This window comes from Glycine soja, chromosome 8 (assembly GCF_004193775.1).
Source record: "Glycine soja cultivar W05 chromosome 8, ASM419377v2, whole genome shotgun sequence".
NCBI classification, from domain to species: domain Eukaryota; kingdom Viridiplantae; phylum Streptophyta; class Magnoliopsida; order Fabales; family Fabaceae; genus Glycine; species Glycine soja.
The window spans coordinates 41,212,623-41,356,801 of NC_041009.1; the positions used below are offsets into that span (position 1 = coordinate 41,212,623).

Here is a 144,179-nt window from a genome sequence, read left to right on the forward strand (position 1 = left end):
AATTTAAAAAATAATAATTCAAGATAGATAAAAATCCAAACTCAAGCCTTAAATTTTTCAAATAGGCCAAACCTATTTAAATCTATTTTATAAGGAAAACAAAATAAACCTATTTAAATCTATTCACTTATTTTAGTTTTAGTCTCCATAATTTGTATTCATTATTGTGTTCATGTTTATTCTTTTATAAAAGCTTGATTTTTATAGTTTTTCACTTATTAAGAATATTTGTCCCTCAAATGCATCAAATTTAAGAACCAATATCTTCATAAACTATATTATTTAGCCAATTAATTAATAAATAACTATAGAGATCAATTTTTTAATATATTTATATTTAAAAAATGAAATAGGTGCTATAAAAATTATTGTAAAAAATATTAGAATAATAATAATATATGCACCAATAGTATATTTTGTTACACAATTATTCAATCATAAATTATTATCAATAGTAAGTTTATTGATTTTTATTAAAATTATCTTAAATATTATATCAATGATAATTTTTATTTGTTAATAATGTAAAAAAAATTATACCGACGATGCATATCTATTGACCTTAAAATATTATTCAAAATATTTTTTAATATAATAATGAAGACCTTATATAATGATAAAAAAAATCATATATATACAAAAATTTCAAAATAAAATATAATATTTGTTCAATTAGTATCCAAACAAAAAAAAAATAGCCTAATACCCAATGGATATTAACAACTAAAAAAGATAAAACTAAAATTGATCATAAAGAGAAGCAACACGTTTTATTTTTTATGTCCTTTATATTTCATTTTACTTTGACAATTCTGAAAATCATAAAAAAGCAAATTAATGAAAGACCGTAAAAAGTTGTTTTAAACAAATTCGTGACTTTAATTGAATGAGAACCCCCTTTTTTGAATGCTTATTGAATGAGAACCGGCCCTTTGAAACGATTAGTCATGTCACTTTTAAACGAGGGTGGAATAGCCTCCTCATAGCTTCTTTTTTTTTTTTTATGATAAGTTTCACTTTAAATAATGTTTATTGCACTTTTAAAAAATGCTTTTTATAATCTCCATAGTATTGCAGAGGATAAGAATCCCATGTTAGGAAAACACTCACACCATTATATTAAGCTTAGGACGGCGATTAGGGTGTGAAAGTGAAACTACTTTTGCATCAAACACAAGTTTCAGAGAATCCATCACGTTCGTCTGATTTTAAAATTAGAAAATCAAACGGTGGAGATCTGTTTGGGGTATCGGCCCTCCCCTTCCGTTGTCTTCGTCGAGAAAGTGACCTCCGACCCTTCGTCGTGACCGCCAGCCTCCTCTTCCTCCCCTTCGCCGCACCCTACAACCGGATCTTGAAGTCCTTGACCTTCGCCACACAAAACCTCAGCCCACGCCACCGCTGCAATCTTCGCCACAATCCGTAAACTTGCGGCAACGCGAATGGTGGGGCTAGGAAGCCTCACGCACGAAGCCAAACTGCTCCTCAAAGGCTCCAACTAGATCCTGGCCATCTTCGACGTCCTCCTCACTGCTGAGAAGCCAATCACCAACGACCACCTCGATTGGTACGCTATTCTCCAGGTTGATCGCACGTGCTAGGACCTCGATCTCATCAAAAAACAGTACCGTAGACTCGACCTTCTTCTTCACCCGACAAGAACCCTTTCTCCCTCACCGACAAGTGTTTGGGGAAGACGTGCGACTGGATTGTGGCGCTCAAGGCGCTGATGCTTATGAACGAGGGCCCACCGCTGTTCTAGGAGGAAATCCTCTTCGCCGCCGCTGTTCCTGGAATCTTGGGATCAGAGGCTTGACTTGATGCTCTTTGATAGAAAAAGCACTACCGCCTCCTATGGTGGCAGTGCTGGTAGTGTTGGCCTCTGGCGAGATTCCGACGAGCCTCGGCGAGATTTCGTAACCTCTTCGACCACAGGTAGAGGGGGAAGGAGGAGGGAAGAACAGTGATGGTAGGTGCAACCTCTCAATCCGGTTGCCATCATCAAGTATGGTCCATTCAATTTTTTTTATTAAATCGAACGGACCCAAATGACTGCGACCCTTTTTTTTAAACTTACGTAGGATGCAAAAGAAGTTTCACTTTCACATCCTAGAATTCGCCTAAGCTTAGAAGACATTAGAGTGTGCATATGTTTTGCCTATAAATGATGAAAAGTACTTGTTAAAGTACACTAATTTAGAGTCTAAAGAGGTGGAATGAGAAGAAAATTAAATAAAAAGATATAAATATATATGGAAAGAACGAAAGTAACAACATTATAGATCTTCTAAAAAAATAAATATTATAGATAATGTTGGAGAGAGAGAGAAGAGATGAAAGAAAAAAAAGATTATATGAATATAATTATTGATCGTGAAAATTGTAAAAAAATATAAAGTAATACTTAATTATGAAAAGTATGCATGTGTGTATGCACGAGTAATACAGTGCGCAGGTTATACATACGAAAGAGTTACTCCGATTCATTCATATGATTATACGCTTATATTGAAAAGAAAATATAAATTCTTAATGAAATAATTAATTTTTTAAAGTTATTAAAGGAATGATTTTCTAAAACTTTTGTTATTCAATAGATTCATTTCTCAAAAATTCATAACGCCATGCCCAAAAGAATGTGGGAGACAACTTGTTTGACCCTAGTCTTGCTCACTTTTTCTTGCTTGCTATGGATTTTACTCAATGATATGAAACGAGATTAGCAAAGGCAGAGTTAAGTTTCGGAAGTTATGGAAGATTTCTGTGAAATAATCATCGGTTAAATTACAGGATTTTAGGCAATTAATTTGTTTTTAAATTTCTGTGAAACTAAGGCTGATGTGGTAATCCTGGACCGGGTAATAATTTATTACTCTTAAAACATTAGTTAAAAAAACTAAAGAAAGAAAATATTTAATGTGAAAATTATAAGATAATATAAAAAAAATCATACAACATAATTTTACACATCTCAATAAAAATATATATATATTTTAATTTTTTAACCAACAATTTGCCTTTAAAAATTAGTTTTAGTCATACGGTAAATATTGGGAGGAGGAACTGGAGGATTTCATTAGAAACAAAATGTCTACATCTTAGAGTTCAAGTAATGCTTTCAATATATATACCCTAAAAAAAGTAATGCTTTCAATATAACTATTGTCATCACAACTTTTGCTTGCCTATACAAAAACTATTTCTCTAGCTAGAACAAAACTTATCAATAAAAGTAGAATTATATATTGCATAGTTTCTCATGCACGATTTTCACGTGCTATTAAATTCATCAACAGAAAACTGAGAAAAGGGGCGATGGGGAATAAGAAAGGCATTTGGCAACTGGCAGTAAAACAAATTAAAAAAACAACTATGTTACTCAAAATAGAAAAAAAATGGCTTTATCAAAAGAAGAAGAAATAGCTAGCTTATATATTTATACCAACAATGAAAATTGAAAAGGACTAAACTCACTACTCACTCACTACTCATGCAGCATCTGGCTATAGCTAACCCTTCTCTTGTACTACTCCTATGCTATGCTTACCCTATTGACACGTTTTTATTCTATATTCATTTCTAACTCATTTTTATTTTGTGTTGCTCTTTCATATTGATCCAATTGGGAGTGCAAGTTCAAGATGCTACCATGCTTTATTTCCATTTGTTTTTCACTTTGGTGTTTGTGTGTTAGTTTGCACCATCTGAGGGTCACCCAATTTGGTCACTATACTTATTGCCAAAGTACCATTTTATCAAAGTGACATTGATTCATGCATAGGTCACGCCAAACCCTTTGCCACATCCAATATCAAATTCGGCTAGACATATACAATAGTCAGAAAGTTACCTTCTTCCCCTCCCTTATATAACGCTCCACAAACAAAGTCCTACTCGTGCACTCAACAAATTTCAGCACATGTAGATGATGATATATTATTATTATTATTATTGAAACAATAATATCGATCGTTCCATGATTTGTGAAATCCAATGGCTTAGCCATATTGCACAAAAGGGATCTAATGGCACCCAATTCAAGCACGTTTAGTTACTATTGCTTATGTGCTTTTCCAAAACAGCATGTGCAAAGTACACAACTTATGTGTGAGGGAAACTCATATTTAACGAGGGAATTATTATCATGCAACAACACCCCATGTGTTAAATTGCCACAAATGGCAATAGCCTCGCTCACCATTGAGTTTGTTTCTTATAACTGCTTTGTGTCATTTTGCACCACAAATTTCCCAAGCTTTGCTTGAGCTTGGAAAGAAAAAAAGGGTTGTGCGCTGTGCTAGATATATATGCCTTTAGCATTTATTCTGATAAAAGATTCTAAGAAATCCGATAACACATAGTTGAAACGCGTGACAGTCAAAAGTACCTCGAACAATATATTCATAGCTGGGTACCATCTATGTTGAGCTCTTAGTGGATGTTTCTCCGAAATGATCAAGCAAAAATGACTCTAACGTACAAATATATGTGCACTATATGGAAACCATAAGTTATATGGTAGCTTTTCTTTTGCCGGTTTTTTAGCTTCACTTGCCCCTCTTTAATAAATCCTTAAATATTAATTTCTTAGATGGGAAGTGTTACTTTACTAAATCAATTAGTTTAATAGAATGTATGAATTATTATAAATATTCTGATATCATCTTTAATTTTTACTGGAAAAAAAAACATGTCTTACTTTTTTTATAAAAAAATAGACATATGCATCCATGATCTGTATTATAATATTACTAATTAGAAATAATATTTTAAATGATTTTAAACACAAGAATCAATCATAGCTTATATGGTGATACACCAAGAAAAAGTATAATCAAGTATAATATACCTAACTTTCTTTTTTCCTCTAAAAAAACTCTTCATTTGTTTACCTTATTTTTAGTTAACATTTAGGATATGATTAACATAAATGACTTTGGTTAGATTCAATAAGTCATTTTCACTACCTAAAAAGTTTGTTTGATTGTTTTATAAACAAATTTTTTTAATAATTTCTAATATTTTTTAAAATTCTAATTTATAGTTTTATATATTTTATTCCTTTTTTATCCTTAAAATATTTATTAAATCTTCTTATTATTCCTTTTAAATAAAACATATTTTATTATTTATTTATTTTTCCACTCATTCCTCCTACACATTTTTTATATTACACTATTTTATTTTAACCATTATACTATTTATAATATTTAATTTATTATTTTAACATTATACTTCATGAAATTGAAAATAATAAATGTTAGATTTATTTTATTTTTCTATTATTTTTTGAATAATTTTATATTAGATATTTTATTTTAACTATTACACCAATAATTTTATACAACATCTACTTAAGTGTATTTTTCCTTTATTTTAAAATTGATTAATTTTTTTAAAAATATAGCATAAGGTTAATAGTAGAATACATAATATGAAAAATATAATAATTAAAACTATAAATGTAGTGCAAATAGTTTATCTATAAATGAAAATTACAAGAGTTTAAAATAATTAAAAATAAAATTATAAAACCTCAAAATATATTTTATCTATAAAATATAATTAAAATTTATAAAAAAATATCATATATGTTTATTTTTGTTATTTTATATTTTTCAACTACATAATTTTAACACTTATTTAATAAGTTAACTTAAAAGTATTCAACTACCAACTAATTTTTAAAATTTCCCTTCATTTATGTTGAACATGGGTAATTTGTATAAAGAAACTAGGAACTAATGAAAATTAAGAAATCTATTTATGAGTTTTTTTAATGCTAATAAAAAAAGTAGAAACTAATAAAAAAAATGTTATTGATAGGATAAGGTATAGCACGTCGACACAAAAGTTTAATAGGTCATGATCTAATCTAAGAAAGAAACCTACTAATAGTTGTGTCCTAAGCTTAAATTGTTTTCTTGATTAATCCAGAAAACAAATCTCATCAGATTAATTTATTTTCTGTTTGTTAGTAAATCATATTTTTTTGTCTTTATAAAATGTATTTTGATTTATTTTTATTCTTAAAGAATATTAAATAACCCTTTCAATACTAAATAAATACTTTCAATATGTTATCTAAAATATTTAAAAGATGAAAAATAAAATAAATACTTTTAAAAGGACTTAAACGAAGAAAAAAATTTACAGAAATAAAAATGAAAAAAAAATTAAATAAATTACAGAAAAAAATATATTCATATATATATAATAAGGGTGAAAATGTTGTGCACTTTTTTTATATGTGCTGTTAGGCAGGATTATTATGAATGACATTTAGGTACTTGAAGGGAGGCTGGTGAACTGCCATCTGCCACTTCTCGTCTTCAATGATAATGAACAAAGTTTTCTCAGCTTTGAGTTAGCTGGTAACTGTCCTACAAACTAAACTTGTCGACCATACTCAGCCAATAGTCAAAAGGGCTGTCTTCTCGTCTTAATTACTGCCTCCTCGTCGGTGATATATATATATCATTCTTAAAAATAATTCAAGAAACGTTGATTAAAAGTAATCAAAATCAACTAGACATTTTTTGACTTCCACATCGGTTAAAAAGAAAGATAATAATAAGTTGACGAGGGAGTAGAGGAATGTCTGACTGATTTTGATGTAATCGATGTGAGATTTAGATTATTTTCAACTATCATAATTAATTTTTATATTGATAATATTAATTGTGTGCGTGTGTTATTTGAATTAAATATAATTTGCTCATGTATGTGGTTTTAGGTGGATAATGTATATATTGTGCTATATGAGTGGTTTTAATTTTGTCGCTTGGTTCATTGTTACTTTCGTTTGAAAAAAGTTATATAATGTGATATCATTTTTAGTTAAAAAAATGTGATATTTTAAATTTGAACAGTGAGTGGCACTATATGCTGTAGCATTTGGAATTATTATTTCAGTTGTGAAATGGTCGATCGAATAATATGCAGAAACTCTTCAAACAGGGTATATGATGAAATGGCATTATTTACGTAGTGATCGATATCGAACCACATAGTAGCAAAGTAGATTAAATTAAATAAACAAATAAAAGAGGTTTAATTGAGTTGGTGGAATAGCATTACTTACACTGTTATATTAATTCAAATCATGATAATTGCATGTACTTTATTAGTGATGGTACGGATCAACTTTTGAAGTGATGAATTTGGAGTGATATAGGACTGTAATTAATAATTATAATTATTTTTTAAGGAAGATTATTGAATTATTTTTGGAAGATGAATGAGTGATATTCTTCATTTGATATGATATTTTCTTTTAGATATTTTTTTATCGATTATAATTTATTAAAAATCATCAATTTTGATAGATTTTAATTCTTATTCAATATAAATAATAAATTATGAGAGAAAAGTATTAGTTAAGAAATTAAACTTATCAAAATTAGTAATTTTAAAAAAATAATAATTAAATATATATTTTATTATATCGAAAGGATATAATATCACGTTCTAATAATATTTAGTCTCAACTGAGGTATGAAAAAATTACTCTCATAAAACAAATATTTTTTATGAGTAAAAATTCATATATACTTTCTTAGTAACCGGTATCCGTTATGCTATTATTATATCTTGTAAAAAAAATATTATTCAATTAATATTTTCACAATTCGATTTACTGTGAATTTCATTCTTATATTTTAAGTTAATTTTTTATTTCCCTCAAATGTTCCTCTTTTAATAGTTAGTTTTTGTAAAAAAGAATGTTTTAGTAATTATAAAGTATATTGTTAGGAAAAAATAATTTAACATGTGTTTTAATTATCCTTGAAAGTATAAAAAATAATCTCAACCAATTTTAATAATTAACCAAACACATTTTTAACAATATCCAACAATAACATTCTCATATTATATTCTCAAGAAAAAAATATTCTTGTGATTAAAATATTATCAGTGAAATAACTGTCCTCTAAAATTAAAATTGTATATAGGAACACTATTAGGATTTTTTGGATAACCATGAGATTGATGTAAAGTGTTTAATAACTTTTTATTGATAGTTAATTTTTGTTAAAGAATCTAATTTAATATTTTTAATAGAATTTTTTCTTTTAATCACTTTTCTAAGATTTTATTTAAAAATATCAAGTCTAATATTATTTGCAACAATCATTTATTATAATATGAACTCAAATATCACATTATTTTATTATGAGCTCAGTCTTTGAGAATTGTATTTATAACACAGAACACTTCACTGTTGAAATCATCCAAACATTCTAAAGACTACACCGACTTCTCAATCACTATTTAAACGTAGAAAATTAATGATACCAAACCAACGCCCATACTAAGGAGTACTTTTGTACTAATAATTAAAATCAATTATAAGAGAATAAGTTAATAAAATCCAGAACACAAGATACGAAGCCATAATTTTGACAAAGCTAGAGAGACTAATTGACTTGTCGATACACTCGATCGAATTATGTGATTATGCATGCAAATTATAATGAATGAATTATATAGATAATATCATTAGTTCTTTCCTATTTAGACACGAATATTTTTACAATCATTAGTATACTCTTCAAAGTTTAATGATTGAACCGTACAGTAAAGCTGATATAAATAAAATAATAATAATAATAATTTAATAATATAAAATAATATTTAAAAAACATAATATCATAACTTTCTAATTTTATGATGTCAAAACTAAAATATAAGTTTATAAGTTTTATTTAACATTCAAATACACACAAATTAAAAATTCAAATAAGATATAGTATTTATATAAAAAAATTTATCTGGGAATGTTATTTTTTTAAAACCATCTGACCAATCTTTTTTCTTAAAAAATATAATATTGAAATAAGTTTCAACCATATACAGTGGTTTTATTTTTATTAAATGCTATTGATGTAAATTATTTATGGATTTTGTTGATAACTTAAACTTTGTCAAAAAAAAATTGGTTAACTACTTTCAGTGGGATCACCTCACACAATTACATTTTATTATATATGGAATTAACCCACAGTATTCGAACCTTACAAATATATAAATGATTAAAATAAAAAAAAATATTTTATAGGAACTAAACATTTATTTAAGTTTTTATTTAAACTGAAGACTTAACCAGTTCATCAATTTTTCAATCTGACCAGCTGGTTACATCCCATCATCAGAACACTAGTAGACAGATGATGTCCATGGAAGATATGTCTTGTAGAATTAAATAGTTACAATGAGTTAAGGACAGTTACAATAGTGACTTGGTGCCAGCTGCAACCCAATCATGGTTGAAGGCTCATCTCAGACCTATATGTTGCTATATCGACCACTTTTGGCGTGCTTTATATTAATGGTCTATTACTCAGACATTGAGACGACTTTTTGTCTAACACTTACCCCATCCTCTTGATTATGGACCCCAAATCAAATTATTTTTCTGTGTATTGTCTTATAAGGTTTTGTCAATCAGTTTCTAGAACCTTCACCAATCACAACGTTATCTTTTCAAATACTAAAATACTATAAGTGCGGATTAGATAGTTGATTCGAGTTCGAGTGATACTGGATTTGATTTTTTTCATTAAAATTTTAAATTTAAATTTTAAGGATGAAAAAATATAGTTGATAAAAAAAATTTTACTAAAAATAATTATTCAAATTCTCTAATAAAAATTAATCATCAATAAAATCAATAAAAGATTTATAATCATGGACATTAATGTGTATATCGAAGGTTATGTACTATATTATTATAACTATGAAAAGACTTGTGGGGTGTGAACAACAACTGAGCAATGATCCAGAGCTTAGGCCTAGATAATTTGGAAAGTGATGTTGTACGGGGATTGCTATTCTCACTTATTTTTATGCCAAGTTCATTTCTAACTTGAAAAGAATACATTTCTTTTATAAAATTATTATTGACAAAAATACATTTTTATTATATCATATACATAATAGAAACACATTTTCATTTGATTATGATTTACCTTTCTTACATAATGAAAATAAGTTTCCATTGGGAATGAAGTGTGCACCCAATCCAACTTAAACGTGTTTTTATTGTGCACAATATCAAAAACATATCTTTGTTGTGTATTTTGGAATTTGGATACATACACAACTGACACGTCTTCATTTTGTTCACGATATAAAATAAAAATCAATTTTTGTTGTGTAATTACTTTTAGTTATAGGCTTTTTTTAAATACCTTTAAATAGTAATAAAAATATTCAATTAATTTTGATTCAATAGTAATTAAATTAAGTATGAAACAAACCAGATTTTTTTAAAATTACTTAATTAATTAGGATAGAAGATACCATTTATAACAGTAATCACATTAGTTATTATATAAATGACCCTTTTTTAAGTAATGATGGAATTAATTATGATATTACTCTCTTGGTTCCAATAGATAAGACTCAAATTTGAAATGATGATTTTTTAAGACTTAATCTATAATGATTCATGAATTAATTAGACTAAAAATAAGAAAAGAAGAAAGTATATATATATATATATTGACAAATAATTAAAAGATAGAGGAGTATTAATGACTAATATAATTTTGGAAGAAAATTATAAATTTAAGATAAAATTAATGTTACCAATTGAATTAACCATTTTTTTAAATCTTGATAAATTAGTTAATTGGATCTTATATATAGGAATGAAGGGAGTAATTTGTTTTGTCATTAATTTTAATTTCAATTAAAATTTTAATTTATATCAATTAATTTTATTACTATTAAAATAGGTAACTTTTTCATCATTAAAATAATTTTTATTATAATTATTTTGACAACAATTAAAAAATGTAACTTATATTATAACTATTTTCATTTCAACTTAACAGTATTTCTTTTTAAAAAAATAACTTTGATATATAGGTTTTGTTTGGAAAAAGTAGCTAAAAAGTTAGCTAGAAACTTGAAAGCTAACTGATAACTAAAAGCTGAAAAATTAATTTATTAAATTATAAATATTCAATAAAAGTAACTGAAAAGTATAAAATGACAGAAAATAATAAAATCATGATTTATTTAAAAATGATAATCAATAAATGAGTTAAATATATTGAGAATAAAAATGAAAGAAAGTATAAAAAGTTATAAGTTAGAAAGTAGCGTTTTAAAAAAAAACATTACTTGAAGTAACATTTCAAAAAATAGTAGAAGTTACTTAAAAAGCTACAAGCTAACTAAAATACCTTTTTCCAAACATATTCATAACTACAAAATTGAAATATTGAGGGCTAGCATAACATGTAGCTCTGGATATTTTCTTTATCCTTTAGAAGATTGTATTGTTGCTCTTCTTTCCAATAAAATAATATGAGCCTATTATGTATTAAAAAAAATACACAATGGAAATATACTTTTTTGTGTTAATTTTTTACAAAAAAAAACACAACAAAACACATTTTAGCTAAGGGATTATTTTTGGCAAAAAATGCATTTTTTAAAAAGTTGGAGGTGAACTTTGCAAAATTTAAAGGTGAGAATGGTAATCCCTATGTCGGACCTTGGTTATGCAGCCCAGTAATAGACATTAACAAACCCCCCAAAAAAAGACCTTTTTTAAAAGAGGCACTGTTTTGACAGGGTCTCACACTCACTACTCTTTCGTATTCATATGAAGTACATTTACATTCACCAGAACTTGAATGTCTACGCTCAAATTCTTTCCCTTGTCTCCAAGTGATGTATTTTGTATATGCTTCTTTTATGATGATTAATTTAGTCTTCAAATTGACTAAATATTTCATTGTAATTAAGCTACATCATAATTTTAACTTTTATAAAATTTGAAAACAATATAATTTCCCTTCAAAAAAAGAAAGAAAGAAAATAAAAGAATATAATTTTTTTCGCTTTAAAAATAAACTATGATCAAGTAAACTTGTACATATATTCGGTTTAATAAGTTGATTTTATTGTATTTTCTGTTATTGTTGAAAAATGGTGTCAAAAGAAAATTGTGTTATCATGGTGAAACAAAGAAGAAACAATTAGTAGTGAATAAGATTTGACATCAAGTCAAATATTTAACATCAAATTTGGTCATAACTATGACTAGTACTTATGAGAGTTGGCCTAATAAATTTGATATGAAAACTAGAACTGAGTGTGGATGCAGGGCATAGATCATAGATGAGATGACTTTAATGAAGATTCTTGAAGTTAGGTGGTACTTGGACTTGGAGTTTTAAATTGAGTTAATAAATAGTCTTTAATTCGCAAATTACTTATAATAAAATAATATATAATATAAAAAGAAAAACTAAATTCTTGTAGATGTAATCATTTATAGCCTTTAAAATAATGGATGGTAGAAGAAAAATATTATTAAAAATAATATATATGAAGCGACAAAAATACCACAGGGAGGGGAGTTAAATTTTATTTTCACAAATTTTTAATCCTTTATGAAAATAAACAATATTTTGATATAACTTTATAAAGTGCTAGTTTAGAAAGAAGAATTGTTCTCAGCTCAGAATAAAAATACAATCAATTTATAGAAAAATGTTTTCACAGTTGAGAGCTTTGTCTAAAAAGAGTTATCAAGTTATAAAAGCCTCGATGAAAATGTTAAATTTTTGGAAGCTTTATAAAGGAGGTTTTTCACGTGGGTGATTATTGAACAACCAGTAGAGAGATTAAACACAAAATAAGTGCAGAGAGAGAAAATATACATAGTGATTTTTACACTAATTCATCACAACCTTGGATTACGCGTCTAACCCTCACCTTTAAAGATGAGATTTCACTAATACGACTAGTCATTGTTAGACCAATCAACCACTAGATTTCAACAACCTACAAGCAATCCTACAGGACTTCATACCTAGCCATTGCTAGACCAACAACACCACTTGTTACAACCTTTGTCAGCCACTTGCTGGACTTTCAACAATAAAGGGTTCCTATGTTTTGACCAAAAACATATTTCTCCTTTTAAGAGGGTTTTCACTCAGAAAATTACAATATATCACTTCTATTTAAGATCTATATCAGTTTAGAAGTTTTTATAGAAGTGAGTCACTCTCTATGGAGAGGGTTGAAACAATAATGACATATTTCTTACACAAAGATCTTGACTTGAGTTTCTCTCGCTTGGAAGACTTTAACTTAGTTTCAGGATGCTTCTTGTTGACCTCTTAAAGCTTCAAAGAAGATCGTTGAAGTAGAACCCATTCACAGACTTCTAGAGAAAACAGAAAAATATGACAATTGTCAACTCATGACAACTTACAAAATCATTCTGAGGAACAAGATATATTTTTACATTCATAATATGTAATTAGTATTTTTATCTTAATTTGATGATATGAACTAAGTTGGCCCCTTGATAATCAAATTGATTTAATTTGGAATGAATGTGATAAATTTAAAAATCCATACCAAATCAAATAAATTAAATATAATCCATTAGGATTTGATTCCATCCTAAATCCAAACCCAACTAATGTTAATCAATTTGGTTCTCAAAATAATTTTTTTCCTATTTGAACCAATCCGACGAATGACTTGATGATTATTTTTAATTTTAGATCAATATACTTTATTCGGTACTTAAATATTTCTTTTAGTTTTGTTTATTTTATTCTTCTTATAATACTTGATAGAGGACTATCCAAGGAGGAAGGGTTTGACTTGGGTGGGCTCAACATGGATGAATCAATCACTTGAGTAAGGAGTAAGAGATTTCAAGAAGAGTTTGGTAAGAGACTAAATTCTCTCATGGAGGAAAAGAAGAAGAAGCGAAGTTCATAAGTTTTAACTAACTTGTAGAATATGATTTATTTTCATTTTTAATTGTATTTTGGACCTATTTTTGGACTTGTAATGGGCTGTGACCTTTTATTGTTATTTTTAAGTCTTTTAATTATTAAATTAGTTATTAAGCCTTTAGTCGAATTTAGGGTTATTAGTAGAAGTATAAATAAACTCCTTAAACACTTGGTTGATAGTTTTTGATGAAATTTCATATTAGACACAATTGCATATCTTGGTTTTTGTGTTAAACATTAGGTTCTTATCAAAGAATTTTATTCTTTATGACGAATCATTCTTAACTTATGAATCTTCCAAGAATATGACGTTGTTCTTTCCATTTCATTTTCTAATTCTGCTTTTTTTTCTTTTTTTTTTCCCCAATTTTATAGAGTTCCAAATAGATTCTCCAGTTTGTTGATGCTAAAAATTAGATCGCAAATTAGGGTTCCATTAATATATACTTTTTTGGTGTTGCCAAGTGTATTCTTCAACTCATTGGATTAGATATTAATCTCACTCGTAATACTATGACTGTCGTTGGCCTGAAGGATATTTGCACACGACGATGATCAAACTCATTTGCGGTACCTGCTAAATAAATCATTCCCACTATGTGTGAGCAAAAAGTGTCTAACCACTATGCTAACTTGTCGGATTTATAATAATACTATGCTATACTATACTATATACATATTGTTATTAGGTGTCTTAATTTGATCATATTCATTGTATAGTTTTTTTCTATCATATTTTGAATAAAAAAATGGATGAGATATATAATGATAATTATGGAAAGAATTAAATTATAACTAAATAAATAATAAGTGTTCAACCTTGCTAGTTTTGTAAATTTAGGAAGAGGAGATGCCTCTTGGATTTAGGGTAGAGAAAGTGTTCAACCTTAACAAATACTTATATAATTTTTACACTTTATTCTAATGAGACTAGTACTCTCTTTCACAAATAATCCTCATTGAAACAAAGTCAAGTGATTTTTTTTTTATAGGAAAGTCAAGTACTTAATGTATAGATCTCTTTATGCAAAAATTCAAATCTTATTTTATATTGAGAGACTTATTGTTTTCAATAAGGGAACATTTAGTAGGAGATATGTTTTTTCATGTCAAGAATTATGATTCCTAAAAATTATAAATCCTTAGAATCATGATTTTCTGGAATGAATAAAATTTGTTTGTTTTATTATAAATATTTATAGGAATATTTAGAAATTTTTTATGGAAATCGAAGAGTTATATGATATCTTTTATCAATTACTTTAATTATATATCACCATAATTCATTTTATAAGAATAACATGATATTTTTATTGTAATTAAAAAAAATTAACTTGAAAAAACAAAATTCTCACATCTCCCATAAAAAGAAGTTTTCGTGAGAAATCCAACTAAATTTTTTTAAGAAAACCTTTTCATGCTATTCTTTTTAAACGGATAACAAACATAAAAAATAAATATTTCCAATCTAATTATAACTCTCTTATTTAGGCAACGCAAGTGTCCCATTATGATAATTTCACATAATTAAGAGGAGTTATAATTTCAAATCATATAACTCTCTTATTTATTAAGAAGAGTTATTATAAGAAATAAAAAAGTCAAACGTAGTGTAAAATTTTGAAAAAAATGTAGGAGTTATCAAAGTAATTTATTTCATTACCTTTATTTGATATTTGTTTCATCATTCTCGAACATTAAAAAATTGACATCAACCCATGTTTTAAAAATATTTTTTTATTATTTCATTTAATATTTGACTTAATACCCAGTTTGGTTCCTTAGTTTATTTTAAGCGTTCAATTAGATTTCTTAGTTTTTTAGTATGCAATTGGGTTTCTTAATTTTCTAATTTTATTCAATTTGGTCTTTTTCACCAAATTGGTTAAGTAGATTGACGAAAATATTATTGGTGACATTTATGAATATTTTTTTATGATGTGTACATATAGTGACGGTTAAAAATTATTACTATATATATGTATATATATATAATTCTTGTTTGTGGTTTGTTTTATCTTCCTTCTTGGCGCCATCAATGGTCAACCACCCTCCATCCTCCTCTATTGCCATCAAATGACCTTGCCACCTCGCATGCGCATGAAGCCACCAACAACTAGTGAGTTGCCCTAAAGAACCACCATCTTGGACCACCTTCTCAAATCTCATATCTCAAAACTTAGATCTAGACATGACAATGAAATGTGGCAGGAATTGGTATGTGGTTCCCCGTCCCCATCATTGCCTCCCAAAACCCATCTCTACTCCCGACAAGTATGGTTTTTGGTTCCCTTTTCTTGTACATGTACTGTCTTATAATTTTAAAAAATTAAATTAAAAATATAAAAAAATTAATTTTAATAAAAAAATGAAACAACAAGATTTGATTTTCTATAAAATAGTGTCACCATATGCATCCAAGAAAAAAGACTTTATAAACAATAACAAAAAGCTAATTAAGTAATATATGTTACATAAAATAGAGATAATTTAATTATTACACATATCGGGTATGAGACGAGTATGTACATACCCATCCCCGTACCCATATTTAAAAATTGGGTATTACTCCTTGTACTCATCCTTTGTCAAAGTGGGAATTTACTGTTAAACTCAGGATGACGGTGGAGTAGTACCCATAGATATGAGTTTTTTTTTTTTTGTGCGTGCTTAGATTTCAGATCATGAAGCTTCTCAATCGCCAAATGCCTCCAACACTTTTGAGATTTTCTTCCATCTACATCAACCATGACCTTAACTCCGCTGGTCGTGCTTGGGAAAACCGCATCAACGTTGACGACATGATGTACACAAGCATTGAGATTCTAGAGCGAGATCGTGGTGGCGAGGAACATCGACAACGTCTGAAACAAAGTCACAATCGGACTTGGCACCAACACACTATATTGGACGACAAAGGGGTGAGATATGCGACAGTTGTGGTCACCATTGATAGTGGTTTTAGATTTATACACCATTGAACAATGAGGATGATAAATAGTTTTTTGGATTTTTTTTAAATAATAACAAATTAAGTGGCGGTTGAAAACTACCGCTATCTGGGCACATCATGAAAAACCATTAAAAAAATATCTCTAACAATCATGTATGACATCTAGTGAATCAATTAAATGAATGACATCAAAGATCTACTTGTTCCCATAAAGGATTTTCTCTTTCGAAATCAAAATGATTAATAAAAAATTTCTATGAAATTTTGAAAGATGTAATTTTTTTTTAATTGAATCATATCATTCCATTATATTGATAATTCCAAAAAACAGTTCATACTATGAACGTAGTATAATGACGATCGGACAAGTATGTCCTCATCGTCTAAGTGGTTCAAGACATCCTCCTTCAAGGAGACAACTGGGATTCAACTTCCACTAGGCTAGGATGCTACGAAAGAAGGTTGATCATGAATTTTCAATAAAAACTGAAATATATTCTTCGTGTTCTTGACTTCTTGAATAAAATTTGAAAATTAAGAGAGTCAATGACATATTCAACAAAATTAAAAAATCTAATTAAAAATGAACATTTAAAATAAACTTAGGAATGAAATTGGATATAAGCCTTTAATATTTACATGAAACAACTTGTTTATTATATAATAGCATCATTGAAAGGTTTGATTGATTACTAGAGAAAGTGAAGAATCAGATGCCGGAGCAACCCCATTGTAATTGACGAAAAGGGTTATGAATATAGCAACACGGCGTTGGTACTATAAGACATTTTTGGATTCACCACACCCAAATACGGACGTTGATAAAGATACTAAACAACTTTACTTTTATATGGCTGTGTCAAATGTCAGATAAACGCCAAAGGTACAACAGCCACAACCAGTGGAAACCTGGTCCACCAAACTCTGTGCCAGTTTTTTCACACGCTACGCCAATCACATCCCTCCACGTGGCATGTGCCTCACCAATGTGGACCCTTTCCCTCTCCAGCCTGTGGCACCATTATTCTGACTTTCAACTTTCAACGACTATCTGTGGTTGTTGTATGACAATTCTTTGTTTTGGGTGATTCCATTGCTGTTTTTTTTTTGGTGAAGTGTTATTCTTTTAATTGATCAAATATGAGATCAAGCTTTGAACTTTATCAAGTTTTGATTTCTTGGTAATGTGGGACACACATTCACACACACGTATGTATATAGTTAAAAGAAATTAAAATGAGCTTGAGTAGTTTATAAAATGGTACAATTAGTTTTATTTTTAAATTTAATTGGCATGCATAAAAGTTTTTACACTTTTCACTATTCCCTCGAACTAATCCTTTCTAAGCGTTAGTTTTTTTTTGTTTTTTTTTTTATTTTTAAACAATGTTTCTTTCCATTTTTCATTTCTAAAGTTTGAAATAACATTATTTATTTATTTTTTGTTTTTTTAAGGAATTTTTTCTTTGTTAGCTATACTCTTACTTGCTATCTGATCTAATCATAATTACAAATGAAAGGAGATAGCAATAAAAACCATAACCAATAATATTTTTTTAAAATAATTATTATAAATTTTTATTATTATAATAATTAAAACAATCATTAGAAAATTAATAAACTTACTATATATATATATATGTAATAATTTGTTATTGGTATCAATTTTTAGATAATTGACTATTCTCTTTAAAAAAATAATCAATAATATTATAAAAATTGAATATGTAGTTATGTTAAATATTTATAAAAAAAGTTGTCACTCATAATGGCCTTATCAATTTAGACATGATTATCTCCGGTAAAATATACCTATGTTTTAGATAGTAATAACACCACAATCAATAATATAATTTTTAAAATAATTATTATAAAAATTTCATTATTATAATATTCAAAATAATCATTTTAAAAATTAATAAACTTACTATATATATATATATATATATATATATATATGTTTTTTTACACATACTTATTATATATGTAGTAATTTGTTATCGGTATGATTTTTTAGATAATCAATGATACTCTTGAAAAAAAGATAATCAATAATATTATAAAAATTGAGTAAGTAATTACATTAAATATTCAAAATATTTAATTTCTTAGTGACTAAAAGTTAATTCATTAGAAATCATCATTAAAACAATTATTTAAGATATTTATTATAAAAAATAATAAATTTACTATATATAACTATTTATGATTGAATAATAATGCATGTAATATGAAAGTCAATTCTATTTTTCACCCGGTCGATCTATTTATTATACTCTCATCATTTAGTAAAATTATTTTAGTTAAAAGAATATTCTGTCATAAATTAATAATTAATATTTTTTTTAAGAAAATACGAAGATTGCCTTAATTATAACAGGGACAGAAAAGAAGAGTAGAACTTCTTTCTCCAACCTTAAAATTAAATTCGAGGTTGCGTGAAGGTCCGTTTCTATTTTATCTTTCTCCTTCCAATGCTGTTGTTGTTGTTTTTTTGTTTGATTAGCCTCTAATACGTTCTTGTCACTGTCACTTTTTTCTACGTGATAGACGTGTTGGAATGGTAGCGTGTGTGGTGTGACAGTGATCTGAGGCAAAGATTTTTATGCTATGGGGTCTTGTGCGTCAAAGACTGATGATGATGGGTGTGTAAGAGGGAGGTTGAGGTTTTCCAAGAAGAAAACTATGAAGCAAAGATATGGACTCAGAAGAAGAGTGTCTTCTCAGTGTTCCAATGGATCATTGGACGAGGTTGATAATATGCCTGAGCCTGCCTTGTCTGATCGATCCTTTGCCAACCCCACTTTTCAAGGTTCATTCTTTTTCTTTTTTTTTGTTTCTGCATTTCTCTGAATTGGTTTTGTTTTTGTCCTTGTTTTATAATTGCATTTTGTAATTTTGTTATTTGATTGCATGCTTTTGTTAGGAAATGTTGTAGGTGGAAGCCCTGTAGTTTGTTTGTATGCATGTATTGGAATGGCTATGCCATATGAAAGGCTGAGATTTTTGTTGATTGTTTTAACATGTATATTGGTTGAATCACTAGAGTAGACAGATTTTAATAATGGGTGCAAATTTGCTTCTTATGCATATAAGTTTGCAGCAATCGTGTTTTGATTTTAATTTTTAAGTTCTGATCATATCTGAATAATTTACTGGGAGACTGTAGTGGGATTAGATCATATTCTTAAAATTCAAGTTAAAACCATAGGAACGTAATTCTCTCCCTGCCTCCATCGAACCACAAATTGGTTCTTGCATACCAATTTTTTGTGGTACTTTTGTAAATTGGTTCTCTCCAATTCCTTACAAATTTGTAAACAAGGGCATGTTCGTGCAAAAGTCAGGGAAGCTGAGGGTGAAAAGGGTGGACACCATTGCATGCATTTTATGATGACTGAAACATACTGAATCATTTTCGTTCACAAATCACAACCGAAATATGTCAGCATTGGTGCTTGTGCTATGGTAGAAGGCATAGCCAGGCTTGCAATATACAGGATTAAACTAATATTTTTTTCGCAATATCAAGGGTGTTTTGAAATTTAATTGTAAAATAAGCATTGGTTGGTGGATTAGTCCCTTTTCTTCACAGATAGTTCCTCTGAAGAAGTTTAAATGGAAATTTGTAAATGGGAACTGATTTACTTAGTGGATATCTATTTCAATGTGCCAAAAACTATTTTCAGAAACCTTTATTCCTCAAATGTTGTTAATTTATGGCAGCAGGAACTATTGAGGAGGCATGGTTTGATTCAGCTGCAGTATTTGACTCAGACTGTGATGATGACTACCAGAGTGTTAATGATGGTATTATTTTGGATATTATAAAATTAATTTTAGTTGTGTAACATGTCTTATTTTAATGCATTGTATATGATAAGAACCTTTGCCAATATTGATATATGCAGATGTGATATCTCTGAATGGAACTGAAACCAATTGTGGAGTTTCAACTGATCAGATGCATAAACCCGGGGAGCTATCAAAACGACATTCTGCACATATCTCCGAGAGTGTCAGAAATTCAGATGCTGAGTTTTTTGATATAGATGCCACAAATTCTCAATGTAAACGCAGTGGAAGATTAAATGAAGCAAACGAACCTGTTTTTCTTGATGAATTTTCCTCAGTGGATGCAGGCTCGAAATGGGATGATGGAGATTTGCACAACTGTGGGATTCTTCCATGCAATTGCTTGTCATGTCTTTCATCTACTGATCAGAGATCATTATGCTTTAGTCCTCCTAATAGTACAAGGAAGAAGGATCTTATGAAACATTCCTTTAAAGGGAGTGGGAATGCTACACTATGTGAGTTCAAGTTCTTGAAACAGGATTATTATCATTAATGGTCATTGTTAATTTAATAGACCTTCCATCCACTTCAAGCATTGGAATTATATCATTGTTTTTTTGGTACATTAGTAATATTTTTTGGTAAATATTAGGACTATATCGTTTGATAGTTATGATTCTGCATGTTGTCATATATAATGTTGAGTTAGGACTTATATGTTTAAGCTTTTATTTAGGAAAGAGTAGTTTTTAAATTAAAAAAGAAAATGTCTAAACTTCTACGACAATTGCATAGATTTTTGGAAAAGTAGTAGAATCCAAAAAAAATAATCATAGAGCCATTCTTTATCAAAGCTCAATGCGTAGCATACATGCTAATTTGAATGGGTGAACATTACACTATTCTAAATTCTACCTTTTATGATTAGTTATGATTCCAAATGCACCCTTATCTTCTCAACAAAATGAATCTTATAGTGCAACAATGAGTGTATATGATTCTAATCCTTTTTTTTCTTTTCTTTTTATGGTACTCAGTTTCCTCAAAGACAATTCTACAAAGACCACTCGCTGGTTCTCAGGTACCCTTTTGTCCAATTGAGAAGAAAATGCTTGATTGTTGGTCACGCATTGACCCCCGCACTTTTAAAGTACGAGGACCAAATTATTTAAAGTAAGATTAAGATTCTGTCTGTATTTTGTTTCATGAATACATTATGTGTACACAAATATGCCTTAATAGTTTTTACATACATATTCATAAACAAAATTATGTTTGACTTGACCTTTTTTTAAAAGATATATATTTTTATTGCAGGGACAAGAAGAAAGAATTTGCTTCAAACCATGCTGCATATTACCCATTTGGTGTTGATGTATTCTTATCGCCACAGAAAATAGACCATATAGCTCGGTTTGTGGAACTTCCTGTGATGAGCTCTTCAGGGAAACTTCCACCCATACTAGTAGTGAATGTTCAGGTACTCATATTTTTCTTCTAAAATATAGTTACCCTTTTACCCTTCTTGCTGAGAATTGTTCTACCACTAACAGTGGACTCCTAGCTACATTCTAATCCTTAGCCTTCTATTACCTTTTCCTGACCATGGCACATTGTCAACAAAAAGGTCATAAAGCACTTCTATTCTTGGTTTTATATACAGATTTTAATGTGGAAAGTTAAGAATTAGTGTATTTTTTACACAGACGTCCAATAAAAATTGACCATTTTACTGTGTCATCCTATTCATTAATATGATGTGGTGATAAAATGAATTCCTATTGTATGTTTGTGTAAAAATGTTTTACATTAAAAGTGTATATAAATTAAACTCTTTTAATATGCTCTAATGTCTTTGCCTTTTTGGACAACATATTCTTACAATCTTATTTTGTGGATTTCAGATTCCTATTTACCCTGCCACACTTTTTCAAGGTGAAACCAATGGGGAGGGAGTGAGTTTTGTGTTATACTTTAAACTTTCTGATAGTTACTCCAAGGATCTTCCACTGAATTTTCAAGAAAACATTAGAGTAAGATGGATCCTTTATGCAGTTAATTTATCATTTAATATCACAATGTGAATTCTTTCGAAAGTGCACAGTGTTGATGACTTGGTGTGCGTTCCTGATGAAGTAACATCTGTTTCATGTCTTTCTACAGAGGTTGATGGACGATGAAGTTGAAAAGGTAAAGAGTTTTCGTGGAGATACAATTGTTCCCTTCAGAGAAAGGTTGAAAATTTTAGGTCGTGTTGTCAACCCACAAGATCTTCATTTGAGTGCAGCAGAACGGAAGTTAATGCAGACATACAATGAGAAACCCCTTCTTTCACGTCCCCAACATGAGTTTTACTCGGTAAGTTTTGGTGGCTTTTCATAATGTCTTCTTTTAAATAGACCTACAACTAATGCTGACAATGAGCAATATTTAAAATATATAATGGTTCTCATATTTCCATTAACTCGTATAAATGCACCATTTTTTATATCTCAAGTGAATGCTTTCTGTTGTTATTTTTTTAATGATAAAATGGTCTTATATCTCCATTTTTTTAATGACAAAACGATCATCAATCCGATAAAAAGACTCTATCACTAGCTAGACTTAAAGTGAACATAAAATTTGTATTTTCTGTGAGCTCCTTTCACTGGTTTATTTGTTATAGTACATTTTGGCTGCTTCTTTTTAGTACTTATATATCTTGGCCTGCAATTAAGGTGATGCAATTTCATTTAAAAGTCGCATAATATCCAAAATGCAGTACTTCATTTTCTAATCTTCTACTGAAAAAACTAACCAATATGATTTTTTTTTCTTGGCAGGGAGAAAATTACTATGAGATTGATTTGGACATGCATAGATTCAGTTATATCTCCAGGAAAGGTTTCGATATGTTCTTGGATAGATTAAAGATCTGCATTCTAGATGTTGGTCTCACTATTCAGGCAAGTAGTTTTTCTGTTGTCAAAATCAAATGTATTTTCTGGTTGCATTCTACTAAATTACTGATCTTTTCTCTCTTATTTGCATCATAATTCAGGGGAACAAAGCAGAGGAGCTGCCAGAGCAAGTTTTATGTTGTATTAGGCTAAACAGCATTGATTATATGAATTACCAGCAACTGGGGATAACTGAGGAACCCCTCTAATAATATACTAGCAAAAAATTTGTTATTTAATTTTATGATCAATAATGGGTTTCAGTCTTTTTTGTTACTGTTTATTTTTGGTTGGTATAGAAGTTTAATATCTTGTTACAAATGATAGGAAATACGCGCGTGATGATTGGAAAAGATGGCATAGTTTTGATAGTGGCCTCGCAAGGCTCAAAGAAAGGTCACGGGCACAATAATTTAAATTTGGACCTACCTAACGAACAAGAGGGTCCATTGTCCATAGTCTCCATAAGCAAACAAATTTATTGTATCAAGGAAACTAAATCAATTTAAGGGGTGGATTCTAATAAAGAAAATGTCTTTTTTTTTTTTTTTCGGGTGTGACGACAGAGTTATTTGAGCAAGTAGCAATTACTATATTTTACAAGTTAATTAATTATACCAAATTATGGCTGGACAGTTTTTGAAGGCAGCAGGTGGAAAAAATTGTTATTTTTTTTAGTTAAAGGCAAACAAGTAAACAAGCCCACCTGGGCAAAATATCCAATGTTTGACTAAATTTTGAGTTAGAGATTAGTTGAATCCATCTAATGACAGGGAATTTCTGGGTTTTAGATTTTTTAATGATCCAATCATGAAGTTGCTAGGAAATTTTAGGGTACTTTTTGTAATTGGCTTCTAAATTAAACATCATTTCTTCTCATAAATACACTAATCAATATACCGGGAATCTGGGGTCCTAAATTTTATGTTCAATGCTACTTAGCATACAGAAATCCAATAGTTGTCTCAAATTACTATTTCTGAAAGGAAAAATAAAGAATTAATTGAAATAAGAGATCTATCTATCTATTCTTTTCCAAGTGAAATATATGAATTGAAATAAGTTATCGGGTTTTGAACTAAGAAAAAAACAAATGTTTCTGAATTATGGCCAGAATAATAATAGTTTTAACAATTCTCAAACTTTACAAGGACTGAGGGGCTTTCCACATAACCCTTTATTTCCAGAATATGAACTCTCAGGAAAGTCAATCAAAGGTTTTCTCTCTGGAATTTCCCCTTCAAGAAGATTGTTAGATAAGTTTAATTCCTTCAGCTTTAACAACTTGAGAAATTCATTTGGAATTTTGCCAGTGAAGTGATTTTGCTGCAGCTTCAATCTCTCCAATGAGGTTAAATTTCCCAGCACCTCTGGCAAGTTGGAGCCTAATTCATTGAAGCTCAAATCCAAACTTTTAAGTGAATTCTGTTTTCCAATTGAATTTGGTAACCTACCTTTCAGAAGGTTATGAGACAAATTCAGAAACTGAATACCACATTGCCCTCCACCAATTTCCTCAATTCCACTTGAGAAGTTGTTAGCAGAAAGATCAACAAATTTCAATGATCCCCCCAAAACACCCTGTTGTATGTCAAATGCTGAAGCTATGGTGCCTGCTAGCCTATTTGAGTGAAGATCAAGGATCCCTAAATCTTGCAAATTTCTAAAGGAGTCAGGGATGTCTGAATAAAGAGAGTTCCTTGAGAGATTTAACTTGTAGAGTTGATTGAGGCTTCCTATCCATGATGGTATGTTTCCACTGAGAAAGTTCACTGACAAGTCCAGTTCCTGTATTGGACTATTGGTTCTTTGGAAAAAATCTGGAATTTGGCCCTGTATTCCACAGCCAGCAAAGTAAATGTTGGAAAGTGAAGACATGTTTTCTATCCATTTTGGAATGGCAGAGAGATTCAGATGGTTGAAAGAAAGATCAAGTGTTTGAAGATTTTGAAGGGAAGACATCTCTTGGGGTAACGGGCCTTCAATCAAATTTCTAGATATGTTCAACATTATGAGCTGAGAAAGTTGGCCCACTGATTTTGGTATTTGGTCAGATAAGAAGTTACCACTGAGATATAACTCAGTCAGTGCTACCAAATTGCCTAAACTAGATGGCAGTGCCCCTTCAAGTTTGTTGTTTGATAATGAAACTCTTTGAAGAGATACCAAATAGCCAATATTGGAAGGTATATTTCCAACAAGGAGATTATTGTGTAGTCTTAAGAAGCCCAGAGAAGACATTTCACCAGATCTTGAAGGAAATGGTACGGTTCCCTCAAGATAATTGGTGTTCAGGTACAAGACAGAAATGACAGTTAAATTGGTTAATGAAGAAGGTATCTTCCCGCTTAACAAATTGTTTGAAAGATCAAGCTTTTCCAAAGCCTGCATCTCACCAACACTATTTGGAATATTACCAATAAGAGCATTGTCATGAACATCCAATTCTACCAAATTCATCAAATTCCCAAGTGAGTCTGGTATTGTACCTGAAAACTGATTTGAATAAAGCAGCAACCTTTTGAGACTCTTTAGGCTTCCAAGGCTCACGGGGATCAACCCGGATAGCCTATTTTCCTGCAGAGCCAGTTCTTGGAGGTTTGGCAACTCTCCAATGCTTTCTGGTATTGGACCAGTTAAATTGTTGCCATAAAGGTAGAGCTTTTGTAGCTTTGGCAGGTGCAAACCAATGGTTTGTGGAATTGTTCCACTAAGACCAACTAAGCCACCAAGATCAATGATTTCAAGAAAGGTGAGAAGTGTTATAGAAGGAGAAATCAACCCTTTCATTTGTGTTTGAAATAAATCTGTATCTGTGGAAATGAAACCTGGGAGGTTGATCTGTGTCACTCTAGAGGTTGCATTTTCACACACAATTCCTTCCCAATCGCAGCAGCTCTGACCAATCCACTTAGCTACGCGACCAGACGTGTCCTTTTGTATTCCATTCTTGAAGCTCATCAAAGCTTCCAATTCGTTGGGGCTGCAAGCTTCTATAGTCCAACTTGTGCCTCCAAAGGCTATCAGTGTCAACAGTGCAACTACATGTAGCAGCTGATAATCATAATCCATGTCTGCTATAGGCTAGCAAATGGAGGTGGTTCTTATGGAGTGATCTCTTGCATCTGAAAAAGTACTTAAGATTGTTGGCTTGGATTTCATCATTAGAAATACTCCCTCCGGTCCTTTTTATAAGAAACAAGTTTTAGTATACTAAAACTTGTTTCTTATAAAAAAGACAGGAGATAATAGCTCATAAGGCACAGATAAGAAAAGCTTGTATTGTTCAGAGATCTAACTTTTTTTTTTTTTATCACCTTTTCTCTTCAAAAAAATTTATGTGCTGAAAAGCATGTTTGTCTCTGGGTCATGATGTCCTTAATAATGTTTGTGGCAATTGAATTCAAAGACTGGCCCATGCCATTTGATTAACTGGATATGTGGCATGAATCTCGTCCCTTGCAGATTTTTGAGTATTGAGTATTTACTACAGTACACCTCCAATGTGTGCTCCAGAAGTGTAGGAGTGATTATGTTAAGACTTTTAAGTAGTAACCGTAACGTAGGAGTGGAAAACCAGCCTTCCCCATTTGAAAAGGACAGCCAACTAATTTTAGGATCCAATTGTACTTTAGTTTTTGTGGCACAGAACTTGAGATTTAGATTGTAAGTATGAAATTCTTGTCTATGTAGAATGGCGTGTTGGACACTGTTCATACACAACACTTGTTAGGCATACTTTAGACACATGTAAGCATCCTTCAATGTCTTATACGTATTCTTGGCTAGACACTTTTCAGACATTCCTATCATAAAAAAATAAATAAAAAATAAAAAAGACAACTTATACTATAAATATTGTAAGGTTCTTAACATTTTTTCTGTGAGATTCATTATCATAGGATTTAACTAATTGTTTTAACTTTTAAAAGATATAATTCATCTTCTTATCTTGAGGTTTTTTTCTTGTGAAGATTATTACAGTATCAAATAGTCCTTCTAAGTAAACACAACACATTAAAGTGCAAACCAACCTTGCTTATTATATTTTTAGTACTCAATAATTTTTTTTGTCTTTATAATTTTATTTATTGTTCAAAGCACTATTAAAGTGCTTCAAAGACAAAAAAAACATATTTTATAAGAACTAAAAAAAAGATAAAAATAAAAAAATACGAAATTGCATGAAAAAAGTATTTAAACCAAATTAAGCAAACGCAACACATTCAAAAGCCTCTCAAACCCCCCTACAGCAGCCATTAAGGTTAGATTAGCTAGAAGATGCTTGGAGAACATCAAAATTATCTGCTTCTCTCACATTCATGAGTTGTATAAGTGCCCGTGTGCCACACAATTCTAGATGCTTCACAATTTATTTAAACATATAGGTTATTTATTAACGTTTCTTTGGATTATAAAATAGTTAGTATTTTAGACTAAATAATATATTTGGGTAGACATTTAAGATAATTTCTAATTTTTTTATTAACCGGTAAATAAATTTTTTTAATAACTTCATAGTAGTTTTTAATATTTTTGAAACTTATTTGAAATAACATTTTTTTAAATGTTAACTTTTAATTTTTTATATTTTCTTACACTTTTATTCTTGATATATTTATTTATTTTTCTTATTATCTCTTTAAATAAATCGTGATTTTATTATTTTTATATCATTTGATACTTTTTAACTACTTTAACAGTTAATTTCAATGAATATTTCAAATTTAATAAACTAACTTTTTAACTTTTAGATATCAACTAGTTTTGCCTAACACAACCTAAATATACAAGATAAATACATGTACTTATCTGTATATGTTATAATTATATTTTAGATTTATAATAAATAATTTAAATTTTGATATAATGTTATTATTAAATTAGAACCAATAAATGATTAAAAAAATCAACTATATAAATAAAGATACAATATAGATAGTTTGAATGATTGAAAATTGTGTTGTTTTAGTTAATTGTTTGATTGATTATATTTTTTTTCAAAAATTATTTACATAAATATTTATAAAAATCACAGTGTAAAATTTCATTAGACTAACAATAATTATTACACCTAAATAAGATTAGTTCTTGATCCGATGAATTATGAGATACTTGTGTTCTTTCACTTAAGACTAAAAAAATATTGGTAAAAAAAATCTGTTAATTAACATTCCTAACTTTAAAGCTTAAATCATTGGACAACTACATATTTCTTGTTACCAAGCACAGTGCTCTGAAAGGGAAGATGAAAGGAAAACAAAATGTCGAAAAATAACATGTGATATGTCCATCTCAAGTGCATCACCATCTCCAAGCCAGTGTCTTCTCTTCTGTGTCCACTGTCCAAAGCCATCTCCTATGCTAAGGGTCCCCCACTTCAAATGAACTCATTCTTTCAACGGTCTTCGAGTTCCCAACTCAAACTTTCAAAATCAAACAAATTCGATCTCTTCTTTTCTTCTTTTTTCCCCCCTTCGTTTTGTTTATTCGATTTCTCACTCAATTCTATGCCTTTTCTTCTATGTAAAGTAAATACTCTTAATTTATTAGAATAAAGATAGCAATATTTTAACTCGTGCAATGTAAAGCAACTAGGTTTATATTATTTTATTGCAAAGCCAAACTGTGTTTGCTTGATAGAGAATGAAAGCAAGTTGACCAACTACCCCAGCTGGAGCTGGAGGCTGAAGAATGTGAGGTGTACAATTCATCACCACATGTCTCTCTAACTCTTTAATGCTGCCCCATAACATAAAAGAGAAATTTTCACACCTCAGCAGAGTATAAATTATTTGATCATTGCATTTTCTTTTTATTAATTTGTAAAATAAGGCTTAATAGATTCTGTTCTGATTGCAAAAAATTGTGGATATATATTTTCAAGTTAAAAACCTATAATTAGAGTAATTTTAATAGATACAATTTTTTTATTAGTATGATATAAAATATTCTGACAATTAATCTTTAACAAAAATTAGTTAGATTGCCTTTTTAGGTTTATAATAATCTTACTTAAGTTAAAATTTACATTTTCATACATATTATTCGAACTCTGCGACTGTTGAATTGTTCTTGACAAATTTTGTTTGATCTTTTTAGTGAAATTTTTTTTACCATCTTTTTTTATTCATATTATTCAAACCGAAGCCTTAATTAACTCGACTACTCTGTTATAAGAAACTTTACAACATAATGATACATCAAATTTAAATTTATAAAGAAAGAAAAAATCAAATTTTTAACAAAATCTCAACCTTTACACGGAGACAAGCTTTCTCTGGTTCTCTTTTTGCATTTATGTGATCAAAATTTGGGTGTGCACAAGCTGGCCCCTGTTGATTCCATTCCACTTTACGGCTAAGCTTCCAAAGGCCAAAGCCATTGTTGATGATGCATTGAACTTTACTCAAAAAAGGAAAAAAAAATCCCATTGCTTCTGATTCTTCTGGGTGGGCATAGAAAGAAATCACCAATCACCTCATTCTATTCAACCTGATACAAAAAAAAAAGAAAAAAAAAGTGTGATTTTTTAGAACAATGAAGAGGGTAAAGAAGCTATACCCATTGTTGTCGCTCCTACCCAACAGGCCTAAACCTCTTCAAATTTTCATGGCTGTGATGTTCCTCTACTTGCTCTTCACCACCTTCGAAATCGAAACTTTTCTTGGTTTCAGAACTAGGTTTGTGTCAGTGACTTCATTGCTGGGGAATGAAGACCAACAGCAACAGCAACATACCCATTTCAGCAAAGCCTCAAACTTTCCCTCACAAGGAGTGTTCCAAGGTTCGGTTCATCGAAAAGCCTTGCAGGGGTTGCAGAAAGTTTCCACCTTGAGTTTCATGGAGGCTTTGAACGACACCACTGTGGAAGAAAATATGGTTTCTGAACTCCACAATGCTGCTAGGCATGCTTGGCTTGAAGGGAAGAGGCTCTGGGAACAAGTTGAGAGTGTGAAAGAAACCATGGATGATGTGGCAAGGTTCAAGGCTGAGAACCTTTCTGATTCGTGCAAGAATTCGATTTCATTATCTGGGTCTGAATTGAAGGAGAAGAAAGGGGTAATGGTGATGGTGCTTCCTTGTGGTTTGACATTGGGGTCTCATGTGACTGTTGTGGGGACCCCACGTTGGGCTCACTGGGAGGATGATCCTAAGATAGCTGTGGTGAAGGAAGAGGAGGGGAAGGTGATGGTGTCACAGTTCATGATGGAGCTTCAGGGTTTGAAGAGTGTGGACAAGGAAGAGCCTCCTAGGATACTGCATTTCAATCCCAGGTTGAAGGGGGACTATAGTGGGAGGCCTGTGATTGAGCAGAACACTTGTTACAGGATGCAGTGGGGGTCTGCTCTAAGGTGTGAGGGATGGAAGTCCCGGGCCGACGAGGATACCGGTGATTCATTTCAACCTTTCTCTTTTTCCGGTTAAGAAAACGGTTTATGTTATCGTTGTTATGTGTTTTCTTTGATTGGCATCATGGTTTTGAATTGTTTTTGTGAAATGCATTTAAAAGGATGATTTACATTGTTTTTGTCTGATTCAGACCTCACCTAGTGGGATAAGACTGTGTTGTTGTATTAGCATTTTTTTTTATTTGTGTAAGGGGTTTACCAAATACCTGGAAATGTGTATTAGGTGCTCGGTTAGTTGATCCGTGAGTGATATAAGAAGTTAATTTTAGAGATTAAATTGTAAATAACAGTCCCCACCTTCCTCACTGGTCACCTTTCTATTAATTTCATAAGTGTATATATGTAGAATTTTTTAGGGCCTTAATCTCCATGGACATAATTTCTGTTTTTTTTTAATTCATTATGGTCTGAATTGTGATCTGTGAATTAGACTGTTTTCTGTTATTACCATTTTCGTTCTCTTTGGTGAATGTGTGCATTTGTGTGCTTCATTTTTCTCTTTAGCATGTCAGTTCCAAGGGACATTGCCCCCTTTGCTGATTTTCTGTGCTTTATGAAGTTGATGGACAGGTGAAATGTGAAAAGTGGATTCGTGATGACGATAGCCACACAGAAGAGGCAAAGGCAACATGGTGGTTAAGTAGACTGATAGGGCGAACTAAGAAGGTGACTATAGATTGGCCATACCCTTTTGTAGAGGGGAGATTATTTGTTCTCACCGTGAGTGCTGGCATGGAAGGTTACCATGTTAGTGTGGATGGAAGGCATGTGACGTCTTTTCCCTATCGCACGGTTGGTACACCAATCATGTCTCCTTTCACTTTGTGAATTCAGATATATCTAAAATTCTAAATTGTTTATGCTATATTCTTAGGGCTTTTCTCTTGAGGATGCGACTGGTCTATCCATAAAAGGAGATGTTTATGTGCACTCTATATTTGCAGCTTCCTTACCCTCATCACATCCAAGTTTTGCTCCACAGATGCATCTTGAATTACTTCCTCAATGGAAAGTTCCACCTCTTCTCCATGTGAATGTGGAGCTTTTCATTGGAATACTTTCTGCTGGCAACCATTTTGCTGAACGGATGGCAGTAAGGAAATCATGGATGCAACATAAACTAATTAAATCTTCAAATGTCGTGGCTCGATTCTTTGTTGCCTTGGTAAGAGTTTTGCATCTTCCCTGCCCACCAAGAATGATAAAATATAATCCACAAATACCTTTCTTGTTAAAAATATTTACTTTTTTCTCATTTTTCATTTCTCATATAATAGCATGGAAGGAAAGATTTAAATGTGGAGATAAAGAAAGAAACAGATTATTTTGGCGATATTATTATAGTCCCCTACATGGATCATTATGACCTTGTTGTGTTGAAGACGATAGCTATCACTGAATATGGGGTGAGTAATTGCAGAGTTGAATAATGCTCATTTGTGTTTTAAATTTTCTGTTCCCTGCATCTTATCTGAGTTTCTTTATTGACTGTTATTGAAAATGGTTATTTGCAGATTCGCTCAGTGGCTGCCAAGTATATCATGAAGTGCGATGATGACACATTTGTCAGAATAGATTCTATCATCAGTGAAGCAAGAAAAATAGGAAGTGGTAGAAGTCTCTATATTGGCAATATGAATTACCACCATAGGCCACTACGTTCTGGCAAATGGGCAGTAACATATGAGGTATAATTTTTCTCATAGTTTTGCTTTTATGCTTTCTATTTATTGCCTATCTTTCTTTAGCATACGTAGTTAGCTTACTATATTGTATTGTGGATTACGGCTTAATCACAGTTGCTTACTTTTTTTCCTTTATCTGTTACATATTTTTTTACTAATTGTTTTTTGTAGTACATGGTTGCAAATTGTTATGAGATGCAGTATTGGTGATTGTTGAAATTCTATTAATTCTGTAACCACAGTTTTAACTTTCCCAGAATGCTTCAAAGGTGTCTTATTTACATTGGAGTATTTAAAGAAACTACTAATACCTTGATCATGGATATTCTTTCTCCATGTAGCGACATTCTGAGTGGATGATTACAGAACATTTAACATTCTGCTCTTAAATGATCAAATATTCTGTTTAGGCATATGACTGTAGGAGTTACAACTAACACGTAACATGATTGCATTTCAGTGAGCTTAAATTAGGAAGTTCTATGCTAATATTTGCGACACTCATTGCCTTGGATTTTCAAGACTGAAATTGTTATCACATGAGAAAACTGCTAACTGTTTTATGCCTTTTTTTTGTCTTTGAAATTTGTTGTTCATAACTATCAGGAATGGTCAGAGGAAGAGTATCCTACCTATGCTAATGGTCCAGGCTATATAATCTCTGCAGACATTGCCCGGTTCATTGTATCCAACTTCGAGAAGCACAGATTAAAAGTATGTTCACAAATGATCTTAACTTGTTGACTTGTCCTTGATTGTGTTTGCCAGTCTCTACCTCATTTCCTGTGTGTGTGTGTGTGCACCCACGCATACTTGTGTGTGAACTTGCATGAATGTGTTTATATACTTCTGTCTTGACATACCGGGCGAAAGTGTTGGCTGTTCGTTGATGACAATTTCAATGTGTTGTAGTTATTTAAAATGGAGGATGTGAGCATGGGAATGTGGGTAGAGCAATTCAACAGTTCAAGGCCAGTTGAGTATGTGCACAGCTTCAAGTTCTGCCAATTTGGGTGCATTGAAGATTACTTCACTGCACATTACCAATCTCCAAGACAAATGACCTGTATGTGGGATAAGTTGCAACAAAAGGGACAACCCCTATGTTGCAACATGAGATAATAACATAGTCTATGATCATAATATTCGTATTATATTTATGTACATAGGCACTGAGGACCTTTATGATGTCCGCATATTCATTTATTGTTTAACCTCTTTTTTTTTTTTTTCTTTTCGATTCTCCCAAAAATATAAGGCCTAGGTGTATCATATAAAGTTGGATACTGCAGCTATTGCTGAAGGAGCAAACCAATGGTTTGTAAATTTGTAATGTAGAGAATGTAACAGAAGCCGAATGAAATGATTTTTTCTGCATTGACTTCATATTTTGTTTGTCATGGCAAAATTATTATTAGTGAGTATAGTTATGGTAGATGGGAATTCTCATTTAATTGGGAGGGGAAAAGGCATCACTACCTTCAATCTGCCCTTCATTTAATTGGGTGTATTGCACTGGTATTTTAAAGGAATAAAGTATAATGTGTCTTTATTATTAATAGTGAATATTCTTATTTTTTTAATGCAAATAAATTAATGAGAAAAGAGTTTTGAAATTCTAGAGAAATTTATGAATAGCCCCTTTCAAGGCTAGAATTTTTCTACTAACTTACGCACGTAAAATTTAAAATCAGTGAATGCTTTGCACTAATGTTATGTTGATAAAAGAATAATAATTGAGTTTGTATCAATATCCAATGTATTTAGAAAAGAAAGATGATTTAATTTGATTTGATATGAAGTATTAAGATTTAAAATTTAAATTTAATTTGGGATTAACTAAATTTAAGTAATAATCTTATTGAGAATTAAAAAATTAAATAAAAAGAAAATGAAATACTTGATGTAGGAGAAGTCATATTGGTATTCAGCAATTAAAAAAAGAAGTCATATTGGCTTTATAAGAAATAAAAAGTTTTTAAAAATATTTTTCTTCAAGAATAAGTATTCAAATTTATAATATAATATTAATTAATATATTGACAAATAGACTAAAAATTAACTAGTCATCTATGAAATAAATATGAATTGTGATAATATGTTACTAATGGGCTCAATTATAAGGAGATCATTGTGTAACGGATTTGATTATATTTCTGGAAATAATATTTCTGGGAATTGATTATTGAGAATGTCATTCCAATTAAAGATGTTTGGTATATATTTCTAATTCATGGGAATGTTTTAAATTTAATTTAATTTTAAAATAAAAATATTAAATAAATAAATGATGTTAAATAAAAAGAAAGATAAATTATTTCAAACATTCCTATGAGATTGTAAGAGTCTCTCTCTTTACATGAGAATAAGAAGATAGAGGAACATGTAAAATATGAATTATTGAAAATGAGATATGTTTGAAAATATTTTTTTATTACTTTCTAACAAACATATGAAAGCCTATTCTCCTGAGTTTTCCCGTCACTCAAAAGTAGATCATATCCTGACTATGTGTAAACAACACTTAAATAAATTTTCAAACTCCATGGTGAATTTTACAAGGAGATAAATTAATCATGATGTCTCCCATAGATTAGCTGGAGCCTCAAAATTATTTGCTAGTCACCACATTTATAAAATTTCCATAAAAATATGTTCATTTATGTCATTTTATAATTATCAATTATTTCAATAGATAATTTTATTAAATACTTATAATTCAATAAGTTAATTTAATAATTTTCAGTTATCAATAATCAATTTTAGACTATGAGTTAGTTTTTCAACTTCTAACTATTTTATCAACTTTCAACTATCATTTTGACTTTCTCAAATAGATATTTTCAATATTATTTACTCTATTTTTTATGGTAAAATCCACTTATTATTTCTACAATTAGCCAAAAAGTTCCCTCTCAACCATTTCAAACTACCTTTAATTTTACCTTTGTTTGTATGCTATAATTTTTTAATTATTGATTTCTTTCAATTTACTCTCTTTTATCTTTATATTTAAATTGAATTCCATCTATTTTTCAAGAAATGATCAAGAATTAAAAAAAATATAATATCAGAAACTAAATTGTTCATTATAAATCTAAAATCTAATTTATATATTTTTTTTGAAAGAGAAAGATAATAGGTTTTAAATAACACATTTTTAAGCACACTAGTTGAGGACTAAGTTGCACAATACTTTTCATCTCAATTAATTCTTAAAATTTATCCCTTTCATATACAATCTCTTTATGTTAAATTGGATTTAAATTACTAACAAGAGAATCTCAATTATTTAATCTCAACTATTTATTAATTTATTTTTATAAATAACTTTTCCAAACATTAAAACATAATAAGATTTAGAATTAAAAATCAAATGATTTTTTTATTGATGTTATTATTCCTCTTATATATATAATTTATATTCTTTATTATATTTTAAATATGAAAAAATTAGTTGTAAAACAACTAATGAATAATTAACATTTAACTTGGAAAAAAGCTATTTGTAAGAAAGATAAATTTTAAAGGACAATTGAAATGCAATTAAAGTTCAAGATGTACCAATTGAAATGTAACTAAAGTTCAAGATGCATATTTAAAAAAAAGTTAAAATTTAAATATCAATCATAATAAATTTAAATTTTATGGTGTCTATTTACAAAAGTAAAGATTAAGATTAATTGAAATAAAATAATAATTTATGGAGGCTTAACACTCTTTTTCCCTAAAAACCAATTATAGTAAATTTAAATTTAAGTCCACTTTTGTTCCTCTAAAAAAAAGTTCCCTTTTGTTTGGGACGTAAAATGTAAAATGTAAAATTAAATTTTAATTTTTTATTTATTTTTTCTTTACAGTTTCTCTTCAATTAATCAAAAGAAAATAGATAATTATTTAGTAGTAGTATTTTTCTTCTCTAATTTCCTACTATTCTTTTAGACAATTCTCTAATTTTTACTTTAAAACACACACATACACACTAACATACTATAGATAAAAAGGATAAATAGTCATTTTTGTGTTTGAATGTATAAAACGTTGACAAATTTATCCATAAAAGATGAAAATTCAAATTTTAATCCCGAAAAGTAAAAAAGTACAACAAATTAATTCATCTATTAACTTTTATCTATTATCGTTAATGAAAGAGCCTACAAGGCATAGATGGACAAAAATGTCACAAAAATAATTGTTGATATGGTTATCTTTGATTGACTCTCCAAAAGTGAGTCAGAGAGACGAATTTGTCATGTGAAGTTTTGATTTTTTGCCTACTGAACTCTTTTTTCCTTGTCTTTTCTTCTTCTCCCATTCTCTCTAGGGAAGGACTCTTAGAACCTTCGTCTTCAATAGCCAAAATGCGAACCTCATACACCACGGCTATGGTGGTCGTCGCCAGAAAATAGGTGTTGTCCTTCCTCGGAGGGAGCCAAGAGAAAACACATTCCAAAGACAAGGAAGAGAAAACACATTCCAAGAGTGCGACATGAAGAAAAGGCAAGGAAAAAAAGAAGTCTATCAAGTAAAAAAAAAATCAAAAGTTTACATGATAAATCCTTTCCCATGATTCACTTTTGAGACCCAATCGAAGATATTCATATTGACTATCATTTTTGTGATATTTTTGTCCCTATGTCATACATGCTCTTTCATTAACGGTAATAGATGAAAGTTAACGAATGAATGAATGTATCGTACCTTTTTTTACTTTTGAGAATTAAAATTTGAATTTTCATCTTTCAGAGATGAATTTATTTTACGTATTCAAGAAAAAATGATTATTATTTTTCTTAAAAATCACCATTAGTAATTTTTGATTTAATTATTTATTTAGTCCGTATAATTTTTAAATTTATTTTTTTTAATCTTTATAATTAATAAGATAATTTTTTAGTCCATGAAGTTTAATAAGTGAATTATTTAATTTTTAAAGTTTATATTTTAATTTTCAGAAGTTGTTTCTTATTAAAAATTTTAACTCATGGAGTTAAAAAATTTTAACAAAAAAATATTTTAAAAATTAAAATATAAACTTTAGAAATTAAAAAAAAATATTTTAAAATCACTAAATGAATAATTAAATTGTTTTTCAAATAAATTATTACGGTGATAAAATTTGGGACTTTTCCGCAGTAGCCTTGGCCTTGCTCCATCTTCGCCTTTGCAAATTTTCAGTGAGAATAGCCGCAACCTCTTAACGCACTCCAAATCGAAGACCAAAAGATTAGAGCTTTCTCATTCACTCTCTCTATCTTCTCAGGTTCTTTCATCATTCATTTCACTCTATTTTTCTCTCTGTTTATACTAAGAAAAAAAAGAGAAGAAAATAGTGCAATTATTCTCGGGCTGTGTCGGGCTTCTGATTTCCGTGATAGAACCCCACCAAAGGTTGTTGCTTGCAAATTTTGAATTGACGATGAAAAACCCTCTCTTTTGGCAGAGTAGAGAAAGTTCAAAACTTGTGTAATGGGTTTACCTTTTGCACATGAAGAGAGTAGCTATCTCCTCTTATTTCCATTGTTTTCACTATCACTATCATTGTCATCATAATCCCTTTCTGGGTTTTGGTCCAAGAAGATGTTTGAGTGTGAAATTTTCCACTTCTTTGGGTTCAAGCAATGCAAGACCTTTTCCTGATTACTCCCCGAGAAAGCCCTCAGTCACAGACACTGACTTTGTGCACCACATTTCCACCACCATTAAGCAGCGCCGCGCCGAGCCTTTTCGCCGGATTCTCAAGCCCTTTGAGTCAAAGTTCAGGCCTGACCATCTCATTTGGGTTCTTATGAGCATCAGGGATGACTATAAACTCGTGTTGGATTTCTTCGACTGGGCTCGCCTGCGCCGGGACCCTTCCTTGGAATCCCTTTGCATTGTGGTTCAGATTGCTGTGGCTTCTAAGGATTTGAGAATGGCTCACAGGCTGGTTTTTGAGTTCTGGGAAAAGCCCCATTTGGATGTTGGTAACTCGTTTGATCGATTTACTGAGAGGTTGATTTATACTTACAAGGACTGGGGTGCACATCCCCTTGTGTTTGATGTGTTCTTCCAAGTTCTTGTTGAGGCAGGGTTGCTTCTGGAAGCCGGGAAACTGTTTGATAAGTTGTTAAATTACGGTGTTCTTGTTTCTGTAGATTCTTGTAATTTGTTTCTAGCTAGGTTATCTAACAGTTTTGATGGGATAAGGACGGCATTTAGGGTGTTCAGAGAGTATTCAGAAGTGGGTGTTTGTTGGAACACTGTGTCGTATAATATTATTCTTCATTTGCTTTGTCAATTGGGTAAGGTAAAAGAAGCTCATAGTTTGCTCATACAAATGGAGTTTAGGGGGAATGTTCCGGATGTTGTTAGTTATAGCGTTATAGTTGATGGATATTGTCAGGTTGAACAGCTAGGAAAGGTCTTGAAGCTCATGGAAGAGTTGCAGAGAAAGGGATTGAAACCAAATCAGTACACATACAATAGCATAATTTCTTTTCTTTGCAAGACTGGTAGAGTAGTCGAAGCGGAGCAAGTCTTGAGGGTGATGAAAAATCAGAGGATTTTTCCTGATAATGTGGTGTATACAACTCTCATCAGTGGTTTTGGCAAGTCTGGGAATGTTTCCGTGGAATACAAACTCTTTGATGAAATGAAGCGTAAGAAAATAGTTCCTGATTTTGTGACATATACTTCCATGATTCATGGGCTCTGTCAAGCTGGAAAGGTGGTGGAAGCACGCAAACTGTTTAGTGAAATGCTCAGTAAAGGGTTGAAACCAGATGAAGTTACTTATACTGCTCTTATTGATGGGTATTGCAAGGCCGGGGAAATGAAAGAGGCATTCTCTCTTCACAACCAGATGGTTGAGAAGGGTCTGACTCCTAATGTTGTCACTTATACTGCATTAGTTGATGGCCTGTGTAAATGTGGAGAGGTAGATATAGCAAATGAGCTTCTTCATGAAATGTCCGAAAAGGGCCTTCAACCAAATGTCTGCACATATAACGCATTAATCAATGGTCTTTGTAAGGTAGGAAATATAGAGCAAGCTGTAAAACTTATGGAAGAAATGGATCTGGCAGGGTTTTTTCCTGACACTATTACATATACTACAATCATGGATGCTTACTGTAAGATGGGTGAAATGGCCAAGGCTCATGAATTGCTGCGGATTATGCTTGATAAAGGACTTCAACCTACAATTGTTACATTTAATGTGCTAATGAATGGGTTTTGCATGTCAGGGATGTTGGAAGATGGTGAAAGACTAATCAAATGGATGTTGGACAAAGGTATAATGCCTAATGCCACAACATTCAATTCTCTAATGAAGCAGTACTGTATTAGAAATAATATGCGTGCCACTATCGAGATTTATAAGGGGATGCATGCTCAAGGAGTGGTGCCTGACATGAATACCTATAATATTTTGATTAAAGGGCATTGTAAAGCTAGAAATATGAAAGAGGCATGGTTCTTGCATAAAGAAATGGTTGAAAAGGGATTTAGTCTAACTGCTGCTTCTTATAATTCTCTTATAAAGGGTTTCTATAAGAGGAAGAAATTTGAGGAGGCTAGGAAGCTATTTGAGGAGATGAGAACACATGGGTTCATTGCAGAAAAAGAGATATATGATATTTTCGTTGACGTAAACTATGAAGAAGGGAACTGGGAAAATACTCTTGAGCTTTGTGATGAAGCAATAGAGAAATGTCTTGTTAAGAAAACTTAGTTGACTACTGTGTATGCTAGTTTATGATGGAATTATCAGGCAGTAATTGTTGTTTGTGTCTGCTTCTTCTTTCTTGGTAGTTCCATTGAAAGTAACTTGCATATCATGACACCAGTTACCTCATTATTAAAAGAGTGACACTTGACTTCCCAGGTATTTTCCAAAACACTGAAGCAGATTATCACAGTAACACACACAAACACACAGGAGGTTTACATCCTCAAAGGAAACTTCAAATTTTTTTAGGATATTGTTTGTGGTTGTGCTAGAAACAAATGTAATAGGCATTTCTACAAATGTAATAGAGATTTCTTTTAATTGAAAAATGTCAATACTAAATAGAGATTTTAAATAGAAGTAACTCTTGCAATTTCTATTTTCCTGGTGTTGCTTTCCCATCCTTTAAGACCTGTTATAGATAACTGTAACTGTAATCAATGATGATTTACTTTGGAGTTGATGTAATCGTGTAAGTGCTGAAATTTTAAATTTCTCTAAAGGAATCTTGCTGAAACTTCTATCTTGTTTGCTTGAATGAAGCATTACTGCAGATGTAAAAGCATCATTAATATTTAATGGAATTTGAAAGATTATATGGTTTGAAAAAATTGGTTTGCATGAATCTATTAAAATTTGTTTTAGTTAATTTGTTGGAAGGAATAAATTAATTGTTAGAAATTTCAGTCATAACTAATTGGTTAAAAAAATATCTGAAATGGTAATCTGAATTATGTACACGAGTTTAGTTGTTCTGAAGAATAATAACAATAATTGGCAACTGCAAAAGAGCAAAATCAGGCACTTCGATGACATTGAGATCTAAATAGTGTTGGGGTTGTGCAAGATGGATGTGCTGTATACGAAACAATTGTAATTCATCTGCATGCACATACACACATAATGGAAACATGTAAATAGAAATTTTAAATGAAAGCAACTATTGCAATCTTCTTTTTTCTGGTATTTTTCCCATTCTTTAAGACCTGTTACGGAGAACAATAATCAATGATGTTGTACTTTGCGATTGATGCAAGTGCTAATATATTAAATTCATTAAATCTTGCTGAAATTTCTATCTTTTGTATACTTGAATGAAGCATTACTTCTAATGTAAAAATGTCATCACTCTTTTGTAAAAAGATTATATGATGTGACAGTTTGATTTCATCTGTGATAGGAGACCCCTAATAAAGAAAATTTACTATAGAAGGAAAAAAGGTTGGGGGTGGGGTTAGAAGGGGATTAAAGAAAAGTGTAACAAATACAGAATAGTTATTGATATAAATTATAAACAAATTATCAGTTAGCATAGCAGAATAGTTTAAATAGTAAAGGAGGGATAAAGGGAAAGGGCAGATTGTTATCATGAAAGATAGTGAGGTGGGAATGTGACAGACCACTCAAAAGAGCCTAATATTGAGTTGTATTCTGTATTCTTAGTTTCTGAGACAGATCTGATTATCACACTGATACTGGGTTGGTGGACTGAAACATCTTCAATAAAGATTCATATATTTTCGCTCTCTTTCATTTCTCTGTACTAGTTCTATTAATTTGCTTGAATCCATTAAAATAAATTCTAGTTAATAATTTAGTTCTAGGGCATAGGAGTACATTAATTACAAGAAAATTTTAGTTGTAAATAATGGATTCAAATGTATATTTGAGGAGACCAGAAATGGGTTATAAGTTTTCGGGGGGTGGGGATGAGACAAACAGAGAAAGAAAAGGAAAAATTATGCCTTGTCAGTGTTTATGAATTACAAAGAACCTGGGATTTATTTCTCCTTCACAAAGGGTTTCCCCTTCCTACAATAGAGGTCATGCTCAGTTTCTCAAATGATAACAAATCTGCAAATTCCCCATCTTCTACTCTCTCTTCCTATTTAAACTAATTCCCTACTTCCAACACATAAACTGCCAAGCATACCTAATCTAAGCGAGTGAATTATGCTAACATTGATAGTTCTTGTTGTGGATGTATTATGAGAACTACTCATGATCTTTCATGTGCACGTGAGCTAGCTAGATATGTTGTTAGTAGCATACCAGTTGACACAATTCATATGTTTTAGCGGAAGCCAAGTTTTTCAGACTAAGGTTTATTTGAGTTCAAAGTCTGTATAACCTAAGAGATAAAAGCCATATCCTAGTGGTTTAAAGAGCTTGATGTATGTGGCAAAATGACTCTAAAGAGTAAATTTTGAAAAATTGTCTACCCTGATCTAAATTTTATGTGTGCTCCTCCAAAAAATATCAAAACAAAAAGTGCTCAAAAGAAACAAATCACCAAACAACAAAGATCAACGAATTGTGATTCGTCTTACTAGGAGTATGTAGATGCATTACATTTGGTGCAAAATAGCAATTCCACACTGAAATGTTTTGCATCATCATCTAAACAAACAAAACCAAAGAGGAAGATGTTAATGTTGGATCAATTTCATCTATGCATTCATGATTTCATTGAAAACATTGTCCATGTCAAAGCTAATGGTAATTGTGGATATCGTGTAATTTCTACCTTATTAGGTATGGGTGAAGATTTATGGTTTTTGGTTCGTAATAATTTGTTGAAAGAACTTGGACAATGGTCTGATGAGTATATACACTTGCTTGATGGCATAGACAAATATGAGGAGTTAAAGTGGTCGCTACTTGTTGATGGATTATCCATGGTATATAAGTTTTTAGTTACATATTCATGGATAAATATTTTTTTAATAATACTGATTAGAATTGTTACGTGTAAGTAACCATGGATAAATGAATGAATATTATCGATATGGGTTATGTGATTGCATCAAGGTATAACATCATCCTTGTTTCTCTTTCTCTCCAAGAAAGCATGACATTTTTTCCTTTTAGAAGTCAACCATCGAGAAATACTCTGTTCATTGCATTATATGTATTAGTTTGTGTATGACAATCATTTTGTTTAGTTATAGCAATAACCATTCCGTTTGTTAATTTTTTTATTATAACATGTGTTATGAACATTTGAATGTGTATTTGTCTTTGTAACCAGTGTTGTTAAATGGCGGCCATGGCGGCGCCATGGCGGTTTTCCGTGACGGATTTTCGAAAAAACGCCACTGAATAGCGGTGGCGTTGCGGGTTTGGGATGGCGGCGCCATGGCGGCCGCCATAGCCATGGCTGTCGTGGCGGGGTGGCGGAAATGGCAGAATTTGGTGGGTTTTGTCCGCGGTAGGAGTTGGGCCGACCCGACCCAACCCTACCCGGTTATTCATTAAATAAAAGACTCCAAAAGCTTACCTTCAGCCTACCTGCGTCCCTCCAAAAGCTTACCTTCAGAACCTTTTCTGCCTGCGTAACTCCCGCACCCCGCCGCACCCAGCCGCCGCCGCGACACCACCCCTTCCCGCAGTTCGCACGCGCACGCATCGCAACGAGCCCCAGCAACGCACGAACGACGGCGACGAGCTCCGACGACGAGCCCCGACAACGCACGAACAAGACGCGCGAAGGAAGAAGACGAAGTCACGAAGAAGAAGAAGAAGATGCGGGTCAGACCTGCTTTTTTTTTTTTAATTTTGTTTTGGGCTTTTTGCTGTTTGACACCCCATTTTTCTGTCTACAACTTTTTTTTCCTTTTGCTATTTGACACCCTTTTTTACTGTTAATAGTCCCTTTTTTTTCGTATTTAACACCACAATTTTTTTTTTTTGTTCAGACCTCTTTTAAATGGCTGAACCATCATCCGATGCTGCTAATTCAAGTGCAACGAGGAAAAATAAGGCAGACCCAGGCTGGAAATATTGCCATTCACTAGTGGAAGGAGAAACAAACACCATTGTTTGTAATTTCTGTGGAAAAATCACTAAGGGAGGAATAACCCGAGCCAAACAACACCTGATTGGGAAGTCGGGCAACGTTGCAGCTTGCAAGAAAACTCCCCCAAATGTAGTCGAAGAGTTGAAGGAATATATGGCTACAAAAAAAAGTGGGACCACTTACAGTATTTTTGGCAGTGGTAATATGGCAAATATAAGAGACTTTGAATTTGGTGAACCGATTGGATGTGATGGAAGTGAAGAAGATGAGTTTGCGGACTCTTGTAATGCTGCTGCAAGTGCAAAGACAAAGTGTGGGACTAAAAAAAGACCAATGGACAAATTTTGTAAGAATCCAGAAAATGCAATCAATCGGAGAAAAATGAAGATGCTGAGGCAAATGAACATAAGAGAGTCAATGGATAAGAATGAAGTATTGAAGGTGCATCAACATATTGCTCGCTTTTGGTACCAAGCAGGTTTGTCATTCAACCTCATTAAATTGAAAAGCTTTGAGAACATGGTTGCAGCCATTGGTCAATATGGGCCACATTTGCCCATTCCTAGCTATCATGACATCAGAGTTCCACTCTTGAAGAAGGAAGTTGAATATACTGAAAATTTGATGAAAGGCCATAGGGAGCAATGGGTCAAGTATGGTTGTACTATTATGTCTGATGCATGGACTGATCGGAAACAAAGATGCATCATTAATTTTTTGATTAACTCTCAAGCTGGTACCATGTTTTTGAAGTCTGTTGATGGCTCTGATTTTGTAAAGACAGGTGAAAAGCTTTTTGAGTTGCTTGATGCCATTGTGGAGGAAGTTGGAGAAGAGAATGTTGTTCAAGTTGTAACCGATAATGGGAGCAACTATGATTTAGCGGGTAAGTTGTTGGAGGAGAAAAGGAAACATATTTATTGGACTCCTTGTGCAGCTCATTGTATTGATTTGATGCTTGAAGATATTGGGAAGCTTCCCTTGATAAGGAAGACAATTAGAAGGGCAATTAATCTAGTTGGGTTTATCTATGCCCATTCTAGTACCTTAAGTTTGTTGAGAAATTTTACAAACAAGAGGGAATTGGTGAGACATGCTATTACTAGATTTGCCACTTCTTATTTAACCTTGGAAAGGCTTCACAAAGAGAAAGCCAATATTAGAAAAATGTTTACTTCTGATGAATGGACCTTGAACAAGCTATCTAAGGAGCCTAAGGGAAAAGAAGCTGCAAAGGTAGTGCTCATGCCTTCTTTTTGGAATAGTGTGGTTTACACTCTTAAAGTCATGGCTTCACTTGTGAAAGTGCTTCGTCTTGTGGATGGTGAAAGGAAACCAGCCATGGGCTATATTTATGAAGCAATGGACAAGGCAAAAGAAACAATTATCAAGTCTTTCAACAACAATGAAAGCAAGTACAAAGATGTGTTTGCAATCATTGATAAAAGATGGAATTGTCAGCTTCATAGGCCATTGCATGCTGCTGCCCACTTCTTAAATCCAGAGTTCTTTTATGACAACACTGACTTGGAGTTTGATTTTGAGGTCACCAATGGTTTGTTTGAGTGCATTAAGAAGTTGATTCCACAATTTGATGTGCAACAAAAAATTCTAACCGAGTTGCATCTTTACAAGATTGGTGCTGACCACTTTGGTTCCGACTTTGCAATGGCTCAAAGGAAAACCCATTCTCCTAGTAAGAAACTTTTATCATACTATTTTTTTTTTATGTATTAGTTTTATAATTCAGAATTCTAAGTTATGCTCTTGGTTGGTAATTGGTATTGTAGCATATTGGTGGCGAATGTTTGGGTCACAAACTCCAAATTTGCAGAAGCTAGCTATTAAGATTTTGAGTTTGACTTGCAGTGTTTCAGGATGTGAAATAAATTGGAGTGTGTTTGAGCAAGTAATTGTGACAAAACTCTAACTATACTTTTTAATTTTATTTAATTTTGATGATCAAGTTTTATTTGGAGTATATTTGAGATTGAAATCAACATTTATTTGTTATGTTGTAGATTCATTCCAAAAAAAGAAATAGGCTTGAGCACAAGAGGTTGCATGATTTGGTGTTTGTCAAATACAACCAACAATTGAAGCAAAGATATAATGCAAGAGATGAAATTGATCCAATTTCTCTTAATGATATTGATGTATGCAATGAATGGCTCGTGGGAGAGATGGATCAAGATGATGATAATGATGCTAGAAATGATTTGGTATTTGAAGATGATGATGCTCTAAATTGGGCAACTGTGTATTAGGCTTCGGGGGTTGGAGAGTGTAGGATGTATACTAGGCGGAAAAAGCAAAAAACAAGTGTTGCTGCTGCCCAAACTTCTAAAAAACAGGCAATGATTGTTGGATCTTCATCAAGGAAGCAAAAAAGAAGTCCAAGAAAATGATGAGGATCTAGATGTTGAGGAGAATATTGATGTTGAATTTGAAGAAGAAGAAATCATGGTCAATTTTGAGGCGTCTGATGGGGAAGAGGGAGAGGGAGATGCTCCATTACCATATGATAACAACGAAGATGATTATGTTGAGATTGGAGAAGATGATTAGAGCCTCAACCTTCACTTTGCACTTTGCATTATGTTTTTATCATTTTCTTATTTTGAACTCTTTAATGAGTTTATTTGGTGTTGGTACTTGATTATTGTATGAACTCATGAAACTTTTTTAGTTTATTTGAATGCAATCCTTTGTTTTTTTCAATTTCAATGAGTTTATATATATGTTTTTTTTTTGTCCGCCATGACATCCGCCATATTTTTATGGCGGATTTTTGACTTTCTGCCATGAACCGTCATCCGCCATTAACAACATTGTTTGTAACAAATATTTCTAAGAGATGATTGTTCCTTGCTACCAATAGCTTTGTTATGATTAACACATTGTCATTATCAAGCAAAACAATGACCTACTCCTTATATTAGTCGAATGCACCAATATACTAATTACATGAAGTTGATCACATAATATGTTGATTTAGGAGAAGATTGAACCTTTTTTTATTGTTTGGACAATGTTTGTAGTTACATAGTTGTGACAACCATGGATAATGCATGTAATGTGGGAATTAACGTATCTTTGAATGGACATTCATAAAATTAATTTTGAAGTATGATTCAGCTCTTGAAATATTCAGATTATAAAATAGGTAGGTTTATCAAAGATAAAAGGAAGAGTAAGTACTCTAAGTTCGCAACAAAAAACTACTACAATTGTATCATTTACCAGGTATGGTACGTGTGCGAATTTTTTTTTATAAAAATGTATGATAAAAAAATAGAGTTTATGGTTTAGGGTTTAGAGTTTATGGGTTATGTGTTAGGTTTTAAGTTGTAGGGTTTAGGGGTTATGTGTTAGGGCTTAGAGTTTAGGGTTTAGGAGTTAGGGGGTTTAGGGTTATAGATTCTCATGTTGTCGATATTATAGTTTAACATAATATATTTTGCGGAAGAACATAATAGTCAAATACTAAATAGACGCAAATGTAAACCTTGGTCATATATATAGTCAATCAAATAATAAAAATATTAATCACTGCTCAGTCATATTGCATACAAATATCCTATAGTTCTCAGTCAATCCCAACTATCATCATCGTCGTCCACCACCATTTCTGTCTTGTGTATCCCTCATTTGTCTAGAGCGAACATAAACATTTCCTTGTTGAGTGACACCTTTGGCTAATCTTAAATAATGATCAGTCAAAGCGTATGCATCAGTTCCAACAATGACCATCCTGATGCTGATTATGTATTCTAAGCTTTCTGTTATCTTTTGGCAAGCAACAACCTATGACATTGACAACCACATAACTAATAAATATTGGAAGCATGTAAGAAAAAAAATCAGTAATAGTGAATTGAAAATATATTATACCACTAAATGTCGAGACATGTCTGCATCAATAGTTGCAGGTGCAGGTGGTTGTTGCATAGCTACTGAGTGAACGGGCAACACAGGTGGATCTGGTATAATATATGTATCATCATGGACCATGGGTGGATGTCTAGGAGGCTCCCCAAACTGTGGCAGACTCATGAATGGGTGAGATTCCATGTAATCTACTGCACACTGACCAGGAGAACTACAAATTTGTCCAATCAGTGCAAGGTATTGAGAAAATTGGAGCCATTTATCGTTAATCTCCTATATGGATAGAGATGAAGCAGTAGGGAGTGGAGGAATTGTCTGAGCATAACCAAATTTTCATACTACCCTCTCTGGTTGGTGTTTGACAATAGATAAACCTCATCTAATATGTCTAGAAAATAATGAAATGAGATCAAATTTTATGGATGCACGATAGTCACCATAAGATATCTAGCACAAAACATCTAGCGTCAACCTATCTAAGTGCTTACGATAGGTCGTCACTGGTAATGCCTTCTGACACTTCCAGCGACAAGCACGTGGTTTTCTTTCATGGTAATCCTCATCAACAATAATGGACACAATTGTAGGAAATTGCTCGTAGATCCAAGATTGCATATATTAAAAAAAACAATTATAATCAATAGTACATATAAAGTTTAAAACATATAACAATGATAAAAATAATTATAATTACCTGCAATATGTTTTGTTGTATGCTTGGATGCAACATTCATATTGTCATACATATGGACTAGTGCAACCGCTCCCCATGAATAGCCTCTAGATTGCCTGAGGTCACAAAATGCGTCCAAGAATACCACACTGATATGTGTGACACTTTTGTTAGCAAATAATGTACAATCTACTAGATGCAATAAATATGCTTGAGTTGTTAGGGTCTGTGGCGTCCCTAAATAATGACTGGTTTAATAGTAATAAATTAAATAATAGAAGCCATGAGAATTTTTTTTTCTTTTTTTTTTTCGCACTGTTATTTATTTCACGGTAATTAATTTCAGAAGGAAAATTATCATTATAGAGTCCTGAGTGGCCAGTTCACAACTCTGTTCGGATTCATTTCTTTCTGATCACTTATAACCTCCAAACTATTTTTCTTTTTCAGAAAAAAATACCAGCCATCATTTTGGGTCGTCACGTGAGAAATAATAAGGTGCGGTCGGTAAACTCTTTTCAAATAAAGTTCGTTAACATTTCTTTTTCAAATAACAAGATAAAACATAATTGTTTTCATCATCAAAAACTGTCCAAAACATGAGAGTTTGCAAAATAGCACAGTGACATCCAGAGCAAAGGTAACAACTGTGGTGGCTTCAGCCACAATATATATACAATCATCAAAATTTATATACAAGAGGTCTACCCGCCCAAAAATCAAAAGAGTAAACCTAGTAGTCTGAACTAGATACACCCACCCACAAATGTATGTACGCTTAATCTAAGGAGTCGTCTGCTATGATGAAGAGTCATCACTATTCTCTGCCCCTCCAGGGCCACTCTCCTCTGTAGAGTCTGCCTCAGATGCTGGCATAATATCCTCTGGAGAATCAACATCAGGGAGCGGATCCTCATCATCCCCTGGTAAGTCAGGGGCATCCATAGCAGGTTCAGGAGATAACTCCTTTGGGTCCTCTTCAAGATTCTCTTCAGAGGATGACACCTCTATCAATTGAACAGGCTCAACTAGTCGATATGGAGTAGGCGTAGGTAGTATCCACTCCACAGGCTGCTGAAGTGTGTGTGCGGGTTGCTCCGGATGTACTAGCGAAGTAACAGTGAGTCGAACTGTGCCACGGAATCGGCACCTCTCATTGCCTTTGAGGGTCTCCCAAACACCCTCTAGGCACTCCATCACGATGCGATCATGGATCAACTGCGCTGCCATCGCGATCTACAAGAGATAAAAGAAAGGGGGTAGACTCTTTCACAAGAAATCTAACTACATAGGTAACGATACAATGCGTCCCATAACGGCTACACACAGTCAAAATGTCTTTTTCAAGAGATTTCCTCTCTGGTAATCGATTACCAGTGCCCAAAAACGAATTACAACAACCATTGCACATTGGAACTTAAAATTTACATTGTGTAATCGATTACACATAAATGGTAATCGATTACCAGCTGCATATAACACTATGTAATCGATTAACACAAATGGTAATCGATTACTAGCAGCTACTCTACGTTTTGTTTCAATTTTTAAACCCTGTAATCGATTACACAATGTCTTGTAATCGATTACCAGAGGGAATTTTTCAGATAAAAACACAAGATAGATAGCTGGCTAGCCGCCACACAAGCCTCCTTGCTTTGTGGACTTTTGTTCCTTTATTGGTTGACTGCCAGGAGCTCGCCTGCTGAGGTACGTCACAGGTTCTCACTGACTGACTATGCCCGGGTTGGGTTGGGATTGGCCAAGCTTGGTTTTGGGCAATAGCACCCCACCTGATGTCCCCAAGGTCTCCTGACCCCCGCGACATATCCTCAGGTACCACTATGTGGTTAACTAATAAAATTTGGAAGACTGACTCTTCCACGCTTTCTCACACAAGGCTTATTGGGTTATGAGGCACTCGTCATATGTGGTACTAGGTGGCGATCGGGCGATGGCGCAAAACAAATATCCCATTTCCACAAGCCCAAGCATAAGCACACCATCCCCGTTGCCCACCTTTAAATTGAGCTCACATACACGTATGTAGCCCTTCTCCTCGTTCCTCTCAGCACTGGGTCCCCATCAACCCCTCCAAGCCTTCATAATGTCAAATCAATTCAATTCCATTTGACATGAAACTACCTTGGAAAAAAATAGAGTGGAGGCAGAAATCTTAACACAAGATTCATTCAAATTCCATAGAGTTTTTCCTACCAACATACCTCAGTAAAGTCCTCATCCCCGATTTGTTAACCATTGGATCACCTTGAAAATTTAATTGGAGGTTCCTAATACAAAAATCTAGGTTTTGACAGTTGGGATCTGCTAAAGAATGTCTAAAACACGAGATATACTACCTTTCCCGTGACAGCAGAAACTAGCACTGCACAACCAGTTTTTTTTCCTGCATAATTGGGCAGCTTTTCAGCATAATTTTACAGATTTTCAAAATCTAGCTTACATGCATCCAATTCCACTCAAATTGGATCCTACAAGTCCTAAACCATGTATAAATCATGTTCAAGCCAAAAACAAACTTCAAACCAAGGTAAAGCAAATTATAGGTATCCAAAACCCACCAAATTTAGTGAATTTTCAAGGTTTGAAAGTTGAAAATGAAAATTGGGTGATTTTGGGGTAAACTCTCATATTCATCAAGTCTATAACATTGAATTAGACTTGCTCAAACTAATTTTAAGGTAAAATCTCCACCTATTCAAAATTTGACCTCTCAACACTCAATTTACACTATAAATGGCTCTTTTCTTTCACATTTGTCACTAATTTTCCTCATTTGCTCTGACCAAGCTTTCCTACAAGTCCTAATTGACATTCTAAACTAGAATCAATTCACTTTAAACTCAAATTTCCACTAACACCAAATTTGGCTTTCTAAACCTCAAAATCTCACACTTTTCCACCTACAACACTACCATTCTCACATTTAACTCTAAGCTAACTCTCCCCATCCTCTCTACCAGTTTTCTATCTACATTTTAAGCACACATATATCTCAAAACATCATTATTGAACCCTAAATCAACATGGGCAGTTTTGCTTACATTAAACATGTCAAGTTTAGCATAATTACAACAATTTCCTTCATAAACAATTACCCTAAAGTAATAACCTGGTAGAACTACCCATTATAGCTCCCAAGAACCCAACACCCACAGATTTCAAGTGAGGAGAAGTCCACCCTTACCTGAAATTGAAGGTCCCACGAGGTAAAGGTAGGCTCCTAGACTCCAAAAACAGCTTTATCTTGCAATTTGGTGTGGAAATGAAGGGAGATTTGAAGCTTGAAGAGAGACAACAATGGTGGTGAAGAAAATGAAAAAGAAACGTGGAGGAAGAAAGAGAGAGCTATGTTGGAAGTTTCTAGAGAAAGAGAGAGAAGATTTGGCTTTTAAAATGGTTTTTCTTTTCTTTTTCATTTTCTTTTTAAAAGCAATTCCACATGTCATTTTTTTTAATTGGAGCAAAAAGGGCCCACCTTTACCTTTGACTTGACCACATAATCAGCCATAAAAGAAGAAAAAAAAAACTAGACCTTTATGGAAGCTGAAATCCTTCCTCGATTTACGTGCCACCTCTCCGGTTCCAGTTCTTCGCGTTTCTCTGCACCCGTCGGGGCCCGTTTTCAAAGGTAAGCAATATATATATCAAAACGCTCAGAATGAGACCCTGAGCGTGGTTCAGAGGTTGGTTTTGTTTAATTATAAGATGCATGCAAAACAATAATTTTTAGACTAATTAATTACGAATTAATCTATAACCGTCCAGTTATGGGTTACTCTTCGTTAATTAGTCTAACCCGTGTATTTCTCCCCCAATGTACATACTTCTATCAAGAATATATATATATATATATATATATATATATATATATATATATATATAATTATTTAAATGTAATACTTACAAAATTCTGGGTAGAAATTCCAGGATGTCACAGGGTCCACTGTCTTGCGTCACATTTGCTACGATAAGCATCTTGCATCCAAGCTAGAAGAACATATGCCCCTCTATATTACTCAATCTCATCTTTTACGTCTTGTCCACTAACTTCAAGCAACTCAACTACCAAGTCAACAACTTCCTCTACATCAATAGCATCACAGGTATGAAAGGCACTTGTAATTAGCAAACGTAATAATGATGCCACATGATTAGCATATGACGTCAACACTTATGTATCTTAGGGCCTGCTTAGAAAACTCTTAGTCATATCAGCACTTACATGATTTGTAATTGGCTCGTGTGGCTCCTCATGAACATCTTAGCAGCATGACCCACATGATCAATATCCTCAACAGCAGCTGCCCATTGTCTACGCGCCGATGTTGTTGGCCTTCGATGCTAAATGACTTCTTTCTTATCACCAATAACGTGTCTATCTAAGATTCTTTTTAAAACTCTACCTAAAGCCCGACGCAATTCTCTGATTCTAACCATAATCTACAAATTTACACATTCATATCAATTAATATCATCGTTCAAATAATAGTTGAGTTTCATATTTCATAACAAAAATGTTTTCATTTTATTACTCAAAAACTAACTAATAAAGTAACTAATAAATCATCTAAAACCCTATTGTATTATTAAATGTATTATATTTTAACAAATATAATAAATAAAATGTAAATTAACATTAAATGATTAATTTAGAATACTAAAATATATCATCGAAATAAACTATAGCTTTATTTTAAATATTTTATAAACTACTATTTAATAATTCATAAATAAGTATTTAATTATTTTATAAATAACTATTTTTATACTTTTATATATTCATAAATCAATGTAGAAACTTATTTTTTAAAATTTTTATACTTCAAATCACTATTTCTAGCAAACTAAAATATATGATCAAAATCAAAGTATAATTTTATTTTTTTATTTTTAATAAAAGACTACTTCATTATTTTATAAATAACTATTTTAATACTTTTATATATTTATAAATACAACAACAACAACAACAACAACAACAACGCCTTATCCCACTAGGTGGGGTCGGCTACATGGATCAACTTCCGCCATAATGTTCTATCAAGTACCATACTTCTATCCAAATCATTAAGTTCGAGATCCTTTTTGATAACCTCTCTTATAGTCTTTTTGGGTCTTCCTCTGCCTCGAATTGTTTGTCTTCTCTCCATCTGATCTACTCTCCTCACTACAGAGTCTACCGATCTTCTCTCTACATGCCCAAACCACCTAAGTCTATTTTCCACCATCTTCTCTACAATAGGCGCTACTCCAACCCTCTCTCTAATAGCTTCATTTCTAATTTTATCCTGTCGAGTCTTACCACACATCCACCGCAACATCCTCATCTCCGCTACACCTACTTTATTCTCATGTTGGCTCTTGACCGCCCAACATTCTGTTCCGTACAAAATCGCCGGTCTTACCGCAGTCCGATAAAACTTTCCCTTTAGCTTGATCGGTACCTCTGCATCACATAACACCCCCGATGCTTTTCTCCATTTCATCCATCCTGCTTGAATGCGATGATTCACATCCCCTTCAATTTCTCCATCATCCTGTATTACAGACCCAAGATATTTAAACCGTGTGACTTGAGGGATAATATGGTCTCCTATTTTCACCTCTGAGTTAGAAACCCTCCTTCTTTTGTTGAACTTACATTCCATATACTCCGATTTGCTTCTGCTTAGGCGAAAGCCATGTGTTTCTAGAGCTCGTCTCCAAGTTTCCAACCTCTCATTCAACTCCTCCCTCGACTCTCCAATGAGGACTATGTCATCTGCAAAAAGCATGCATCTCGGCGCTATCTCTTGGATTTGTTCCGTGAGGACATCCAGAATTAAGGTAAAAAGGTAGGGGCTAAGGGTTGACCCTTGATGCAAACCAATTGTGATGGGAAAATCGTCTGACTCTCCACCCTGTGTCCTAACACTAGTCGATACCCTATCATACATATCTTGGATAGCTCGAATATATGCAACCCTAACCCCTTTCTTCTCTAGAGCTTTCCACAAAATCTCTCTAGGCACTCTATCATACGCTTTCTCCAAGTCAATAAAAATCAAGTGCAAGTCTTGTTGGTCCATGCGATATTGCTCCATCACCCGCCGTAATAAATAAATCGCTTCCATGGTCGACCTTCCCGGCATGAAACCAAATTGATTCTCAGTAACTTGAGTCTTCTTTCTTAATCTCCGTTCGATCACTCTTTCCCATAATTTCATGGTATGACTCATGAGCTTGATTCCCCTATAATTTGCACACTTTTGTATATCCCCCTTGTTCTTATAGATTGGCACTAACGTGCTTCTCCTCCATTCCTCCGGCATGCGTTTTGACCTCATAATTTCATTAAAGAGTTTGGTGAGCCACTCAAGACCTCTATCTCCAAGAGTTTTCCACACTTCAATAGGTATGTTGTCTGGCCCCACCGCCTTACCGTTACTCATTCTTTTCAACGCTTCCTTTACTTCCTGTTTCTAAATCCGACGATAGTACTTATAGTTCCGGTCCTCTTCTCTTGTGTCTAGACTGCTAGAGTCATATCCATATCCATCATTAAATAAGTTGTGGAAATACGCCTTCCACCTTTCCTTGATATCTTTTTCATGCACTAAGACTTTGCCTTCTTCATCCTTAACACACTTTACTTGATCCAAATCTCTAGTCTTCCTCTCTCTACCCTTAGCAAGCCTATATATAGATCTTTCTCCGTCCCTGGTGCCTAGAGCTTGGTATAGTCCGTCAAAAGCTTGGGCTCTTGCCTCACTCACCGCCTTTTTGGTTTCATTTCTAGCTATCTTATACTTATCCCAAGTTTCAGAATTTCTACACCTAGACCACTCCTTGAAACACTCCTTTTTTACTCTAACTTTGCTCTGAACACTTTCATTCCACCACCACGATTCTTTACCCCTAGGTCCAAAACCTCTAGATTCACCCAACGTCTCTTTAGCCACTTTAATAATCTCTTGGGACATCTTGTTCCACATATCATTTGCACTTCCTTGTGATTGTCCACACCATCCCTCCCATATCTTTTGTTGGAAGATTCCTTGTTTCTCACCCTTCAAGTGCCACCATTTGATCCTTGGTGCTACCATAGGACTTCTTCTCTTTGCCCTATATCTAATTCTTACATCCATAACCAAAACTCTATGTTGGGTAGTCAAGCTCTCTCCCGGGATAACTTTACAGTTCAAGCAATACTTCCTATCAGACTTCCTGATAAGGAAGAAATCTAACTGAGAACATGTCCCTCCACTTTTGTAAGTGATAAGATGTTCCTCTCTTTTCTTAAACCATGTATTGGCTATAGAAAGATCCAAAGCCTCCGAAAACTCCAAGATGGATTTACCCTCCCCATTCATCTCCCCTAGGCCAAAACCCCCATGCACCCCCTCAAAACCTCTAGCCACGCTACCTACATGTCCATTGAGATCCCCTCCTAGGAAAACTTTCTCTCCTTGGGGTATATCCTGAAGTACCCCTTCTAGATCCTCCCAAAATTTTACCTTAAAGTGTTCTGCTAACCCGACCTGAGGTGCGTACCCACTAATAACATTAAAGGTGTCCTGTCCCACTACCAATTTTAAGGCTATGATACGATCTCCTACTCTTCTTACATCCACGACATCCTTCTTCCACTCCTTGTCCACAATAATCCCTACCCCATTTCTTGATCTGATTTTTCCCGTATACCACAGCTTAAATCCCGAGTTGTCTAATTTTTTCGCTTTTTCACCTGTCCACTTAGTTTCTTGTAGGCACATAAAATTGATCTTCCTCCTCACCATAATATCCACTATTTCCATAGATTTTCCAGTAAGTGTGCCTATATTCCATGTACCAAAGCGAATCCTTCTGTCATGAACTAGCTTCTTTACCCACACCCGTTCACGAAAATGTGGGAACCCTTGCTTACTTTTCACTACATCCGGGCGGCGATGCAGCGGCCCTTGCTCTTTTGACACTGTACTCGAGCCATACAGCGCGTTGCTTCCGGGCAACGACCTAGCATTCACATTATTACGTAATTGATCCATGTCGTAGAGATTCGACAAAGTTTTACGTTGGCTGTCGAAAGCCTAACACAACCCTCTCCTTTTATCCGGGCTTGGGACCGGCTAAGAATAACAAAGCTAACCTAGGCAGGATTTCTTTTATATATTTATAAATGAATGAAGAAATTCATTTATATATTTTTTATACTTCAAATCACTATTTATATAAATATTTAATAGTATTAATGTAATTATATTTATACAAATATATTAATAAAAAACATTTTACATTTTTCTTGTACAATATTACCTATTTTTTAAATGAATTTTAAAATATATGCATTATAAAATTTGAAATTTTGGTTATTTAATTATTTTATAAATAAATATTTTAAATATATAAAAGTATTAAATTATTTATTTCTAAAATAATTAAATAACAAAAAAATGTAAATTTATTTTCAAATAAATAAAAGTATTAAATAAATTATTTATTAAATAAAAAATATTTAAAATTAATAAAAATATGGATTGAGAATTCATATAGTTCATACGAATTGACAATCCGTAAGGATCTAACACAGTTAAAACAAATAAACACGGATCAAGAATACTCACGACGGGAAGATAAGATGGGATGGAAGAAGAATTTTCAAATGTGGTGGTAATTTTTAATTTATTGTCTAACTATTTTTATTTTGCAAAAGACAAAAACATTCAGACATTGTGAGGTAGAGAACAACCGGTATAAGGGCATGCAGTGCTAGTGTTAGCTATGTTTCATAAGCTTTTAATGTGTTATTTTTATTTATTTTTTATTTTATTGAAGTTTGTGTAGTTGGAACTTGGAATATGTGTGATATTATTATTAAAGATCAAAGAATTGAACAGTTTAAAATTGTATAGCACCAGTGGTCTAGTGGTAGAATAGTACCCTGCCACGGTACAGACCCGGGTTCGATTCCCGGCTGGTGCAGATTGTTTTTAACTTTTTACTACTTAAATTTTAATTGACATAATATATAACATTATAGCCACTCAAACGAAGGCTTCCCCTGTTTTTTCATATATTTAAAAACTACTCTCTTGTTATTTATTCTTTTAAACAAATAATAAAATTTTATCGTGTTTGTACTTTTTTATTTATTTAAATAAACTCATGCAAACATAAGCTACAAACTAAATGTTAAAAAAAAAGAAGCTAAAAATGACGTATTGGCTGCATTGGACCTTGGACGGCAATGTTTTTACTTGGTTGAGGAATTGTAGCAATAATACACTTATAAATACTATACTCTAATTAATAATTATGAATAAAAAGTGTGTCAAAGAATCGTTTAAAACTGATGGTCATGGTCCTTTTAACTTCATAAATAAACTTTGGTTATAATAAGCACCATCATAGATTTTGAATTTCAATGGCGAAGAGTGATGAGTTGAAGCTAATGGGTAAATGGTCGAGTCCTTATGCGATGAGGGTGAAGATTGCCCTCAACATCAAATCCCTTGAACATGAACACTTTGAAGAAACCATGATAAGGTAAAGTTTTTGTATCTTTGCAATTTATATTCCTTTGTATTTGACTCTTTGGAACTACAAGTGTGGAATGAATTTAGAGTTTGATTTTTGTACACTCTGACTGACTACGAATCTTTCTAAATATAAATAATTATTACAAAGTCAATAAATTTTAATTATATAACTATCTATGCTTTGATAACAGTATAAAAAAACCTATACATTATGAGTTTATTTTAATTATTCTTTTTATAAATGAAATATACTCTAATCCATATACAAAAGATGGATATTTTAATTAAATTAATGAACTTATTTGATTTTAAAAAAATTATGTTTGGAAGTTACAACATACTTGATAGTTGTTTTCATCTTAAGTTTTAGACTTTTAGTCTATATAAGAAAACATCAAGTTTTAGTTCTTACATGTGCATAAAAGTTAATTTTCTCTTAAGTGCTAACACACTATAGAAAACTTTCTGAAAAATTGAATTTTCGAGCGTTGATAAACTGTGATAAAAAATTCTTCAGGGATTAAAACTTAAAAAAATGGAAACATCTACATTGACAAAGTGAATAGTTTAATCATGTGTCTTACATGAAATGTTTATCAAGTGAGAAATAAGATGCAAATTTTGAGTGTACAATAAAAATTAGATTTTAGTAAAATAATTTTGGTTATTCGTATATGGTTGCATAGTTAAAATGAACTCCTCAGTCCTCTCAACCATCACACTTTTGTTGACTAAGTGTAATTTTGGAATTTAATTTTTGTTCAAAATTCATAAAAATTGAAATTAACTTGATCTAATTATATTTTGTGGAAATGGAGTAGTGGTTTCCTTCCATGAAAAGCATTATAATTGTTGAAGGAGAGGAAGAAAGGAAGCCATACTTTGAGGTGTTGGAAGAAGTGCTTGAGAGGATAGAGGATGCTTTTATGAAATGCAGCAAAGGAAAGCCCTTTTTTGGTGGAGACATGATTGGATGGATTCCTTGATATTGCATTTGGGTGCTTCCTTGGATGGCTCAGTGTCATAGAGCAAAGGTATGAGAGGAAACTTCTGGTTGAAGCAAAGGCTCCTGCTTTGGTGAAATGGGCTGAGAGATTTGTTGTTGACCCTACTGTGAAGGGGCTTATACCTGAGACTGATAAGCTTGTTGAGATTTCCAAGTCTCTTCAGATCAAATGAAAAGCTGCTATTCCCAAGAAATAGAATTTTGATGTGGGAGTTACTTGTGCTAATGGTGTTGTTCACTTGTATGGTGAATTTTGTGAAAAAATAAGCTTAAATGTTTTATATACCTATAATATTTTTCTTTTTCAGTTTATTACTTAAAAAATATTTTTATTTTATTTTACTATCTGATATTCTTAAAAATTTTATTTTTATACTTGTAGTTAATTTAAGTTTCTTAAGTAATGATGTAACACTTAATTAACTTCTTATATCATCACTTAATTAATGATGTAATATTCTATTAGCTTATCACATTATTATTTAACGGATCAAGACTAATAAGTATCAAAAATAAAAATTTAAAAATTTCAGACAGTAAATTAAAAAAAATACTTTTTAGGTAGTAAAGTGAAAAATAAATATATTATATATATGAAAAATATATTTAAGTGAAAAATAAAATTGACTGTGGTATTGGTTTCTCTTGTAGTTACCCTTGATTTTCTCCTCTCCTTAGTCCTTTCTTGCTTTCCTGACATTTGTAATCACAGCTCCATATTAAGTTACTGGTTCACTTTGTATTTCGGTGTCATGTAATTGTGTTGTTCAACAACTTCTCCCCTTGACTTTAAGTTTCACAATCTGATTAGGAAGTAACAATACTAAAAAAGAAAGCATTTTTATCACAACACTACTTTATTCCTATGAGCTACACTTTGTAATGATTAGTCTTTTGAATGTAAAGTATGAAATGAGTAATAAGAAAGTTGTGGCTTTCAGGAGCTTTCTCCAGGCTCCACCAGGAGATAAGATAATAGGAAATTTGAGTGTAACTTGTTCAGATTGAATCACCATATAGAGATTTTTGTCATGTAACACTCCAATTCACTTAGAGGCTTTTCATTATCTAATGTGTCAGTGTACCCATTACTTTTATCTCTCCATATTGCAAATACAAATTTGCTTTTGTCCCAGAGAAAGAACCTAGCAGTCCACAACAAGTGCGACCAAAGATTTCATATCATTTAGCTGACAATCATTGCAATGAGATGAAAATGCTCTTTCGTATTCTAATTACTTCACTTAAAGGTAACAAAACAACAATTTTTTTAGCCTTCTTTATACCAAATGCATTAAATACATCTTTACTTAGTTTAAACATTTTCTCACTTTAGAAGAATCAATAATTTTTTTATCACTTCAATTGGAGATAGTTGTTTCTGTGTTTGAGAAACATCATAGGTGCTGAAGATGATGAGGCAAAGAAACCATAAAATGGAAGAAGTGCTTGTGAGACCTTTGTATATACTGGGTGAGTTTGTTTAAGCTGAAAATAAGTGATTTTAAAAATAGCATTTATTTATAAGTGATTCTTACTCTTATAAAAACAGAAACTCTCCATGTATATAAATACATAGCATAGATGTTTTCATTATGGATCCTCTCCGGCCTAACTCTCAGTGTTCAGGAAAAGTAGTTAGGAAGTTGTTATTTGTTCCAATCAAATTGCTCTTGGTTCCTACCAGAACATTACAAATATCAAAATACTCTTTCTTCATTTCTTTCCTCTTTCCCTTCCTTCTTTCATTCCTTCTTTTTTTCCTCTTTCCTAGTCTTCCCACCTTGTCGCACCAGCTGTCCTTTGTGTATAGTATTTTTTATTAGGATTTGTCAATACAAAATCATGATTCTATTATACAAATATAAACTGTATAACAAAATCATAGTTTTATTATACAAATTGTGTCATGAAACCGTAATTTCATTTCTTTTTTATTTAGTGGTAATCCAACCGAATAATGTGTACTTTTTTTATTAAATCCAATTACATAATAGAAGTATGATTCTGGTGCAGTAGTAGGGATGAAAAAAAATATAAGTTCTTTGTTTTTTTTGGGTAAAAAATATATAAGCTTTTAAACCCACACCGATGGTATCCTCACATGATAAAATTAGCTGTTAACCCAATAATCATAAATATTTTTTCTCTGTAATATTCTTTTTTTATCTTAAACATAATCCATATAATGTATGCACTTTCTAACAGCTTCCATCAATCATGTACATTTTAGTTAAATTCATTTCAAAGAAATAATCATTTATTTCACTAACTTGGTAAAAAAAAAAAAAAATCCATTTCTTTATGAATTTATGATTCACTCCACTTGGAAACGGCCAAACCGAATCGAACAACATTCTCTTCCTCCCTTCACTCGCTTAACCACTGAATCTCGAAGAAGAAGCGAGAGAGACACTGCGATTCAAAACCCTAACAACAATGGCGTGCGAGATGCCATTGGATCTGATAAAGCACCTACGAATACTTCTCCGCAGAGAGGCCAATCTCTCGTGGTACGACCCCGAGAAGGAGGAAAATCTCGCGCTCCCAAAGCTCCCTTCGGTGGCCGAAACCATAGCGAAGCTCGATCCCTCGCCGAATTACCTTCGCTGCAAGAATTGCAACGGAAAACTCATCCGCGACTTGCAATCTTCAATATGCGTTTTTTGCGGCACGAATTCCCAGAACGAACTCCCTCCCGAACCCATCAAATTCAAGAGCACCATTGGATATCGGTGGCTACTCGAGTCGCTTCAACTCGATGGATCGGTAATACCATATCAATCTCGTCGCTTTCTCTACTGAAAAAAAAATGTTTTTTCCTTTTTTCTTTTGCTGATTCAGTCTTAATGCTGGAAATTGGAAACTGTAGGTGTTATTTTGATATAAATGTTATGCATTTTTCCTTTTTTATAATGCAAATAGGAAAGAAAAGTAGATAAATTGATAGTTTGTTTTGTTTGGCTAATGATTATTTTTTAGATAAATCTTAGATGGAGTTCTTTAGGTGCTGTTTTCCAATTAAAATTGGAACTTTACCTTGATAATTTACTAATAAGTGGTTACATTGAATGTTAGCATAGGTTTTAAAGGTGAAACTCCAATTCTGACTGGAGAACAGTATCAAAAGCAACTACGGAACTGGATCTAAGTTTTGTCCCTATTTTTAGGAAAAGTCTTAGATGAACTTCCTTAGGTGCTTTTGGTATTGTTCTCCAATCAAAATTGGAGTTTTCCAGCGGGAACCTGCATCATAGAGGTTTGTATTAAAGGTGAGCAAAGGTTACCAATGCAAAACTCCAACTTCGATCCGAGAACAGCACCAAAAGCACTTAAGAAACTATGTCCAAGTAATGTCTTTTATTTTTTTAACGGAAAAAAATGAGGTTTGATGTATTGTTGTGTTAACTCTGTGCACATTGTTTTTTAGGACATGGTGGCACCAGTAGTGGATGAAAATGAATGGAAGAGGGGGAGGAGTGAATTGAAAGATGAGATTCCCTTATCTGAATTGCTAGATCTGGAAATTAGATGGCCTTCTGAGGCCGAGAGAGCTCAGACAAGTACTTCGGATCTGGCCGCTCAGGGGAAGAGCTCATTGAATTTGGCTGGAGTTGATCTTGATAGTTTTTTCGACCGGAGGGAGTCTGATTCTGAAGTGTATGAACAGAACTTGGCTTCTGGAAGACAAGTTGGTGGTGCTTCAGATAAGAGTTTCCAGGCTAATGAAAATCTTAGTTTGTTTCAGAATGTCCAAGCTTTGGAAGCGGCTGCAGGGTCTGCAGAAAATCAGAGTGGTGATTCATTTTCCAGTTGGGAGACCAGCTTTATGTCTGCTAGTTCTGGTTCTGTTCATGAAATGCCCAAATCAGTTTATCATTCTAAAGTTGAATTGGATATGACATCTGGATTCTCGAAAGATTCTGTTGGTGTAAAGAAGAATGACGATTTCAATCCTTCAGCATCCACGGAAGACGATTATTTTCAGGGTGGATGGAGAACTTTCAACTCAGAGGTACATGGCCAGACTGGGAAATCAGAATCAATCATGGATCCTAGTGGTATAAAAACAGCAGAAAATGCTAATGGTTCTAGTAGAAATCTTGATTGGATGCAAGATGATCTATGGCAAGGGAGTGATAACAAGACAACTGATACTGTGCCTACTGCGGAAGATAAAGATTCATTTGATGAATGGAATGATTTTACTGGCTCAGGTAGCACACAAGATCCTTCTAGTACTATTTCCAACTCAAAGACAACTGCCCAGACTGGAAATGTTGGATATTCTGTTGATTTTAATGATACAAAAACATCACAGGATGCTAATAGCTCTTCTAACAAGGATTTTGACTGGATGCAAGATCAGTGGCAAGATAACAATAACAAGACAACAAATGCCATCAGTGGTAACGAAGCTGCTGACGCATTTGATGCATGGAACAATTTCACTGGCTCAGCCAATACACAACATTCGTCCTTTGGTTTATCCAACTCAGAGATAACTGGCCAGGCTGGTAAATTTGAATTTTCCCAGGATCATAATGATACAAAAACAGCTGAAAGTGCTACCGGTTCTTCAAGTAATTTTGACTGGATGCAAGATAACCAATGGCAGGGGAGCGATGACAAGGCAACTGGTATTGTGACTACTAATGAAGCATCTGATGAATTTGATGCATGGAATGATTTTACTGGCTCAGCTATTTCACAAAATCCTTCCAGTGGTGTTTCCGATTCTGCGATTACTGCCCAGACTCGGAAGTCTGAAGTTACTGCTGATCTTAATGACATGAAAACAGAAGAGGGTACCAATGCTTCTTCTTGCAGAAGTTTTGATCGGATGCAAGATGACCAATGGCAAGTTAGCAATAATAAAACAACTGTTACCAGGACTACTAATGATATTGATTCATTTGATGTTTGGAATGACTTTACTAGCTTGGCCAGTACACAAGATCATTCCAGCAATGTTTGGAAACAAACAGTAAACCCGACTTCAGCAGAAATGACCTCTGAAACGAATTTACTCAGTTCGTCAAACAGCTCACATGATAAAGATTTTAGTGGATTTTCACAGCATGATCTATTTTCAGGACAGTTTGGTAGTTCACTTCCAGTTACTTCTTCCAACAGGTGACTTGATATTATGTTGGTTGCATTTTTTTAATATAAGTATGCATAGTTCAATTTGATCACTTTCGGAGTACCAGGTGAACTTGAGTATATTTCCAACACCTTTAGGAATTTGAGTTCCACCGTTCAGTTTACATTTAGTGCTAATTGTATAATTCAACTAAAGTGATGTCTATACAGTTGAAATACTTTAAGGAAACTGATGCATCTGTTGGATGGACATGTTGAACGGGGAAATAATTGATGGCATGATTCTTAGCTTTGCATGTTATGACTTGAAAAGGATATGCCTCTTTCAAGTGAATGGGAGAAGGAACAAACTAGTGGGTTGTTCTCTTTATATTAATCTTTTATTAGAACTACAATGTCCAAACATCTTTCTCCTCCCTAGGTAACTACCATTGATACTTCTACCTTGAAAGCGCTGGAGACTTGGAAGTTCTTCATCCTTTAAACCACTGTATAGGCTTTGCATTTTACAATTTTGATGCTCTGGTTAATAGATGTGGATTTTTTACTTTCTTCACTCTAACATGTAGATGAAACTTGATTGGCATTTTGTATTTTCAAAATAGAAATTTATGCCATCTGTTGCATGTTCAGGGTGGATGAAGTGGATATCACTAGAGGAAACTCTGGAGATGTTTCCAGTGCAGGTGGGTCAAAAGATGGCGTAGAGATGCTGCTGTCACAGATGCATGATCTCTCCTTTATGCTTGAGAACAATCTTTCAATTCCCCCAAAGTAAGATGGAACTACACTATTTTCTTGTAACTCATCCATTTATTCTTAAGCCTATATTATGATTACTTATGTAATCTGTAGCATAGCCCCTTCTTTCTATGTATTTGTTCTTTGATGAATGGGTAGGGAATAATATGGCTTTCATCTACAGTTGTAATTTCCACTCTTCCCTTAATCATTTTTTTGGGTGCAATTCCCTAAATTAGTTTTTGATTGTAGATCATGCATGTTGCTATCTCTTGTTTTGTAGAATGCTACTCCTGTATATTAGCTAGCAGTTGTGGGGAGATGAATCTGATTATGATTTTTTGTGTAAGGTTCGATTTCAGAGCTGCCTTTAATTATGTTGAGTTGAGAGTTGAGACTGTTCTGACATTACTAGCTCCACTGCCAAATGATTTGCAGTAGATGCTTCATAGCTTGGTCTTATGCCCTTGTGAGCTTTAAAACAAATGGTGCAGAAACTTTTCAGTGAAGATTGTCTGTTTTTTTTTCTCCACTAAATAATATAAAAGTAATTTTAAACAATTGTATAGTTAATTAGTTACCAACTTGAGACTTCTGCAGGCTATTCGAGCCGATTTAGATTTTTTCTTACTAGATTCTAAAAAAGGTTATTCTAATTTAATTAAATTGTATTAAAATTTTAAATTAACCTATTCTTATATTATAAATTAGAATACATAATTTGAAGAGTGATTTTTTTAATATAATAAGAAACTAAAATAAATCAAATGTCTTGCCTAATTTAACATTAATTTTAATTAAAATCAAGTTATGTAGTTTAATATTTTAAATCGTCTCGCGTAATATATTCACAAACACCTATAAACGTAAGCATTTTTTTTGCCATACAAAAGTCTTAATTAACGCGAGTTTTCTAATAAGAAACTTCCTATAAGTTTGAATTTCATGCAAACTATGTAAAAGTCAAATTTTATTAAAATTAATTTTACATTATTGACTATTTATAAGAAAAATAAAATAAAATTTATCATAAATATTTTTATTAATAATAAATTATTTCTGACACATTTTTATTACTATTTAATGAGAATATAGTAACAGTTTAAAATTGAGTTATTATTACAAATACTATTAATAATAAAATATAAAATAATCACAAATAATGAAAAATTAGTCGCATAATGTAATTTTGAGACTAAATTGATGTGTTTTCTTAAGTTGTCTTTTCCAGCACCTCTTTCCCTATATTCCAGTTTTATGTTGTGTTTGAATATAGGATACGGTTTTTCTGTTTCTGGAACATATTTTGTCAATAGGTTCCCTCTGACGCTGAACAAAAAAAAGGTTCCCTCTGACTATTACATGAACCACCTTTTGAATTATCTACGAAAAACGTCGGAGGAAAAAAAAAAAGAAAAAAAAAATGCCCTTATGTACAATGGAATTTCCTAGCTTCAAATGTTTTGCTTGCCGTACAGTACATGATTATAATATTGGTGTTGATAATAGAATCATTCCGGATCTTGGGAAAGTTGAAACAACACAAATCTTTCCTAAAATTAGTTGATGGTTAAGGTGAAAATTGAAAAAAGTGTCTCTCATGTGTTTTATGAGTAGAGGTGGAAATGAGACAAGCCAAGTGAAGTTTTACTAGGCTTGAGCTCGGCTTGAGTTGAATACGTAAAATTTGAACTTAACTCATTATCTGTCATAAACTTTTTTTAAGGCTCAGCTCGGCTTACATAAAAAAGTTTGGCTTGACTCACGAGCCTATTTAAAAGCTTGCTTAAAGACGTCTTTGATTAATTAATTATTTTAAACCCTAGTGAAATATTAACTAAAAAAAGAAACTTATAAAATTTCGTATAAGTAATGTACAAATCCAAAAATAATTGATAAACAAAATCATATTGAATTCAAGTCGTTAAAGCACAAAGTATATTAAAAGAAAATAAAAAGAACATAATAATAAAAAATGTATGGATTAGAGATGATTTACACTAATATAGCCAAACAAAAATTATTATTAGTTAAATTAATAATTTTTAATCCAATTTTTTGAATATATAATTATATTAAATATTTTTTTGAAAAATATATTTACAATAATTTCATCTTAGTCTACTCAAGCCATATCTTATATACTATTGATCGAGACCGTGCCCAAATTAAATAAACATTAAAAAAATGCAGTATCTAGGAAGTGATCCTAGGTCGTCTCCCAACGAGCAATGGTCAACCAAACGTTCATAACCGATAGTAATAAAACAGTAACGAATTGGGGGTTGTTTGTTTTTGTAAATTAAGCAACAAACAAATTTGAATTAGAAAATAATAGAATTAAAACATGCTTTCCCTTGATTCACAAGCAAGTCTCTTATCCTAGGTTACGAGAATTTTTCTTTAATCAGTTCAACCACTTAATCCAACCCTAAATTAAATTACTAAGCGAAAATTAACATAAGGTCGTCATTATATGATTAAACAACACATACACCAATTAATCATGAATGAAACTGATCATTAAGCATGAACGTAAATTAAGCGCAAAGATAATTAATCAAGCATTAAGCATGCATGAATTAATAGCAACAAATACAAAGTAATTGGTGAAGAGGAAAAACTGATCAGTATTCAATAGTAATAACAAAATCTCAAAGAGAGTTGTGCTTGATCCTCAAGAGAAAACAATGCCGGAGACTTAGCCTTCCATTAATCAGTAGAAACGAAACTGTAAATTGAAGCCGAAACGAAATTGTAGAAAACGAATTTTATTCTACGTGAACAGTGTGCATGGACAGTAATAAAAATTGAAATTCTAAAATCCTAGAATTATTCTCTTCTCCGAAAAAAAACTCCCTAAATTAAAACTTTGGTGCTGTTATATAGGTTCTCAGCCCCAAAGCTCACACATCTATTTTAAGTCCAAGCCCATATACGAAATAAAATAAAATCTGTATAAGATAAGATAAGATTGGATGAAATAAAATCTGGACGAAATAAAATCTAGATAAATAAAATCTGGATAAAATAAAATCTAGATAAAATAAAATCTGGATAAGATAAGATTTGATAAAATAAAGTTATTATTATTATTAGTTAAACAAGCCAGCTTGTCAAACTTAATAATTTTTTTTTATAGTTTGAGCTTGACCTTTTTATCTAAAAAGACTTTTAAAAAAGTTTGAGTTTGGATTTTATAGTAAACAAGTCGAGCCAAGCCGAACCTTACGCGAGTATAAATATATAACGATGGTTAGATTTATTAACTAAATAAATATTGAACGATAATAATTTATTACTTGTAATTCATATTATTTTCACTTATCAAAATCATTTGGCACCGTAACTAGGGATGGATACATGTTATTGTATAGGGAAACTTTGTCCCCCTAACTTTTTGTAATTAATTTTTTAAATATAAATGATATTTTAATATTAGAGTTATTTTTTTTTCATTTAAAGGGGTTTGATTTTGGAGATATTTCAGTAACTTCGGCTTCCTAACTTTGCACGTATCAAACACATTACTGTACTCCATTCCCCATTCCGCCGTACGTCACCTTCACAAGCAAAATTCATTTCAAACTCCCATTTTCAATTTTCTTTCATTCAATTTCCATTTCATTTCCTTTTTCTTTTTCAAACTCCTATTTTTCAACCCATAAATAATACAAGACAAAATTGCTCCCTCAACCGTGAGATTCTTTGTATAAGTCCTTTGACGTGGTACATATTGATTGACCCACTAAGCAATAAAACCATCTAGACATAACCAAGACAACTTTACGCACAAAAACACGGTTATAATTATAACCTTTTCAATTTCAACGTTATTTCCTTTGATTAACACATGATATCTTCGCTAAGCGGAAAATCAAGACCCTCCATCAGGCCAAATTTATTACTCCCCAACATTTTACACAAAATCTATATCATTATTATCAAAACAATATAAAATACTCTGTGTCTCCCGCATTAAACTCAATCAATATAAAATTACGAAGCCCACCATTTTTTTTATAAAAGGGTAAAATATATTTGATGTTATCATAAAATTTAAAAAATATTAATTTTATTCTTATAATTTTTTTTATATTAATCTATTCTTTATGTTTGGGATAATCGGGTGTGGCTAAGAAACTTATACAATTATACATCTAATTTTATTACAAATAAATTAAACAAATTTTTAGATGGCTAACAAACTTTTACCATTGTGTAAAAAAAAAAAAGACTTACACATTATTAATAGAGTTTTACATGTAATTTTCTGGCAATTAAAAATTTTAAAAAATTACAATTTTTTGTTGCTTTTTGTGTAATTTTCTTATTTTTTCTAATGAGATTAGAAGAAAGATAAAATAACAATAATAAATTCTTATATATTTTGAATGTGCTTTGGAAATGCAGAGAGAGATAAAATAATCAAGTCACCAAAAATATATTTTATTTTTACAAAAATCAAATTAATATAAAATTTGTTATCACAACGAAATTAATATGAAATTATTAGCGAGTATGGCAACCAACAAAAATATTTTTAATTTTTAGAGAGATGAAATTAACCCAAAATTTGCTATCAAGATAAAATTAATACATAACTCCAGTGACATTTTACCTTCTATAAAATTACCAATAAACTGTAAATAAAATCCATCAAACACTTTGATATCCTTCTCCTTATATATATATATACAATAGACCCATATCATAATATAGCAACCATTCTTTGTTTCTTGGCGCACTCCAAGTCACAATGGAACATTTCAACAAAGCCAAAGCCGTGAAGCTCCGCAGCCACCTCGGCAAGTACCTCATCGCCGACGAGGACAAACTCCGTCAAAGCAAACGAGGCTCAACAAGAAAGGCAATATGGGAAATTGAACTAATAAACGGAAAGAACCACCACGTGCGGCTGAAAAGCTCCAACGGCCGTTACCTAACGGCGACGGACGCGCCGTTTCTCTTAGGCATGACGGGGAACAAGGTGGTGCTAGCGAATTTCGACAAGGGCACGGATTGGAAGTTCGAGTGGGAACCCATAACGGAGGGGTTCCACGTGAAGCTGAGAAGCTGGTGCGGGAAGTACCTCAGAGGTAACGGCGGCACGGTGCCATGGAGAAACTCCGTTACGCACGATGACCCTGCTAGCTCCGTTACTCACACTTGGATCTTGTGGGCTTCGGAACCCGTGCAAGAGTTTCCTGAGAAAATGGTTTCTTTCGCCGAGAGCGACTTTTCGTCGTTGGATTCGGAGGATGAGCTTCTGGCCTCGGAGGAAGAGTCTTCGAGAAGTCACAAGTCCATGCTCAAGGTGTGTGCCTACGTTCCATTCTACTTTCTTGATTTTACTATTATTGCATGTTCTTAAATTTTTACATCTTTAGATTAAAGTTTACATATAAGTTTGGATTAAACTAAAGTTTACAAATTAAGTTTGAAAAAAATATTATAGGACATGATTGAGTAAGTTTTTTTTTATATAAATACTTTAAAGAAGAAAAAAATTAATAAAATATTTTTTTATAAATTAAAATATGCTCGATCTTTATTAAATAATGATTAACTAATTTATGGATTTTTTTTTCTTAAAAATGAAAAAAAAACATCTGCAAACTAACTAATTATTAAGTAATAAATAACTTATTTAACTTGTAAAAAAATTGTTTTGTTTTTTTATTTTATTTTTTATCTTATAAATATTTTTAGAGAAACTTATACTGAAATAAATCCTAAGTCTTATTTCTTTCAAAGTGAATTTTTAAACAAATTGTTACTCTCAAACATACTTTTGAGAGCTACTAATATATGATTTTAAATTGACTTTACTATAATTTTGAAATCTAATTCTGACCGAATATTCAAGCACAGCCTTAATTGGTTGAAATTAGATTGTGGTTTAACTGATTTAGTTTACCTTGATTCTGTTGACCTGTATTATGTATTATAGGTTGAACCTTTAATTTAGGACAAGTGATCGAATTAATAATTGTGTTTGGTGGCAACGTGTTTGGATTGAACTCGGATGGGTGTTGTTGACCAAAAAAGAAAAATAAAACAGACGCGTGTTGCCGTAAATGAAAATGAAAATGGCTATATATTTGAATAATTTTTGAATTAAAATACCCTATTTTGAACAAGTAAATCCAAACTTTCATTCTACTTCATAACAAAACAAATAAATAAATATTTCATTTTTGTTATATGCTTTAATTTCCATTTGTTTAAGATTATTCCATCCAAGTATATATATATATATATATATATATATATATATATATATATATATATATATATATATATATATACACACACATATAATTAGATTGAACTATTGCAGTAATTATATACATGAAATTCAATCTAATGATGAATACACATAGAACGTAATGCGCGTTTGTGTTTTTCGTAAGAAAATAGATTAGGAGAGTGCAATTATATTTATTTACATATAATTAGATTAAACTATTGCAGTAAGAAAAAAAGATTGAACTATTAGAGTAGTATATGCAAAAAATAGTCATAACTATAAGTAGAAAATTTATAGCTCATAGTAATTTTGTATGTAAAATACTAACAATTCGTCATCACTATTTAATTTTGAGATTTCTACACAGAATATTATAAATACGTTCACGAGATCCTCTGCAGTTATACTTTCAACTGCATAAATCTTGACCTTTAAATTTTTATGTTAAATTATAGCATGGACATTTCTTATGATAATTCCATACGTTCATAGGCTTATAAATGCTGATCGATAATTTATTCTGATGCGAATTAAGTGACGCTCATCATTATTATGCTGTTATTTCCTTTTCCGGATTGAGGTGCCATCCTGATCCGTGATATTAACTAATATTAATTATTTTTCCTGTCTTTAATTATAAGATATTTTAATTAATTATTATTTTTTAAAATAATTATCATATTAATTTTATCAATTAATTATATTATGATTTTAAAATTATTTTTTTTATTCACTTACTTGTTTCTTATTAATGTTAAAAAAATAATTAAGTAAATATATATAAAAAATAATTAATACATCTAAAAATTAGACTTTTATAAAAAAGGATAAATCATTTTTAAAAAAAAATATTATAATTAGAAATGAAGGGAGTATAATATTTTGACCTTCTTTCTTGCTTTGCTATTCTAGAGTTAGGGGTGATTTAAATTCAAATTAATCTAAAATAAAAATAAAAAATAGTGAAAAAAATCTAAAAAATGAATCACATTTTTTTTAGATTTGTGTGGATAATTTTTTTTTGGTTAAATATTTTTTTTAATTTATTATGTAGGTTTAATTTAGTCGTTTAATTTTTTATAGGTTCAATTTGATTCTTTAATTTTTAAAATTGATTTAGTTTGATCTTTTAATTTTTTTTATTCAATTTGGTTCTCTAATTTTGAAAACTAATTTTTTTTTGCTTCGGAAAATGTGTATTTTGTGACAAATTAAAATTACTTAGTGACGATTTTGAAATGTTATAAAATATGATTTCTTATCATTTAAATTTAAGGACCAAATTGAACTAATTTAAAAAATTAAATAATCAAATTGAATCTAAAAATTAAATTAGAGAATAAAATACTAATTTAACCATTTTTTTCTTCTCAAATCAATCGGTTTGATTAGATTTGTAGTTTGAATTTGTGAAATTGAATCAAACCTAATACTTATTTATGATTTATGTTTGTATCACTTGAATTTCATTGTATTTTGTCTACCAAATTTATATAATGTATATTTTTTTTTCAAACAATATTTTTAAGATATGGTTAGTTTAAGATAAATAAATTTTGACAATTTTTTATTATAAAAGATTTAACATATTAACAAGTTTTATAGATTGCTATTAACAATATTTTCAATGTAATTTAATTTAAAAGATGAAAAGAAAATATACTATATTTTAATAAAATCTAATCAAACCAAATTACAAAATATTAATTTCATTTGATAACTTACATATATCTTTTAAGTTTGATTTAAATGATTTTTTATTTTTAATGAAAAATCAAATGAAATCGAGTCGGAACAGCTCTTCCTAAAGTCTGCCCCTTCACCTCCATGAGTGAGTTTTGTTATTCTTGGGATTCTTCCGCCTTATATAGTTAACACATGCAAGACACTTTTTATTTTGTTTAGGATTAGATATATTTTTGGTGTATGAATTGAATATTTTTTTATTTTTATAATTTTTTTATTTCTTATAATATAAAATGTGTTTATTTTATTTTTGATGTTTAAAATACTTTATATGACACTTTTATTTTAACATTAAAAAATACATTATCTAAAATATTTAAAATACCTGGATGAAAAATAAAACAAACATATTTTGTAAAAATTAAAATAATTTTTTATAAGGAAAAAAACAAAAAAAAAACACTAAATTAGCTTAGATCAAAATTATGTTTAATTTTTTTTTCATAACAGAAGTTTAGAATAAAAAATACTATATATCATGTGCTCCGACAAGTCTGAATTTTTACCAACTGGGTCCCGCAAATCGCCGCTCACGCGGAGCTTCAACAATACACGAACCGCGTGATATTAATTTTGCTGCCTCTGCTCTGTCTACCTACACACTTGCCACCCACTATTTGTTCCTCATTGTTACCCCATGGCCACATTATTAATTAAATATGTTTTTTTTATCAATAGAAATAAATAAATGATGATATAAAAATTTATAAAAATTTATATATTAAAAAATAGTACTATTATAGGATTATACTTTTTTAATATTAATACTATTATTATTTCTTGATATTATAGAATTTAATTTAAATACAGTAATAGAGTAATTTTTTTTCAACTTTATTTTCTTACGTTACATTAATATACCACTATACCAATACCCAAAACCCAAGTCACTCTTCATTCATCTCTGATCCAAACGAAGTAACGAACCAACCAATCACCCTGTCTTTCTGACCCAAAAACATAGTCCCAAATCGAACAAAATCAATCAACTAACTCCTCCAACGTTGTTGTTATTATGCAGACAACAAGTTCCAACACCTCCGGCGCCACCTCGATCCGTTCCGGCATGGAGCTCTTCCACCGCGCGAAGGCGGTGCGCCTCCGCAGCCACCACGACAAGTACCTCCTGGCCGACGAGGACGAGGAGTCCGTCACGCAAGACCGCAACGGATCCTCCCGCAACGCCAAGTGGACGGTGGAGCTCATCCCGGAGTTCGACAACATCATCAGACTCAAGAGCTGTTACGGAAAATACTTGACGGCGTCCAACCAGCCGTTACTGCTCGGCGTGACGGGGCGCAAGGTGGTGCAGAGCTTGCCGCGGCGGCTCGACTCCTCCGTGGAGTGGGAGCCCGTGCGCGACGGCGCGCAGGTCAAGCTCAAGACCCGTTACGGGAACTTTCTGAGAGCGAACGGTGGGGTCCCACCTTGGAGGAACTCCGTGACGCACGATATCCCGCATAGGACCGCCACACAGGATTGGATCCTGTGGGATGTGGATGTTCTCGAGATTCATGTGGTGTCCCCTGCTCCGCCTCCGATTCCGCACTCCGATTCGCTTGATTTCGAATCGAATACTCCTTCTGCTGTAAACATCAAATCTACTACCTTCTCCAGACAAGAGGTATGCATTACTTTTTTTTTTTTTTTCCTATAGATGCTTCTAATTGATCGTTTTAATTTGATTATTTTGTGGGTTTGAGAGTAATCAATTTGAGTTGAGTGGTAGAAAATGGAACTAGTGGAATACACTTTCCTTTAATCATGGATTTACACATGAGAAATGCTAACTTTATTCTCACTTCTTATATATATTAAATGAGAATTGAATATTATGAATTGAAAATTGTTCATTTAAGTTTAAAGTTGTATTTGGGTGATCAATAGTAAAATTGATTTTAGTTAACATTCATTTTGAAGCTATGTAATTTATATTTGAATGTTTTTTATTTTAAAAATAAGTTAATGGTAAAATTTGGTAAATTTTTTTTTATCCAACACGTAAGTTGCTAAAATTGCTTTAAGTCAAAATCTATTTTGATCCTAGAATTGATTCTTCATAGAATTAAAGATGCGAACATTTACCTAAGGTTACATTGGTTTTTCAATGTGATTTTGGATAATTCAACATGTAATTTAAACATGCACTCTTTTAAGGATGGATTGTTGTATAATTGAACATGAGAAAATGCTAGGAACACACTTTATAATGCACTTACATATTCTCTTTTGAATGTGTTAGAAAGAGTTTTCGTTTTTAAAATATTATTGAATTATGGATTGATTATAGTTACAAATTATTGACTTCAGTAATAATTAGTCATTTATAAAGTGGCTTGAAAGTGGTTGACAATCTAAATTAGTATGATAATACTAAGGAGGTCTAGTTCAATTGGTTGAATAAGTGAGTGTTGTAAACCTTTGGTATCATGTTTAATTCCTACAGACAAAAAAATAATTAGTGTGATAATGCATTACAATTAAATTGTTATTCGTTTGGTTGGGTTTGTAGTCGACGGATTCGAATGTGGGTTCGCCGCCAAAGAAGATGGAGGGGAGGACTATATACTACCACGTTGCAGAAGATAATGGGGATGTGGATGATGAGAATGTGCAGGGTTATTCTTTGAATTTCAAAGGGAATGGGGTTGAGCAGTTAGCTCGAAAGTTTGAGGAAGAGACTGGGCTTGAGGGAGTTATTGTGTGCACTCGAAGTCCTTTGAATGGAAAACTCTACCCTCTTCGCTTGCAGCTTCCTCCAAACAATGTCACCATGCAGGTTGTTTTGGTTCTTCCCTCATCTAAAGGTTAGTCTCCCCCTTGTCAAATGTTTTTTCTCGTCAATGCTTAATCTTCTTCTGTTTTACACGTATCTTAGTACTTGTTATGTTACATAATTTGATAAATTTAACTGTTCGCTGAGGTTAAAGATTGAATTTGTATGGGGAATTCATATAACCGTTTGTGCTAAAATTTAGGATATCAAAATAGCAATTTGGTATTCCTAGATTTTTGTCTTTGACTGTGGCAATTTTCTAAATTTTTTATCGTTTGAAATCTGTATATTTGACAGCTTTTTTGTCTAAAGTACATATCAAGTGTATGAAATTCAGAAAAAAATATTTGGTATTGAAATTTGTTTAAACTAGATTTTTAGCTAATCTATTCTTCCTCTCCGTTTTTTTTTTTGAACTAAATTTTTGTGTGCTATATAAACTATAGGATATATTGAATCCTAAAATGAGAAGGTACCAAAAGCTCCACCATTTTGAGTCCGTAATCTAACTGGATTGATTAATGGATATTTAGTGAAATCGAAGTATTGAGTTGAAGAATTGGGGATTGTGTTGATGATTTCATTCATAATAACTCTCTCATGAGATGGAAAATTTCATGTTGTCAGATCAAGTATTCTAGCTGTTATTCTGCTTTACATGTATTGCTCTACTTCATAGAAAATTAAACTACGTCTGAAGGACTTTGTTATTGTTGCAATGAATTTTGGTGGTGAAATCTGAAATGGTATAACTTTCACAAAAGAAGTAATTTGAAGGAATATTTAATGTTATGGTTTGACAAATTCAGCTATGGTTCCTCAAATGTCATAAAAGTATGCAACAAATATAAACAATTTCTCATTTTGGATGATCTTGTCGTTGCTGAGAAGTAAGGAAGTTGCATCTCTAGCATTTATGCAGCTTGTTTAAGCAAGCTCTTAGAAGAAATCGTCACAATCATGTTATTTAAATTGCACATAAGACTTTAATCACTTCTGTTCCCTTCAGTTTCTTCATCCTCACCTCTTTATGTTAGATTTGTCTGAATAGGTTATCCTGTTGATCTAACATTTGCCTTTTGTTCTGGTGTTTCAGTGGCAAGAGAATTTGAGGAGCAAGGTATACTATGACAAGCTACATTATTGTTGGAGTCTTGAATCTACTGAAATGCAAGGCCTATGTACGTTGTGATCCAAGCGTGTTTCAAATTTTATGTGATAGCATTTAACAATATGTTGCAAAACTCCACCTATTTCAAGTGAGTCCATTGCATTTATAAGGCAGAGTTCACCAAGGTCCAATGGAGGTAACTTAAAGTTTCCATGGCAAGGTTCATATCAGCAATATCCTCTATTAAGTGGTGTGGAAGGGTTGTAGATGATTCTGATGGAGATGAAAGTCTTTGTTAGGCTTCCTATTTATTAGTGCTATAGCTTTAATCTTTAGCCTATTCTTGTGGATTCAGATATTTGTTGTTTCTTTCTCTGTTGGTAATTTTCTGTTTTTCATGTTTTTTTAAGGTGTATCATTTGTATAGACAACTTTTATCAGAAAACTAGAGGTATATTTTTTATTCATATATAAATTTAAGGTATTAGAAGCATTTTTTAATCAGATAATTTTTTGCCTCATTTGTTTGTATCTAATCAAGTGATCACATCGAATGATTTTTTTTTTGTAATTATTTTTTACATATGAAAGATATGTAGTCATTTCTTTTTTATGAAACAACTTTGTAGTAATTTCTTATTCATTAAAACTTCTAAATTACATTGAAATCATATGCTAGTTTTGGAAATGGAAAGTGGTGAACCACTTTAAAATATAACCAAAATATAATTTGTTGATCCGAACACATGTTATCCTGCTATTTCCAATTGACTCCAGAGCATTTAGATTCGCGTGGCTGATGGTTTCAATCATTTCATGGAGATGTTATCAGTTCCCGGCGAAAAATAAAAAATCTTGAAACAAACAAGATGTGTATCTTGAAACAAACAAGATTCATAAACGCTTGATATATTTAAGTTCTTTAATTCGTAATTGGCTCTAGGCTTATAAAAAAAATTTAATTCGTAATTGGCAAGAGGATTAATATGTGTCAATAATTTATTGGTGTACTGCACCTAACCTGATCGCAGCAAATAACAACTCATAAGATTTTTTTAAAAAAATTCGTTCGTACAGAACGATTCAATTTTATAATCATGAAAGGGTAGATCGGCAAGACCAATTATTTCCGTGAACATCGTTGACTGAGTTGGAAAGCTGACACAATTCAATGAATTCATAGTATAAATGAAGAGGATGCAAAAGGGACACGAGCATTACAAGCCATGATGATCTCTTTGGTTGACATAAGGTATTAAAATGCAATATTCTGTTAAAAATCAATATAAAGTTCTGTTCATCCATTGAATTTGTGTCTTGAGGTTCATGTGGTTGTTGGGAGGGGAGGATCATGTTTCACTAGTATCAAGCTATTGGCCTAAATTATTATGAAATGATTCATGCACATTTCACGAAGTAATGATTTGCATTTTGTAAGTGCATGAAAGTGGATCAACATGCAAGATAAAAAAATTGACATATTACAGATACTGTGTATAATTATTTTTGTCTGTTACTTTTCATATGTTCACAAAACATTTTCCTTATACCATTAGTTTCCATGTTATGTTCTCTCCTTTTCCCATACTATAAGTTAATGAACAACCTTTTGATTTTGGAGTATATTTTTAGAATAGGTGTTGCCATAAAAAAGTAGGTGAGAGGTAGAGATATAAGTTATCCTGAACGTTTTGAATTTAACTTGTTATACTTTACCCTTTTAGACATGGGAATGTCCTGGTATTGAACACAGTATCCAACTAAGGCATGAGCATGAGCAATTAACTTTCTTTCTTTAATGAATTGTATCTTCCTAGTCCTAAGAAGTCGTTACAGTTCACCTCAGATCTTTCAACTATACATGCATCATTACCTTCGACACAAGCATCTATCACCAATAATCCATACAAGAACATGTTCCATCTTTAAAATGATGGAATCGAGCACGATCTCTTACAATTATCTCCACATTGTAAATCCTGGAGATCAATTTAGTTACCCTGTGGCAATCATTACACACCCTAAGGTTCTTAAACACTCTAATTGGCACGTCAGGTTTTGAGTTTAAGATCCCAAAAGCTATAGCCAGTCTCTCACTGTGCAACCTCAGAGTATTCAGTTTTCCATCATTAACCTCATCAACCATAGGTGCCCCTGAATAGTCAGGTAAATACCCTATTGATTCTAGCTTCTCCTCAATTTCATTCACAACCTTATATATATTTTCACTCTTTGGATGAGTGGTGTCACCAGCAAAAAATTCATGAACCACTCCATCTATCTCTATTATACTGCAGCCAGGCTCTTTAGTCACACCCTTTTCACTCATTAGTTTTCTAAGCAATCCTACATCATTCCACCTACAAGCAGAAGCATACACTTTTGACAAAAGCACATAAACTCCACTACTACACACACTCCCCTCTGACTCAAAGACTTGCTTTGCCATTTCTTCACTTAGCTCAACACTTGCATATTGCTTGCAACATGCATCCAAAAGACTCCTCCAGATTACAGCATCTGGTTTGATTGACATTTCTGAGACCAAGTTTAGAGCCTCATTGATGCGTCCGGCTCGAGCGAAAAGATCAACAAGACAACCATAATGCTCCAATCTTGGTTCCACATTGTACTCCTTAGTCATCATGTCAAAATGCACAATCCCCTCATCAACCATTCCCCTATGGTTACATGCACTCAAGACACCAACAAAAGTGATTGAATTAGGCACAATTTTTTCTACCTTCACCATTCTGACATAATAGTCCAATGCAGCTTTAGCCTCACCATGCATTGCTAAACCCAATATCATTGAATTCCATGCATTCAGATCTCTAAAAGCCATGCTTTCGAAGACTTGCTTTGCAATTTCCAACTCCCCACTTTTGCAATACATATCCACCAAACAAGTATTGACCAAAACATCATCAACCATATTCTTGTCACACTTTTTCAAAATATAAGCATGAACCCACAAACCCAAAGACAAAGCACCCAAACCAGCACAAGCACTAATAACACTCTGCATTGTATACCCATCAGGGTCATGCACCCTCTGCATCTCACCAAACATTCTCAAGGCAGTGTCAAAGATTCCACCTTTAGCATAAGAATCAATCATGATATTCCACGAAACCTCATTTCTCTCACTCATCTTATAAAACATTTTCTCTGCCAAGTCTAGGCACCCACACGTCGCATAAAAATGAACCAAACTGTTACAGATGTATGTATCCGACTCAAACCCATGTTTCAAAACGTGGGCATGCACCTGTTTTCCTTCACAGAGAGAAAAAGTGTAAGCACAAGCCTTTAGAACAATAGGGAACGTGTGGTTATCGGGAACTGCGGTTTTTTCTTCCATTGTCATCATTGTTTTGTAGAGCTCCATGGCCTTGTGTTTGTGGTTGGTGTTGGTGCTTCTTGCGTAGACTCTTATGAGAGTGTTCCACATGAAGGAATTTGGGTTGGGAAAGTGGTGAAACACGCGAGTGGCGTAGGTGAGATTGGGCTGAGTCAGAGAGGAGTAGTGTTGAAGAATATTGGTGTAGAGAAAGATAGCATTTGGGTGGTTGCTGTTAACTGTGCGAAGCGTTTGAGCGTGAATTTGCTTGAGCTGAGGCATAGTGATAGTGGTGGGTTCGTTCAGCAAGTGGATAAGGTGTTGGCTTTGGTTGTTGGTGCTGGTGGTTGTGGATAAAAGCAGAGAAGGTGGGCTTGTGGCCATGGTCAAGGGGGCACCTTGAGGAATTTCCTTAGGATAATTGTTGTAAAGAGACTCACAATGTTCTTCACGTTCTTCTCAATGGAGTGAGCACAGGTACTGTCTGCAACTGGTTCGGGGTGTCCTAGATGAAGCGGATAAGGAGAGAGAAAAGATATTAACAATATGAATCACCTTACTCTTATCATTGCAAGTGAATGATCACTTGTTACCATGTCACCTCTTCGTTAAAATATCTTACTCCAAGGATGATTTGATTGAGTAAAAGAGAAGAAAAATGAATCAAAAGTAGAAAAAGTGTTGGCTTAATTATATAATTGGTTATTTAATTTGATCTTTTCAGTTTATTGTTTAAAATGAAATAATTATATTTTTTTCTTCAAATTCATTAATTATTTGATGAAAATTAATATTTTTTAAAATATTATATTTTTTAAATTAATTATTTGACGACTCATGTAAAAAATGATGTCTTAGATCTCGGTTAACTTTATCCAAACCCAGTCTTTTTAATGAATTGTGAAACAATCAATTAAAAAATACAAAATCTTATATTATTAACAATCGATGCAAAAAAATATTAATTTTCATCAAATAATTAATAGATTTGATGTAAAGTGTATAATAGTTTCATTTTAAATAATTGAGAGATTAAATTAAACTTTTTAATAATTAAGGGATCAAATTAAATCTTAAAATATAATTCAGAGATCAATTGTATAATTAAAAAAAAATTGAATTGAAGTAAAAAGGTAAAGATGTGGGAGAGTTTGCACAAATTTTGTTATTAACTTGTGATTATCTACATATATAAATATGATTAGTGATTAAAATAAATGAACATATAACTAGTCGTATCATTACCAATATGTGATTAACGGTGTCATAAGGTTATTTAAATGCCTAACATTAGATGATTTTATCTTGTAAGCGATTAATGTCACAAAGTTATTATAAAATACCTAATAATAATATTAATCACTCGTGAAACAAATTAAATTTTACATATGTAATTAATCATGTGTATTAGATAGATACCAAGTGTATGATTTATGGGTGTATGATAATCATATAGTAGTCCTGAAGTTTCATGAAATATGCGAGCCATTGACATTAATTTGATAAAGAAATTAACATATCCGTAACTTCACATATCACATTCATACATGGAGTACAATGTACATGTATTGTTCAAACAGTATAAATACAATATAGTATGTCTAAATTATTAAAATCTAAATATATTAGACCACATATTGTAAAAATCATTGTTTGCATTTGAACCATCAGCATCTGTGTACATGTTGGGAGGTGTGCGAAGCAAACGATGATGTCTCTCCATTTCGAGTTTGTCGATGTGTTTCAGAGTTGCTTGATAATTTTGGAATAGACCAGCTGCATGAGGTGCCCTTAGAAAATATCTCCATTGATGTGTTGCAAGTTGCTTATACTTTGCAATTTCTTGATCTAAATCTCCAACATATACACGGTTTAATTTTTGCAGCACATCCTTAGCAATTTCCTCGACAATTTCAGATTCCAATCTATGCATAATGAACATCAACATATAAATAGGTACATGATAAAGTTTTAAGACCATATGAACAGTCAAGAATTTTTATATCATCACTAAATAAAAAATTATCGTTAGTATAACTTTTAGTATAATTTTTATAAAAATTATCACACTTATAATAATTTATAATTAATTGATAATATAAAATATATTACATTGTAAATGTATACACTATATTCTATATTAACCAAATGATTTATTGGGTGATTTATCTTTTTTTTTTTTCTATATTGATGCGTTATCTTTTAAAAAATTTATATTTTGATTCTTTATCTTTTTAAATTATATCAAAATGGTCTTTCTATCGATAATGTTGCATTGAAATACAAATATTAATAACTATAAATGGTCACAAAATGCAAGCTTCTTCTTCCTTCTCCTCTTCTCCCCTAGTCTTCCCGTATCATTATCACCACCACCACCATCAATCACTTTGCACCCAATCATCATAGCCTTCTAACCCATGCAACCAAGCCAGACACCACCACCATCTCCCCCTCCCCCAAAACACCGATGCACACCCAACTACCACCATAGCCACTCAAACGTTGACGACCCCAGGCATCATCCAAACCACACTGCATACATCACCACCACCAACCTTAGTCGCCCATATATCCACAACCTCCAAGCCACAATGCCACCTTCACAAAACCCAACACCACCAACTGTGACCCAAACACCTCCCAAAATACCATCACCGCTCAGATCTAATGCGCCACCATCTCTTGAAGCCACCACTACCATGGTGAACTTCTTGGGTGCTACAGGGGAATGATCTTGACGGATGCACAACGGAAGAAAGAGGGAGCGGAGGGAGGATTGAAGAGAAAGAGAGGAGAAAGGAGATGGGAAAAGAAAAGAATGACGAATATGAAGGGAAAAAAAACTTATATTATTTGGTAGTTTTTAACTGCCAATACTTTATTCCATTAATGACGTTCACATTAGATGAACACAGAATGATCATTTTAAACAAGTTTAAAAACATAAAGTACTAAATGAAATTTCTAAATGATAAGTGATAAAATTGAATAAAAAAAGATAAAAAAAACCAAATAGGTTATTTGGCCTCTCTATTATACAAAACTTATTTGTGATTGCATATTATCCATTCCCAATATTAAAAAATCTAGATTAAAAATACTTTCCAACATCAAATCATTGCCAAATCATTTTAGACTAGAGAATTAGAAATTGAATTTGAGCCTTTTTTTTTGGCCTATTTTGATAAATTTCTCTATAAATACTTTTAGGAGAAAAAACTAAAAAAAAATAAAATAAAATAAGTTTTTTCATAAGTTAAAATAACTAGCTCTCAATTAACTAATTATTAATAAATTTATAGATCTCATCTTATTTTTTTTTTTAGAAATTATACAAGAGAATTTCTACAAAGAACCAATTTTAGCTTGTACAAATAGAGACCCACACGGTTATTTAGCTAGTTAAACCTCAATTGATAGAGAAGACTGGACTGAAAAAAATCCGTGCCATAGAATAAAGTTACCTATCAACGGAGCAATCCCACCCAGAGAGATTGGTTGCTTCTCGGAGAGCATCCTTCCATTTTTGCACCTTGTTTGGCCTATCCATAAATCGCTCCTCATGTCTAGCAAATGCACTTGCAAAGCTTCCCGTTTGATTTCGTACATGGGTAGGCTCAATGTCATAAAACACAGGCACTACCATTTGTCTCCTTGTTTTCTTACATTCCATTATTTTCTTGACCTCATCCAAACACCACTTGGATGTTCCAAAGTTTTTGGAGAAGACAATCACAGAGAGCTTTGCATCTTCGATGGCCCTAAGAAGAGTCCCTGATATTTCATCCCCTCGCTCAAGGTTGTAGTCTATGTAGGTATTAATTTCCATCCTTTTGAAAGCAGCATGTAGATGGCTCGTGAAAGTCTTTCTTGTGTCCTCACCTCTGAAACTAAGGAACACCTCGTGCCTTTCTTCAAGATTACTTGAGGATGATGATGATGCCATCTCATATATGATATAACAAGATGTTGATTATATATACTGCTGGAGTCCTCAATTTTGTTGATGATCTAGGGATGTTTTCCTATATTTAAAACACCCTTGTCATATCATATAATGTCATGGTTTATATATATATATATATGACGGCCGGCACATGAAAAACATTAGTGACAACATGTTGATATAATAGTACAATTAATCTTCATCAAGCACACAAAGTTCAATATTGGTAAGAATGATATAACATAATTTACACTACACTTTCATATCTTTTGACATTTAGCATGGTTGAGTAGTATATATACTTACTATTTTACCATTTATGATTTCTTTTACTTTCGAAGATAAAAATTAAAGATGAATGCGATGTTCATGATACATAACCTAATTAACATATGATACAAACGATACTTCACAAGGGGATGTTGGAATTGAAGCTAATGGATAAAGAGGTACCGTATGATGCGCATGCCGCTGCAATATTGTGATTTGTGAAGCAAACTTCAATAGGAGCAGTAGGGATATAGATGGGAATTAGGGTATAAGAAGGAGAGGGCACTGCTTCTTCCAATGTAGCTTCCTGGGATTGATCGAACAATGGTAATATTCACTAAAGTTGCATAGATAGATAAGAAATAGAAGAGAGCGGCATAATATATTTCTATTTTGACGAGTCCATATTAAATATCATTGAAAGCATTGCTTTGCGTTAACAAATGCAATTGACAATGACTATATTTTAATAAGGAAAACGTCGCTATTGTCTAAAGAAGAAAAAGGAAAACATCGCTATCTGCTATGAAGAAATTTTAGTAAGAACTGTAATGAAAGACATTAAAATATTAGCGATAGTTTGAATACATAGACAAATAAAAACTAATAACTATGTAATTTTCGATCTATCAATTGTCTTTTGCATTATCACACCCTAATAACGTTTTCTAAGATTCAGACTTACCAATATCATTAACATACACAATAATGATATATGAACTATTGATCATTTTTTATCCTATCATATATATTATTGGTTTGAAAATTCTGTTATTGATCAATCATTGAACAACTAATTACCAATGAGATGATTCCATTTAAGTGATTGACTCAAGGTAATTAAGAACTATGGGTGTTTGCTTTCATCATGGGTATTTGTCTTGAAAATTGTCCTTGAACATTTTTCACATTTTGATCTATGTCTACTTCATTCTACATGCATATATATATATTTTTAACTTCCACTATCATTTCTTCAATTATTTTAGGAGATTAACCATGACTCCATATGCATTTAACTTTGGAAACACTATTTGTAATTGCCTTCCATGTTCAAATCTCCTCTCTAACTTGGTCTTCTCTAAAGTAGGTCTAATTTTGGATCACTTGTCAATCCAATTATGTTTTGCTAGTCGTTAGAAACAATCTAAAATGACTATTTTAGTCGTCTAGACCAAGCTAGCCAAAATTTTGGTGACTTTTTTTGACTTAATTATTGTTTTAGTCCTTGAATTTAGGGTGCATGTTTTTTTAATTTCTGAAATTCAAAAATATTTTTTTAGTCCTTGAATTAATTAGGGTGTGTGTTTCTTTTAGTCCTTAAATTTTGACATTATTTTTTAGTTCCTAATATAATAAATTGACACTTTATGTCAATTTTTAGCATTTTGACAGTTTTTTTTAACATTTTATGATAGTTTTAAAATGCAAATTCAAAATGAACCAACATTATGACTTAATTTGGAAAATGAATCCATTTTCTTGCCAAACTAATTTCAACAAATTTTAAAATAAGTATAAAAATTGGTCTTTGGTTTCAAAATTAATTTTAAACATAATTTAATTATTGTTTTAGTCTTTGAATTTGGGATGTATGCTTTTTTTAGTCCCTAAAATTTAAATTATTCTTTTTTGTTCTTGAATTTTGACAAATTGTTGTCTTTTAGACTCCAGTATAATAAATTGATACCTTGTGATAATTTTAGTTTTCATAAATTAGTTTTTATTTTTTTTACCGCTTGAATTTATATTTTATATTAGCAGTGATGATGGTTCTTTTCGGACATTGTTTATGGACATGGTTTGCACATCTGTTTTCATGATTATTAGTGATGCAGATATTGTAAACTGATTTTGCAGCTCTATACGTTTCATATATGTACCATATTGAAGATCTCCTTGTGTGGTATTTTGTTGACATCATCGGATCTGAAGATTTATTTAAGGGGGTTTGAAGGAAATATAAAACAGCTAGCATGCTATTCATATTTGTTTCCTTGCGTTATTATTATTATTATTTTTTTTTTTTATGTAAGTTTGACAAGATTTTATTTTGCTGGGGGTGCTGTTTTCTAACAGCACCATTTCATGTACTGTTCAATTGGAATGGTCACCTCTCGTGGACATTCCACCCTGAGTGGCTAGATCATTTTTATAAATTAACAAAACACTAATATGGATCTGTTTTAAAATAATTTACAGTCATAAGTTTGTTTTGATTATAAATTAGTCAAAATTACTATTTTGACTAATAAATTTAAGAACAACATAACATATGTCATATCTTTTGACAGGTATTATATTTTTCTTAGATTTATTGGTCAAACAAGTAATTTTAAGCAGATAATGATCAAAATTGATCGATGTAGATAATTTTTTTTAGGTAAAGTTCATGCCGGTAGATTGTTTCAAAACAGATTCATATTAGTATTTTATTTATAAAAATGACTCAAAATATTAATTAAGTGGACATTCCAATTCATGAAATGAATTGTTTTGCCTTTTCAAAAGAAAATTATAATTAAGAATTATTACAAAAGTTAATAATTTTTTCATTCTTCCAAATTAAAAAGTATATATTTTTTTAGTTCCTCGGATTCATGAAATATTTTTCTTAATCTCTACTGTGATTAAAAAAAAATCGTTCCAATTATGCATTCAATCAGTAAGAAATCAGTTAGGAGATAGACTTAAAAAAATCATTTCTTTAATATGAAGGATTAAAAAAATACAATTTTAATTTAGGAACTTAAAAGGATAAACTCCAAATTTAACTGACAAAAAACCTATTTAAACCTAATTAATTCGAAAACTACCTGTTGACCAAGCAATCCAATCCAGAGAGGTTGGCTACTTCTCTCAAACTGTCTCTCCAAAGTTCCACCTTCTGCACGTTGTCTTTAAAACGTTGCTCATGTTTCACAAAAGCATCTGCATAACTTCCGGTCTGGTTCCGCACATCTGACGGATCTACATGATAAAAAATTGGTATCACGATTTGACCCTTTGTTCTTCTGCATTCCATAATTTTCACGAACTCTTCCAAGCACCACTTCGAAGTGGCATATGTAGTTTCTGGACAAGACGATCACCGAAACCTTGGACTCCACGATAGGCCTTAGGAGCGTTGGTGATATTTCATCCCCTCTCCCAAGCTTGTAGTCAACGTAGGTTCTGATTTTGAGCCTTCCCAGAGCGGCAAGAAGATGAGCAGTGAAACTATGGCGAGTGTCCTCGCCTCTAAAGCTTATGAACACGTCGTCGGTTTCTTGAGGAATGAATGAAAAAGATGATGATGATGCCATTCGGATTTTGGAGGCTAGCTAGCTAGCTTTCTTGTTAGGAGAAGAATGAGAAGATTTATAGAAGGGGCAAACTCTTGATGTGGGCTTGCAAATATATATATGATCTTTTTTTCTCTATATAATAGGGAGGAGTGTAAGTTATTCAATTTGAGTTGAGTTTGGTCGAATCCATGATCCAGTCAAATTAAATTTGAACGGTTGATTTGGATAGATTTTCTATAAAAAAAATGAAATCCAATTTAAATCATTTAATTTTGTTTATTTTTTTAAACACAATATTTTTTATTAAATAAATTAGATTAAACTATTTCTTATTAGATTTTTATTAAAAAGAAAATTTTGTAATGTTGTCACACCTCACTCCATTTCACTAATTCCTATCTATTTATCCATGAGAATAAAAAAATTAAATATATCATATTCGAGATAAAGAGTTTCAACAAAAAAGATGACGATATATTTTAAATATTTTTTTCTACCGAAACTAATGGGATATTATGAGGCATATTTTTTGTAAATAGATTTAAAATATTTTTAAAATTTATTTGAAGTGACTTTAATCAATAAAACACTTATCACTTTGATCCTGAAGGTTAAGGATGTATTGATGCTTACTCAATTCAAATCAATAATTAATAATATTTGATTTTTTAAAAAATTGAAATATATATATATATATATATATATATATATATATATTAATAATAAAAATAATTTAATATGAATTAATGGGTCAACGGGTTAGTGGGTTCAAATATTAAAACTCATAATCCAATCCAAAATTCAACAGATTTGATTGGTTCGGCCAGGTTTGATTCAAACACAAAAAATATTCAATTCAAACTCTTCGAGTCAGTTTGAATCAATTTAAATTTGCAGGTGACCTACAGTAGCTTACTCCCCTATTATATAGGATTGTGTAGTGTCATTGCATGTCCTAACTTCATGCTCATATTAAATATAAGAAGAAAAAAAATATGACACATTAATTAAAAAAATTAGTTAACCACGTTTAATTACATCAAATTTTAATTAATTTTTTTTCTAACTTACCCTTCATTGGAAGCTGGTATGAAAAATTAAAAAGAGTCATTGAAACTAACCTATGAATTAAATGAAGGATATTTTAAAGATAATAACATTAAAATAAAATAAAGTTATTTGAAATTATGTTATATTTGAAACCAATATTTAAGACGAGAGGGTACTTCATAGTTTAAATGTTTAAGGAAAATCTATAATTTTTTTTTCACCGGAAAAAAATAAAAAATCTAATTAAAGGATTGACTTGAAACTTTTTTTTTCAGAGGACTTCAATGGAACTTAGTGCAAGGCGGAGACTCTATCAAGGTTGTTAGACTATGCCTTTCCAACGAGATTTGACAAACTTTTTTTTAAGAAGTCAACAGAATATTAATAGTAGGAATATAAGTGAAAGTCTAACTCATAAACATATAGAGAATCAATAAATTTGCTAACAAATTAGTTGCTTAATAGTATACTTTAATGGATTGACAAGTCAATGAAAGATTAACAAATAAGAATGATCCCTCCAACAAAAAAAAAGAGAATGGTTCAATTTAGCATAAACAATGAGCACGTACAGGTCGACCTATCTACATATTTAATCCAATAACCTAGCAAGATCAGAGGACTCCTCGCTAAAAACGATTAATTTCATTTCATAACAATCAAAGTAATAGAATTAAGGCATGCCAAAAGCATTTGTCTTTGATCAAAACTGTTCTGACTTATTTCGAACATCCAATCCTCAATATATAATGTACATTATATATGTAGATAATGCTTCTGGACGACAGACTAACATTAACATAGGCCTATATGGAAAAACCACAATTGACATGATAAAACATAAATTTTCAAGATCCGACCATTTTCTTTGTTGCATGAGCTTCAATTTGTTTTACCTGTTACAATTTAGTGTAATACTACACAAGTTATAGCCTAAATATAACTTGTTTCTTATAATAAGAAATGGATATAGTACTTTGCTTTAAAATTGTTAAAAGTTTTTCCCATGACTTTGTTGCAGGATATGCCATTTTAATGAATTCATGAACTTCAGGACAACAATTTAGTTTTTTTTTTATTGATTTAAATACATTTTGTAAGACTAGGCTATATGTCATTAATTTTGGGTCAATCGTAGTTATCAAATATGAATGCTATTTGTTAGGAGTGGATGAGGAAGAACAATTATAAGATTTTCCATGTTTTGGAAGGTATTTTGTCTCTTACATTTCCATTTGTAGAGATCATCATATTTGAAAAGTGTAGCATGGACTGGAGTTGACAATGTTCCGTCGAAAGTGTAGCCTGAACAGTGCTTTTAATTTGCTTCTTTGTGAATCCAGGGGTACGTGGGTGCTTTTAATGGTTCTAGGAAAGATTTTTTTTTTCTTATGGTATAAATGTGAGGTGAAGTCTCATATTAAATGAAAAAATTGAGCACTATATAATTAAAAAAATAAACCTGAGTCTTAAATTTTTAAGTTAAAATGAAATGTTAAATTTATTATATGATTATTGATGATTCATTAGTATTAATTTATTTTTAGGTCTTTCAAGTTAGATCTTAAAATTTTTTCTCGGTACCTATGATTAAAAACATTATTGGTAATAAATCATGATTAACACATTACTCAAAATCCATTCTAACTTAAATCTGCATCTATATACCGTGAAACCCCATCTTACGGTTGGATTGCTCCCTCTGAATCTGCATAAGATGCTTCCTAGCCACCAAATCCTTCATGTCTTTTGTAATAAAAGTTCTCATCCGCTTGGCCTGTTTAAGCTGCAATACACGCTCGTACGTGACAATTAGGTCACTCCAAACGCTTGATCATCCGTGCGCATGCATGGCTTCATGAAATATGGGTGCAGTGTGGTGGTCAAGTCTTCCGTGTCCCTCAAATCACCCGTCCTCAATGACTTTTCTAGTTCATTGCAATTTTCTCTACTAGTTCTGACTCCACCCTGTGTGTTCATTTTTACATGACGTAAGAAGAAAAACATGTCACATCACATAAGGATCAAGAAATTATCGGGATATATATATCACATAATTGTAATGTCTAACAGGACAAAATTGAGGAGATATGGGACGGCATAATAAAAGGAATATATCTCTTATCTTGAAAGACCTGAGTTACCTCTCGTATCTAGTTTTTCACATTTGGTGTATGAAAAAAATTACTGACTTTTACCGGATGAACATATACGCTATTACAAAAGTGACATACAATGACTATGTAAAAGATATTTAAAGTCAATTCAATATCATTTTTAAGTTTGAGGATGATTTCATGAAAAATCATCTTAAAAAAAGATATTATTTTAAGATAATTTTTAATTATTTTAAAAGATTATTCTTCTAAAAATCGCCTTAAAAAACTATCTTATAAGACAGTTTAAAAAAATAATAATACTGTGACACAACTAAGGATGTAAATACTGCATTCGTGTTTCTTGTTTTTAGATGAATATTCTTGGAGCATATATATAGTGTATCAGAAGGTTATCATGAGATGGTGATGCTTATATCTTTGGTGGGTCAATTACCGAATTTTTATTGGTTTTTATTGTATATTTTTATTCGGTGCAACTCTGTGTTTGAAAGGATTTGTAATTTTCAATCATTGCTTTTGGCACCAGATTGGCGAATTATTATCTAATGGAGGAGGGGATGTGCCTATTGACTGTTATCATTTGTTTATGGTTTTTAATTTTATATATATATATATATATATATATATATATATATATATATATATATATATATATATATATATATATATATATATTCCTCATGTTATTTCTGGCTCACAATCTTTTAATAATATTTGATTAATTTGCTTTTTAAAAAAATTGAAGATTAAGATGATGTGATAGATATTAGATACTAAGAAAGAGGGAAAAGATGAATGGTTTTTCGCCCAATAACGGTGAAACATATTTCTCTACCCCCTAACTTGGAGAGCTTTCTCGTGAAAGACTCAATGGTATGTTTGGGAATGCAAGAGTGCAATTCGGATTATTTTTATTTTTGTTCTAGTGCAGTGGGGAGGAGAAAGGTTAGGGAGCTATTGGTCAAAATATGTAATTAGAAAAAATAATTAGAAAAATATATAATTAGTCAAAGATTTATGTATAAAAAAACCTTAAAAACTGGGTCTAATACAACTGTTTATAATTTTATTGTGTCACCAAGTGGAATTATTTAAATCCATTTTTATTTGGATCCGTTAGACCACCCCTTCTTCCTATTCTATTTAAACTTGCCTATGAAATGAGTAAATGTGTGCAGGCTAAAATTGTTGTACAAAATTAACTTAATTACCTGCTAGGCGTGCATTCCCACCCAGAGATTAATTAGCTGCATCAGTCAAAGCCTTTCTCCATGTTACCTTGAAAACGTTGCTCGTGTTCAGAAAATGCTTCTCCATAACTTCCTATCTGATTTCGTACTATAGATGGCTCTATATGATAGAAAATAGGCACAACAATTTGCTTACGTCTTTCTTTACATTCGAGTATTTTGACAACTTCATCCAAGCACCACTTTGAAGTGGCAAATTTTTTGGAGAAAATGATCACGGAAAGATTTGGCTTCCTCGATTGCCCTAAGAAGAGTGTTGGATATTTCGTCCCCTTTTTCTTAGAGTATGTTTGGATGGAAAAATTTAAAATTCTAAAGAATTTTAAATTCTGAAAATTTTAAATGCTTCAATTAAAATTCTTTCATTTTCAAAATTCTGTGTTTGAATAAAGAAAATAAATTTATTCATTTTCAAAATTCTGTGTTTGGATAAAGAAATTGAATTTCTTCATTTTTAAAATTTCTTATTTTGATAAAATAATCAAATGCATTCTTTTTTAAAATTTTATATTTGAATAAAATAATTTTTTAATAAAAGAATTATTTTTTCATTAATAAATTCTATGTACTATTTGCTGAGTGTGGTATTCCAATAAATATGTACTATTTTAATCTATTTCAATTAAAATATATTATTTTAACTATTTAAATCATTATTCCATTTATGACCCACTACAAAACTCACAACATAAAAAATATTTAGTACCATTTCACCTTGGAATATTATTTAGAAGTCTATAGATAAAATTTGTTTTCTGTAGAAGTCATTGGCCAATAATGCAATAACACCAAAAAAACTTGGACTCAAGCAAAATCTAGTCACAAAATAAGTTCAACTTTCAAAATAATTCCAAATTTTCTAATTGCATTTGCTTTAGCACAAGAATTCCTTCACATCTTTTCTACATTAGAAAACATAATGTTAAGTGCTACTGAACAAATCATATTTGTTAAAACATAATTTGCTATATAAAATGAGAGATATAAATATAAAACATAATTATACAACATCAACATACTTGTCATGATATCAAATGTACCTGTAATTTGGCATCAAGGCATAAAAGACGAGATGTAATCCTCCTTCTCATCCAATGGAAGAGCTTTTATAATCGCAAACTTAATCAGATTTTCTGTCGACCAATCGATTGCTCTATGTCGAAGTGCACCATTAAAATTAGGTATATTATCTAGCTCACTCACCACTTCATGTACCACTTCTTGAGCTTCTTTTATCTCCATCTTTTTTTTGTTCTCCATCTTCTTCTTAGTCACTTCAACAAATTCTTTCAATGACTCGACTACTTCTTTCATTGAGGAAATCATCCCTTCTTTCTCTCCACTCTTACTTGGGCGAATGTTTTTTCTTGTGACAGCACTTGATCCTTCTAAGTCAAAACTCACACTATGAATTGTTTCCTCTTCATTTGTTTCTTTGCTCATGATATCATCTGCATCTAATGCATTTTTTGCTCCGAGTCCAGTAGCTCTATCCTTTACATATAGGTAAGCAATATCATCCTAATTAGGAATGACCTTGAATTGAAATCGTTTGGCCTCTTCATGTGACTTGAAAAAAAAAATAGAAACACGTTAATAACAACACAAATAATAACTACAATTGAATAAAATTAAAAAAATGATTGACTACCTTTACATATTCATTCCATGCAATTTCATTTTCAATAGTAATCATGTACTTTGTGCTATCTCAGCCAAATCCACTTTGACTAAGAATGTCACTCACAATTTCATACCATGTTCTCCAAAGCTTAAAACAGTTCTTAACATTATCTGCCATGAGGTGAACTCCAAAATGCTTCGACAAACTTTGAGCTGCAGTACTGTATGCTATTGCTTTCCAATTTCCATCACCTTTATTGCCCAAATTTCTTTGATCTCTAAGCACATCAGCTAGCACATGCTCCATTTCCAAGTTCCATGCAAAGTAACTTCTTGTGTCCTCACTAGACATCTTTCTTTTTCCACTTGACTTGTTCTTCACATTGCTTGATTCCATTTCTCTAGACAAAAAAAAAAAATCTCACATATATAATTACATATATATAAAGGTAAGACATGTCAAATTAGCATTCTTCGAAAGTATAAAATTAATTACACATAAAAAGAAAAAATAATCCAAAGTATTATGAAATACAAAAATCCAAAGTATCACACATACATGAGTATAGAGTCAATTACACATAAGAAACAAAATCCAAATCCACTAAAAACATCTCCTTAATCAAAGTTTCTTCTTATTTGATAGGTGACAAACATATTCTTTGCTAAAGTATCACAGAATCTTGTCCATTCCTGAGTTGCTTGGATAGTAGTGACTTCATCTCCAATATTATTTGTGACTTTTTCCATTTGTTGATTGATTAACTCATTGTCAACAACAGATAAAAGTTCTAAGTCTTGGGCTTCCAAAATTGGATCACTTTGTTGTTCATCTCTAATGAAATTATGTAGCATGAAACAAGCATTAATAATTCTTATTTGTGTTTTTATATCAAAAAAAGAAGGAGTTCTTAATATACTTTATCTTTTCTTCAATACTCCAAATGACCTTTCAATAACATTCCTTGCACTTGCATGACGAAGATTAAATAACTCTTTGTAGTTTTGAGGGGTGTTTCCGATCCACTCATTAAGATGATATCTAGTCCCTCGATAAGGTGCTAAAAATCCAAGACCATTTGTATACCCCGCATCCACAAGAAAATATTTACCTACAGTGGTTTAAAAAAAATATTATATATAAATAATATGCATATTTCTTTTATATGTTAAATAAAGTTTCATCATTTCGTGATATTACCATTTGAAATATGAGACAATTTTGATGACGCAAAGCATCTCACAATACTTGAGAATCTTCTGCTGACCCTTCCTACCCAGGCAACACATATATAAACCTTAAATCGGGATCGCAAACTACTAAAACATTTGTAGAGATATCACCTTTTCTATTACGATATCTAGGCCTATCTTCTGCAGCAATTGTTACTGGAATATGTATCCCATCAAGTGCTCCAATTGAATTCTAAAAACATTTCAAAATAAAAAATAAGTTGTAATCATTTAAAGTACCTTATAATTACTAACAAATGACAAACTTACCTTAAACCATCTCTATTTGTTTTCCACTGAGCCCTCTAGATTATAGTCATGGAACTTCAAATATTTTTTGCTTACTTTCATTATAGCTCGCAAGACATTCTTGAATTGCCTACTTATTATTTCCATGGATCTACAATAACTAAAGTGCACAACTCTATACTTTAGGTTGTGAGCAAGGATATGCAAAAACATTGCCACAGTTGCAGCTATAGGAACATTTCTTGTTTTTACCAATTGCTCTTTCTCTTGTAAAATTCTACAAAGCTTGAAATAATGCCTTTTTATTGATCCTTAATTGTTCAATGCAATTAGTTTCTGTTCTCCTGTATAGACGATTGAGGAAACTATGTCTTTCTAATTCCAAATTTTGGGCAGGTTCCTTAACAAAGTACTTGTTATGATATCAAGTCAGTGCATCCAAAATCATAGTGGCAACACTAACAATAATGAAAAATGCTTGTTCAAGTTTTTCTTCCTCTTCTTCATCTCTTCTATGTTTTCTTGAAGCAACCAAAGCATCAACTATATTACTTTCCATTTCTTGACTATCCACACTATATAACTAAAAGAAAAGTAATATAATAACAATGGACATCATTAACTTTAATAAATTGTTCACAAAAGCTCTCAGACAAAGAAAGAAAAAAAGAAAATAACAAATAGTATATATAATGCATAAAATTATGGGTAAAGTTTTCTTTCCCTTAACTGTGAGGCACAACAAAATTATTTACAATTATATAGATTAAATATATAGTTCTATTTCTCACAATAATAAAAAATTCTCACTTATAAATGTTTAAATTTGTATTGAAATCCTAGTGCAGCAACAAGTTTATTAAAGGCAGATGGCTTACACAGCTCTAAATTAGTGTTAGTTGTGTATATAATTTATACACCTTACCTTGTGGCAGCATGTGTTAGGGGCCAAGAGGAGAGGTTCATGCTCCCCCTAGGGATTTCCCCCCCCCCCCCCCCCCCAACCAAATTTTTTTCCCTTTGGTATTGTTAGATATATGTTAAGATAAGGCTTCTTGTTGTTAGTTTTAACTGTATTTAGGCTATAAATTCTCACTGTTTTCCTTAATCTTGACTCTACCAATGTATATAGATAGTTTTGTACTATATGGGGTAATAAAGAACCTAAATGACAGAGCTTGGAGGCCACACGCTCAACCAATTAATCATATATACAGTTTTGGGGAACATTTCTTCAGCTTTTGACAAGCAAATACACTCTTTTAAGACCTTGTTTATGTACATGTTTCAGCTTTTGTTGTCCTAATCATCCATATCTGAAGGACTTCTTTTAACTGGTAAATCAGATTTAAAGAGTTTAGTATACACTTAGACCCTTTTTGGTAAGCCAAAAAAAATATTAGTAATTTAGTTGCCCCTGCATTGTTTTTGGTAAAGTTCTGCCCTGACATTAATCTTGCCATTACATACAAAATGATTGCTGATTTTTCTGTTTCAATTTGAAGAGGTTACTAGTGTGATTTTATAGCTGGTTACTTTAAATGTAGTATTCATATCTGGCTTTTCAATCTAACATCTAGTCAAGTTTATTGCCTTAAAAGTTTTCTTCCACTATATCTTGATTTATTGTTTGTAATTCGAGCTCTAGCTTCAATATCTGACTTACAACCATTGTTCACCTCTACATGTAGGGTTATGGAATGTGTTTCTTTATAATTAGTATTTGTATGTCGATATGTACTTAATGAGCCATAACCAAGTAAACAAGTTCTCCCTGAATATATTTTGGCATTTAATGTTTAATTAAGCATGTACAAAAGTCTAAATTCTGGAATAAATTATTGGGTTCCAAAACTTTCAACCAATGACGTGTATGTTAAAAGATTTTCCCTACTTCCATAGACATTGCATAATCTTGATATATAATGCTTCACACCATTGCTAAGACTTGAGTATTATTCTTTTCTCCTATGTTATACATTCTCCTCTCTCAAAATAGAAGTTGAAGCATGCAACTTGAAGAAAAAAATTAAGAATACGAAGGCAGACAACCAAGATGGAATTTTTGTAAATTCACCTAAAGCAACTGCAACAATAGAGGTCAACTTGCATTTCTTATATCCTGCGGTACAATGGCAAAACTGCATGCCCATCCACTTGCACACAGAAACTCATATTGTTGTCATGTATATGGTGTAATATTTTATTGGTGGAACGTGAGGATATTTTATATTAACGTGTTTCTAGGTTGGTCTATTATAAGCTTTAAAGCTTTCCTGGTAATATTTGTGTTTCACCAGAGACATAATTTTGCATCTTGAATTCTTTTGGACAAAGTCTTGTCGTGTGCTATATCTTTGAGTATGGTTTTGGTCCTTAATAATTTGGATAGAAGTTTCTGTTTCTGTATGTGTGGTTTATATAAATGTGAATTTAGTTTTCCACCTTAACTTTTTCACTGTCTCATTAACATATTAATTTTTGTGCTTGCTTTCTTGTTAATGTTGTTATTCCTTCACTATGCAAGGAAATTTAGTGAAACATGTGTGTTCAAGCTTGTTCTGGATTTTTTGTCTAGTAAGGCAGTGGGTATAGTTGAACCTTCAGATCAAACAACTGAAGCAACTATGAGTCTATGGGTGTGTGGATGCATGTCTAAAAGGATGCTCTTGTCCTACTTTGATTTTAGTTTACAAATGTTATCAGACTGAAGAAAACAACTTTTAGACTGATGCTATCAAACTATGACACTACCAGACTGAAGCGGAAATAGCTATCAAATTGAGCAATGATCTGATTAGACTATGCAATCAAACTAAGAAAGCATAAAAGTAGTGAAGTATAAACCATAAAACATAAACGTATATGAAGAAGAAGAGAGGAACAAAACTACTTTGATGTATTTCAAGTTTATAATTCAGTTTTGCACACTATGAATTGATACAATAAGTTGTTTAAATAGGAAAGTTATGAAGCTCCTCATTGGGCAAAACATACAGCAAATTATGACAAAGCTACACATCATTAGCCTGCAACTACAAGTTACTTTCTCTTAGCACAAGCAAGCTTTAAACATAGTTGCAAGCAACCACAAAATCTGCAGAAATATCTTAATTATAATAGTAAGAGAAAAATCAGCATCTGCAACTCGAGAAATTCAAAGAGATTTGTTTCTCTATTTTTCTTTGATGCATATTCACAAACATATGGTGCCCATAACTATCTCAACTCCAAACTCATCCAATTCCACACCCACCAACATATCAAAATCATTGAAACAAAATAAATGAAATAGAAAACGAAACATACATCAATAAAATCAAAAAAATGAAATCAAAATCAAACTAACATAAACTTGAGAAAAGAAAAAAAATAGAGATGAACGAGCGAGAGAGAAACCTATCTATGAGAAGAAGAAAAGATTGTGATGAATAGAAAGAAAAACTTACTTGTGAGAGAGCGCTACATGTGGTGCGTGAGAGTGATTGAGAAGGAGAGAGAGCGATGGAGAGAGCTAGTATGTGAGAGGGAGAGAGAGCATGTGCGTGAGAGTGGCTAAGAGAGAGAGCGTGTGCGTGAAAGTGAGTGGGAAATTTTAATTCCTTTATTTTTTGTAAGAATTTAAAATTCTACCAAATTAGTATATTAAAATGCTTTAAAAAATAAATAATATTTTAATTACTTCTAAAATATCCTATCCAAACAGATTATTTCATAGGAAGACATTTTAATATTCCTATTGAAATACTTTATCTATTTTAATTTCTTCATCCAATCATACTGTATAGATTGTGATCTATGTAAGTTCTAATATCATACCTTTTTAAAGCATGTGATCTATGTAAGTTCTAATATCATACCTTTTTAAAGCAGCATTAAGATGGCCAGTGAAAGTGTTTCACGTGTCCTCACCTCTAAAGCTGAGAAACAATTCATGGTCCTTTTGAGAATCATTGGACGATGATGATGACGCCATTAATACAAGCTTTTGAGTACGATAATAATCTTCCTCAAATGGACTTGGGAGCTCAAAAACTTGTTGAGGATTTAGAACTCTGGAGTCCCTATGGTTTACTAATATAAATAGTATATCATATAGTTTGACAAAAATAAAAAGAGAGGAAGTTGGTTATGTGTATATATATATATATATATATATATATATATATATATATATATATATATATATATATATATATATCTATTTACCTTTAAAAAAAACTACTATAAGAAAATCCCGCTTTTCTATGTTTAGGGGGTAGCGGCCACTGCATAATATAAAAAATTAGAAAATTCAATTTATTTTAATATACATGTAATAGATTGCTAAAAATAAAGTAATAGAATAGAAAAAAAATTATTGTCAACACTACATTTGCATCAATCTTAGAATATGGTTCGTAGATTTTTTTTTATTACAATAATATACTACGATAACTTTTGTACTTAATTAAAATAAAAAAGTATAAAAGAAATAAAATTATTAATATTTTTTAACTGGAAACATGTCTTTATATGTACTGACAGTATATTCTAATAAGAATATATATATATTGAATTTTTATTAATTTTTTGTATGTTTATTAAACATCTATTAGATATTAAAAATTTTATATGATGAATATAAATATATTATAATAACTAAAATAAGTTCCTTTTTATATTGAAGTAAACGTAATATTGTGTAACCATATTTGTAAACCTAAATTTTTTTTGCTCCATTTGTTTTAAACCGGCAAAAGTGAGAGGGAAAAAAATTCTCAAATGTTGACATGTGTATGATATACAATGGTTGAAATTGTAGATGTAGTAGTAGTTGCATTTCCAATATTGTAATAGATAATTATTTTATGTTAAAATAGGTTAAATTAGTATTTTGATCCTCTAATTTATTATTTAGGTTTAATTTTGTATTTTAATTTTTAAAATTGATTTATTTAAAAAAAATACATTTTATGGCTGTTGAAAATCATTTAATTGAGATTTTGAATCGTTACAAAATATAATTTCTTACCATTTAGATTAAAGAATTAAATTAAATCCAAAAATATTAAATAATCAAATTAAACCTAAAAATAAATTAGAGAACCAAAATATTAATTATAAGTCTGATTTAAAATGATCATTTTACTTTAAAAATTATTTAAAATCAATCTCATTTTAATTATTATGAAATAAAATTATGCATGAGGATATAAAAGAAAGAAAAAAAACTATCCTGACTTATGTTGAGCATGTTATTGGGGGAGTAAAGTTTCCTACAACTTGGAAGCAGAATGACAAAATGAAGAGGTATTGCAAATAATGTTAAACTTCAATTGATTTAAGATTACGACAACCATACCAAATGTTCTAGTTCTGCCATTGTTGAAGACCGAAGAATTATTTAAAACATATATAGTACGTAATTGAAGATAAGAATGAAGTGAAACTTCGGTATAACAGATAATGAAACATACATAATGAGATTTGTATAATAATCTAATTGCTATAATTGTCATGCGGCTTTGATTGAGAAGTCCATTAAGCCATATTGTACATTTGAACTTAATCAAAGTTTAACCAACTACATGCGAAGCAAACGGAGATCTCTTTCATAATTAAGCTCATTGAGACGTTCTCTTGTTTCATTGCTACCGTTATAATCAGAATATTTTCACTTGAATCTTCTTAAGTTGCTCGTACATAGCAATTTGACTATTCAGGTCGCCAACATACACATGATCCGGTTTTTCCGATACGTCCATAGCAATTTTTTCGACTATTTCATATTCAATGCTGTCATACATATGTACAAAAACAGTATGTAAAAAATCACATATAAAAAGTAAAAATATGTTATAGATTAAAATAATTTTATACGATCATTTAATCATATAATAGGTTGGTTAATTGATTTACTTAAAAATTACATTAACAGTAATTTATGATTAATAAAATTATTTCACAAAGTGAATGATGGAAATGATGGTTTGAGTGTGGTTGTTTAGGAGGAAGAGGAGAACACGTCCATAATGACAAAGTGTTACACTTGTTGTCTAGTTATCACTTATTTGTATTGTTTCAAGCGTTAGTGTAGTCATTGTTGTTAAACATCAACCTCTTTAGGCCAACACAAACTAGTTTGCTACAACTTCATTTGCAACAGCTACGCTGCCGTCACTTAACCACTGATTAAGTGGCATTCCTTTGGCCATTAACTAACAATTAACAATGGCTTTTAGCCATCGTTTATGCATTATTTTACCTGTTAACCAATTTTGATATGATTTCAAAAACATCGTGCAACTCTCCAAAGGAACAATTAAGATTATATTTGACAAAAATACTAGTTAAACTAAATAAAAACTTAGAAATTAGCCCATAGTCAAAAGTACTTGTAAGCTAAAAGATATGAATATAACTGAAAAATATAAAAAATAAAGATATTTAATAGATATTTTTATTTAAAATATAATTTTATTTTATATGGATAAAAAATATTTCGGTAATTATAAAAATTTTAGTTTTTTAATTAATTTTGAACTCTTATATTTTTTAATAAATAGTACAAAATGGTACAAAATTAAATTACCTGTTCAGGGAGCATTCCCAACCCGAGTGATTAGCTGCATCAGTCAAAGCCTTTCTCCACCTTTGCACCTTCTCCATGTTACCTTAGAAACGTGGCTCGTGTTCAGCAAATGCTTCTCCGTAACTTCCTGTCTGATTTCGTAGCATAGATGGATCTACATGATAGAAAATAGGCACCACAATTTGCCCCTTTTTTTTCTTTACACTCGAGTATTTTGACAACTTCATCCAAGCACCACTTTGAAGTGGCAAAGGTTTTGGAGAAAACAATGACCGAGAGATTGGCTTTCTCGATTGCATTAAGAAGGGTGTGTGATATTTCGTCCCCTCTCTTAAGGTTGTGGTCTATGTAAGTTCTAATAGCGTACCTTTTTAAAGCAGCGTTAAGATGGCCAGTGAAAGTGTTTCGCGTGTCCTCGCCTCTAAAGCTGAGAAACACTTCATGCTCTTTTTGAGAATCATTGGATTTTGTGGATGGTGATGCCATTACAAGCTTCTCAATTCTCAGTATAATAATCTAATAATCTTTCCTCAAATGGATTTGAGAGTTCAAGTTCTTCTTGTGGATTAATTAATTTGGAACTCTTTGTGATGTCCCTGTAATGCATGTTTTGCTAATATATATATATATATATATATATATATATATATATATATATATATATATATATATAGAGAGAGAGAGAGAGAGAGAGAGAGAGAGAGGTGATGTAAAGCTGTTAGCGTTCATATTCGGAGTTTATTTCTCATGCATTTAGTGTCATGTTTTCCTATTTATCCGCGCTTATATGTGCAAAATAAGAAATTATTAGATGATTTTGAACTATCACTTACCATAATTCCAATAAATTTCCAAGGAAAAAAACATATATATTAACTAAGAAAAATAATTAACTATATTTAATGACATCAAGTTCAATTTTTTTTTCAAATTATCTTTTATTAAAATTTATAAAAAGATAAGAAATAACCATTAAAATTAAAATCTCAATTAAATGAGAAGTATTTTATAGATAATAACATCGTATAAAATAAAATTAGTTAAAAATTATATTTAAGATCATAAGAAAATATATATTTAAGTTTTTTCAATTTACAAAAAATAATTAATAACATTTAAATATGTATCGAGCAGAGATTGATTAGTACCTTAGATTAGACACTAGAGTTCAAGACTATTTAATACTACGAACTAGAAGAATAAATCAAACAGGTAATTTCTTGTAGAAAACAGAAGCTACGCAACGAAGTTTCTTATAAACGTGCATTTCTGCCCTTTCTTTAATTTTCTGCCTTAATGTTGTACCAAGCACGTCAGAATTCGTTGTTGCTACGTGGAAGAGAGAAATATTGAAGATAAATAGTTGTTTATCTATATTAGATGTATTAGATTGATTTCTTTTCTTTTCTTTTTTATAATAATGCAATTAACTCTATTATTGGTCCCAAATACTTTTCTCTATTAACATCTACACTGAATTCAACTATTCTGGGAACTACTTTCTTATTCTTTTTCCTCACGTGGTTCTGCGGAAGATTTAATACTAATTAATCTCCGCTGGTTGCTTTTGATTTTATTCAGCTTATATCACATTTTTAAATTCAACTTGTAAGTATGATATAATAAAATCTCTTTTTAATGATTCGAGCTAGAAGAATAACTATACAAAGTATGATGTTAATTAAATTAATATATTTCTAGAAGGGATTCCTGAATTATTATACAAAGCATTGATATTCGAAGTGTATTTCGTTGTTCCTTCGTGGAATTAAGCTGAAAGAAACTGAAGATGATTTTTTTATTTATATATCTAGAACACATATAATTAGATTTCATATACATTTTTCCTTCTAATAATGCATGCAATTAAATCTTTTACTGGTCCCCAAATTGTTGCTTAATTATTGCTAAATTATAATGCCTATAATTTAGTTTCTAAAAATTAAACTTTTCCCTTCGTTACTTTGCTAGGGTTGATTTGCTTTCATAGGCATCATGGCGTGTAAAGGTTTAATTTCTTCCAAGAATGTAGGTTTCTCACTCCTTATCCCCAGGCTACGCTTAACATATATATTAGGGTTCAGCGAGCACTTCTTGTTGAATGATGGCTATTATGGATTTTTTAACATCTCGCGTCAGCTAATAATATACTCAAATTAAAAGTATATATAACTTGATAAGAACTTTGATCTTATAAGTTAATTTTGTATGATTTAGTTAATTCCAAATTAACATTTTAAGATGATATTATAGTTTATTAATTCTAAATCTATTAAATGATCACCTACCATATTATCCATGCACCATGCCTAACAAAAATGTTGGCCATGAGGGGTGTATTAGAAAAACCCAAGTTTCATAATAGTTAGAGATAGTAGCAAAATAGATTTTATATATTGTATTATAAGTGAAGGAAAAATTTCACTTACAAATTAATTTTGTAGAATTGAGTTAAGTCAACCCAACTTATGATGAAGAAGCGATGGTGCAGATACCTAACCTACTTAATAGCATTAGAATTCACAAGCATATATGCAGCCTCTCCCCCATGATTCTACATGTACAAGGTAGTAATGAAACTTGTCTAAAAAAAGACCAAGTACTAAACCTCCATAGTCCATGCGATATGGAAAAGGGGCACTAGGTTTGTGAAGATGTCAAATGGCAATAAAGTTTGGGAATAAAATCATAATTTATACTAAAATTTATTATTACAACAAATTTGGGCCTTTAGATTCAACTAATGGCTCACAAATTACCTCAGTACCTAGGGGTAGGTGTCAGTCCATTTTTGGACAAGTTTGGATGAATAAAGTTCAAGCATTGAAAACTAAATAGGAAAAAAATAAGGACTAAAATTGTTTATTCATCTTACGGATTGTGTCGAGTTCGAGTAAAGGGTGGATTCGGGTGACACAAGTGAGAAAGACCCAAGGTAGAACATGATCAACAACCCATCTTACAATGTGGTCATCATCAGTGGAGCTAGAGATGATATATATATATATATATATATATATATATATATATATATATATATATATATATATATATATATATATATATATATATATATATATATATATATATATATGCAAGACACAATAAAGGAAGGATGGTTTGGAGGGCGTTGTGATAGCCACCACCGCTCACCCATGTCCATGAGATTGTTCACCCTTCCTTGCGTCACCATTATAGCATCCCTAATTTATGAACTTTAGAATAATAAAGAGACAACTTTTATGGAATAGCTTCAATATTTAATGGTTAAAGAATACACATGGGCATTATTAATAATAGGCACCTTATATTAGGAATTGATGAAAACAAAATAATAGGACCCAGATGGGGAGGCAAGGCCCAAGGTGGGATGAAGCCTACCAAACCACACATTTAAGTAGATGAAGGAAATGAGACTTAGAGAGAGAAAAGAAAAAAAAAGAAGGAAAGAAAGTTGGAGAGAAGGAAGAAAAGGATAGATGAGATGAACTAGAGATCCCAAGACCCAATGCAAAGACTCATCTCTACATGTTCCATAAGGTGAATGCTTCCCCTTTTTCCTTTTCCACTAAGTTTTCCTTGACACTTTCTTTTTCTCATTTTTGCACACTATTCATGGGATTTAGGGAGAATGATGATTTTGAGTTGTTTTTCTTGAATTTGAAGTTTTTATGTTGGGTTTAGTGTTACAAAGCATTAGGAATTATTATTGATGTGTTTATTGTTAGTTTGAATCCTTGGGTAGCCATTAATGGGGTCAAAAGCTCATATTCACAAAGAAATAATGTTAAAGAGTTTGCAGTTTAGCTAAGAAAATTTCCATAGAAGTTGGATCTACATGAATTTAGCTCAAGCTAATTTTTTTGTTAAACTAAATTAAGGTAGAATGTTTCATTTTACCTTGAATATGTTCTTGAGAGCTTCCAAATCAATTCCAAATGTGTATATAATTGTTTTATGAACTATATAGAAGGTGTGAAGTTATTTCTATGATGAGGATTATTCTTTTGTTTGAGATATTACTTTAAAAGGATGAATGTAGACAATTATGAATCTTATAATGTTGAAATAAATGTAGTGGGTTAAGTGCTTTTCTTATTAAATTGATTGGACGATTGTTGAAATGTCATAGCTTAAGAAGGTGAACTTGAATGAATTGCAAATTCTATAAATGAATTATCTAAATGTAGCATGTTATTGATGAGATGATGATATGTATGATGTGAGTGTGGACTTGATGTTGGAACCGTTCCCTAGATATATTGAATGAGCACTTATGTTATTTTGGGGAAGATTTTTATAGAATAATGGTTGTTTTGGGAAGGTGAGTTTCATGCCAAAACTCAATCCATTAAAGTGACATAGGGGTCTCGCTTGGTTGGATATTTTCTCAAGTATCAATCCCTGTGTTTTTATCTTCGAATGACATGTTGGAGTGATGAAAAATACTTTTCAAAAAGGCTTAGTTGACTATTTTAGTGTATATATATGGGATGAATTGTTATTGTTGAGACTTGGACCCTTGAATCAAGCCATTGGAGATGGCAGGTATGGAAGTTTCGTATCTAAGATCGTAGGGGATTCCAAATAAAATCTACCAATGGTGTTGTATATGCATCCTCAGTGCATAGGCTATGCATGGTTGGTGCATAAGCACATGAGTAGGTATATAAGTTGATGGTGCTAGGTGGCCTCTCAACCGAGTGCAAGTGGTTTTCGTGGTGACTAAGAGGAATGGACCTATAGAATAAACAAGTAGTTGAATCCCTATAAATGTAAGGTCTTGCAATCATATAGAGGTGAGTTAATACCCACACTTGTCTATTTTCAATAAAATCACACTTTGCACATAGAGTTAGCCCAAGAGACTCCCTGAATGGTCAAGTGATACTATGTTAAGGGATGAGGCATGTGGGGGACCACTCATATGATGTAGAAAACTCCATGGAGTAGAGTTTGTTGTTGATGACTTGTTTCAGTCATATGTTATGATGAATTATGTTGATTGAATGATGATGAAGACTTTTGATAGTTGATGCTTGATGTCACATGGTTATGTTTGGTTATTGAACTATGATATTATGGTCTGATGGTAGTTGTTGATGTACTTGTACAATACGACTTTATATGAACTGAGTTTTATGATAAGCTTTATGTTTTCACATGTTAAGCAAATGGGAGAAGCTTGGAGCATGGAGTTGTTTGGATGGAAGAAGATCAATATAGTTTGTATCTCCCAATGAATGGGAATTGGTTTTATGTTTTGTGTACATTGGTCATGTTTTGTAACGCACATAAATGTCAAAAGGCTTTGGATAAGTTTTGATCTTATGATGTATATTTAAGTTGTAGTTTTCATGTAATTAAGATATTCTTTATTTTTTTAAGTTTTCAAAATTTAGTAATATAAATAGGTAAAAGGAAGATTATTTAGGGTGTTACAACCATCATCAAGGAGAAACATGGTGGAGATGGTAGTGGCTTGGCATCGCAACAACTCTGGGAAGATGGCAAGGACAAGCCAGTGGGGATGATGCAACTTCAATTGAGTGAGCGATAAAATAGAAAAGGGAAGTTAAGAGAGGATGGTAAACATGCAAAGAAAGCTTTCGGTGGGTGGTCTCTCTCTCTCTCGGATAATAGGAAAACCAAAGAGTGGTAGATCAATGCCCAATGCGGTTTCTAACTCTACTTCTTGTATTTTGAAGGCTAAATAATATCATTGGAAAATTGATTGTTCTCGTGTACATGGGTTAGTGTTGGTTCCAACGAGAAAAATATTTCAGCCCATACTCGCTCGAACCAATCCATATATAACCATTTTTTTTACTTTTTTAACCTGAGGCTTGATTACACCTGTCTAAAATGAGTTTTTTTTCATTGGTCTTATCAGGTTGCAGTCCAGTTGTGGATTTTAGCCCAATCTTATTAGTACTTTACTCTTCTTTCTCCTAAACTACAAAATTACTTATCTCCTCCCTCACTAATGATGACAAGACATGGCTACTTATAGTAAGCCAAAGGGTTATAGACATTCACATTCATTGTACCTTTTCCTTGGGTTGTTATGCTGGGACACTTAATATTAAGTTACTCTTCTATTTTTATTTTTAAATTTTATAATTTAAAATATTACAATTCTTCTTAATTGATTGTTCCTCACTTATATATCATTCAACTACAAATTATGTAATTTTGTATTCTTTTAATTCTATACAGGTCCCATTTTTCCATCATGTAAAGGGTAACCCTTTTACAAATAATATTTTATTAGCATCTCATGTCACTATTTTGCTAATCCTGGTAGCATGGAGGTAGCACATTAGTTGTGATAGTGTAGCCCAAGGTGAAGTATGGAAGAGCATGCATGGAATTGCCACAATACTTAGAGTATAGGTGGAAGTAATTAAAGGTGTTTGTGACCCCATGGCTTATCGAAGGCTCATAAGTGGCAATGACTTGTCGTCAATGGGGAAAAAGTGAAGAACAATGGTGTTTGAGAGTTCTGTAATTGGGGAGAAGGGAGTGCAGAGATTGAAAATAGGAATTTGGATTTGAATCTGTGAATTGTTAGATGTATTTCAATGTCCAAATTTAAAAGTAATAATGAAATTTGATTATTTAAGTAGTTACTTAAATAAGATAGAAAACACTAAACCTTTTGTAGGAGAGGATCCAAACTTGACTAAACACTAAACCTAAAATAAATAATCTTAAACTAAATATTCTCCTAAAATAGAATATTGTCCTAAACTAAGAAAAAAATCTTGAATACACAAAATTCGATACACACCATAAACATATTTTTGTTGTGTATAATGCACTACAAAATCATGTTTTGTTACATAGCAAACACACTGATAGAAACCTTAGTAAGGAAGTGGGCCTTGATGAGAATGTTAATAGGCCCAAGGTTTGGAGAGTGTATACGAGGAAGAATGGAAAAGGGAAAAAGAATGATGAGGTGGCAGAGGATACATCAAAATAGTACTATATAAGTAGTAGTATTGAGCAGTAGTGGGCAGGAAAGAATTCTGTTATTTGGTAGGGTCACTGAATCAGTGATTTGGGATCTGGTAGTACACTATCAGATTATTATCTTTTATTCCTTCAGCTGTTGAGATTGTAATTGTCCTACCATAATACAATTCCACTATTTCATCCATTTTTTCCCACTGTTTTTATCTGTTATTTACTGTTTTATTCATCTTTCTCATACTTAATTCCACCAATTGGTCCGACCTGCCGGATCAATACCCCCTGAAACCAGAAATTGTAAATGCCAAGGATACCCAAAATGGGAGAGCGGATTGAAGCTTTGGAGACACAAATGGGTAACATAACAACGACGTTGCATGACCTCGCTCTGCAGATGCAGCAACATGCTCAACAGATGCAGCAACAGAGTGTAATTCTTACTGAGCTCAGCAAACAGATCAGTCAGAAGGGAGTGTCGCCAGAGGGCGAAACTTCTGTTGGTGACTCAACTCAGAATGAGTCTCGCTTCGCCGGAAAGAAGGTCAAACTTCCGGTGTTTGAAGGGGAAGATCCTGTAGCGTGGATTACGCGCGCAGAGATCTATTTCGACGTGCAGAATACTCCTGATGAAATGCGGGTGAAGCTGTCTCGTCTGAGTATGGAGGGCTCAACAATCCATTGGTTTAACTTGTTACGGGAAACAGAGGATGATCTTTCGTGGGAAATTCTGAAGAGAGCTTTGATTGCGAGGTATGGTGGTAGAAGATTGGAAAATCCGTTTGAGGAGTTGTCTACCCTCCGTCAGACGGGAACGGTAGAAGAGTTTGTCGAAGCATTTGAGCTGCTTTCTTCTCAGGTGGGTCGTTTACCGGAGGAGCAGTACTTGGGTTATTTCATGAGTGGCTTGAAACAACCGATTCGGCGGCGGGTGCGAATGTTGAATCCGCAGAATCGTATGCAAGTGATGAGGATGGCCAAAGATGTTGAAGAGGAACTGAAGGAAGAAGACAATGAAGGAGATCGTTACTATGGGAAGAATCGTATGGGCCGTAGTGAGCCCAATGGGCTGCTGTCTAAATCTCGAAATGGGTCTAACCCGATCCACAAAGATTTTACCCGCTCTAATTCGGGTGGGTACGCTCCAAGTCAGAAAACGGGTTCTACCGGGTCAAATACAAATCCCACGTCCTCAATGAATTCAACAGGACGAAAAGGGGAAAATGACCGTCGTACGCTGTCGTCGGAACGGTGGAAGGGAGTTCGCGGCGTTCAGAGTGATGAAATAGCTGAACGAAGAGCCAAGGGGTTGTGTTTTAAGTGTGGAGGGAAGTACCATCCCACGCTCCACAAGTGTCCTGAACGAGCAATGCGTGTTCTGATTTTAGGGGAAGGGGAAGAGCTGAACGAGGAAGGGGAAATTGTTTCTCTTGAAGCCACTGAAACGGAGGGAGAGGGAGAGGAGACAGAGGCGGAATGCAATCTGATTGGAGTGATGGGTAGCATGGGGGAGTATAATACGATGAAGATTTGTGGAAAAATTGCTAGTATTGATGTGATGGTTTTAATTGACAGTGGAGCTAGCCATAATTTCATCTCCCCAGAAATCACTACAGCATTAGGGTTATCTGTGACCCCTATGGCAACTAAGAACATCAAGCTAGGTGATGGTCATAAGGTTCTTTCAAAGGGAATATGTGAAGGAGTTCAAATTGATTTGGGGCCCCAAGTTTTTCATGTGGATGCGTTGGTGTTAGAGCTGGGAGGTTTAGACGTGGTGCTGGGAGTGTCTTGGTTGAGCACTTTGGGGAAAGTGGTGATGGATTGGAAGGATCTATCAATGCAGTTTATGCATGAGGGAAGAATGGTAAACTTACAAGCTCAGAGCCGTATACAGGAAAAGCAGAGCTGCTTACACTCCTTTTTAGAGGATAAGCATAGAAGGGGAGGTGAAGGTTGGTGGTGGACTCAGCAGGAGGAGAGGGATATTGCTCAAGCAGCTGGACAGATGGAATTGACCAAATTACTAAGTCAATTTTCTGAAGTATTTCAGGAAAAAATTACTCTACCCCCAGAAAGAAGTCAGGTGCATCAGATTAAGTTAATTCCTGAGCATGGACCGGTCAATGTAAGGCCCTACAGATATCCTCATCACCAGAAAAAAGAAATTGAAAAGCAGGTGACGGAGTTGCTAGCTGCAGGAGTTATTAGGACCAGCATGAGCGTGTTTTCGAGCCCGGTTATCTTAGTCAAAAAGAAGGATGGGTCCTGGAGGATGTGTGTGGACTATAGAGCCTTAAACAAAGCCACTGTTCCAGATAAGTATCCTATTCCAATTGTGGACGAGTTATTGGATGAATTGTATGGAGCAACTATTTTTTCTAAAATAGATTTAAAGGCTGGATATCATCAGATTCGTGTTCATAAGGATGATATTCATAAAACTGCTTTTAGGACTCATAATGGACACTATGAGTACCTTGTAATGCCTTTTGGGTTGATGAACGCACCAGCAACATTTCAGGCTACAATGAATGACATTTTCAGACCCTATCTTAGAAGTTTTGTATTGGTGTTTTTTGATGACATTCTGGTTTATAGCAAATCTGAAACTGAACACTTGGAGCATTTGAAATTAGTGTTGTCAGTTCTGGAATCTCATTGCTTTGTGGCCAATGAAGCTAAATGCAAGTTTGGTTGTAAACAGGTGGACTACCTTGGCCATGTCATTTCTGGAGATGGGGTAGCAGTAGACCCAGACAAAATTAAATGTGTATTAGAATGGCCTGAGCCTAAAAATGTGAAAGGAGTGCGTGGTTTTTTAGGGCTCACTGGGTATTATAGAAAATTCATTAAGGATTATGGCAAAATTGCCAAACCTTTAACTGAATTAACTAAGAAGAACAATTTTGTGTGGGGAAAAGAAGCTTTAGTTGCTTTCAAGTTACTTAAACAGATTATGACTACACCTCCAGTGCTGGGATTGCCAGATTTTTCTGTGCCGTTCGAAGTGGAGTGTGATGTTGCAGGAAGGGGCATTGGTGCAGTTCTGATGCAAAAGAGACAACCAATAGCTTTCTTCAGCAAAGCTTTATCTGATGGGAATTTGACAAAGTCTGTGTATGAAAAGGAGCTTATGGCCTTGGTGCTTGCAATCCAACATTGGAGGCACTATCTTTTGGGCAAACCTTTTGTGGTTTATACAGATCATAAGAGCTTGAAACATTTCCTGCAACAAAGAGTAACTTCACCTGATCAACAATGTTGGTTGGCTAAGCTTCTAGGTTATCAATTTGAAGTAAAATATAAGCCTGGATTAGAGAATAAGGCTGCTGATGCTTTGTCAAGATGCCATGGTGATATGGAGCTGGCTGTGATGTTATCATATCCCACATGGTTGGATGGAGAGCAATTGCTGCAAGAGGTTAGGCAGGACCCTGTATTGAAGAAAACAGTGGAAGAACTCAAAAGGAATCCTGGAGCTAAGACAGGATTCACTGTGCGGCAGGATGTCTTATTTTATCAGGGTCGTCTGGTGTTATCCTCTGACTCTCCTTCAATTCCCGTGTTGCTAAAGGAATTTCATGAAACGCCTATGGGGGGACATTCAGGGTTCCTAAGAACTTATAGAAGATTGGCAGCTAATCTGTATTGGCCAGGTATGCAAAAGAGAGTTAGAGATTTTGTGAGGGCATGTGATACTTGCCAGAGACAAAAATATGCAGCAACAGCACCTGGAGGCTTGCTTCAACCTTTGCCTATTCCTAATGCCATTTGGGAGGATCTTTCTTTGGATTTTATCACTGGCTTACCCAAATCTAAGGGGTTTGAGGCTGTGCTAGTAGTAGTGGACAGACTATCCAAATATAGCCATTTTCTGCTGTTGAAACATCCTTATACTGCCAAGTCTGTAGCAGAATTGTTTGTTAGGGAGATTGTCAGGCTTCATGGTGTTCCTCTGTCTATCATTAGTGATAGAGACCCCCTCTTTATGAGTCATTTCTAGTTGGAGCTTTTCAGACTGCAGAGCACTAAACTGAAGATGAGTTCGGCCTACCACCCTGAGACAGATGGCCAGACTGAAGTTACTAACAGATGCTTGGAAAGTTATTTGCGTTGTTTTGCTTATGAACAACCAAAGACATGGTCACACTGGATTCCATGGGCTGAGTTCTGGTATAATTCCACCTTTCATGTATCTATTGGTAAGACTCCTTTTGAGGTAGTCTATGGGAGGCAGCCACCAAACATCATCCGTTTCTTGAGTAATGAGACCAAAGTTGCTGCTGTAGCTATGGAGCTGTGTGAAAGAGACGAGGCTTTGAATCAGTTGAAGGCTCATTTGCTGAGAGCACAACAACAAATGAAAAAAATATGCAGATAAGAAGAGAAGGGAAGTTCAGTTTGCAGTAGGGGAATGGGTTTTTCTTAAGTTAAGGCCTCATAGGCAGCAATCTGTAGCAAAGAGAATCAATCCTAAACTGGCTGCAAGGTTTTATGGGCCGTTTCAGATCATTGAGAGGTTGGGTGAGGTTGTTTACAAGCTTCAATTACCTCCACAGTCTAGGATACATCCAGTTTTTCATGTCTCCTTGTTGAAAAAGGCTATTGGTGATTATTCTGTGCAAGGGGATCTACCCACAGAGCTAGAGGTTACTGATATGGATGAATTTTATCCTGAGAAGGTCATTGGTTCACGCACTATCACTCAAGGAGGAGTATCTGTGCCTCAAAGTCTTGTTCAGTGGAAGCACAAGTCCAGTGATGATGTGACTTGGGAAGATGATGCGTTCATTAGAGGACAGTTTCCAGATTTTAACCTTGAGGACAAGGTTGTTGCTAAGGAGGATGGAATTGATAGAAACCTTAGTAAGGAAGTGGGCCTTGATGAGAATGTTAATAGGCCCAAGGTTTGGAGAGTGTATACGAGGAAGAATGGAAAAGGGAAAAAGAATGATGAGGTGGCAGAGGATACATCAAAATAGTACTATATAAGTAGTAGTATTGAGCAGTAGTGGGCAGGAAAGAATTCTGTTATTTGGTAGGGTCACTGAATCAGTGATTTGGGATCTGGTAGTACACTATCAGATTATTATCTTTTATTCCTTCAGCTGTTGAGATTGTAATTGTCCTACCATAATACAATTCCACTATTTCATCCATTTTTTCCCACTGTTTTTATCTGTTATTTACTGTTTTATTCATCTTTCTCATACTTAATTCCACCACACACACACAAAAAAAAAAAAAAAAACTCCAAGCTCATTTGCTTCACAAGCAATAGATGATTGCAATTAAGCATGTGGCAGTTGCGATGTCCCAAGGCTTCCATTAGCAGTAAGGGTTCATTTTTGTCATTCAACATAATGTTATTTATCAGCTATGCTAAATTATATCATGCCTTATAACATATTTATGATAGCCATATAAAATTGTTAAATAACAAAAAAAAACATTCTATTTGAGTTGAATAATGTCAATTGATCAAATGACACTCATTATTTTTTAAAACCAATCAAAATAATTCAACAAAACAAGCACCATATCCTTTGTGCATATCATTTAGGGTACCTTACTTATATTAGTATAAGGGTAATTAGGTAATTTATTAGGTAATGAAAATGCTCATATTCATTACTCACATGTCCTCGTTAAAGCTGCCCATTAACTATTCATTACAGATTTTATCCGTGAATATCTCATGTGTGCATCTTTTTTCCATCCCTAGTAGCTTAGGATATTTTATATAAAAATGTGGAGGTGAACTTAGAAATAAGGGGTGTAGGACTAACAAAGCTCCACTTTAATTGGTCAAGCTTTATTCTCGGATGGGCTTACTGTGCATTGGATTAGAATCTACAGCCCAAACGTTTTTAATCATACTCAAACAAAATTTAATTGAACTTAGTGTATAATTAAACTGCTTGTATTTAATTCATTAAGCAGAGAGGAGGCAGGAAAAAAAAACTTGGGTTTTTAAATGCTCTAATGGTGTAGTTACCTAAAAAAGAAAAAAAAAACTCTAAAGCTTTAAAAGAATACAAGGTAACACTTTCACTCCACTTTAAAACTAGCACCTGATGCCTCTGACTTAAGCAAAAGATCTACTTCCATGAGGCCCTAAGTGGAGATGACTGGACCAGAATATTGCTATTACTATCATTTGAGCAAAAGATCTAATATTGGAAATCAGCAACAAATGAATAATCTTGATACCTAATTTGAACATTGATGTCTACAATAGAATCAAAATAAAAAGACATGGTATAATAAAATAAAAATTTATCTTTTACAAAAAAAACAGAAAAAGTTTATCACATAAAATTCATTGAGTAAATTATTTATAGCAATAATTAAATCTTTTTTTTTAAATGAAAAGCTTGAATATATTGAAATCATGATGAACATTGCTACCTAATTAGAATCATTGTTATTTTCATTTCAATAATTACCTTAATAATAATATTTACATTAGTTACTTTACTTATATATACTTTAAAATAATTTAGTTATCTCAATTTTAAAATTATCTTTTAATTTTAATCTTCTATAATTAGAATGCGTACTATTATTATGAAATTAAATATTTAAATTATGAGAATCACAATCGTCATAATTATTTTATTTTTGAATTGAAAACATTTATATTTAAACGATAAAAAAAATGAATAAACTACTGCTACGGCCTACGTGCTATATGCCTACTTGACAAAACCCAATTTATATAATTGATGAATTGTGTCATATTATTGTTTCTTTATGCACCAACTACAATAATTTCTTCTCTCTTATTCTTTTAGAGTGTGTTTGGATGAAAAAATTTAAAATTCTGAAAAATTTTAAATTCTAAAAATTTTAAATACTTTAATTGAAATTCTTTTATTTTCAAAATTTTATGTTTGGATAAAAAAAATTAAAATTATGAGGATGAAAAAAATGAATGAAAAAAAAAAGAGAAAATATGATTGGTGTGATAGTTATATATGTTTCTCTATGCTCACATCCGATTGATGTTGTTTTAGGAGCTGAGACTGTGTTTGAAGAGTTGTTTTAGGAGCTGAGACTGTGTTTGAAGAAGACGGTGAGAAGAGAATTTCAATTTCTCACCTTTTAAAAGAAAATTGAAATTTCAAATTTTTAATTGTTTAAAATTGTTTTAAAATTCCAAAATTCTAAATTACAGAAATTTAAATTTTCTGATAAATTAATTTTATCAGTTAAAATTTTCTATCCAAACGCATTCTTAGCTTAAACCAAAGGCACTCTAAAAAGAGATTTATATTAATGCAAATAATAATAATAATAATAATATCATGTTTTGAAGTTGAAGATCCCCTTGGACTGCCTTCCATATTCCGATGGAGACCCTTTTGTTTTGGAAGGAAACTCTTTGGCAGAGAAAAGAAACGTCATGATTGGTGGTGGTACGTCTCTTTCTTATCACTCCAGCTATTAGCAACCACCGACTCCATCGCACGTTCCCTTTTTAATACTATTATTATTACTACCATAAACCTAACATGCCCCTAGCAAAGCCAGATATTTCTCCGCTGTAAATCTTAAATGATTTTTTTAACTTAACATGCTCTCCTGTGTATTTAATCAATGCACAACTATTGATAATTAATCTTTCTAGCTAAACATGACTAATTGCCCTGATTTGGTGGGATTTTTAATCAGTTTTTTCGTCTATAACATTTGAAATTAAAATATTATTTAAGAAAATTAAGTTAAATATCATTCACATTAATGACTTATAATTTATATAAGTAAAATTAGGTTTGCATTTTTTAAGTAAAACTTTAGATTTTAGTTTTAGATGAAAAAATTGTGATTAGAATGAATTCTATTCAAGATCATAGTTAAATTTTTTTAATAAATATTAATTATCAACAAAATTTGTAGATATTTAATTTGTTACGGTGATTTTTTTAAAAAAAAATCATTCTTTCTAAAGACAAAAAAAATCTTAAATGCAGAGATGTATCAAAGAAATAATAAATATATTTAAAAGAAGTTTCTAGAATAGAGCAAAATTATTTACACTATTAATAAAAGAAATTTTTTTTTTTGGTATTCACAAATTTTAGACAATTTTACACTTTATAGTATATATAAAATTTTAAACTTTTATTACTCTCAATGATTACTCACTATTCTCATTTTATTAATTACTTTTATTAACTTTTAAATCTTTTTTTATTTACACATGTAAAAAGATACAGGTGCTTCTCTTCCCAAATGTTAATAAACGGGATTTAAGTTTTTCTTTTGTTGGACTGGGATTTTAGGTCAACATGTTCTAGTATGGTGTATGCGTTTAGTTTAAGGTTAAAATTATTATTATTTTTTTGGAAAAAGTAGGCTTTTAGTTCTTGTAGTTTCTTGGTTTGTGTTCCTATACTTCATCATCAAATATTTTAATTTCTAAATTCATAAAAATTAGTGTTTTTAGTCTTTAAAAGACAAATTTCACATAAAAAACGATGTTAATAATATTTGTCCCGAGAGACTAAAAATGCTTATATTTAAAACTGTAAGATCGATCAAAATGTTTGATAGTGGAATACAGAAATAAAAATATTTTTTTTATAAAATATAGAGACTAATTGGTAAGTTTTATTAATGCAATTAATTAGTAAAATATAGTTTAAGCAATTTAATGATTCAAAATTAATTTTATTAAACTCTCATTCAACCAAAAAGTCATTGGTTTTAGTAAAAAAAAAAAGTGGTTCTAAAGCGAAGATTTCACTAAAAATATTTGATTTCCCGGAAGAGAAGATTACGGTGAAAGAAAAAAAAAAAAACAAAACTCTAAATCAAATGGTGCTTAAATTTCGAATCCCTGTAACTAATTGGGCATCGTTTCCGTATTTTGGCAGATACATATATTTTAAGTCAACTAACTATTATCAGAAATATAATGTGAATGTACCTTTTCTGATCAGTATTGTAAATGTAGCTTGAATAGGTAGTTCAAAATTCTCTTAATTGTATTTTACTCCCCTTATTTTTTTATTTTATAAATTTAATCCTCTTATTTTATTTTGTGTTTTGTCTTCGTTATTTTAATTCTATAATTTTTTTATATTATTAACTTAACATATAATATATAATTAAAAAAAGTCAATGTGACTCTAGAGTGCTATGCTAATATATAATGTCATCGTGACAATGTAATATTTTTTAGGTTTAAATATTTTTTGGTTTCTTAAATTTAGAGTCTATTTTTTTAGTCATTTAATTTTTTTTTATTATTTTAGTTTTTCAAATTCGTAAAATGTCTTTTCTTAATCCCTCAATTCCTCTTGGCTGAATTTTGACGATTTGGATGTATAATTTAGTGTAATTTTGACTGAACATTGAACAAATTAGAAGACTAATAAAATGAAAGCTTTAATTTGAAAAACTAAAATCTAAAAACAATAGACTCTCAAATGTGTTTTAATCAACAACTGATTTTAATCAAAAGAATTGACTAATCACCACATGACAATAAATATAATTTCATGTTAACACTTTTGTTAAATATTAAATGTCATTAATAAGTAGACAAAAAATTAACAATTAAAATAATAAAAAGAGACCAAATTCATAAAATAACACAAATATGAAAACAAACCCTTCAAAATTTCCCTTATTACCATTATCTTGCCATTATATATTGGATCTTGTTGAACATTTTTGTCCACAAGGTACTACCATATTACTACTACATCACTCACTAGCCACTACTACCCTCTCTCAAAAACTCCAAAAATCAAAATGCCATATCATCGATATTTATCTCCTTAGCCATCAGCATCCCAAGTGTCCAACCTTAAAATCTTCTATCTCTCTCACTAACTCATACTCTGTTTGCTCTGTTTCAGTGTTTCTCTCCCCTGCTATCTCTAAATTGAACGTGTTTTCTGCTACTTTTGCGCGTGTGCATTCCTCTTCCCTTCACAGCTAGCACTTTACCCACCACCACAACAACCCCTTTTGCTCCCACGTGCACAGAGTCAAACCCAAAGCTCTTTTTTTCTCTCCAAACCCACAACAACAAAAACAGAGCTTCTCTGTTTTCTCCATTCCCAAAACACAAAATAAAATAAAAAAGGAATCTTTTTCACGCATAATTCTGCTGAATTTCGGAACAGAAAATGGGTGCTGGTGAGTACTACAAGATCCTCAAGGTGAACCGCAATGCCACAGATGAAGAACTCAAGAGGGCATATAAGAGATTGGCCATGAAGTGGCACCCAGATAAGAACCATCAACACCACCATGTTACGAAGGAAGAAGCTGAGGCAAAGTTCAAGCAGGTTTCGGAGGCTTATGATGTTCTCAGCGACCCAAAGAAGCGTCAGATCTATGATTTCTATGGCCACTATCCCCTCAACTCCATGAAGGTGAATGAGGAGAATAGTGATGGGGATGTTAATAGGGTCCCCAAGGGGAAGGGGGAGAAAAATGTGGGGGTGGTTGAGAGCAAATTGGTGTGCACCCTTGAGGAGCTTTACAAAGGGTGCAAGAAGAAGTTGAAGATCTCAAGGACTGTTCCTCACGAATTCGGGTAATCTGTGTTTTTTATCTCGCTGGTGTTCTTGTCTTAATCCTTTTGCATTAGTGGTGGAATTTGATGTGTGTTTTTGGCTGGTGAATGTGTTTGCTTGTAGAATGTAGATTTGTTTCCATGCTGCTTTAGACATATGTTTGTTTTGCAGTGCATAGATTAGTTTTAGTTTCTGAAAGTTATCTTTTCTTTAAAAAGGTGTGGTTATAGGCTCCATGTGTTATGGATGTTGGTTGAATTTTAATAATTCTGATGCATGGGCTATATGTGTGCTATTGATGTTGATTGAAATTCTAATAATTCTGAAACTATCAAAACAAACCTCGCTGATATTAATTGGGATTACACTACACTTGAATGCTTGAATTGTTGCTTAATCTTTTAACTCATGAATCATTTCCTAGTAGAGAAAAATCAACGGTTCCATTTCCAAGAAATTTGACTGTATTATTGTGTAAATTAATGGATAATTTACATTTTACTCGATAGTGTGTCTTAGAGTCCTCCTTATTTCATTTATTAGCATATTTTTTCTTCTTATTTGGCTATCCACTTCTGGTTTGGCTGTTTTCCCTTTTGGCTTTCACTGACTAGGCCTTGATCACACACACACCTGTGCAGGCACGCTTACATGCATACATGTGTACCCACATGTGGAGAAAGAGGAGATCCTTTGTTATTATTTTTTTATTCTTTTGGGATTTGCGTTGGTCTTCTTAATGGTTGTTTTAGTTGTATAAAAACAAAGTAAAACTATTCATTAGTAAGTTGCAGGATAAAATATGTTGGTTTTTAGAGATTCCAATTTCAGGTTTGTTTTCTGGTGGACTTGGCCAAGTGAATAAAAATTGTGTCAAATGTGTCCTATTTTCTATTCCCCTTTACCATTTCAAGTTGCTTAGAGATATGTGCTTTTATGTATTGTTTTGATTGGCCAATGTTAGTTGTTACTTTTTGTTTCCGAGAAGAATTTGAACCCATGACTTTTTCCTCTCCCCTTCTATCTTCAACCACGAAGCCAACCTTATAACTCCAAAGATATATGTGTTTTTGGCTTCACAAATATCCTCTTTTTGGTATTTGCAGGAAAATGAAGACTGTGGAAGAGGTCTTGAAAATTGACATCAAACCTGGTTGGAAAAGAGGCACAAAAATAACATTTCCTGGAAAAGGCAACCAAGAAGCAGAAAGTAAAACTCCTGATGACCTAATCTTTGTGGTGGATGAAAAACCACATGCTTTTTTCAAAAGGGATGGAAATGATTTGGTTGTCACACAGAAAATCTTACTTGTGGAGGCTCTAGTGGGAAAGACACTCAACTTAACCACCTTGGATGGAAGAGAGCTCACAATTCAAGTCACAGAAGTAGTGAAACCAAAATATGTGCTGGTGGTCCCAAATGAAGGAATGCCAATTTCAAAGGAACCTGGCAAGAAAGGAAACTTGAGAATCAAGTTTGATGTTTTGTTCCCATCAAGGCTTACCTCACAACAGAAGTATGAGCTGAAAAGGATTTTGAGCAACAGTACTGCTGATGACTAATTCTGTCTTGTGTATGTCTTATTGGCTTCTTTGTTTTTTCTATTAACACCCTTGAGTTAAGAGAGGTCAGTTTACAATGTGTAAATATTTAAATACACCTTTTAGTCTTAGACATGAAAAATGTGCATAACACAAATAAACCAAGCATGTTACTACTATGTCTGCAGTGTTGTGGTGTAGTTTTGGAATAAGGCGATTTCATCTGCAAAAATGGTCTTGGATTGTGTTTAATCAGTATTATAATACATTATTGGGTGGGAATATTTACAGTCCTAATATGTTTATTCAGCTTTTTTTTTTATTAAACTTTTTAATTCTATTCATATTTAAATTTTGACTTAAATAACTTTTAGTCTTTAAATTGCTCTTTCAATCCGTATATAATTGCAAATTTTCAATATAAGTTTTTTATATTAGGATTTTTTTTTATTCTAGTTCATGCTATTCAAGAAACATCAAGTATATTTTCCAGTTTCTGTTAGCTGTGCCATCTTTTAGCAAGAACATGGACTAAAATGAAAAAAAAAATAAGAAGAAAAAAACCAAAATAAAAATAATCTTATATTATTGCAATCAAAAAATTATTGAAGCTTTAAATTTTTCTTTAAACAAAATAAAATTAATATTTCTATCCATACAATTTATTTTTTTATTGTTGTTTTTTAAAATTTACCCATGTTTAAATTTTAAAATAAAATTCCAAAATTATTTTATTTCCATTTCATACAGTATGAAATACGTGGCAAACATAAAATAAAATAAATGAGTTTAATTTTTATTTTCACATAATAAAAACTTATAATTCTGATGGAATAATTTGATGCTAAAATCATTTTAATAGCATATTTAGGAAATAAATATTGTATTTAATGAGTATATTATAAAAATAATTGAGAAATCTTTTTTTTCTTACTAAGTATATCCTCAACTGATATTCAAAATTTAACTCCTTTCAAAATGTAGAGATTCCGAATTAGATTTTGCTTCTTCCAATAAAAAAATTTCATTTTTTTCATTCCTTTCGAAATGTAAAAATTATTGAATTGGATTTTACTTTTTTTAAAAAAGTCTTCTTCATTTATTAATTCCTTTTGAAGTGTAAAGATGATTGAAATGGATTTTGATTCCTTATCATAAATAATATATTCTAATTATCAATTGCATTTTTGGGGGGAAGTGTCAGTTACTTCACTCTTTTTCAATATATATTTTTACTTCGCATTTCTAGAAGAAAGCAGAAGGAAAAGGAAAAAAAAAGAAGTCTTCTGTGCATTTATTGGTTTCGGTTAAATAGAGGCTTGTTATTTTTGTTATAATATGAAAATGACTAATCTCGACATATTTCATGATAATCTATATTCTACAATGTCCATCCGTTTGGTCCCATGATTTCTCTATCTATTTCTCCACACGTCTATTTTATAAAAACTTTGAAATTTTTTTTTCTTTTTTTTTTCTAAGAGAACTGTCTTGTTTCGCTAATAATTTTGATAGTAATTGATATTGATGAGCTTGTCAAATATCACTAAATAATCCAATAGATGTGACCTTGTAATGCATATATTATATAGAAATCGGATGCATCAGTGCCCCTTTTATGTCGTTTTTCATTCATGGCTTAAAATCAGCACCGACACATTACAAATAGGTCTAAATATTAAATTTGTGATGGTGAGTATTAAACAATAACACTTGTTTTTTAGTTGAAAATAATGGTACCAACTTATTCAGCTTCCTATATGAGTTGTTGGTTTTTCCTTTTCTTTTTTTTTTTAAAAAGGAAATAGACAAAACTAGAATCCACGAAGGAACACAAAACATGATGAGAAACATCCCCGAAGAGCACTAGGGATATAAAATCAGGAGGAAACTCAAATATTCTCTGGTTGAGATTTGATGAAAGATTATATCTAGCAAGAAGATCCTGTAAAATATGCTGAAGAGTGAAGAGCCTTGCTGATTTTTATTTTAATTAGTGCATGATCACACATTTATTTTCTGTGTTGTTCAATCAACCTTTGTAGCTCCTCCTTTCTCACTCCCACCACTTTATTAGCCACTTTGCCTTTCTTAAGCAGCATGAAAGTTGGCATTCCCTGTACTTGGTAATGTTGAGATACCTCCTGTTTTCATTTATATATTGTAAATCCAAATCAGTTCCCAAGTTCTAGAAATTATTTGTAACTATAATATAAGAAAAGTGTAAAATATGCTTTAAGTTTTTTATTTTTCAGTCAAAATTAGTTTGAGTCTTTACATTTTTAAAACATTGATTTTATTCTGTGTTTTTTTTATAATTAGTAAATTTTGTCTCTTTTTATACAACTTAAAGATATTAGGATGAGGGATAAAATTCTTCGATTATAAAAAAAAATTACGAAAATCAAAATCATCATTTTTAAAATATAGAAATTAAGACAAATTTTAAACATAAAACTAACTAAAATGCATTTTACCCATAATAAAATTTATATTAGTATATGATTTTTAAAATTAGGAACAAATGAGTTAAAGTGAAAAGGAGTGATTGTTATACCATTAACTCATCCACATCAATCTTGACAAACTCAACATCTCTGTATTTTGTAGCAAACTCTTGGATAACTGGATCCATGAGTTTGCAAGGTCCACACCATGAAGCAGTGAAATCAACCACCATCTGTAGCAAAGAAAAACAATCTCATAGTAAAACCAAATTTTTCTTCTGGGCTTAAAAGTAAAACCAAAAATTTTACCAGTTAATATTCCTAACATACCAGTTTGTTAGTTTGTTTCAAGGCATCAAAGTGAGCATTCCATTTAGCAGTGGAATGGAAAGTAAGCACTTGAGATGACTCTGATGACCTAGCAACATATGCCATGGCCATGTCAATGATTAATGGTTCCTTCTTCTAGGAATGATAAACCAAAATTGACTTGTGAGCTTGTATGAATCAAAGGTAAATCGAAAGGAAAAGAGGTTCTCTGTTTTGGATGATGGAAAATTAAGCTAGAGTGAATGCCCTATATATAGAACAAAGTAGTGGTAACTATTATATGATTTCTTTAGAAACGAATCAGATTCTTCAGTGTGTGGCAAGCTGTAAATTGGACCCTCATAGCTAGGTAGTTTAATTAGGGGACACAATTCAGAGCATAAGTACCTGTTGAAAATCGATGGTCCCGACATCATTCTCGTCCCATGATGTTCATATGAAAGTACAGTTACCTCTTCAAATTCCCATTTTTGGGTATTAAGTTTTTTTTTTCCCTTCTTGTAGACAAAAGTATAACCTTGTCTACAATATGCTTCCCAATGTACAAAATCATATACTTCGTATGATTGGCTAAACGAGGTAATTTTCAGGGGAAAACAACTGAACGATTGTGCTGAAAAATGAAGCTAACATTTAGGAATTCAATAAATTGTGTGATTTGATTGAAAAATAATTATATCTCTTAAACTCATAGTGAAGGTTCAATCTTTAAGCTTGTATGTATGAAAAAGTATATCCGAAGATGACAATTTCTTAAATAAATTTTCATACTTCAAAAATTAGGATCTTTATATCTCTTGGCTGAAGATACTTGATAGCAACATAAATCAGAACATGCTTAAGGCCCAAGTTATGGATGAAGACAAACCTGAGACCCGCGATGAAAGGCCCAAGTGAAGCACCAAACGACATGTGTATCTGGACAATTATGCATAGATGTGGTGGGGAGGAAAGAATGAATGGAGTTAGTTACAACTGTTTTTCATTTCAGAATTCTATTAGAAAAGTTGTTAGAAATCTATTATTGCAATCGTGCTTTGTAAATTCTGTTCTTACAGAGAATCATCCCACGAAATGTATTTAAATAAGTTTGCAATGAATGAAATGGCAAGAAGAATTTCAGCTTAGCTTATTAGTGTACAATGGAGGCTGCCTTGTCCTCGAAATCAAGGACCCTTCTCCTTTGCTCGTATCAATTGGTTCGACCTGCCATGGTCGACCACACTACCCGTAAAATCACCACTGACCGCTTAGAAAATGCTATCTCTCACCTCACCATTCACCATGATTCCCTTTCCGATAGACACGCCAACCTGGCCAACAAGGTCGATTCCATAATGGATCGCCTTAACCAGCTCACTACTCTCCTAACACCACCTCCCACTCAACACCCTCCGCCACAACCTCCCGTCAAACTCGAGGTTCCTCGTTTCGACAGCCATGACCCTATAGGGTGGATCTTCAAGATCTCCCAATTTTTTTACTACCAAGGCACCCCGGACGAAGAACATATAGCAGTCGTCTCATTCTATATGGATGGACCAACTTTAAGTTGGTACCAATGGATGTTCCGCAATGGGTTCATCACATCCTAGAGCGGTCTTCTTCAAGCTTCGGAATCGCGGGTTGCCCCATCGTTCTACGACGACCCTATGGGCGCCCTATTCAAACTTTCCCAGCGCGGATCAGTGAACAATTACCTCATGGAATTTGAGCGCCTCACGAACCAAATCATTGGCCTCCCACCAACATTCCTTCTCAGTTTCTTTATTTTCGGTTTCTCGTCAGACATTCGCCGTGAGGTCCAAGCATTGCAGCCTATTTCTCTTCCCCAAGTCACTGCCCTTACTAAGCTGCATGAAGATAAATTGAATGATCGACGACACGGTCACTATCCACCACCATCCCCTCTCCAATCACCTTTCCATCACTTGTCCCACCTTCTCACCACACACCCAAAGCCCATTTTATTCACCGAACTCCTGACAAAATGGTTTTCCGCCGAGAGAAAGGCCTTTGTTACAATTGCAACGAGAAATGGAGTTCATCCCACCGCTGCAAAGGTTGTATCCTTCTTTTTATTGTAGACCCCGAAGAACCTAATACAACCCCTGAATCCACACCTTTAAAACCCACAAACCCTGCAACAGACCTCTATACGTCCCCAAACCCCCCTCACATTAGCCTTCACGCCCTTTCCGGCCTTTCAGTCCCAGAAAATTTTCGAATTTATGGTTCCATTAATGGTGTTCATCTCACAGTGTTGATCGACTGTAGGGGTACCCACAATTTCATTCAACTACGCATGGCCAAAGGCACCTCCCAACTACAAATACTTCATCTTTGTGTGTCATGGTTGGCAATAGCTCCGTCTTGGACTGCCGCCAACTCTGTCTCACCACCCCTTTGCTTCTCCAGGGCCACATGTTCACAGTGTCTCTCCACGGCCTACCCATTAGTGGCGCTGATGTCGTTTTAAAAGTAGAATGGTTGAAAAATTTAGGGTTGATAATTACATACTACACCACCTTAACTATGCAATTCACCCACTTGGACCTCCTAGTGGAACTCTGCGCCGATGCCGCAAGTCACGTGACTTCTCCAAACCCGATCCACCCCAGCTCTTCTTCACTTGTCACTGCTTCTTGTGCCTAACCCAAACCCGTTTCCTGAATCGGTCCACCCAATACCATCCATCCAAGCCATCCTTACCAGATTCTCCCATATCTTCCACAAGCCAACTCAATTGCCCCCCTCCTCGCCAAATCATCCACCATATCAACCTTACTCCCATAGTTGAACCAATGAACGCCCGTCTCTATTGGTACCCTTATTTCCAAAAGTTCAAAATCGAGAAACAAGTGGTGAAGCTCCTTCATTCAAGCATGATTCGTATCAGTTGCAGTCCTTTATCCTAGTTGGTTCTCCTGGTTAAGAAGGACAGGTCCTAGTGCATATGCGTGGACTATCGTGCACTTAATTTCATTACTGTCAAAGACCGTTTTTTGATACCAACGATAGATGAATTCTTGGACGATCTTGGTCATGCTTCCTGGTTTTCAAAACTTGATCATTGTCAAGGTTTTTACCTGATTTTAATGGCTGGCGACAATATTGCAAAGACTGCATTTCATACCCACCAAGGTCATTATGAGTATCGCAAAATTCCTTTCAGTTTTTGCAATGCACCTTCAACTTTTCAGGTGACAATGAATGCACTCCTTCAATCATTCTTGCACAAATTCACGACAGTCTTCTTTGATGACATTCTCATCTACAGTGATACAATGTACTCTTACCTCCATCACTTGCTATTGATCTTCGAAACTTTGTTACAAGGACGGTTTTACCTCAAGTGTTCCAAATGCTTGCTTGCCCAACTGCAATTGGAATATTTAGGTCTCATTATCTCCGGTAAAGGCATTGAACTGGAACAATCCAAAATCACGGCGATGTTTGATTGGCATGTGCCCTCCAATCAAAAGGACTTGCATGGGTTCTTGGGCCTCACCAGTTTCTATCACAAATTTATCAAGGGATACGCAACCATTGCCTCTCGCCTGACTTTGCTTTTATGCAAAGACAAATTTGTGTGGACATCGAAATCACAACTAGCTTTTGATAACCTCAAAAGAGCAATGACCGAATCCTTAGTGCTGACTCTTCCAGACTTTTCTTTGTTGTTGGTGTTGGAAACTTTTGCTTCTGATAGTGCCATGGGAGTTGTGCTAATGCAACAGAACCACCTTATTGCTTTCTTCAGCAAACAATTCAGACCACACATGCAACGTGCTTCTACTTACGTTCATGAGTTACATGTTATAACCACCGCTATTCACAAATGGCGTAACTATTTGCTTAGTCATCAATTCATCATCCTCATAGATCATCGGAGCTTAAAAGACTTGATGTTCAGGTAATTTAAACCCCTGAGCAACAGTATTACCTTACCAAATTGTTGGGCTATGACTACAAGATCTAATATAAGCATGGTGATTCCATTGTTGTGGTGGATGCCCTTCCCCGCATTAATTCCAATTTTGAAGGCTAACTCATCATCCTATCATTACCCAACTTCGACTTCATGGATCAACTCCATCAAGCTCTTCACGAAAGTCTTGCTTTTTGGGCAATGACAAAGTCAATTAGAACTAACCCCACCTCATACTCGGACTACAAAATCCATAATGAGCTGATCTTATGCAAGGGTAGTATCTGGTTAGACCCTGCAAACTCTTTTACTTGGGTTCTGTTAGTGGAATTTCATTCCACTCCCCTTGGCGATCACTTGGGGGTTGCCAAAACCTTCATCGCTTGCAGTCCAATTTTATATGGGATCATATGATGTGTGATGTTAAGCTATTTGTTTGGCAATGTCAGACTTGCCAACAACTTAAACGCATCACTAGACACCCTACAGGCCGCCTACAACCATTACCCATGCCTTTAGGAATTTGGGAGGACCTCTCACTGGACTTCATTATCCACCTTCCACGATCACAGGGTTTCACAACTATTATGGTAATGGTGGATTTTTTTCAAAAGGGGTACATCTTGGGGCTCCTCCCCCACAATTCACAGCGTTCAAAGTAGCAACTTTATTCCTAGACACAGTTTGCTTCACGGTCTTTCTCGTAGCTTCGTCTCTGACCATGATCTTATTTTTGTTAGTGCATTTTGGAAAGAGTTATTTAAACTAAGTGGCACTTCTTTACGGATGAGCACCGCATATCACCCGCAGATGGACGACCAAACAGAGGTAATGAATCGTGTGGTTGAGCAGTATCCTAGATCCTTTGTTCATTCTCATCCATCTAATTAGCATCGATTCTTGGCTCTCCCCAAATGGTCCTACTACACCTCCCTTCATTCCAGCACGAGAATAACTCCTTATGAGGCCACTTTTGGCAAACCTCTACCTTCTATACCCCAATGTATTATGGGAACCTCTAAAAACAAAGCAGTGGACTCTCTTCTGACTACCAGGGAGGCCATTCATTCGTCCCTGAAGCACCGCCTCCTTAAAGCTCAGGAAACCGTGAAGAAACACGCTAATGCAAAACACCAAGATGACAAGTTTGCGGTTGGACAATGGGTTTACGTCAAACTCCGACCGTATTGCCTGGGATCAGTTACAGGTGTTGCTCACCATAAGTTTGCCAAGTGTTTCTATGGTCCTTTCGAGATTACAGAACGTATTGGAAAGGTTGAATATCATCTTTAACTACCAAAGAACTCAAAGATACATCCAGTTTTCCACTATTCATTATTGCGTCCACATTATGGTCCACTCACACCTGATTCGAACCCCTTGCCACCTCATGTTGTGGACAACCAACCTATACTACAGCCATTGTCCATTTTATCATCCAAAGTGGACTCAACCATTGACCCTCCTACACCCATGGTGTTAGTTCGATGAAATGGTTTACCCCCAGAAGAAACCACTTAGGAGAATTGGAACACGCTTCGCGACACTTACAACCTTAACGACAAGGGGGTTTTGTTAGAGGGAGGTAATGATAGCAACATAAACCAGAACATACCTAAGGCCCAAGCTATGGATGAAGACAAACCCGAGACCCGCGATGAAAGGCCCAAGCAAGGCACCAAATGACCTGCGTATTTGGACAATTACGCATAGTTGTGATGGGGAGGAAAGAATTAATGGAGTTAGTTACAACTGTTTTCCATTTCAGAATTCTGTTAGAAAAGTTGTCAGAAATATGTTATTGCAATTCTGCTTTGTAAATTCTATTATTACATAGAATCATCCCATGAAATGCATTTAATTAAATAAGTTTGCAATGAATGAAATGATAACAAGAATCTCAACTTAACTTATTAGTGTAGAACTGAGGCTCCATTGTCCTCGAAATCAAGGACCCTTCTCCTTTGCTCATATAATATTGTATAAAAATGATGAATAAAAAAAACTCTACTTTAATTTTCAATATTATAATTGAGTGTAATGTTTTAATTTTTCAATATTATAATTGAGTGTAATGTTTTAACTTTATAAAGACACTTAAACTTGAATTTTTAATTTTATAGATTATCTTTTTTTTAAAGGATAATTTTATAGATTATCATTCTCTTTAATATTCTTTTTTGATTAAATCTTCTCCTATTATATACTATCTTTGTTGTTGTATAATAGAAATAAATGATCTTAGGACAACAAAACTTATAAGTATTGTTGTGAGACTAACCCGGGAATTTAGACAGGAAAAACAAAGGCTCCGAAATAGATATGACACTAACGACGGACTAAACCATCTTCAATATAAATATTTATAATAAGATTAACTAATAAAAATAAATGTTAATTAATACTATTAAAATAGATAATAATACCAATTTAAATATGATATTAATACACATGAAAACAGGAATTAAAACTAATTAAAATATGAAACAGAAATAATTTTATATAATAATTATAATGAGATTCAATTTTTTAAAATATTTAATTTAAAAACATGAACTTTAAATATTATTTATCAATAAAATCCTTTAAAAAATCTTTCTTGTTTAAAAAAAAAAGACACATCAGATTAAGTATGATTTCTATATGGCGGCAAATAGCAGGGAAGGTTCAGATTGAAGACTTGTAGAATCTCAACACTTTCTTATCATATGAGTTCGTGAACCAAACTTTGAGCTGTTACACAATTGGATTCAGCTCATGAGGGGGGAATCTACTTTATTACAACGGTCTAGTTTCATGCTGTAAAAGAATTAATACTGATTATAGAGAAAGATACAGAAACATAACAAGTACACAAAGAAACTATATATGGTTCCAAATCTTTCTATCTTGGCAACTTCGCCAAAGGAATAATCCACCAATGTGCATGCTTTCATTTATGGAATAAAATGTCTAACAATTCGTATATGTTATACGTAGATGCTGGAAAGCAATTGCCCTTCGATAGTGCACTTTCACACAACATGATTGGTTTGAACTAGTGAATTGAGTCCCACCATGTTTGCTTACTCGTTTGTAATGTGGATTTCTACGTATTCATTCCCAAAAGCTTTTCATTGAAATTTTTACGTTTTTTAGTATTTGAATGTGATTTTCTATATATCTTCTAGACATGTGTCCAAACACAGGCTCCCCCTTCCTAGTATTATTAATTAAAAAATTCAGCTATTAGGCATATTTGTAACACCTGTAGAAACTTTATTTTACTAGGTGAGATCGGATATGAATCACAACAACAAAAACCTTACATTAGAGATACCATTTACTATGAGACTTCTCTTAACTTGTAATCTACTCTTTTTTATTGGTGTTTCGAGTAATCTTCTTTACACATGTTTAAATATTATTAACTCATTTCATTTTATCTTTTCCAACTTGTGTTGGTCAATTAGCTGACTTTAAACCAACACTAAAGCAATTTTTGTTAATGTTTTTATTTTTTATTTTTTTGTGTTTTTAAACTCATGTCAGCCATGGCGGATGTTAATAAATTGAAAAGAAATATTGTTTTGAAATGATAGAGTTGGTCAATATTAATGTCGACTTGATTGACATTACATTTCAATTTACCCTCTCAAATTAATTTACAAAATTTAGTCTCTCGCTTCCCTCTTTGATTTTCTTTTAAACCCCCAAACTTTGTCATCAAATTAATTTATCATCTTTCAAAATTTCCTTGTAATTGTGGTTATACATAGCCGGTGGTGATGTTCTCATGCGTCCATATCCTCCTGGATTTTCTTCAACATACAAGAAGAAACAGTACAATTTCAGCTGCAAGAACCATAAAACATTGTAAGAAATAGTGATTCTAGAAAAAACCATGCATAATCCTAATATCTAAAGACTAAAAATCACTAGAGAAATATAGAGATGAAAGAAAATTGAGAAAATATATAAAAATCAAAATTAGATACACCTTCTATTAAGAATGGTGGAAGAAAAAGAGAGAGAGAAAGGGGAGGTAATTAAAGGAGCATCTTCGTTTTCAAACTGGTAATTAGATAATTACTACTAGTAGAACATATTTTTGGCAGTTTAACAACTGTCAAAATTTCTGACAGTTTCCATTAGTTTTTATTTTGTGGTGATGTTAAAGAACCCAAATCTAATAGAGTTAAAAGAAAATTGATGGAAGGGACAAAAACGAAATTATAATTGCTCCTGCAGTACCGACTAAACTAAACCATGTAGTTTTTAGGTAAAAGAACCAAAACATAAAAATAGCGCCGAATAGCTTAACCGTTATATAATCAAAGTATGATATATTATGTATTTATTAAAATAAATAAATAAATTTAATCAAACTTGTAACCAGTGAAACTCGAATAATATATTCGAGAATATATAATTGAATTCTTATAACCTTGCGCGTACGTATCTACATATTATGATTATCCAAAGAGAATATGTTAATAATACATATTATGATTATCCAAAGAACGGTGTTTAATTAACTTAACACTTATTAGTCTAGCATATGTGCACTAACCAACAGAGGAAAAAAAAAAGCCATTTAAATCAAATCTGTGAGGCTGTGAGCTGTTTGAATTGAGTGTCAATTAATGGGGCATATTCTTTTATTTATTTAAAAATAAAAATGTACGACTTTCTTTCAGAGTGGGAAAAAAATATTATCTGTGAAGAAAAGAGAATGATGAGCTAATGATAGATTCGCCAACATTTTCCTTTTGTCACTAAAATTTTCTGTCATATGCAAAAGTTAAACTACGTACTTCTTAAAAATGTTATGTAACAACAAAATACAGTTATGTGAGACCTAAATTTAATACTTAAAAAACTGGAATAACTAATCACAGGACAATCAATAACTTATGGACTTCACAGAACCGCAGTGCCTATCTGTGGAAACAATGTCATTGTCACAATATATTCACACACCCAATAAAATAAAATAAAATAAAGTTCGGGAAACATGTCATTGTTACAATAAACACACACATGTGAAGACTAGAGTACACAATAAATAAAAGAAAGGAATAAAAAAAAGGAGAGGATCGAGTTAAATAAGTGTAAAACCGTGTTTTGACATTCTGTAATGTTATATCAATCACTTTTCATTATAAATATTTTACTAATACTTATATTTTTTTATCTCTCTTTTCGTATTATTACATAAAAATAATCCGTCTATGTATAAGATGATCCAAGCCTTTACTTTAGGCCTTTCAAGAAAAAAGTTATCTACTATTACCATTTATGCAGTAACAGCAGGAACTTTTTGTTGCGTGGCGAAATTTACATATATAAATTTGTGGGGACATTGTTTATATCATAAATTCCTTTTTTTAACTAAATTTTAGGTTATTGGAGCAATTCATAACTATACACATATAGTATATTGAGAAAAATTAAAAACTTAAGGGGCAACTGCATGCTCCTACTTTTAAAATAAATGTAATGATTAAGATTAATTATTTATTATAACATTAAAAAATTTAAAAAATATATATATATATATAAAAATAAAAAGTAACTTTAAAAGAATTATTTTTGAAATAACTTGATCATATATATATATATAACTTTTATTATTAGTTAGTCTAAGTAATAATAATTAAAGTGTGTTTTTTTCGTTTGTGAATGTGGTTCAAACCCTATATATTATTAGAAGCAAAATCACATCTATTTTTCATAAGGCTCTTATTTTTTCTTTACTCTCTTTCACTTAAATATTAATTATTCATATATTAATTTTACTTAAATTAATATTCTCTTTATCTTTTTTGGTGTGGGAATGTTTCTCAATATATCATTTTTCACAAAATTTAGCCATAAGACGTTTTTGAATTGGCTATATGTCGAAATAATTTACTGATGCATGCGCTAACCAAAATCGATTACAATAATTTACTAAATGGTTTTGTGTAAAAAAAAATTGAAAAATAAATTTTCAATAAACATATAGTCGTTTTAATCAAATGTTATTATTAATTGATTTTTTGTAAAAGAAAATAGTACTTTTTGGTTTTAATAAAAGCTTCGCCGCAAAGTTTGTAATAAGCCTAAAAATATGTTGGATTGATATCACACCAAAATATCTCCTATAATTATTTTCTACTTATTTTAACAAGTTATTTCAAGATAATTTATAAAAGTAATTTAATTTTATATTTTTTAAAAAATATTTATATATGTATTTTTTGTTACAATGTTATTAATGTTGAGTATTATTAATTTTATTGATACTAAATTTCATTAGCATGGTGAATTTTTTTTTTCAAATATTTTTTTTATCTACAAAATTTGAATTTGGGATCGATAATGAAATTCGGTATGATTCTAACTATCGACTTGTATACTTATATGTGTATACGTATAAATATTAATGTAATAACTACCCAATCATTACTTAATTAAATGTTAATTATTGATACACAGCCATTATCGTAAACAGTTATCGCTAATCTTTCTGATGCGATAAGTACAATAGAACACCACTCCTTGTCCTTGCTTTGATAATACGAAATAATGGATAAATTTTTTTGAGGCATATATAAGGCCATTTGTGTCGGCAACGGCTGAACAGCATGCACTCCTTTTCTACGCATCATGCCTTCTTTTGGTCGTTGGTGTCGGCAAAACCTCACGTGGATGAAATCTAATGATTCAGTTACTAGAGTTAGTGTCGTGAAACAAAGTAAAGGAGTGTGTGCTATGAGACAAATTTCTTTAAAATTATAATAATTTGTGAGTCAGAAATCTTATTCAATGATTCTTTTATATAATTTTATAGTTTTTAGTAAATTTTAATTTAAGATAAAATATGTATTTTGAGAAATGTGTTAGAGAATGAGTTGTTTTCACTTCTCATATAAGTAGATGGTAATTGGTGTTTTAGATAGGAATGTTGGCATGTTGATTCCGGTTGATTTTAATTATATTCAGAATTTAACCCAATTAAATTTGATCAGTTTGATTTGATTTTCATAATTTTTTTTGAAAGACAATCCAACCCATTTATGAATGATTTAATTCGGTTCAGGTCAATGAATTATTCATTTAAATTTGATCTTTCTTTTCTTAGAACTATTATTCTACATCATGATTCATCCAAAATATCTAATACAATTAATGCAATATTATCAAGTAGTCAAATTGATTTATCTAATACCATCAACATAATATTTTAAAATACACTAATACAATTTAAAACAAAATATTCTTCAACGAGATTTACTATCTGAATCACAACTATTCCCTACAAATTAATTTTTTATAATAATTTTATTGCAACCAGATTTACTAAAACAAACGAACAAAATATGATCAATTAATATTATAAGCATGACAAAAAAAAAAAATATGAAAAAAGGTGAAACAAATAACAATGTACCTGAAAGTAATATCTTAAGAAATTTCAACACTAGTAATCCTAACACTTGGAGTCTGAGTATTTAAAGTCAAAACAAACAACTCTGAAAATTTTTATGGGTTCGATTCGATTTTGATCAAATCTATAAATCTAAACCCGTGACTCAACCCGTAGATAAACAATTTTGATCAATTCGATTTGAGTCAATTCGGATTCACGAGTGACACGTACCCATGAACCCCCTAGTTTTAAATATATTAACTAAAAAAATTGTAACAAAAAAGTATCAATTACAAAATTCAAAGTAGTAAAATTTTATTAAAAAAATATTAATAGTGCACTTCAATATAATTTCTAATGCCTTTTTTAACATTTTTATAAAAATTATTATTAATTCCTTGATTAAAAATCAATACCCTTTTAATAAAATTATTTAGTTATATTTCAAATTAAATTTTACATGTGAATATTGTTTTCTTGGTATTTTAAATTTTTTCATGCAAATCTAACAATACTCCATCATTTATTTCCTCTTATTTTACATTTTAGTATTATATATAGTATATAGATTGCGCCAGCTTATGACCCCAAGTGGAGGCATAAAAGATTATAGTATATAGATCAAGAAAACTAATTAATTTCTTCATTTATATTAAAATTCATTTACAATTTTGTAATATTTTTCTCTCTGTCTTATTACTTTATATGCACACTATTGGTTCTTCCTTTTTATAACTTAGAAAATGATAATTAATGTTATTTTGAAATTATAAAAGGACATATAGATAGAAATACATATTTTCTTTGAAAGTGAAAAATAAAAAGAAATAAAATGAGTAACTTAAATAGATGCTAAGTTTTTCATGGGGAAAAAACTCATGCAAAATAAACGAAATAAATTAAACACTGCTCAAAGGTAATTATTTTGGAATCCTATAAAAAAAAGGTAATTATTTGGGGGGAAATTATAGTTTAGAGATTTTATTTAAAACAATTATTTTTTATTTAGTTGTAATTAAAAAACTGAATTTTTCAATGGTCATATAGTTAATCTCTAGCTTGAGTAAAGAACAAAAACTGTGTTTGGTACTCCACCAAACAACATAAAATTTGTTGAAACCTCAAACACTCACTCATCACAAATTATGTGTGCTAACGGGCTTGGCTTGACTAGAATGTTAAATTAAATGTGTAAAAGGCATTGCATCGACGTCTGGACATACTGTTAAATCAGCAAATGTTTTTACACTTTTTAGACAGATGCGAATAAAAAGAAAAATAGTCTAATAATGCTTGAACGGGTTTGGTACTTGGAAACATTGATAAGTGAGTCTTTGGAGGTACAGGATAGATGTGGATAAAAAAAATGGTTAGTCCAAGAATGTTTTGATTATATTTGGTATTTGGAATATTTTGATAGTTAAATCTTTGGAGACGGTTGACACCATTGAACAGATAGTTAAAGAGTTAGACACTTCAAGATTTATACTTTAGAATACAAGGTTAGATGAAAGAATGAAGTAAGTAGACATGAATTAGAAGACCAATAGTGTGGATGCAAAAAAGATTGGGAGTATCTTTCAAATAATGGTTACACAGGAAACTAGGGATGTTAATAGATTGATTTGAATCGGGTTCAAGACAAAAGGTTATTTGAAAGTTATATTTTAGTTCAGTTGGAATTATTTTCTTTAAAATAAAAGTGATCCAATCTAGTATGATAAAATGTAGTTTGAATTGAATTAGACAGTTCGATTTTTATTAGGATATCCTTACCAACATTTTAATTATTTATTGCTAGATCTCTTTAAAGCATTGCTATATACTCCAAAACTTTCAACCAAACACATTCAGTCGACCTATACAAGTGTCATCTGACTTAAACAGTAATAAAGTAATGCTATTGTCAAGAAATTGATAAGTGTCAAATTTTGAATCGAAAAATCATTTGGCCAAACATATTTGGATGATAAATCATTTCCCATCTCTTTAACTCCAAATATTGAACATCAATTTTAAAATAAGAGAACTATCTTTGGGTTTAAATATACTAAAAGCCTATTTAAAAATAAAGAATACAAAAAATAAAAAAATAAAAAGATGTCAATCTATTAATTATCCTACATGTTCTTTTTCCTAAGAATACAAGAAAGAAACATAATAAAAGCCAAGGAGAGCTTGTTCTACTACATTTTTGGATACATGAAATAAGCATAATAAAAGATATTGTTGGATACCAAAAGCATAGTAAAATGTATAAAAGTTACATGTAAAATGCATACTAACATAGAAGGTTTTTAACTAACGGGGTCTGTCAACTAAATATATTTTATGCAAACTCGTTTGCTTCCCTAATGAAAATAACAATAATGAACAGCAGAGTGGCTGCTTCCTTTAGCATCAAATTGACACAAATTAAATATAGTTTCAAGATAATATTCCATTCTGTATATTCATGAAGAGCAAATTGTATTATACTAACTGCTAATTACTTCTAATAAATAACAAGGCTAGCACAAGTGTCCCTAGTTCCTACTACCTAAAAAGACGATTACAAATGCCAGCGCTTTCCTACATAATTTATTATATGGTGCAAATACTAATAGTAACCAAGAGTGTTAAGGTAGCATGTCATTTTGGAGTTTGTGATTATGTTAATATATAACCGAGGGTTATCTTCAAGGTTACAATAACTTCTCACTGTCAAAGCTGCTGCTGCTGCTCAAAAGAACATTCAGCACAGTACCAACGTTAGGGTTATCGCAGGGTGAATGGTGAATTTGACTAGGCTTGCTTCATGGGTCTACATCTTCAAGAAAGACAGCTTGACCAGCGTAAATAAATTGCATTTCCTCTTTCCATGTCTGCATAAATACCAAGAATCGTAAGCAAGAAAGAATAAATATAAGAATGGTAATCATGAAAGAATCAATACAAATCAAACAGCACTTATATATGATTTGTCTTAATTTTTTCACCTCGTATCGGAAAGAAATCCTCAAATTGGGAACATTTGTCTTGTGAATATCATTTCCTTCAGAACCTCTAAACAAATATTTATCCCCAAGCCAGTGTGACTGAAAGGACGGGAAAAAAAACATCATGTAATAAACAGAAAATACATTCATATATAAGACAAGAACTTAGAGAAGACAACGTGAAATCACTTGAACTGATATATACTGAAAGAAGACCAAAACTAACACCTACAAAATTTACTGTCCATATTACACTTAGGTTTTTAGGCGAGCTCACACCAAAATCTCAATTTAAGTTATCCCCCCATGCTTACAAGTTTTAAGAATGTGCATACCTTTACAGAGCCCTAGTGCAGACAAGAAAAAACATAAAATTCCTACATTGTCATCTAATTTACCTTTGCTTGGTGTGAAAATCCAGATTGGTACACAGAATTTCTAGCTATCTCACATAGGTCGCAGGCAGAGAGCTTCCATACCTGCAATGCACATGTTAAGTAAAATATATGATCCCTAGTAAAGACAAAACAGAACATTTAACCAATTTATATTTAAGGTGGCTAAGAGTCTGGCAGAAACTAGACCTTTGCTGCAACACTATATTCTTCGAGCAGTGGCTCTTTTGTCAAATGAATTTGCAAAGGATCATCAGTAGAGAGAGAGACATTTAGACCTCGCTGGAAAAACATTGGTAATGGATTGCGTTTATAGTCCAAGAAAAGGGAATTGTTGCTAAGTGGTGACATAGCTAATCCGACCTAAAGTGATAACAGAGTGGTATTAATATATTGTCAGAAATTATCAGGATAAAGATAAAATAAAAGAAGTATTGGTAAAGAATAGGATTTCAACTTTAATTTCCCACTACATTACAGTGGACCCAAACTCGGAATAGCAGCAAAATCTGTAATGTTCCATTTTAACTTTAATGTTGACCAAAAGAATATTCCTGAGGGCTAACCTGTGCAAGATAATACAAGTACTGCAAAACTGGAGTTTTACGCAAATTAATCCCATGAGAAATGTTATGGCATAGGAGGAAGGCAGCAGCCAAATGATCACTATCACCTGCCTGCACAACTAGTTTGATCATAACTATCATATTAAACATAAAGCATTATACTATACAGCTAGAATATAGAAAACAACCTCTCCACAATGAGGCCGCAACTTTATTGTGGTCATTCCTTTAGATTCACGCAGCTGAAACCAACAGTGAGATATTAATATTGTTGATAACCAGGAATTCTTTTGTAAATCTCTATTTGCTCCATCTTTTCCTGTTTCTTTTTTTCCATTGATGTGCTTGAACTTGAAGACCTCAACTTCACCACACCCCACCAAAAAAAGAAACAAAACCCAACCAACCTCAAACTAAACTAGAGTGAAGCATAATTGGCCTTAGAATTGAAAGGGAATAAAAAAGGCAATGGTTAGTTGTTAAACTCTTGAGCACTATAAAGAGAGAAATAGTATAAACCTTGTTGAGTGTATACAAGTTTGCATAGCAGTAATAAAGGTAATAAGAGTATGCTGGATTGAATTCATTTGTCCACTCAGCTGGAGTAGGCATGTGCTTAGTTGGACGCCTTTCTGGTTTACTTTCATCATCTACAAGATCAAATCCCACCACCTGTAAGAAGAAGAAGCTCAACATATTGCCCCAATACATTTGAAAAGAAAGAAACTCCAGAAAGAACAAAGTTGCTTCATTTGTTCATCATCCTTCATATGCCAGCTTTAATAATCAACAAAAATCAAAATTGACACATCATCAGAAACAAATTTGATTGTGAATATGACAAGCACCCAAGTACTTGGGGAACCCACCCTTAAAAGATAGCTGTTAAGGGGGATGAATCAAGCACTTAAATACTACACCGAGCATCCCATACTACGCATTGTGTGACTTGAGAACCCCATAATACCCAAGTCCCTATCAGAATGCATCTCAGACCTCAACTTCATTCTCTATTACCGAAAAAACCTTACAATGATGAACTGTGATACAGAAATGTATGTACAGTAGATGCATCCGTTTGTTACATTAAAGCAGTGCATTGAGTTATTTAAAGTTCTTGCAACAAAAGCAGAAAATCAGTTTGATTTGAAAAATATGGGGTTGGTTCAATGATAATTTAATTGAATATTAGGAATTTACAACATAAGCAAAAGAGCAGCATTGCAAAACAAACTGATAGAACTTGGAATTTGTATAGATGAGGATCAGATCCTACAACAGAGGAAAAACTTCTAAAAACAGAATAATAACCTTAAAAATAAACAAATATTAATAGCCTTATCTCACTAGGTGAGGTTGGTTACAAGGATCACGTGTCATTGGGCTTGGTTAAAAACCAATTCTCAAGAATATTAGCCAGCATGAAATATCTTCTATTAATTTCCTCTAACGTCCTTCTTGGCTTCCCTCTACCCTTTTTCACAGGGTTAAAAACCATACAATTTACTTTCCTCACCAATGCCTCTAACGGCCTTTGCATGTGCCCAAAGCATCTTAACCAGTTTTTGTCATCTTTTCCTCAATAGGTGTCACACGAATGTCTCACTGTACACAATCATTTTGTATCCTGTCCTTTCTTGTGTAGCCACAAATCCATCTAAATATACTCATTTCTACTACTCTCACTCTTTCTCTAGATATCCCTTCAAAGCTTAACATTCACTACCATAGAGTATAGTTAGTTAAATAGATGTATGATAAAACTTTGCTTTAAGCTAGATAGGTATTTTGCAGTCACAAATAACCCCCAACGTCTTTCTCCATTTTCACATTTTTGTTTCTTACATAACCAAAAAGGAGTGTTTTAAAGCCTTGTTTACTATTTGCACAATATAACAGCTACACCAGGAAATACATATTGTCGTTAAAATGTTACATTTGGAAAATTAGGTAACCATACAACTAAATACATATACAAGCACACAAAAATAGGGGTATGTGTTCACACAAAAAATAAGAGAAAAAAATTGACTAACCTGCTTCAAAAACAAATGTAATTGAGGATGAGAATTTGGATCCACTGTGACTTCAAATAGAGGAATAAACACATTATCTAGAATATTCTGAAAGGAGGTAACAATTCCCATATTCTTGTACACATTGTATAACCGTGGTAACTGTGCCAATAAAAGTTCACAAAACAAGATCAAAGTCACCGAACAGAAAATAATTCCAAATTAAAAGACGACAACAGGGAAAGCAGTCAAAACACCAAACAAAATTCTAAATAAACTCTAACAGATAAGGAACATTATATCAAATCAAATGGAGTATGCATAAAATTCAAATTAATGGTGATTGATCCTCATGACCCAATTAAACTAAATTCATCAACTTGCAAAGTAAATTGCATTACATGTTCCATTATATATGTAAGAATCTGTATCATATAAATGTGAACTTGCTGGCATGTAGTACACAAATAATGTTATTGTTAACTAACTTCTCCTTTTTGCGTTTTATTTTTATATTTTTTTGGTGTCCGGTGGTTTGGGAGACTGGGTTAGTTGTTAACCTAAATGTTAATCCCACTCAGCACCCCCAAAGCCCAAACACTTCTCAAGACATGAAGCAGGAACAGATGTAGAAAATTAGATGATAACACTGTTGACAACAAGCTGCACTTTCCTAGTGCCAACAATTACTACACAATATATAAAAAGGTAACATAGAAGAAGTTGAGGTGGAAGACCTCTCAAGTAGAAAAAATTATCAAAAGGACAACAAATAACATTGCTTGCAATAATGATATCGTTGCTGCTGATGCAATTAAACATCATATTTCAGCAATTGTGTAATAGGACTACTGTGCACTTCTTGAGGAGATATTGACAGAATAGGTTAATCTTATAATAGGGAGGAAAAGAAAGTTGAGTATATAGCATGGTCAATATAGCGCACAAATGTTAGAAACCTCATTAAGTAGAGAGTGATTTAGATCAATGTTCCAAGGGCATTTTTCAAGATTCTGTCTTATAACATTGTACCATTGTCGTTAGGCTAAAAAAAGAAATGGTCCTAAACTCAAAGATAAGGAAGACCCACTCAAGTAGTAATCCTTTAAGAATTAACTCACAAAAGGGAGGTTAGTGTCATAATGGAACTAACTTTTACCATAAACTCACAGGAAGTTAGTGTAAACCAAACTGATAGAAAACTGGATCAAAAGCTAGAAGATGAATTACACTACCTGGATTAGCCATACGGCATTCTTACTATAAAGAGCATTGTTAACAAACCAACTAGCCAGCTGACCCCACTCACTCTGTTTTCTTCCATAAACAGAGATCCTGTACTCAGCCATCTGAAAATTTTATTTTTATTTATACATATAAATGAATTAAAATATGAAATATCTAAATGTAAAAAAAAAAAAAAAAATATATATATATATATATATATATATATATATATATATATATATATAAATCATTATGGATAAATAACCTGATATTTGCTTGCTTCAAGATCTGTCAAAACTTCCTTTGTTACTTCAGCCAGAAACCTTCCTGTAAATTTTGGTGGCTTTAAGCTATTATGACTTCAAGAAGCATAAACTAACACTTCTAATATTCAGTTGGAATTCATAATAGAAGTAAATAATACGAAACATTCTTATTCTGAAACCAACCCTGGATAAGATTATCCTGCTTTAAAAATATTTCTCTTAGTCTGCTCTGTCCACAAGGATTATACTTAAGGTTGAATTTGTCAAATCTATGGAATGTGCTCTTATCTGCATGGACGTCCAACAAATCAACATTCAGATCATATCTGCATCATAATTTTCATTAATTAGAAAAGGTGATGACAGACAAGCACACAAATAATTTCAGAAGCCAGTTCTTGTTTTCCAAATAGGATGAAAAAAATTAGAGAACAATATTGCATACCCAGTCAAATCCAAACTCTCAAAAACCTCCTTAAGGGTCATATATTTTCCATCTCTAAAGATAACAACCTGTTAACATAGGTTAATAATGAAGAAAAATTAAGAACAAGTAATCTGGAAAATAAAAAGGCAAAAGGGAAGGAAAAAGCAGCCAACAACATTACAGTCCCATTGAAAAGATTAATTAGAACCCCAAAGTATATTTTCACCTCATCAGATTCTTTTCTTAATTTGGACTTGATGAAGCGCACAAGATGCTTCTGATTCATGCAAGCGGAATGATGAATATGAGTATCAACTTTTCTGATATTGTAAAAATCTCGGTGGGGTGCACCCTTCTGAGCCAGAAACTCCCTATCTGCATTTAGTAACAGATGAAGGCGGAATTTCTGTATAATGATCAGATGCATGTTATAAACAATGCCACAGGCAAGCACAAAGAGACCATATAAACAGAAGTTTGTGAAAACAAAACATACTTCCTCAAGAAATCGTAGCCTGTGGTAGCATGAAGTGCGAACATTCCCAATAGACATAACTTTTAGAATATAATGCATATCGGTAAAAAATCTCGTTGAGCTTGCAACAGGGAATAGCTCTTCGGTGTCTGTGAACAGTTTCACAAAAAAACTCAGTTCTTCTATCTTCAACAAACTCAATACTGAACAAAATTGCTGTGAAATCATTGCATAGTCATGTTGTTAACACTCAGAGCTTACCAGTTTTACTTGCATACACATGTATGACTCCATCTTCCATCCTAAAGTGGTGCTGTTTGCAAAATCAAAAGTCGGTTATAACAATATCAACCAAACACTTCAAAGCAATATAACAATATCAACAGAACACTTCAGAACAAAATTGACTGTTAATAACTCAAGCAGATTCCACACGTAGCAAAAAAATTCTGAGTGACTAATCAATAAATAATAACACAGAAGCCACAAACATACCGATGTTGCTTCAACTGGTTCAAAATGATATGGGTCAGAGTTAGTTTCCACAGGTTCAGTCTTCCATGGAACATCCTTGTAAACATATTTCTTACGCAAATCTAAGCATTCTCGAATCATTTTGCATACTTCCTCCTCTTCTATATTTGTTGTCTCTGAACATATTTTGTAGAGTAAGACAAAGATGTATTAAATACTAGCTTTTGCAATCTTGCTTCATATTATACAAGTCAGACAATGAACCAAAAAAAAATTATATTGTTTGAGGATAAAAATAGGTAACATATCATGCAGGC

The 144,179-nt window shown here is 32.1% G+C and overlaps 13 protein-coding genes, 1 non-coding gene and 4 pseudogenes across 17 annotated transcripts in view; 10 read left to right on the plus strand and 8 right to left on the minus strand.

The window, feature by feature from the left end:
* Nucleotides 1–19,141: 19,141 nt before the first annotated feature.
* Nucleotides 19,142–23,757, plus strand: LOC114423227. Of its 2 annotated transcripts, XM_028389902.1 has the most exons (10): nt 19,142–19,178; nt 19,285–19,546; nt 20,461–20,544; nt 20,646–21,047; nt 21,570–21,705; nt 21,850–22,012; nt 22,437–22,565; nt 22,696–22,890; nt 23,358–23,480; nt 23,576–23,757. In XM_028389902.1, exons 2-10 carry the CDS (start codon nt 19,345–19,347, stop codon nt 23,681–23,683), a joined length of 1,542 nt encoding a protein of 513 aa, XP_028245703.1. In that variant the 5' UTR covers nt 19,142–19,178; nt 19,285–19,344; the 3' UTR covers nt 23,684–23,757. The 2 variants fall into 2 exon arrangements, with proteins under 2 accessions (XP_028245703.1, XP_028245704.1); XM_028389903.1 differs by lacking the exon at nt 19,142–19,178 and having other exon boundaries at nt 19,219–19,546; nt 20,464–20,544.
* A 770-nt stretch (nt 23,758–24,527) lies between these two features.
* On the minus strand, nt 24,528–26,993 carry LOC114423230 (LRR receptor-like serine/threonine-protein kinase FLS2). The gene has a single exon (XM_028389905.1). It carries the CDS (start codon nt 26,544–26,546, stop codon nt 24,612–24,614), a length of 1,935 nt encoding a protein of 644 aa, XP_028245706.1. The 5' UTR covers nt 26,547–26,993; the 3' UTR covers nt 24,528–24,611.
* A 2,719-nt stretch (nt 26,994–29,712) lies between these two features.
* On the plus strand, nt 29,713–33,957 carry LOC114423228 (hydroxyproline O-galactosyltransferase GALT6-like). Its single transcript, XM_028389904.1, has 7 exons — nt 29,713–30,867; nt 31,446–31,678; nt 31,761–32,051; nt 32,164–32,292; nt 32,401–32,574; nt 33,178–33,285; nt 33,484–33,957. The coding sequence occupies exons 1-7, from the start codon at nt 30,015–30,017 to the stop codon at nt 33,691–33,693; spliced, it is 1,998 nt and encodes a 665-aa protein (XP_028245705.1). The 5' UTR covers nt 29,713–30,014; the 3' UTR covers nt 33,694–33,957.
* Nucleotides 33,958–37,695: 3,738 nt separating this feature from the next.
* LOC114423231 (pentatricopeptide repeat-containing protein At1g05670, mitochondrial-like) lies at nt 37,696–40,662 on the plus strand. The gene has a single exon (XM_028389906.1). It carries the CDS (start codon nt 38,060–38,062, stop codon nt 40,286–40,288), a length of 2,229 nt encoding a protein of 742 aa, XP_028245707.1. The 5' UTR covers nt 37,696–38,059; the 3' UTR covers nt 40,289–40,662.
* Nucleotides 40,663–43,994: 3,332 nt separating this feature from the next.
* Nucleotides 43,995–45,085, plus strand: LOC114424189. Its single transcript, XM_028391043.1, has 2 exons — nt 43,995–44,970; nt 45,060–45,085. The coding sequence occupies exons 1-2, from the start codon at nt 43,995–43,997 to the stop codon at nt 45,083–45,085; spliced, it is 1,002 nt and encodes a 333-aa protein (XP_028246844.1).
* Nucleotides 45,086–45,384: 299 nt separating this feature from the next.
* Nucleotides 45,385–46,725, plus strand: LOC114423232. The gene is made up of 3 exons (XM_028389907.1): nt 45,385–45,780; nt 45,875–45,993; nt 46,106–46,725. The coding sequence occupies exons 1-3, from the start codon at nt 45,426–45,428 to the stop codon at nt 46,349–46,351; spliced, it is 720 nt and encodes a 239-aa protein (XP_028245708.1). The 5' UTR covers nt 45,385–45,425; the 3' UTR covers nt 46,352–46,725.
* Nucleotides 46,726–57,562: 10,837 nt separating this feature from the next.
* Nucleotides 57,563–57,633, plus strand: TRNAG-GCC. Its single transcript has one exon. It is a non-coding gene; the product is annotated as a tRNA-Gly (tRNA).
* A 442-nt stretch (nt 57,634–58,075) lies between these two features.
* On the plus strand, nt 58,076–59,417 carry LOC114424190 (annotated as a pseudogene).
* Nucleotides 59,418–61,510: 2,093 nt separating this feature from the next.
* LOC114423234 (mucin-21-like) lies at nt 61,511–65,392 on the plus strand. 3 transcript variants are annotated; one of them, XM_028389909.1, is made up of 3 exons: nt 61,511–61,965; nt 62,627–64,332; nt 64,936–65,392. In XM_028389909.1, exons 1-3 carry the CDS (start codon nt 61,636–61,638, stop codon nt 65,078–65,080), a joined length of 2,181 nt encoding a protein of 726 aa, XP_028245710.1. In that variant the 5' UTR covers nt 61,511–61,635; the 3' UTR covers nt 65,081–65,392. The 3 variants fall into 3 exon arrangements, with proteins under 3 accessions (XP_028245710.1, XP_028245711.1, XP_028245712.1); XM_028389910.1 differs by lacking the exon at nt 61,511–61,965 and adding an exon at nt 62,306–62,546; XM_028389911.1 differs by lacking the exon at nt 61,511–61,965 and adding an exon at nt 62,306–62,468.
* A 4,375-nt stretch (nt 65,393–69,767) lies between these two features.
* LOC114423235 lies at nt 69,768–77,433 on the plus strand. The gene is made up of 4 exons (XM_028389912.1): nt 69,768–70,360; nt 74,064–74,666; nt 75,555–75,849; nt 76,915–77,433. The coding sequence occupies exons 1-4, from the start codon at nt 69,803–69,805 to the stop codon at nt 76,947–76,949; spliced, it is 1,491 nt and encodes a 496-aa protein (XP_028245713.1). The 5' UTR covers nt 69,768–69,802; the 3' UTR covers nt 76,950–77,433.
* Nucleotides 77,434–78,818: 1,385 nt separating this feature from the next.
* Nucleotides 78,819–80,850, minus strand: LOC114424348 (pentatricopeptide repeat-containing protein At1g59720, chloroplastic/mitochondrial). The gene has a single exon (XM_028391190.1). It carries the CDS (start codon nt 80,654–80,656, stop codon nt 78,821–78,823), a length of 1,836 nt encoding a protein of 611 aa, XP_028246991.1. The 5' UTR covers nt 80,657–80,850; the 3' UTR covers nt 78,819–78,820.
* Nucleotides 80,851–81,770: 920 nt separating this feature from the next.
* Nucleotides 81,771–84,874, minus strand: LOC114423238 (TMV resistance protein N-like). Its single transcript, XM_028389915.1, has 3 exons — nt 84,675–84,874; nt 83,740–84,300; nt 81,771–82,197 (listed from the first exon to the last, which is right to left on the minus strand). The coding sequence occupies exons 2-3, from the start codon at nt 84,219–84,221 to the stop codon at nt 81,882–81,884; spliced, it is 798 nt and encodes a 265-aa protein (XP_028245716.1). The 5' UTR covers nt 84,222–84,300; nt 84,675–84,874; the 3' UTR covers nt 81,771–81,881.
* Nucleotides 84,875–87,181: 2,307 nt separating this feature from the next.
* On the minus strand, nt 87,182–87,952 carry LOC114423241 (annotated as a pseudogene).
* Nucleotides 87,953–90,488: 2,536 nt separating this feature from the next.
* Nucleotides 90,489–100,668, minus strand: LOC114424191 (annotated as a pseudogene).
* LOC114423239 lies at nt 100,597–102,459 on the minus strand (annotated as a pseudogene).
* Nucleotides 102,460–118,546: 16,087 nt separating this feature from the next.
* Nucleotides 118,547–121,244, plus strand: LOC114423237 (dnaJ homolog subfamily B member 5-like). Its single transcript, XM_028389914.1, has 2 exons — nt 118,547–119,413; nt 120,500–121,244. The coding sequence occupies exons 1-2, from the start codon at nt 119,001–119,003 to the stop codon at nt 120,954–120,956; spliced, it is 870 nt and encodes a 289-aa protein (XP_028245715.1). The 5' UTR covers nt 118,547–119,000; the 3' UTR covers nt 120,957–121,244.
* Nucleotides 121,245–122,519: 1,275 nt separating this feature from the next.
* LOC114423242 (thioredoxin H2-like) lies at nt 122,520–123,944 on the minus strand. Its single transcript, XM_028389916.1, has 3 exons — nt 123,713–123,944; nt 123,493–123,615; nt 122,520–123,079 (listed from the first exon to the last, which is right to left on the minus strand). Exons 1-3 carry the CDS (start codon nt 123,821–123,823, stop codon nt 122,948–122,950), a joined length of 366 nt encoding a protein of 121 aa, XP_028245717.1. The 5' UTR covers nt 123,824–123,944; the 3' UTR covers nt 122,520–122,947.
* Nucleotides 123,945–137,409: 13,465 nt separating this feature from the next.
* Nucleotides 137,410–144,179, minus strand: part of LOC114423236 (probable AMP deaminase) — an 8,578-nt gene continuing 1,808 nt past the window's right edge. The window contains exons 4-19 of the mRNA XM_028389913.1: nt 143,884–144,038; nt 143,650–143,701; nt 143,410–143,537; nt 143,140–143,319; nt 142,932–142,999; nt 142,670–142,812; nt 142,486–142,547; nt 142,229–142,342; nt 141,015–141,155; nt 139,498–139,650; nt 139,167–139,220; nt 138,979–139,089; nt 138,602–138,775; nt 138,416–138,496; nt 138,018–138,116; nt 137,410–137,903 (exon numbers count right to left, since the gene is read on the minus strand). Of these exons, the coding sequence (XP_028245714.1) occupies nt 137,835–137,903; nt 138,018–138,116; nt 138,416–138,496; nt 138,602–138,775; nt 138,979–139,089; nt 139,167–139,220; nt 139,498–139,650; nt 141,015–141,155; nt 142,229–142,342; nt 142,486–142,547; nt 142,670–142,812; nt 142,932–142,999; nt 143,140–143,319; nt 143,410–143,537; nt 143,650–143,701; nt 143,884–144,038 (1,784 nt within the window). The 3' untranslated portion in view covers nt 137,410–137,834. The remainder of the gene's footprint in view (nt 137,904–138,017; nt 138,117–138,415; nt 138,497–138,601; nt 138,776–138,978; nt 139,090–139,166; nt 139,221–139,497; nt 139,651–141,014; nt 141,156–142,228; nt 142,343–142,485; nt 142,548–142,669; nt 142,813–142,931; nt 143,000–143,139; nt 143,320–143,409; nt 143,538–143,649; nt 143,702–143,883; nt 144,039–144,179) is intronic.

Excerpts from the sequence above, each read along its gene's own strand:
- LOC114423232 (XM_028389907.1), top strand. The coding sequence starts at position 45,426 with ATGGGCTATATTTATGAAGCAATGGACAAGGCAAAAGAAACAATTATC. Across the intron at positions 45,781-45,874 it reads AAGGAAAACCCATTCTCCTA|CATATTGGTGGCGAATGTTT; the intron begins GTAAGAAACTTT and ends TTGGTATTGTAG. Across the intron at positions 45,994-46,105 it reads ATTGGAGTGTGTTTGAGCAA|ATTCATTCCAAAAAAAGAAA; the intron begins GTAATTGTGACA and ends GTTATGTTGTAG.
- LOC114423235 (XM_028389912.1), top strand. The coding sequence starts at position 69,803 with ATGGAACATTTCAACAAAGCCAAAGCCGTGAAGCTCCGCAGCCACCTC. Across the intron at positions 70,361-74,063 it reads GTCACAAGTCCATGCTCAAG|ACAACAAGTTCCAACACCTC; the intron begins GTGTGTGCCTAC and ends GTTATTATGCAG. Across the intron at positions 75,850-76,914 it reads GGTTCTTCCCTCATCTAAAG|TGGCAAGAGAATTTGAGGAG; the intron begins GTTAGTCTCCCC and ends CTGGTGTTTCAG.
- LOC114423231 (XM_028389906.1), top strand. The coding sequence starts at position 38,060 with ATGAAGAGAGTAGCTATCTCCTCTTATTTCCATTGTTTTCACTATCAC.
- LOC114424189 (XM_028391043.1), top strand. The coding sequence starts at position 43,995 with ATGGCTGAACCATCATCCGATGCTGCTAATTCAAGTGCAACGAGGAAA. Across the intron at positions 44,971-45,059 it reads GAGCAACTATGATTTAGCGG|CTTCCCTTGATAAGGAAGAC; the intron begins GTAAGTTGTTGG and ends GATATTGGGAAG.
- LOC114423228 (XM_028389904.1), top strand. The coding sequence starts at position 30,015 with ATGAAGAGGGTAAAGAAGCTATACCCATTGTTGTCGCTCCTACCCAAC. Across the intron at positions 31,679-31,760 it reads CGTCTTTTCCCTATCGCACG|GGCTTTTCTCTTGAGGATGC; the intron begins GTTGGTACACCA and ends CTATATTCTTAG. Across the intron at positions 32,293-32,400 it reads TAGCTATCACTGAATATGGG|ATTCGCTCAGTGGCTGCCAA; the intron begins GTGAGTAATTGC and ends GGTTATTTGCAG.
- LOC114423227 (XM_028389902.1), top strand. The coding sequence starts at position 19,345 with ATGGGGTCTTGTGCGTCAAAGACTGATGATGATGGGTGTGTAAGAGGG. Across the intron at positions 20,545-20,645 it reads CTACCAGAGTGTTAATGATG|ATGTGATATCTCTGAATGGA; the intron begins GTATTATTTTGG and ends TGATATATGCAG. Across the intron at positions 22,013-22,436 it reads TACTAGTAGTGAATGTTCAG|ATTCCTATTTACCCTGCCAC; the intron begins GTACTCATATTT and ends TGTGGATTTCAG.
- LOC114423242 (XM_028389916.1), bottom strand. The coding sequence starts at position 123,823 with ATGGCCATGGCATATGTTGCTAGGTCATCAGAGTCATCTCAAGTGCTT. Across the intron at positions 123,616-123,712 it reads TGAAACAAACTAACAAACTG|ATGGTGGTTGATTTCACTGC; the intron begins GTATGTTAGGAA and ends TCTTTGCTACAG. Across the intron at positions 123,080-123,492 it reads TTGATGTGGATGAGTTAATG|GAGGTATCTCAACATTACCA; the intron begins GTATAACAATCA and ends AAATGAAAACAG.
- LOC114423230 (XM_028389905.1), bottom strand. The coding sequence starts at position 26,546 with ATGGATTATGATTATCAGCTGCTACATGTAGTTGCACTGTTGACACTG.
- LOC114423238 (XM_028389915.1), bottom strand. The coding sequence starts at position 84,221 with ATGGCATCATCATCATCCTCAAGTAATCTTGAAGAAAGGCACGAGGTG. Across the intron at positions 82,198-83,739 it reads TGGGATTGCTCCGTTGATAG|ATTGGAATCTGAAATTGTCG; the intron begins GTAACTTTATTC and ends CATTATGCATAG.
- LOC114424348 (XM_028391190.1), bottom strand. The coding sequence starts at position 80,656 with ATGGCCACAAGCCCACCTTCTCTGCTTTTATCCACAACCACCAGCACC.
- LOC114423237 (XM_028389914.1), top strand. The coding sequence starts at position 119,001 with ATGGGTGCTGGTGAGTACTACAAGATCCTCAAGGTGAACCGCAATGCC. Across the intron at positions 119,414-120,499 it reads ACTGTTCCTCACGAATTCGG|GAAAATGAAGACTGTGGAAG; the intron begins GTAATCTGTGTT and ends TGGTATTTGCAG.
- LOC114423234 (XM_028389909.1), top strand. The coding sequence starts at position 61,636 with ATGGCGTGCGAGATGCCATTGGATCTGATAAAGCACCTACGAATACTT. Across the intron at positions 61,966-62,626 it reads CGCTTCAACTCGATGGATCG|GACATGGTGGCACCAGTAGT; the intron begins GTAATACCATAT and ends ATTGTTTTTTAG. Across the intron at positions 64,333-64,935 it reads CCAGTTACTTCTTCCAACAG|GGTGGATGAAGTGGATATCA; the intron begins GTGACTTGATAT and ends TTGCATGTTCAG.